Below are 144,179 nucleotides of genomic sequence, written 5' to 3'. Positions count from 1 at the left end.
AAGGAACGACTCCTTAAGTGCACACTATTTTTGACAAAGATTTTAAAAAATATATCTTAAAAGTGGATATTGCTGAACACCCTGTATATCTTGTCACAAGGTATTTAAATATACTTACGAGAAAATTGTCTAAATTTAAATTAAAACACTCACCGAAATTTTTACCAGTGTTTGAAGAATGTTTAGGGTGATTCAGCATAGAGGGAATGTAGGGGATACATCGTTGAGTCTTCACAGCAAATTTCGCCCCGAACAGACTCTCCGTTCCTATTTAAACCAGCAGTTTTATGTATCAAAGTCAAAATTTTATGTAGATTTTATGTTTCATAATAACTTGAATGAATTGCAAAGCAAGGAGAGCGTTAAGCCATTTCTCATCGGGTTTATTTGTAAGTTATGAACAAAGAATTTATAAATTCGCTGTTTTTTAAAAAGCACAGAAGTTAAAGTCTATTCGGGGTAGAAAGTAACAAAACATTACTGAAAAAAAAAAAAAAAAACGACCCTATGCTGGGTTATCAAAGGAAAGATTTCTAAATTTAAGAAATATTGGTGTGAAATCGATGTTGCGCAGCGTGAAACATTGATTTCCCTCCAAAATGATTGCATTGATTGCGCAATCAATGTTCGGAATTATGCGATAACGAAACACAATCGAAACTACCTAACAGATTATTCTATATTACATACACTGATACAACATGGCTTGGTGGACAATTCGTTCGATGGCAGACTGACTTTTATCTGAACATTTACATGAGTTCTTCTTTTTTATTTTCTTAAGGATTTATGTAACCTATAAATGTCTCTGCCATCAAAATAAAAAAATATCATTTTAGACTAAATTTTTTTTTTAATATCCTATGAAAAGTGCTAAAATACCCTTAATTCATTTCTGCTTATATAAGTTGATAATCCTTCCACAAATGATAGGTACCGATATATATATATATATATATATATATATATATATATATATATATATATATATATATATATATATATATATATATATATATATATATATATATATATATATATATATATATATATATATATATATATATATATATAATAAATACAAGAAAACACTAAGAAAGTTAAGAAAAACAATAAGTATCATTTATTGCGCTTAAGCTGCAAATAAACAGCACTCATTAGGTAAGTTCAAAATGAAGAATAAAACAAAGAAAAATTATAGACATATGAAAAAAAGGGGGTGGGAAATAATAAATAAAAAAAATAACGAGCAACATTTTATTAAAAAAAAATAAAAATAAAAAAAAATTTAAAATAAATAAATAAATTTTTAATAAAATGTTGTTCGTTATTTTTTTTTACTTATTATTTCCCACCCCCTTATTTTCATATGTCTATAATCTTTCTTTGTTTTATTCTTCATTTTGAACTTTATATATATATATATATATATATATATATATATATATATATATATATATATATATATATATATATATATATATATATATATATATATATATATATATATATGGGTCATTCTCACGAAAACTGTCATTTTTCAGTTCATAAAATCCCAAAAAAGTAAAGTGAATAAAAAGCTCTGAAACCTTTTATATTAATAGAAATATGTAATGGCATTATAAAGAAAGTATATATCCTATAAATTATACTTAATATTTAAATTAATTAATTTTTAAATAATTAATTTATAATTAATTAATTTATAATAATTAATTATTTAATTTAATAAATAAACTAATTAATTTAATAAATTAATTTATTACTTTTTTAATTTATTTTTCAAATTAATTAATAAGTAAATTAATTATTTTCACTATTTAAAAAGCGAGGGAATGACACTAATAGTGAGGGAATGATATTTTATTTTAATACATGTTTTTATCTAAGTTACATCTACCTAAAGTTTGAAAATGATTACATACTAAGTATATCTAATATTTATTGTAATTTAGTCTTATATATTTAATAGTTTTTACAGGTTTGAGAAGTAAAATTGGCTGGCACGATTGAACAAAAAAAAAATTAATAATATACTCATCTTGAATCATTCCCTCACTTTAGCGTCATTCCCTCACTTTATACACTAGTGAGGGAATGATAAATTCAATAAAATTTAAAAATAACAGTTAGGCCTAATTAATTTCTGAAGTCAATCACATACAATTATATTCATACAAGAAAGCAACATATAATTATCCACTTTCTCGATGAAGTTGTATTTTATTTTACTCTAAAAAATGACATGAGGGAATGACAAATGTAAAAAATTTTACCTGGTTTGATTCATTCAAATTTATTCCACAGCAAAGCTTCTTTAAGTTGAAGATGGAAACATACTGCAATTTTGTTCTAAGATGCCAGTTGTTAACTTCTGAAGTTTTTATTAAAATATTTTTATTCTAAGAAGATTGCAGGTCATAAGAACATTGTTGTGAGGGAATGACGCGAAACACTGGGGACAAAGTTTAAAATAGTGCTGTGTAAATATTTTTATCAGAAATTAAATTTAAAATTGATTTTCTGAATTCTGTATTTCAGTATTCTAAAATAAAAAACACGAATTTGTAAAAAAAAAATTTTTATTTCAGAAACAATTTTTTTCTTTTTTTAAATCAGCAGTGGGGACAAGTGAGGGAATGACATATTGGTATATTTTAATTACCTAAAATAAATAAAAAATAAAAATTGATAATTTTATTTTTATTCTTTTGTTAGCTTGCATTCTGAAGGACACTTTCCCTTAATTTTTTTTTTTCGTAAGCTGTAAAACAAACATAAAATATACTGGGGACATGAAAATGACTGTTTTTGTGAGAATGACCCATATATATATATAGTACTTAAAACAAAAAATGCTTCCAATTTTTCCTATAAATTTTAGTTTTCTTGAAGAAAAAAAATTGTATAACATTTACTTTGAGCATATTTGGGTTGTATTTTTACTTTATAGTGCAAAACAAGTACTACAAGAGAAAATTTCTGACTCACCTTGACGGATTGAAAATTATCTGAATTATAGTCGACCAAAATGTTTGAAATGAGGTTGTAGTAGCCCTTTAATTAACTTCCTAAATTTACTTCTAAAATATTCTCTCATGAAAGGTACTTTATTATAAACACCAATCAGAAAAAAATATATAAAAAGTACGTACACTTTCTTTTTCAACTATATATTTTTCTAAATTTTTATGCTTTGGTTTTCTTGTGCCTTTAATTATAGCAAATAATCTGTTCTTTAAAAAGAACGCCATTGTCTTCCTACAATCCAAGTTCATATTATAATTTTTCACGTAGTATTCCCTGCGTAAATTTATGCGTTTATGTTGCGAAAAAAAATAGACTGAAAATTATTAAACAATGATCTAAGAGGATATTTTATTTATTTTTCAATGGAATGTTTATCGGTAAAGAATCGACATCATCACCGCCCTTATGAATAATACGACATTTATAAGTAGGATTTAAATCATATAGTATTAAAACAAGTTTTTAAAGATACGGGCTTAACATCATAGTTCACTGACCGTCTGTTTAATCACTACGTCACAAAATAGTAGTTTAGAATTATTCTGGCCGCCTTGTTTTCCCGCCACGGCAGACGAACTCGAATGTACGGGTCGCCTTTTTTGAATGACCTGTCCAGGCAGACGATCGTGAATTTTATTTTTAGGTTTTCATTTGCTCGTCAAAGCGAGACCCGCGATCTAAATGCAAGCTCCCTCTCTCTGCTCAATTTAGCTCGTCAAAATTAAAGGAAGATTAACGCACTTGCGACAATGCTTTCGGTTTTGGTTTCTCTTTTGTTTTTCGCCTTTTTCCTTCTCTTCGGAAGAAGGGTTTTGACGGTTGCAGTTACTGATTGATAGATACTTCCTTGTTGATCTGTTATCGTCTGAGGAATCAGAAGAAAAGCTCTTTCAAATGGATTGAATTGCTGATAGCGAAAGGAAAATTGGTAGTCAAAAGTTGAAAGTGAAATCGGATTATAATATTCAAATTTTTTTACTCTATTATGCACAGGAGCTTATTGTAAAAAGATGATTTAAGAATATTTAACATAGTGACCTAAATGGTAGACTGCAGACGATTCTTGACTTAGAAATGCATGCTGGGAAAGCTATTTCTATTCAATAAATTAGTAAAGATAGTTAATTATTATTTCAGGAAATTCTGATGATCATACATACAAGCATTCATTTACACTAGTATCAAGACTTAGATTAGTGTGGTAGCGTATTTAACACCAGATTTTCTAATATCATTTCTTGTTTACTTTATAAATACTTTAAAATAAATATTCCAATTTCAAAGTGCTCTTTTTCCAATATTCTTCTTTTAAGAGTACTGTCAAGTTAAACTAGTTAATCTGGTACTTTTTTTCCTAGACTTGTGTACTTTGAATGAAATTGTCATTCTATAAATTAGATACAATTTAATACTATGAATATTTAAAAAAAAATATTCTTATTTATTAGCTTAACACTTAAAATATAGCTGAAATATAAATGTATGCATACATTTGAATTGAGGGCGGGATAAAGAGTAAAAGACGGGAAACGTTCTTACACCGGTTCTCAACTAAACAATTTATAATGAACGGTCACCACTGGCCATGTACGACGACTAAATACAATAAATGACGATTAAACAATTGTCCGCCATCCGATCGTCACTTTTTTTGTCAAAAGTGCACCCCGTGTGTATTCTATTATTATTATTTTAATAGATATTTGTAGCTTTTGTTTATTAAAATTTTGTTCTTTTAAATTTTTTCTTCATTGTAGAAATGAAACTTGTAACGTTTATCACATTTCAGAAATACTTCAAAAGAAATGCCAAACATAAATTTAAAATTTTCAACTTTAGAAAGAATGGCCACATGTTTCTAGAAGTGGTCAATGTTAAAAATGCTACAACGAGCCACTGGCCAGAAACAAAATTTCCCTATTTCGTCCTATGCTAAACATTAGCTTAGAGCCGCGATGGCTCAGGGGATAAAGAGTTCGCCTTCCAGTGAGCTGATGAGGGGTTTGATCCCGGCGATGGCTGGTCGATACGAATTCTACATCCGGCTTGCACCGATCACAGTGCTGACGTGAAATATCCTCAGTGGTAGACGGATCATTGCTTAGAGTTCCCTTGCCGTGGGAGGTTCTCGTGGTCTTCCTCTCCATGTAACGCAAATGCGAGCTAGTTCCATCAAAAAGTCTTTCACGAAGGCAAATTTCTCCCTATACTTGATCCAGGAGTTCCTTTGTCTTCTGGATTGGGTTCAAAATTACGGGGCTGCGGAGTTGAACATTAGCAGTCGTAAAACCAAAAAATTCGGTCGGCTGTTCAACGACGGTTATAAAATTACAAAACATTAGCTTATGCTTCATGAAATATTGTTTGATACCATTAGCGTATGTGATGAAACATACGTCACATGTTTCAAAAAGTGGTCACTATTAAAAATACTACAACTAGAAATAGACTAAAAACAAATTTCCTAATTTTGTCCCATAATACTAAACAGTAGTTATCAACTGGAGTGAGTTCCATTACAACTATACCACTGCACTTAAATTCTAACGATATTTTAAAAAAGTCGACAAAAGTACCAAAGTCACAGTTACATAACGAGTTTTTCTATGGCTAAAAACAGAAAATTCACATTAAAACGAAACAAAGTGAAACAAATAAGCAGTTAAAGAATGAGTTCAGCACGCAATAATCGTGACCATAACACCAGAAGAAAAAAAAATAACGGTTATAAGTGACCAGAAACAAACACACGTCCACCCTCGCTCACACCTACGCAAGTACCTGTTACTTCTTAAATACGTGTTATTGTAAAAACCTTTTAAGGTGCGATCATCGCTTGGACATGGCGCTCCCAAAAGCAATTCAAATTCTGCTTTTCAGACATCCGGATGAAATGAGCGAGAAGGAATAAAAAATTAGTCTGGGGGGCATTTAAACATTTGACAGAATGGCACGACCTCTCGACGAAATTATTTTCACCTTGAAGAAACAATGCTCAGTTTTATATGTTTTCACTAACTCCTTAGATTTATTTTTTTTCATGGCATACAGTTCCCTCTTTAACCCTTTTTAAGGAAATGGTTAATTTATTTACCACCAATTTCTAAATGTTTATGGCACCAGTTAATGTGCGCTGCCAACTGCTTATCACTTCCGTTCTGATGAAGCAATTTTTAATTAAGTTAGTAACCATATACCAATTAATGTGAACAAATCTATGCGTCCATGTTTTATTGAGGTTCTAGGACTCAATCTTAATGGCTCAAGGGGCTGACCTCAAATAGGCTAATAAATAAGTGCAGACGATATTTTAAAATACGAAGCCATACACAAAAACGTACTATCTCTGAATAAACATACATTTCTTTTAAGGATTCGGACCCCCCAAAATATAGGGGGTAGCCGCAATCTGGAAAATAGGGCCTCATAGGCTTGGTCAGGAGAGCGCTCCAAAGTTTGAACCCCTTAATGTTAATTTTACTTTTTGCGTATTTCGCTCTATATATCTCGAGAACTTTTTAAGTGAATTGAAGAAATTCTGCACACAATTCCGTGCTAAAACAGACCTTTAGTAAATATTTATTATTTTTAGTTTATTTAATAATTGTCGAAAAAATTTTGCGTTATCTTAAAGAATAAAATTTTACATAGCAAAATACAAAATTCGAGCGAAATCAGTCACATAGTTCCGGAAAAATCGAATTTTCGAATATCTGACTTTTTTGAAATTCAATTACGCAGGAGCTTTTCAAACGATTTCACTCAAATTTTGCAAAAATATATTGTTTTAAATGCTGAAAAAAATTGTATACCTTACAATTCAAATTTTTATCCGGCCATTATTAAATAAGATAATAAAAATAATTAATATTTACTGAAAGTTAGCTTTTGCATGGAATGATAAATGAATTACATAATTGGGTGCAAATTTTTTTTAATTAACTTACAAAGTTCTCGAAATACGCAAAAAGTAAATTGAACATTAAGGGGTCCCAACTATTGGGACCCTATTTTCCAGATCCTCAATATTTTAGAGGTCAAAAATCCCAATCCGCCAACAAGAAAAAAAATATTTATACAAAAAAACATTTATACATAAAAAGTGCAAAAAATGCCCTTAAAAAGGGCAAAAAATGCCCTTAAAAATCCAAAAATTGCGCAAAAAATGCCTTAAATAAAGTAAAAATATTGAATTAAAAAAATGTTTTGCTCTTTAAAATTATTATGAGTCATTTAAAAAATATAAAACAATGCAATACTTGTTCTACGTTCATTAAAGTTTGAAAAATTTGTTTTATATCCTAAAATAACAAAAAAAAGGAAAATATATTGACACCAAAATATTTTTATTTTGTATAGAAACTTTAATGGATATAACAACTTCCATCTCATAATATTACTAAATATCAGAATTACATTGGATTATTCAATGTTTTTTGATAATTTGAAGTGTAAACGAGAGTCTCTTGTCTGAAAGTAAATTTTCATTCCTGCAGAAGCTTCTTTCAACGTCTACTGATGTTTTAAGTGCGTACTTGAAATAGACGGTCTCACTTACTGACAATTTTTCGTCAATTTGAAACGATGTTGCTTCACCTGTTAATATTCTATAGATTTTCTTCATTGTTTGGAAGCCAGTGTAATAATGAAAATTGATGAAAAATAATAAAAATTGGAAAAAATTAACAAAAAAACTTTAAAAAATGCATTAAAATGCAAAATACGCCCCAAAATTTCAAGAAAAATGCCCTATAACTCTAAAAAAATGCTCTAAAAGACAAAAAATGTCCAAAAATGCAAAAAAATGCAAATGTCATCAAAATCCGGGCCTTAGTTATGAGTAACCACTGCAATCTCATAGCAGTTATGAAAACACCATATTGCTCACAAAAAAGTGTGTAATACAACAGAGCCTTCGAAAAACAATCTTAATAAACAGCTTGTAAATGCAATCAAAGTGTTCACACAAAAAATTCTATCAATAATTTGCAACTAAAATTTTTTAATTACTACATATTTTTAATTTTTAGTACACTTTACATCTTCGGGATATTCTTTATAGATTATTGCTTTATTCTTTCAGCAAAAAATAAAAAAATTACAAGACCCAAACAACATCTTTATGTATGCCATAAAGATGTTGAAAAGGTAACAAGAATCGAATTTCTTTCCATCTTATAATTTTTCAAGGTCATTAAAAATTCCAATGAACCAAGTTGAAACAAATGATATTTAGTACACAATCGCTTTCTGAAGGCATACAAATGGAAAAACATATTTTAAAATAATATAGTGATAAAAATGTGCCAAATGGCGACCGATTCCTTGGAGGCGTGGTCTCCAAAGATTATACGGCAAAAGTATACTTTTCATTGAATTATGTCACTTTGAAAATGAATAACGTCACCAAAGATGGAAGTTATTGAAATTGTTTATCAAAATTATTTGCTTGAGGTATAAAAATATAAATTCAAAAGTAAAGAAACTTAGATTAAGAAAAATAAGAAAAAAAAGTTATAGTTCTTTTTTTCTTTTTTTCATCTTTCTTTCACGCATGTGGTTTTACATTGTATCACCTTTTTTTTTATCTCTCCTCTCTTCAAAGCGACTTTTTTTAGTTTCTCTTTTTTTTTCCTCCCTCTCTTATGATGTTACGTTCACTTTCGTAGAAAAGTTTAAAAAAAGAAATGTAGGCCGATTCCATCAGGTGTTACGAATGAATATTTTTCTTCTTTTTTTTTTCTTTTCGTGTCTTCTTGTAACTCATGCCAATTCGCCCTCCCCTCCTTTGGCAGAAAAAGGAAGGTGACCCACCCGCACCTTTCATAATATAGTCGAAATGTCTCATTTTTGCAGAATTCATTGATTTAAATCTACTGATTTATTTAGAAAAATATTTGACTTCAACCAAATGAATTTAAAATAATCGTTGATTTAAAAATAGCAAAGCATTTATTTTAATATAAGATTGTTAAAAAAAATATTTTTCTTAGATTTTCATTAGTTTAAAATTTATTGTAAATATATAGCTGTACTAACCATTATGAGTTTGCAAAATTATATTAGTTTCTCAGTGAGAAATAAATTAAATTAAACACTTTTGAAATGACATTCAAAAAAATCTTGGAATTTCTGTAACTTTTTCAGAATGCAAGTTGAAAACAAAGTGATAATTTAATGCGGGTATTGAACACAGATATTCTAAATAAACGAGAGAAAAAATGGCGAAAGTAATTTCATAATTTTTTGTAACCTGTTTTTCAATAGTTATATAATGATACATTCCACTTTTTAAAACATTTACATGTAACGCAATCATAGAGTTCTAAAACACGTTATGACTCATTTTTAATAATATCCCATAGACAAAGCTAACAATAATTATGCAATCTTTTTTAAATAATTCTATGTTGAACTTTTAAATACGGAGTTAAAATATAGTAAAAATTTTAAGATTAGTAATTACCCATATACAATTTCCTTACTTAATTATCAATCCTAAATTTCATAAAATTCCTATAAAATTTCAAACAATCACATGTAGGTCTAATGCTTACCTAACTAAACCTGATACCATTTTCTCTAACTACTTCAATAAAATTATTAACAATATTAAAGAGGGTTTTTCTTGGATTATCACTAATAATCAACCGATTTTAGAATTTATTCACCGTAATAAAATTAATTCTATTGATTTGCAGGATCTTTTCAATAGCATCTTTCTAAACTAAACTTTCTTTCTAAACTAAAAGATGTCCTTTTGAATTATTACTATGATTTTTAAAAAAAATCCTTAATTGCAATTTTGGAGTTGGGAAATTCTAATTAATTTTTGTCTTTTTAATAATTATCTTTGCAATGGAAAAGATATTTTTCTTCAATTTGATGGACTACCCACAAGGATCTAATTTTTCATCTCTCTTAGCTAATTTATTTTTGCACTTATGAAAAAAATATCTCCCATAATATTAAATTTGTTTTTAGATTTATTGATGATTTAATTTATTTTTAATTTGCGTAACTTGCAAGTATCCCATTGTGGGAGGCTAGTCATGTTTTATTCCTTAATAAGCAAACACTTATTGTATCTTTTCACAATTATTATATTTATAAACGAATTTAATCTGATAAAGAACTGGAAAAAAAATTCACATGTATAAGGATTTCGTGGCTACTCTATTAGATTTTTGGTACTCTACCCTAGATTTTGTTGCTTGTCATGTCAAAAACTACTTTTCGACGAAAAAAAGTGTCTACATTTTTACGACTCTTTTCCACATGTTGATTAAGAATACAATAATAAATACAGTAAAAATAAAGAGCCCTACAATTTTGCAAATGTCATCTTATTTATTTACTTCTATAAACATTTCGAAATCGCTGGATAGAACAATTACCTGCGTTAAAGAAATGAAATGAAGGAAGGCGAACTTCACCGAGAATTAAGTTGTTGCCATTCGGAGAGAATGAAAAAAAGAAATACACACACGAGTGATTGTTTATCTACGTCTTTCACTGCCGTGCACGAAGGGTGGTCGAGAGCACAACCATTGTATTTCGAACGCCATGCAGAACGATTCTCAATATTTTGTACATATAAATCACTTAGGTACTTACTAAAAGAACATTTTTTTTACTTACCTACGCGCCCATGCATATTCTTAGAACAGTTGAGAAATCACTTCGCAAAGAGTTAACGCTCTTGTTCTAACTCAATTATCTAAAAATATGTCTTTTAAGCCTTCCTTAAACGACCCTTTATAGGGCAGCATACTAACACTTCCTAAAAATTGTATCGAAATTTTTCCTGTAAAATTGTTTAGACACTTTTTAGAACATTCTTGAGAGCTCGACTCCACCCCATACTCAATTGAAATTGGCATGAAGTCCCAGGAAAGTATCAATATTTTTATATTTTATAACTGTCGTTGAACAACCGACCCAATTTTCGGACTCATGACTACTAATGTTCAACTCCTTAGCCTTGTAATTTAGAACCTAATCCAGAAGACAAGAGAACTCTTGGATCAAGAATTGGGAGAAACCAGTCTACATGGAGGACTTTTTCGATGGAACTAACCCGCATTTGGGTCACATGGAAAGGAAAAACTTCGAAAACCTCTCATGGTAAGCCCGACAGCAAGGGGAATCTAACCCTTGATTCATCTACCACAGAGAGTATTTTACGTCACCACTATAGTATGAACTGGGTGCGGAATTCGTATTGAGCAGCCATCACTGGGATTCGAACCCGAGTCACCTCATTGGAAGGCCAACGCTCTATCCCCTGATCCAACCCTGTTCAAGTATAAATATTACTACTTGATCAAAAACTTAACTCGTTTCAAAAATATACAAATTGGAAAAGACAGTGGACATGTTTCAAGAGCTCAAAGACAGGCGCCCATTTTCAAGACTTGCCAAACGTGAATGAGACGAAACAAAAGTGAATTTATTTAATTAATTAATGTATTCAATTCTGACTAGACCAAAATTCACGACCACCGTCACATCAGCTCATTTTGATACCTTGGAATCTTGTTTGATTTATATGAATGCTAATACCCTTGTTGACGACATTAGTGCCTCCATAGCGCGTGGTAATGCACTTTCCACCGATTTTCTCCACTGGGTCACTGCGGTTTTTCTTGTTCTGTTTTTCATCTTTTTCTCTCTCTTGTCTACTGCGGTTTTTCTTGATTGTTTCTAGTTTTATTTTTCCATTATTTGTTGACAACTTTACGTTTTAAATTTCAAATCACTTTTGTTTCTTCTCAATCACGTCTGCCAAGTCTTGAAAACGGGCGTTCGTTTCTGAGCGCTCGAAACATGTCCACTGATTTTTCCAATTCGTATATATTTAATTCGAATGAAGTTTTTAATCAAGTAACACTTCCCGTTTATTGGGATTTAATATCAATACTTTATTAAGTTAATTTCATAACAAATATATTTATTATGATTAAAATAATGTTCATTTATGTGCTCCTACTTTTGCATACAATTAAAGTTAAAATATATTATTTAAAATTACATTTAATAACATAAAAATTGAATAAATAAATTCTAAACTATATATTTGATTGTGATAGTACGCTTTAAAAAAGAATATGGAGATCTCAGAATGTTGCTCGCCTTCCACGCTTGGGTATGGCGCCGAGCAGTTCTGCCAAGGCGAAGAACGAGAAGTTCGGTGCCTGCCTTTAAAAATAATAATAAATAAACCAAAAGAAAATATTTCTCTGTTAACCTTAGTGGGTGATTATTGTCTATTAGATATTGATGACTTATCCTTTGACGTTTGACTCCGGCTAAATACAGCTCTCGTAATGAAAGATTTAACGAAACCAAGTTCAGGACAAAGTCAGGTTATTTCATCATCCGAAAAGTCTCTCGAATCTGCAAAATTCGAACAAATCAGAGAGGACAACAGAAATGATGAACAAAATGAGCATTGAAGGACGGAGGTTAAAGGTTGAAAAAATGTATTCATCAGCCATAAGCAACCTGTAACTCATTACAGTTATGAAAATACCACATTATTCGCTAAAATATCGGTTCCCTATTTTATTTTTCCAGCTAGAAAACCCTAACGAGCATTTCTTGGCGGAACCCCGATATTAAAGACGAAGAAAAAACAGCTGTTAATGAATTAACAAAAAAATTGACTGGTTTTTCCGGAAATATTTAATGTCATCTATGAAATATTATAAATCATGAATATGTTATTGGCATATCGCATAAGCTGAAAATGAATAAAATTTAATCATGGTTTTCAACAAAAAAAGTACTGTTATAAACGTTAAGAATAGTTACCAGAGAAACATAATTCTCTATTTTAGTTATTTTATATTGAATAGGTGATTTTCAAATTATCTATGGGATTTTTTTAAATCCATATTCTTTTCATAATTCATTTAAAATATTTCATTTAAAAAACGATGTATTTTTTTAATAAGCTTTTTTATTGATTACTATTTATATATTTTTATTATTTATAGTTCATAATAAATAATCGAAGTATTAAATAAATTATGTATTATTAATTGGTTATAAATATAATTATTAAAAGTTTAAAAAAAAAGTTCCAAATATCGGAATCTTAGTGATCCTTCTATGGAACCCTAAGTTTTAGCGGAACACTTTTTGGGAACAACTCTGCTAAAAACCTTGATAAAAGAACTTACGAATAAATGTCTCAAAAGCGTGTATAAAATTACCGCATTCTTTAAAGAAAAGAAAAAAATCCATAAAAGAAAAGCCGAACAGGTGCAAGTCGTTTTTTCGCATTCTAAAAGATGTGAGATTAAACTACGGAATGAAGAAAATCTGAGAAGAACAATCAAAATATAAATAAAAAAAGAGACCCAGCAAGTTACCTGACTGGGAAAAGAGAAGAATGCATAAGGTCAATTTTGGAATCTTCACTGGGGAAAGAAGAAAAAAAGAAATCGAACAAAATACAACTGACCGACAGGTATTTCTAAAAGTATGCTCCGGGCAATCGAATTCCGCTTTGTTTCGCTCAGTACAGAATTGAATAAGGTGAGAAAAATGAACCTGTTCATCCGTTGAACACAGTTTCAAATGGCAAATCCTTCTTCTGTTAGAACAAAGTAAACATTATAGTTTTTTTTTTTTTAATTCTGCCTTCATAATCATTATATTTTAATTATTTACTTCTTTTTTGGCTTGTTTTCCTGATTTATACGTTCATTTAGATACATTTAATAGGGAGAAAAAACAGATACAAAAAGCGGTTACTAGCTGTTTTTATGAACACAACGTGCGCCGATGTTCCCAGTTTGGTAACATCTCCCCCTTTTCTTTCTTTCTTTTTTTTTCGAAGCGATATCGTGATAAAAAAGATAAAAATTAAGACGTTCGTGTATACAATAATACAAGGCGCGAAATACCAGCTCGCCATTGGCGAAATTATAAATATAGCACAGCCAACCCAATTCTGAGATTACGACTACCAACGTTCAAGGACTACTGGATTACTCTGGGTCAAACATTGGGACAAACTAGCCTTCATGGAGGACTTTCTGGTGGAACTGACCCGCACTTGTGTTACATGGAGAGGGAAACCACAAAAGCCTGACACTGTCAGCACGACAGCATGACTCTAACCAACGCCTCCTACAACTGAAAGCCTCCACACTGTTTTGTATAGGTAGTCTGATCAGACCATTATGATGGTAAACCAGTTTGCGAAAGAGCCCTTTAATAGAAAATCTAGTAGAAATAAGAAAGTGGCAGCAAATTTTTGTCTAAAAATTGTTTTAATTTATGAATATGATTGATTTGTCTTATTTACTTGTCTACCACCACAGATTCCATTCTCAAACATATAGGACAAATTTCTCTCAGACACTTATAAACTACGATTTGGGTTCTTGCGCACAACCGGTTCACTTTTTAAATAGTCTGCGCAGACTACTTATAAAATACCGCGTGGAGGCTTTTTGATATAGGAGGTGTTGCTCTAACCCATGATAACTCTACCACTTGAGACATCTTACGTTAGGACTGTGGTCGGAGCGAGCCAGATGCAAAATTCATATTTCTGGAATTCTAACCTGGATAGTTAAATCCCCGTCATATAAGCGTTTTGTCTTATATAAAATGTTGTGTTTCAAATCAAATCACATAATTAGCGTTAACCTGCAAAATCTGGGAACGATATCAAGACTTAACTTCAGCGATGGTCCCCCCACCCCTAAAATATTTTGACTCTGTGAAATGGTATTTCAATGCCGAAAATCAATGGAATTCAAACATCATTAAGTGTTAAAAATATGGAAACGCTTCGCATATTTTTCTTATTTAAATGACTTTTTATGATACATGGATGACTTTGGAATTATTGAAACTTTATGGCAACATTTTTTTTTTTTTTTTTTTTTTTTTTTTTTTTTTTTTTAATATCATTACTTTTTTGGCAATAAGTATATTTTAATTTTTCTACATCCTTATGGTTTTGATCATCGAAAAATTCTTCATACTTCATTATGTTAACACTTTAAAAATTGTTCATATTTTTTTGGTCATAATTTTTAGTCTGGCTAGTACCTTCAGAACTGAAATTTCATAGTCTGTCATATTAATATTTTGTCTTAGGGAAATAACTTTAAATCAAATTTTCAAAACAAAGTTATTGGAGCATATACTTAACAACCACAACAAGAAAATTTTCCAAAAAGCGTAGAAAGTCTGTAACCCTGTAAAGAGCATAAATACTGTATTTTAAAACTAAAGCGTTAGATAACACTAGAAATTATATAATCAGTCTAGAAGCATAAATATTCTAACACTTTTTTCATTCGTAAAAAAATGTTACGATTTAACAACACATAGATCAACTAACATAAGTAGATTATGTCACAGATATAAACTTTATTTAATTTAAATAAAAGTGGGTTATTAAAAGAAAAAAAAATCGTATGATTATTTTTGATGGACAAAAAATTAGATTTTAACGTAAAGGAAACTTTTATCAAAATAACTTTCATTTGTAATGTAAGTAAGAAAATTTCAACACCTCTTCTGAGAAATATTTTTCGGAATAAATAGTTTCATTCTTAAGGCCCCGAGTAAAACACCTAAAGGAAAGACATCTGAAGCACACATTTTCTTCTTTAAGAATCTTTTTGAGTGGAAAAATATTTACTCTTTGAGAGAGAAGTTACATGTTTGACGAAAGATGTTTTACAAATTGCCCTTCTCTCAATATTGCCCAACTGTTTATTTTAAGAGATGGGCAATTTTCATTTGAAAGAAACTGTTTACACATTTTTTCTCAGTCTTAAATTTTTTTTAAACTTATAAAATATATGTACAACCAATTTCCCTACAATGAATCTGAGCAACGTACTTCATACGTAACATTAGCAGGCGTATCATGAAAAAAATAAAAAGAAATTAGAGTCAAAACACTTGTGATAAATTTAAAAGAACAAAAGTATCCATTTCTGCAACAAGGATCGAAAACGCAAGGGTGGTTTGCCAAAAAGAGCTTTGTTTGAAAATAAAACGAAAAACATATTGTAAGTATCAGATGAATTATAAGTTTTACATTATATTAATCTAAGTTCTTTTATGATAGCTATAAAAACCTAAAACAATTGAAAATATCGATTGAATTATAACCACAATTTGTTCTTTATTTAAATAAATTTTATATCATTATTTAAGCACACATAAAGTCCTTCTTGGAAATTTTCTCAACAAATATTTTTTTCGAGCGGAAACTAAAGTAATGTATTAATATTGGAGAGTTGTACTTACAAAATTCAACATTTTTTCGACTAATATTTAATAAAAAATTATTAATATTTACTAAGCGTTATCTTTTGGCATGGAATTATCTATGGATAAACAAATTTTATAATTGTGTGCAAATTTTTTTTTCTATTCTCTAAAAAAGTCCTCGAGTTAGGGCGAAATACGCAAAAAGTTAAATTAATATTAAGGAGTCGAATTTCTCCTGACCAAACTTTCGGCTTCCCTCTATAATTTAGGAGTCAGATATTCGAATCCGTCGGGAGAAAAGGTATGTTTATTCAGAGAAATTACGTTTTCTGTCTGATTTCGTAACTTAGAATATTCATCTGTTAATTCATTAGCAAATTTAAGGTCACCCCCTTGAACCATTAAGATTGATGGCGATCATTAAGATGATTGATTGATTGAATATAAGCGTGAAGATCCGATCATTAGATCAAAAGTTATTCAGGGTGGTCATTTATGTTTTTGCTCTCTGTTCATATTTAAAAGATATTTTAAAAGAATTTTACATTCTATATATCACAATTTTATAAAAATTATTTTAAAAAAATTGTTATCGCCGACTGTCAATTTCCAGGCTTACAAACATTTTAATGAATTTATAAACTCCCTCCCTTATTCTCCCATAAATAAATTCACAGCTGTTCCTATACGTACTTGTTGTTAACATGCTTATTCACAGATCTTAAAGAAATAATAAACGTGAAACTTAAGGCATTCCCCCCCCCCTTGTTTGTTGAATGGTGAACCATTAAGATCCGATCGTGGAGATCGGATCATTAGATCACAAATTATTCACCATTTCTTACTTTACGCACTTCACATGTAAAGCGTATTCTGAGAAAAAAGTGACAATTGACATCACAAATGTTTAATCGCCATTTTTGATATTTAGTCTACCCCTATGGCCAGCGGGGTGCGTTAATTTTGCCCTATACTGAGGAACTTCTTGTTGTCACTGTTTAATGTGCACGCTTACTAAAATTAGAAAAGTGTTATTTTAAAAATGGAGGAAAAGTTTTTATTTCCTAATAGAATGTGGAAAACTAGAGGAACAAAAGTTCTTCATAAAACAATAAGCTGTGGATGAAGACAGAAATAACATTAAAAGTTAATCTTGTATCAAAAACACTTTTAGGGGAACAATGGTTGGAAGAGCCGTACTTTTGATAAAAGCAGACACAATTTCATTAAATAGAACATTTTTACGAGAATATTATTTATGCGGCATTGTTATACGAAGATAAAAAGGAGAACAAGTACTATATGCCTTCACTTTCCATATTCTTATATTCAGCTCTTTCATTTCTCATACAGGTTTTCAAGCTGAAAATAACATCATTAAGGAAAGTTTTTTTTCTTTTTTTAATTGTAAAGATAACAGGGGGAACATTTTTTTTTCTTTTGTTGCGTCAGATTTGAACGAATCTTAGACATTTTCTCGCCTCTAATTTTTAAACTGCACTCGATTTCTTTCTCTAGAAGCTTCAGTTTTTATGCAATTTAACAATAGATTCCTAACTGGAATTTTTTAAAATTCACTCGAGTGACACTACTTCTCTACTACTCAGGGAGTAGTAGGAAGAAGGCGATAATGCGATACGTTAAGGTCTTAAGTGTTGCTTTCGAAGGAACAGTTAAGCGTATATGTATTAATATAAACCTATAAGTTCCTCATAAACTTGTACGTTTAGACAAAAGAATTACATAAATAAAGAAATAAATTATGATTTTGCAAAAAATTTACAGCTTTCGGAACAAAGCTAGTTCTCGGTTCGAACTTCCCACACCCAAATTAGGCAAGATCAATTACCTGCATAAATGAATGCAACAAAAAACTTGTTCTCCAGTTTAATTTTCGAAGTGATTGAAATAATAAAACACTGTCGAAACGCATTCTTAATATGATTCGAATCAATGCAGGGATGCCAACTGCTCCGAATCAATAAAATCAGTTCATTTATGTGATTCGTATAAATCGAATCAATTCACTTTCATAATTTGAATCGATAGAATCAATTCGCTTAGGTCACTCAAATCAATAAGACTAGTTGACTCAAATCAATATTATCAGTTCAGTTTGAAGTGAATCAGTTCTTTCGAATCATTACATCAATATTAATTACGAAAATGACATTAAACTGATACATAATTTCGACCATTTGAATTTATCAAACTATTTGAATGGAATGTGGATTTTAAATTTTTTTTGATATGGTAGAAAAATTAAATAACATGGAATAAATCAGATGAATCAATAAAATGAAATAAACCGAATAATCAAACTAGTATCTTAATCACCTGCTTAAAAAAAGTATCACTAAAACAGGAGCTTGATTTGGATCAGTGATTCGGACAACTCTAAAACACAATATAATATATGTAAGTACTCACAGCGTCCAGTCACATAATCTAGCGTAAAAACACCACTAACGGGAATTTCCGTAAACTTGACAGATGGTGCTCTTCTTAGAAAGAGGGAATATTTTTTGTTCAGTTTCTAAAAGAGGATAAAACGTGGGTTGTTTAAGTACTATTAAAGCGCATGCGCAGGATAGTTACTTCCAATAAAAAGAATAATAAAAAAAAATACATCCCGAATCAGTTATTTATGGTGATTAATTAAAAACTTCCTTCACTTCAAAAATATACAAAATTGAAAATAACAGTTGACATGTCTCAAGAGCTCAAAAACAGGCGCCCTTTTTCAAAACTTGCCAGGCATGAATGACTTGTCATTCACGTCTGGCAAAATTGATACCATTTTTTTTCTTCAAGGCTTCGTGAAAGATAAGTCATTCACGTCTGGCAAGTTTTAAAAATAGGCGCCTGTTTTTGAGCCCTTGAAACGTGTACATTTCTATATTTTTTGAAGTTGTATATCAACATAATTTTGAAGCGAAGGTAGTTTTTAATCAAGTAATATCTTACCGTTTCAGTTTCCTGGGATCATTTAATTTCTTTATATCGTTTCGTATTTTACCACCAGGCATTGTAGATACGTTACACGCATAATATAAACAATACAGAGGATACCTATATTTAGATATCGTGAAATATAAGTCATCCGCGTCTGGCAATTTTTTAAAATGGGCACCTGTTCTTGAGCGCTTGAAACATGTATATCAACATAATTTTGAAGCGAAGGTAGTTTTTAATCATATAATATCTTACCGTTTCAGTTTCCTGGGATTATTTATTTAATTTCTTTATATCGTTTCGTATTTTACCACCAGGCATTGTAGATACGTTACACGCATAATATAAACAATACAGAGGATACCGATATTTAGATATCGTGAAATATAAGGCATCCGCGCCTGGCAATATTTTAAAATGGGCACCTGTTCTTGAGAGCTTGAAACATGTATATCAACATAATTTTGAAGCGAAGGTAGTTTTTAATCATATAATATCTTACCGTTTCAGTTTCCTGGGATTATTTATTTAATTTCTTTATATCGTTTCGTATTTTACCACCAGGCATTGTAGATACGTTACACGCATAATATAAACAATACAGAGGATGCCTATATTTAGATATCGTGAAATATAAGTCATCCGCGTCTGGCAATTTTTTAAAATGGGCACCTGTTCTTGAGCGCTTGAAACATGTATATTTGTATATTTTTGAAGTGAAACAAGTTTTTAATCAAGTAATATCTTACCGTTTCAGTTTCCTGGGATTATTTATTTAATTTCTTTATATCGTTTCGCATTTTACCGTCTGGCATTGCAGATACGTTACACGCATAATATAAACAATACAGAGGATGCCTATATTTAGATATCGTGAAATATAAGTCATCCGCATCTGGCAATTTTTTAAAATGGGCACCTGTTCTTGAGCGCTTGAAACATGTATATTTGAATATTTTTGAAGTGAAACAAGTTTTTAATCAAGTAATATCTTACCGTTTCAGTTTCCTGGGATTATTTATTTAATTTCTTTATATCGTTTCGTATTTTACCGTCTGGCACTGCAGATACGTTACACGCATAATATAAACAATACAGAGGATGCTTATATTTCTTGATTAAGCTTTTCATATAATAAGAAATGAAAAATAGGCAAAATTTAATGTGATATGTATTGTGTAAAATATATGAGATTTATATTCGACAGCAATTACGGATTTCACTTATAATTTCATTTTTATATTTAAAATGGTAGTAAAATGTATGCGTTTTAAAATAAACAATTATTTTTGTCTAAAGAGCATTTCATTGTCTACACATTGTATACAAAGCCTAAGGATTAGAACATTTATTTTCATACTTTATATAAAAAGCCCTTCATTGTACATAATACCATCATCATCATCCACTTTAACTGTAACTTATATATGTTTGTGTGAAATGACAGAAATGGGTGGTTGTTGACTTCCACCGGTGAATGTTGACACTCACATAGTCGCTTTAGTAAATGTTCGAAATATATACTAGGTATAGCTAAGTGCCACATTTGCATTGTTCTTTTTTAAGGTTCAGTGGCACTGCCAGGTATGCAAATAACCGGTACTCCGAAACATTGATGTTTCTCCTAATCTATTCCTCAGCAGATATCGAATAAATATAATAATATCAACAAATAAATTAACACCAAATCGGATGTAACAAATATTTCGGACATTCACCAAAGTGATTGTTGAACATACACTTCTCTGTTCGGCAGCGTTTATTTATTGAAGAACGTATAAGAAAAGCACCCAACATTAGTAGAGCGCCGATTATCCGAACCCTTATTATCCGAACGTCCAATTATCCGAACTATGTCCGAATTCGCTTTTTTTTTCTTCTCTATTTTAAGTTTAGAATTTTTTTTAACTTATCGACAATTTTTCTAAATTTAGAGGAATAGATAATATCCACTACATCTGAAGACCATATTTAATTTACAACCTTTTTCAGCAGTTTTCTTATAGTAGCCATACATACATGTATTGTTATACAGTTAAACCTACATACCCCTTTAGCCCTCTTCAACTGAAAATTATCATCAAAGAATGCGAGCTTCATTTTGACAATCTGACAATTTACAATTGTTGGAAAGCGGAATGTGCTTATCAATAGATGAGTGCTGAAATTCTACAATTGGGGGATGGGTAGTTGTCACTCATGGTTAATGAATAGTGATTACAGTGCTTGGAATCTTAAATCTTGGAATAAAATTCTTATCAGAAAAACAAATGAAACTGCGGTTTGTGAATCGGTAGATCTTTCGGGTGAAAATATGCCATGTTATACAGAAGAAATAGAGGAAATAGAAGACTGGTGTCGAGACACTGAAAACGACTCAGGATTTCAAATTTTAAATGATCATGAAATTGTTTCTGAAATTTTGAATGAAAATCGGAACTCCTCAGATTAAGAGGAAGAAGTACGTGATCAAGTTCAACATAGTGGACCTTATCATAAGAAGCATGCAATTCATTAGATATTGCAATGAATTACCTAGAACGTCAAAATGATGTTGATCTAATTCAGTTGATTTATTTAAAAAGAATAAGGGATATGGCTGCACACAAAAGAGCATGTTCTTTGAAACAAAAGTCTTTGCTGGATATCTTTTGCAATGGAAAATAAAGAAAAATGTGGTAAAATCAGTAATTGACAAAAAAAATTATAAAAAAGCCGAATTATGATAAAAATGATTCAAATTGAAAAAAAAAAAGCTAAAAAAAATATATTTAAAAATTGAAAAAAAAAAGTCTTATACTCGCCAGAGCTATTTTAGATAGTACTGCCAGTCCTAAGCCTATAAAAAGTGTGAAGGGAAGTTGGTGCATAAATAATAATCATTTAAATTAAGTATTAAACAACTTTCCAATTATCCGAACATTTCATTATCCGAACCACGTTCGGTCCCGAGCAGTTCGGATAATCGGCGCTCTACTGTATTTTATTTTAACTCCTTCCATTTGTCTCAAAAAACCCGTTTTTAAAATTTTATTCACTGAAAATGGTTATGATAATACCCACATAATAAATTAAAAACTATTAATAATAACTATTATTAATAAACAAAAACTATTCTTACTTATAAGTAATAATAACTATTCCATTAGTAATCATAAGACTTTAATCGATTAAATTGAGATTCGAATGTGTTAAAATAGTTAGACCATTTATTTTTCTTTCATTAAAAGGTGCCTTTGTAGAACGCTATACCACGGGAAAAACTTTTCGAGGCAAATTTTGTTTCACATTCATTATTTAAAGAATATAGAATTCAGGTAAACCATAAGTTTCAAATGCTGAAGAAATGTTTTGAAAATATTTAATTAAAAACAAATAAATTTTTTGTTTGGGTTTAAAATTGCAGGAATACTTTCCCATTGTGCAACCCTGAGTTATTCTGCCATAATTTGCTTGATTTTTTGAGATTTTTAGAATAAGAATTTCCAGCATTTAAAACTTTATGATTTACCCGAACTCATGTTTTCTAATTTTAATTCCTCATTCAGATCAAAGAAAATTTGCCGTTAAGAGATTCTTCGGCGGTATAGTGACCTCCAGAGTCATTTGTGAAGCAAAATGGGAAACCCTGAAAATTTTATGTTTAAAAAAAATCGATAACAATTTATATACCAAATTCACATTTAATATAATCTTTTGAACTAAGGTTTATAATTAAATGACCTACTAATAAAGAATATAAAACTTTTATGGTAATCAATTGAAGAAAAACCTTTGAGAATTACAAGAATCGCGATATTCGATTTAAAGAAAATGAAAATACAAATCGCGATATCGTATTTTAAGATCGCGTGATTATGAATCGCGATGTTGAATTTAAGAACGCGAAAATACAAATCGAGATATTGGATTTTTGAATCGCGGGAATACGAATCTCGATATTGATTTCAAAAACGTGTAAATAGAAATCACGATACTGGATTTGAATGAGTGACTTTTAAACGAGGTATATACGAAAATTGATGTTTGATATTAAAATCACGTGAATATGAATCATGATATTAGCGGATTCCGGCGTAGTTTCAAATATTAAAAACTATGAAAATCCGACAAACCGAAGAAGAAAAAAATCAAAATTGCCGAAGAGTCAAGTGTATGAAAACGTCTTGTTAATGTGAATCAGCGAAGATTTCAAAATTTAAATTCTAGAATTCTTACTTTAAATTTTAGATTGAGGTGAAAATTCGGTCGGATCATCAGTTTTGTTTCGCAGAAGTCCGCGAATCAATGGTCTAGAGATGCGCTGAAATCCGCGAAAAAAAATCACATGACCTGCTCCTAGTTTCTACACCTAGAGAAATTATACGAAAAATACGGAATACTATCACCCCTGGACCTCTTATGTTAATCTTTAACTACTCGAATCACGCACTATCTGAAACTTTAAAAACGTTTTTTCTCGAAGATACGTTTTCCAAATCGGCCGAACTCATAATTCGAAACAAGTCTTCACCTCATGTTTAAAATCGAAAAAAACTGCAAAACTTTATCAAAACTGTAAAACTTTATCGTTTTTTTTTCTGACAGTTTTGTCGAGCAATTTAAATTTCATTTAAAAAATGCATCGTTTTTGCAAAAATTGATATAACGAAGAAAAAAAAAAACTATTTTCTTCTCCAGCCATTCGCAAATTAAATAAAAAAATGTGGTTCCCTCCCACCTAAACAGTGTGAAGTCTTTTAATTTCACAATGTTAAAAAGCATCTTAGAGCTATAAACATTAAGTAAAAATACTTAATGCGTTAAAAAGAGCTTATTTAACCAGCGAAGTTATGCAAGCTGGGTTTTACGTGTGTAAAAACATTTTAACGTTTGAGGAGTTGGGGACAAAATAGTAATAAACCACAAAACTTTCAGAACGCTCTCTTAAACAAATTATTTTCACTGAAAAAGAAAAAAAAAAAACAAAATGTTTTGACATCATAAAAAATCAAATAAATTGTGAATTTTATAATGGATAAATCGTAATTTCTGAAAAGAGAAGAGCCATTGCTATAATTCCGTTTATTTATTTATTTATCATTATTATTACTTTCAGTATTGTTACGGAAAAAAAATTATGACCTCCTGGCTACAAAACCAAATCGGTATTATGTAACAACTATTTTCAGCTAACATTAAATTTTCTCATAATATCAAAAATTCGATCTCATAAATTCATTCTTCCTGACTTACTCTTCTGAAAAAAATCAAATTTATAATAAATAAATAAAATCATATAAAAATCTATGATATACATTTTTAAGCTTAGGTAAATGGGTAATTTTTTTTCGTCTAGTAATTTATTTTATTTATTCTTAATTCAGTATCTATTAAGATTTGAAAAAAGAAAAAAACTATGGATTTATTAGCCACAGTATCCTCTTAATAATGAGTTGGGCTCCTTTGGTATCCTCTTAATGATGATTTACATAGAAATGTTAAAATATCGTCATAAATAAACTTTTAAAAATAAACGACAATTTACAATAACATGCAAATGCTTAACATGAAAAATAAATGTATCGCTGATATGTCTGTTGAAAACATTAAATATTAAAGGTGATTAATGTGTAAAAATATATTTATTTTTAAGTACATTTTACTTTTTAGGATTTGAATACTTAAGAACTTATGGTTTCATTATTTAATTAATTTCTTTTTTCAAACTGATTAAAAAAAATCTCAAATTAAAAAACACAGAAAACTTCTTTCGTTAAAAACATCCTTAAAACTTATGTATTAAAACTCATGGATTATGCATTAAAATATTATTTATATTAAAAAAAAAAAAAAAAACACACACAGAAAAACTAGTAGAGAAAATATTTGTAATGTTACATAGGTGCTTAAAGAAAAATAGTTAAAATTAATCTATGCTCAAAAAATTATATTCAACTAACTAATAATTCAATAAAAAAATGACATGTATAACAATAAAATCTGACACCGTGTTAAAATAATTATGTACCTAGTCGATATAAAAAATGATAAAGAGAAATAATAAACAAATAATGCCACTTCACAAAATAAACCCACCTGGCAGTAATCCGGGTTGTCTTCGAATAAACTTGATCAAAATGACATTGTCACACAATATTTCCACACAGAAAAAGGTTTTATTAGTAAACACACACGAGCTATCTCCGAAGATGTAAACAATACAAAGACACACACGTTTCAAAATCTCTTCTAAACTGTCATTTTTTTTCTAATACGAACTACCGCGTCCCGCTTGTCAAACTGGCAGATGAACCATTCTGATTCGTTGCTAGGGTTACCTTTCTTACGAACTCTTTAATCTAAAGCCAAACTTACAATATTTGGCGAAGAAGCCTCACTTTGTTTTGAAAAAAATATATAATTTTTCTTTTTAAATCGACAGTAAGGGAAGACCGGGTAAAGCTGAATACCTAGTTTAAAATATGTTTTCGAAATGCTAAATAGTTAATTAAAAAAAGCTGCAAAAGTTTCTATAAATACATTATACTTTTAAATTCTAGAGAAAACACAATGTTTTTTTTTTTTTAGAAAAATGGAAAAGAGATTATTTTTATTCAAAATTATTATTAAATTTTTTTATTATTCGGCGAAAAAACCTGTTTTATCGAGAGAAAAAATTATGAAGCTTTTCTTTTTAAATTGATAGTAAGGAAAGGCCAGGTAAAACTGAATACCTAGTTTAAAATATGTTTTAAAACTGCTAAGATTTATACTTTATTTTGTCGATACTTTAAATTTCCAATGGAGGTAGAGTATTAGTCATGAAAATTTTTGCCACGGTATAACATCCTCTTAATACCGGGAATTAAATATTATGTTGGAGAAAATGTAAAATCTGCATATAAGTATACTCTCGATATCTCGAACTTCGATGTCTCAAAAACCTTGTTATGTCAAAAAATATATATTTCCTCTCAACATTATATATCTACCTAATGTTAATTTAAATTTTTATGTCGAAGAGTTTCTTCTCTAAACCTTGTCATGTCGTGTTTTTTTTTTTTTTTTCCTTCTTCAAAATGGAAAATGAATTTTTTCGAAAAAACCACTGTGTAAGTACATTATACACCAATTCTTTTCCATTGAATACGTAATTATTTTTGTCTTCCTTTTAAAAATAAAATTATTATTGTAGTATCAAACCTATAATAAACCATCATTACGTACATATTTATTGGTAGTTATTCTTATAGTTCATAACTCCACTTTTCTGAGTGATATTTTATGAGTATGGAGTATAGTAAAGTGCGGCGTGCTCCCTGCTTTCGCTTATAGCACTGCGTTTCAATAGGTAAGGCTTAATTTAACCTAGCAAGATTTATTTGAGCTCTGAGGCTCTTCATCAAATTCGACATGCTACCACCCAAATTCGTGATATTTTAGAGTATATTTTTCTACTCTTTCCAACATATTTAGTTCTGAACTTGTTATCTCGAAAAATTTTTAGCGTCCCTTAACTTTAATCGAGAGTATACTGTATTTCAAAATATCCTATACGAAATAAAAAAATTTCTTATCGTGCATTATATCCTAGAGAAATCTAGCCATGTTATTTCGGTAGTATATTTTTAAAAATAAATTTCGTTTCTCTTTTTCTTTTCTTTCGATACCATAAATAATTGTGAATATGCTCCAAATTCTGTAGTCACTTTAAAAACAAAAAATTTCTGAAACCGATTTTTATCACGATAAGATTTTAGTAATATGCTGTCTTGAAACAAATTATTTATATTTGACAAAATTTTTTCGATTGCAACCCTTCGAATTTTTCTATCCAGAATCAGTCTTTCAAATAAGTTATGAATTAAGTCATTCGATCAAACCAATTTTTATCACGATTCAATTTTTGCAATATGCTGACGGGAAACAAATTTATTTATGTTAGATAGAATTATTCTTTCCAGAATGAAGTCATTTAATGTGTTAAAAGTATATTGTTCTCCTGAAAAACTATTAAAAACTAAATTTTTTTTTTTTTATTATTACTGAAAAAGATAGCTCGCTTGCAATGTACAAAAAAGTAGGTATTTTCCTTTCACAGTACTCTTCAAAACTACTGGATCAATTAAATTAACCCTTTACTTTCTGTTTTTGAATACATACAAGGTTTGCTGGCATAATTGATATAGTTAAACTTATAGTTAGACTCGAGTTAAACGAGAGATGTATATTTTTAACTTTTTAATTTGTTTCTCGGCTCGAGCACTTAATTTTTTTTAACGGTATTTATGTTTTTTTTTCTTTTCTAAAAACAAATCGAATTTTATAGCCCTGAAGAAGATCAACATTTGTGAATTTAATGAAGCTTCCAAAAAATCAGAAATTGAAATTCATGCTTTTGGAAAGTTTATATGAGCAAGTAAAATGCAATTTCTTTTATGTATTCTTCTGACATTCGTTAAACACAATATTTTAACAAGGTAAAAAATTATTGTTTTGGACAAAATGATTTTTTATTTTTATTTTTGTCAACTTCAAAAAATAGTGTTTTTTGGTGTTGTTGTAATTATAATGTTCTGTAGGCATTTCTTATAACTTTTATATATATATATATATATATATTTGAGTGCTCCTCACACACTATTGTATTGATATAGTATTTTGCTTTGGCTATATTAATACAATATTAGAAAGCACTCCTTCTGCGGATATAATCGTGTGAGCTGATGACGAGTTTATATCCTTTCATTATTTTGTTTGCAGGCATTTCTAATAATTTTTTTTTTAAATATCTTATTTTAAGTATTTTTTCTTTTTCTCTTTGCATTAATCTTTGTTACATTATTTTCCGTGTCTTCTCCATATTTTCAACTTATTCGATGAGTTCTATATATTGGCAGTTTATGCATTGTAAATAAAACCAATTAGCCATTATTCAGCCAAGAATAGAACCAGTGGTCGGAAAAACTACATTATTTTTGAGGCTTACTACAACTACTTTGCTACAAACATAGTTAACTACGCTTTCGAAATGTAGCGACTACTTCACTACTTTAAGGAACCAAACTTTGCCGGAAAAATTTATTTACACCTGTATAAATTACACTGCTGAGAAATTAATTCACACATTATGATCAAAATGATTTTGAATAAAAAAATTGGTTTACAATAAACCTGAAGAATTATTTAGAAATATTTATTCATGTTCACATGAGCCAGTTTGTCATTCTAAAACCTTTATTTATTTATTTTTTTTTGAATTTGTTCACTCAATCTTCAACTTCTTATGCCCTTCTCGAAAGCGAAAATTTAATTTTAGAAATGCTAGGAAGTTATCGAATACTAGTAGTTTCGTTGCATGTTTAATGCTCTTTTATATCCTGTAAGAAATTAAGCACATCGAAAATATGTTTCCTTCCTTTGAAATAACATCATTGTTTCAATATTCATTTGCATAGGAAAGTGCGATCAAAGTGAAAAATTATCTATTATTTATAATAGCTAGTTTAATTATTAGTTTTACGTGATTCTAAATATATAATTCCTGTTTACTCACAATCACAGAATTTTAAATTGCATCTATTTATGGGCCCACAAAGACTTGTATCCATCAAATTCGAAAAATGAGTAGTGTTAGAACCCTGTTTCTTTACTATACGTAAAAAGTAGTTGCCAAGAATCATTACAAACTACTGTTTTCTGTATTACACTGACCGCTACACTACCTTTTTTTAAAAAAATAGCATACTATGAAAAAAAGAAGAGACTACAGTTGTTTTGCTACTTCCGACCGCTGGATAGAACATATATATAAGTATCTGATATTTTGAAGCCATTATTTAGCCCATATTGAGCCTACATAGTTTTTTTTTTCCAATACAGATTTAATTCAGCCAACATAAAATCTTAGCCAACATAAACTCTATTTAGTATTGCCAGGTTCATTTGTATTTCATAACACATACTGAGCAGATAAATATTTGTCTAATTCACAAGTTTATTTTTTTGCCCCTTTGATTAGGGCCTATATAAATTTTTCTGACGCAACTTATATTTTTGAGTCACTTTTTAGCCAAAATAGAACTTGCATAAATTTCCTCAATACAGCCATGATTTAGAAAGCGGATTTTGAAATTATTTTATTTCAAATTTGATTTCTCAAAAACTATTTGACTGATTCCGCTCTAACATTGTATTTTTCCATTTAAAATTATGTTCTTTAAAATAATGCAAAAAATTGTATGTTTTGCAATTCAAAATTTCTTTGAGTATTATTAAATAAAATAATAAAAGCTGATAAATATTTACTAAAATTTATTATCTTTAGATAAAAAATTTTTATAATTATGTGCAAAACTTTTTCAATTTGCTAAAAAAGTTCTCGAGAAATGGTAAAATCACGCAAAAATTAAAGCTGACGTTAAGAAGCACTACCGTCGAAAAAAATGCCTGGAAAAATTCAGACGTTTCAACGTTCAAAATTCAGAAGTTTTTTCCTCACCAATAACAAAAAAATAGTAATTCCGAAGTTATAAATAGCATAAAAATTTAGTATATGCTGAATTAAAGAAAAAAAAAAACAATAAATAAACTTAAAACAAAAGAGCTAATCTAAATTTTGTTTGGGAAAATTTAATTATTGTAAGAAATATAAGTAGAATTTTAACAAATGCAAACAGATTTAATGGCATAATTTAATTTTAATTTGAATCAAAATTGCTACGAAAATTCACAGAATAATTTATAAGTAATTTATGTATTGTGTAAGATTAATAGTGACCGACCTACCCCCAGAGGAATTTTCGGATAAGGCTTCGACTTGTCGCCACGTGAGAACCAAACACCGCAAAATTACAGTTAAGCAAAATTAAAACTGTTAAAGATTGATACACATTAGATAAAAATCACAATATCGATGACATGCAAATTTAAAACAATAAATCAAGTATTGTGAAACATGAAGGAAAGTAAAAAATATGAAGTGGGTAATTAAACGCAAAATGTGCCTGTGCAAGAACAAATAGATCAGCATCAGCAATGAGATTTATAAAATTTATAATTAATCATAATAATTCCAAAAGGGATTTATAGTTGAAACCAATATAAAATTTCAGAGCAAGACATCAAAGTGCATGGCTATCGCAAAAGAGGTCACCCATGACTCTCTGGAAGGGAAAGGCCCCGGAACAGCAATCAGTCCAAGTGTCAGGCTTAAAATAAGAGATAAAAGGGATCTTGAAGAGAATCAGAATTCTTAAAAACAAGTCAAAAGCGCTTAAAACATCTAACAGAGTAGAATTAACCAAAAAGTGTCAAAAATGCAGTACTAAAACTTATAAAGAGTAAGGTCAGGTAAAACATCAAATGGTAAAAATAAGATAAATCACATTAAAAACATATAAGATCAAAAATAAGATTAATAAAATTATTAAAATAGTCGACTAAAAGTTCAAGGCAAAGTGCCACTAGGATTAAAAATGTTCTAAGGTATATCTAAGTTTTTCTTAATAAGATAAAAATTCAAAAAGGACACCAGGCAAAACTGAGGGGGCTGAAGTTCACTAACAAGGGAAACTAGGGAAGTGTGACTCGCCAATTTTGAAATAAACTAGTGGGATGTATGCCTTATGAGGAATAATTTTAGGGGGAAACATTCGTTTCGGCCCATAGAAGGCCCTGTGAGAGATAAAAAATAGTTCAATATATTGAAAAATCGGTATTTTATTACTTCAACGCAGACTATTAGTTATTGTAATTGTCTCATACTCCAATTAATTTTGTTGATACTTTCACGTACTATATAATGCATATTTATTGTCGAAATTGATTTCGAAAATTTTATATATCTGTAGTTTTTCAGAAAAACCTGTTAGGTTAATTTTTAAAAAAAAATTGACATCAAATCTTTTTAAATTTATTTTCAAAAAACTTTCCAAATTAATTGGAGTATGTAATTGCAAATCAACTAATAATTAATTAATTTTCTGATTGATTTATTAATTAGAAAATTAGTTAGTTATCCAATTAATTACAAATTAATTGGATTATGAGACAATTACAATAACTAATAGTCTGCATTGAAGTAATAAAATACTGATTTTTATATATATTGAATTACTTTTTATCTCTCACAGGACCTTCTTTGGACCGAAACGAATGTTAATTAATTCATTAATTAGCAAATTAATTAATTATCCAATTAATTACAAATTAATTGGAGTATGAGACAATTACAATTACTAATAATCTGCACTGAAGTAATAAAATACCGATTTTTCTATATATTGAATTATTTTTTATTTCTCATAGGACCTTCTATGGGCCGAAACGAATGTTGCCCCCTAAAATTATTCCTCATAAGGCATACATCCCACTAGTTTATTTCAAAATTGGCGAGTCACACTTCCCTAGTTTCCCTTGTAAGATCCAAAAATTCAGTTCGAATGTCTAATGTATGATGGGTATTTTAGTTCAAGAATAGGACAAAGTCACCAGAGCACAGTAGAAAAAGGTAAAATACTAAAAGGCAAATATTAAAACCAGGAAATCTAAAAGCCAAAAGTTGACAATCAGATAAAATTAGTCAGGTGTACTCTCAGCGGGAAAGCAGATCTTCTAAGGTACATTTAAGAATTTTTCTCCTGCAGTCAATATCAGCATTAAGTTGATGTTGAGTATATTGGTCCCATTTTCTGCAACGGAGTGTCTGGAATTTGGGACAAAATTTAATAAGATCGTCGATGTCTTGCACTTTCCCACAAAATTTAAAGGTTTCTTGTTTATTGAAGAATTTCTGTTGATACGTTCCCAAAACCCTGTGACCCGTTAAGAATTGATTTAAATAGAAGTTTGACTGCAGCCGAGTTAGTGTTTGATCTTTAAAGAAAAGATGTATCTGCCTGCCTTTTGCTGATTCACTCTAATCTACTTTCCATTTAATTGTGTAAGTAATAAGGTTACTTTGACCAGCCAATCAATTGATTATTCGGATAAGACAACTAGCTGTCACAACAATCCCCCCAAGAGGACCGCTGCCTGAACACACGGCACACATGCCGTTTGACCAGATCAACTGGAGCAACACCCATTTAATTGTGTAATAAAAATGTCAAATATTTCTCATGACAAAATTTTTGCAAGTAAATAATTTTATAAAAAACATTCTGAATATATTATTTTTAATTTTGGTAAAAGAAGATAATGTATATATAAATCATTATTAAACGAATTATTTAACAAGATTTTTTATAATATCTAAATTTTATTTATTAAAAAAATATGAGAACAAAAACTTGAGCTTGATTATTAATAATGCTGAATCAGCATAATAAACATACTATTGCAAATGCAGTCAAGAAAACAGGGTTGGGTCACAATATTAAAAAATATTTAATTAAAATAATACAATTTTGTCATTCAATTTGAAAGTGTCAAGATCTCCAAGTTACTTCAACTTCATCTGTACGATACCTGGAAAAAATCAGACAAACTGGACTTATTTACAAGAGCTTAAATGGGTGTTTTTATATTAATAAATGCATATAAACACATAATTAATTATAAAAAATGATTAGGAAAGTAAACAAATGAAAGTTATCATAACCAATGATAAAGCTGCAAATCATATAAAACTGAAAATACAGCTGAGTCCCGATTATCCAAATTTCCGCTCTAACTGAGCTATCAAATATTTAGAGAATTTTTTTGTTCTAGTTTATTTTTTATTTTTAAAACTGCTACCGAAAAAAATTCTGAATTTTATCTTCCAAACACTCAAGAAAACAAGTTGATGGACAACACGAGATTAGCGATGAAATGATCAATAATATTGTCAATAATTAATCCAGCGAAGATGATGAAGACAGTGGGGATAAAAATCAAAGCATATAAAAATCTCTCCTACTGATGGACTAAAAGCTATCGAAAGTGCTATTGAATATTGATGTAAATGATGATGTGAATTAACATACTTAGTTATGGCGGAGGTTTGTTCTCCGTCAGTCGCCGCCGATATTCGTATAGTGGAAAATAACTTTATACAGTCTCCAGGAAAGAATATACAAATTGTTTAGTGAAATTTAGATTTTATTAAGCATAATTGGTGATATAGAGAATGGCCATTTCTTCATCCAAAAAAAAAAAGAAATGCCACAAAGGGATGAAATCAGAATGCCCTCTTATTGAGAGATCATACAGCCAAAATATCATTTCTGACGGTTAGAAATTGAGACTGGGGAGGCCCGTAAGGGCACTCCCAGTCTCCACAAATTTGAAATTAAAAATGAATATAATTATTCCTAACGGACATAGAAAGTATGGGTAAGAGATCCAAAATTGGCAATTTATCGAAATACAACATAGCCAACCAGCATAACAATATTGGGCTTGGCGATCACAAGTGGCCAACAAATTTATGAGAATTATTGCAACCATGCAACCGAAACATTTAGCGGCTGGAAATTAGAATAAAAAGTTATTAATAGTTTTTTTGTTTTCGATTAGAGGCGACAGTGAATTAATAAGTCTGCATTAGTAATGAAATAAAAAGTATCCGTTACATTGATCTATACAAGAAGAAATAAATATTTTATGTTCGTTTTAAAAGATTAAGTCTTTGATTTATTTTAAATATAATTCTATTAATAAAAATCAGCTTAAGTAATGAAAGATATTTTAAAAGATAGGAAATAAATATGTAATGCCAAGTGTGGCATCACATTATTGAATGATCCCCAAGTCCGATTCAATGCTGATGGTACTGATCTATTAACAGAATATCGCGAGAAGGCCATTAGCTTGGCAGTGACGAAGACAATCGCATGTCACTAACGATGAATTCAACCAGAGATTAAAATTTTCTAGCACAATTAGGGAAAATAATTTGACAATGTTTTGTTGGTCCCCGTAATCAGCGAAAATTCAAGAGATTTTTCGGTTCAATTTAAGAGGATGGCAAATAAAGGCTAAAGTTATGAATCTCATACAAAATACAGCAGAGTTGCACGCGAGAGGGCAAAAGTTCTTGCCAATGAATCCAGCTCAGTATATGCACATGCGAACCTACAAGTATTTTGTGAAACATGTGAAATGAATGGCGCTTTCATGCGCTACAGACTGACAAATAGATTGTGGTTAAATTAACTGAGAAAACCTTGCATAACAATGTGAACAATGTCTTCTTGCATAAATCGTGGCAAAAATCAACATGGTAGAGAAAAAATATCTCATTTTGGAAAACGTAAAATTAAGCACTTTTTAAAAACTTCCAATAAAAAAAGCACCTTTAAGGACTTTTAAAAAATGAAAATAAAAAATAAGCACCTTCAGGTACTTTTATAAAATGCTACGCAACCTGCATTTTTATGTTCATTGCATCCTTAAACTTTTTTTAAATAGTAAAGGACACTTAAATCAATTTTAAATATTTATAACATAGATTTAAAAATATATTCTCTTGAATAGAGATTCTAAATTTTACAAAAAATAAAAATTTTTGAAATTATTTAAAAAAATAACTCTCATTAAAAAGTTTGGATACATAAACATTTTCAAATTGACAATTATAAATGAAGTAACTTTTCTTTTTAAGTCTGTCTATTATTTAGCGTAAGAAATTCCCAAGTATCCAATCAAAGTATGAAATTGATTAAAGCAAATTTTAAGAAAAAACTTAAAGAAAAATACTTTAAAATAATAAGTCAAAATGTAAAAGCGCTAAAACCAAATTCGTCTTATGTAAACAATTTAAATAAAAAGTTCGAAACCAATACCAAGCAAGACAAAATTTTAAAGATGTGTTCGTTAGCAAAAACAGCACTTCATCAGGGGACGTTTAATGCAAATGTGATATTAGTATTTTCTCAGTGTACTTTTGACTTTTTTTTTTTGTATCATTGAATTTTAATCTTTTGTTTCAATACTTGATATTTTGATTGCATTTTCTTACTTAGTTTATCTTCAGGGCACAGTCAGTTTTTGGTTTAACCACTGACTACTGAAAGGCTCCAAAAATTTTAGCAGACAGTGATGAAGTGCTGTTTTCGCTAACATACATATCTTTAAAATTTTTTCTTGCTTGTTTTTGGTTTCTAACTTTTTATTTAAATTCCCAAGTGTGCAGTAAGTAAAACAGTAGGAATTTCTGCAGAAGCTCTTTTACTGTGTTGTGCTCCAGTGTTGTCCTGCAACAGAATAACTCCACAAAAAAGTCTGCCTTTTGAGTTTGGTCAGTGTTTCCAAATATCAAACCCAGCTCCAGAAAGGAGTAGCCCTTTGATAATAAATAGTAATAGATTAATAGCTGTTATACTATCCTTTGTCATAGTTTGTAAGATGATCACAACCCCTGTGAAATGTGCCCCAATCATTATTGTCACACTAGAAACTACATTTCAGGCTTGTCACTACAGGATTGGATTGAATGTAAAAGTTTTATGGCACAAGATCCAAAGGAGGATATGCTGCACCAAACAATTTGTTGAGTTAGATCTAATGGTAAATTGCACACAATAGTTTTATTGTCATAAAATAAATGAAACTAATAAAATTGTTTATCTCAAGACACGTATTTTTAAAAGTTCATAAAATCAATAAAAGCGTAATTCTATAAAATGCACAGAAAAGGTAAAACAGTGCTTGTCACTACAGGGTCACCTCTCAATTTCAGAAAAAAATTCCCTAACTTTTCCAGGTATACATCAGGTAAATTTCAATAAAATTCATACTTTATTTAAGTTACCACATAAAATTTTTCATCAGAAAACTTGGAAATATGGAAAAGTTTCACTACAAAGCAGAATTTTATAAAATAATTGTAATAGATGTTAGAATTATTTAACTTCAATTGTAATAACTTATTACTGTTACTTACAATTAAAAGACTGGCTATTTTCCAGTCATGATATAGGAATTTGCCAGGTTTTTTGTAAAAAATTGCAACTTTCCCTGACAATTCTGTTTTTTAGAGTTAGAATACAATTCCAGGTTTTCCCTGATCTCCATGACCCGTTGGAACCCTGCACTACTTCTCTAAATAAAATTTTTATGGTTTACTGGCATTGGCTTCATTATATAGACTGTAACTATTATATGACTCGTCACTATTTCACAAAAAGCCATTGTATTGTAATAATATGCATACCTTTGTGTGACGGTCGTGTCTTCAAAATCTGTCACCTGCCCAGAACGGTACATTTCCCAACCAGCCTGGGCAATCATTGCACCATTATCAATACAGAATCTATAGAAAGAGAGTGAATCTTACACATACAGACATGTTAAAACAAACATTAGAATTCATTAAGTCGAAACAGAAGAGGTCATGCATCATCTGTTATAAGTTGGACTGTTAACAATTTAAGACTTTTACAAAATACTAAACACAGCATCAAGGTTTTGGATGCCCCAATTGCTTCTATGCAGGACATTTATGTTGTCTCAAAGTATCCAAGTTTGTATTAGAAGACTCTATAAAGTGAGAGAAACTTTTCATCGAAATTTTGTTTAATCTCCATTGGTGTATTAAAATATAAAGTTTAGAGAAAAGTAAATTCCAACATACCTAGAGTAAGCCATGGAGTTTCAAACAACAACAAAAATTATTTTCAAAATATCGAAATACAAACAAATTATGGGAGGAGAGCTTTGCCAAAATGTAATCCTGAAACTTTATGGCTTACTCTAAGTAAATCAGAATTCACTTTTTCCTAAACATAAGTTTTAAAATTACATATGTCGGTGAAAGAAATTTAATGCAAAAAGTTTCTCCCATGATATAGCATCCTTTTAAAGTGACCAAAATCAAAATTCATGGAAATGACAAAAAAATTTCAAATGTTATTTTTCTTACCGAAGTATAAAAATGTGTGGTTTACTGGTGATAAAAAACTATCTTCACTCAATCTTGGTGAATATTCTATCATAAAATAAAGCAGTGCTCCTAAGTCAACATATGAACTACAATGACAGTCAAGATTGGAAACTTTTTGTGATTCAAAAATATATTAAAACTACAATTCCTATTCTACTTTTTGTAATAACTTGTACATCTTTTGGAGTGCAATAAATCTATAGCCCATTTCTCCTCACTAAACTACACTTTAGTTTATTATTTATTAAAATTTTAGTTGAAATACTACATTCAAAATCCATAGCTTTGAATGAACACAGCATAATTTCACGATTAATATTGCTGCCAATTTAATAATCAATGCTAGTTTTAAAAAATGTGTAATCATTAATTATAACTATTATCTAGAGTATTTAGCATCAAAGTTACATTAGGGTCTGTCATAAATTTCTTCCACACAGAAAGTAATCTAAAACATGCACTAGAAAATGAAAATTACATTAAATTAAAACCTAATTTCTAATTTAAAAAAGTCAGGACAACACATTACATCTGATATCACACCTGATTAGACTAGAGTAACTAATGGCAAAATTTAATGAATAAAGTGCCATAAACTAAAAAACTTCATTAATTACTTTACATTTAAGTAATTAAATAATGCAGCAAGAAATTTTTTTTAATTCAATTTATTAATTTTAAGTATATGTTTCATTTACTTGCATTTTACAATAATTATTTGAAAATAATTTTTAATTTTAAATTATATTTTATAATTTCATATAAAAATAAAATAAGAGTCAGCAGTTAATGGTATTTAGGCTTTGCATTTAGATCTGTAGAGTTTAAAAAGTTTTCTTTGAGTCTGATAAAGAATCAAAAGCATCCAAAGAAACTTTTCCCTTACCTTACCTTAGGACAAATTGCGACTGTTAATATTCAAATTTTATAATTAAAAGTAATGTAATGAGTGTAAATGTTCTAGAAGATGTCAAAATCTGTTTAACAATTACGAATAATAATTATTAATTAATGATTTTTTTTAATTTATGTTTATCACACAATTATATTGAAAAACATGTTTCATCAATAGGTATAAGCATTTTCTTGCATCAATTAATCCCAGAGATAAGATATTAAAGCATGAAAAATGAACATTTTAGGGGGGGGGGGCAAGTTTATGATCACTCTCCAAACAAAATAATTGACACCAAATAACGATCAAATTTCACAAATAAAATTCGAACTTATTGAGAGAAAAAACATGCTTAAATTAAATAAATAAACAGTAGGCAGCCTAACCTGATAAAACACTTAAAAGTTTAGCATTTGAATCTTTAGGATTGAATTTTAATGAGAGAAAATCCAAACATGACATCAAAAGTTATGAAGGAGGATTGAATTTTTTTTCCCCATAGCTTTTGCAGTACATAAATCTGGAGACCTGTATCAAAATATTGCCAAGACTATAGCAGCTTATATAATAACTATGCATTAATATGTATCTCATTTATTCTAAAAGATATTTGCTTAGGAAATAAACAAAACTGCATTTTCATCTAAGCTTGAAACCCCCCAAGTAGTGAGGGGGAAAAAAGATGCAGTGCATTACAGGGCAAAATTAATGGTCGCCACCAGGCGACTAAATATTACAAGTGGTGATTAAAAAATTGCTAGCCGATTGTCCCCCGATTGACATTTTTTTGCTCTTGAAATGCACCCCCATGTGCATTTTATTATTATTATTTTTTTAATATATATGGAATTATTTAAATATTTAATAATTTGAAAATTCCTTTATTTCATGTTTGCTTCTTAAAATGTTTTTTCATTTTAGTAATGAATGTTGTAATGCTTACCATGTTTTGAGAAATACAGTAGAACCTGGATTATCCAAGCTAATTGGGACCGCTAGTATCTGGGATATCGAACATTTCGGTTAATACAAACTGCGTTTAAAAACTCACCTCGCTCGCAAATTTAACATCTTTTGAAATAAGAAACAGAATGTTTTTCAAATGATAAAAATAAGCATATATAAAATTATAATTCACAGCTCAAACAATTTTAAAAGGAAATCAACTACTTGTAGTAAATTTTAAAAAGCAAATAGAATTTTTTTAACTATTTTTAAAATTAAATTAAAAGATGCATTTTCAAAAATAACAGAAGAAATTATTGTATTTTTTAAATTTAATATACATTAATTTGTTGATTTTAAATTCCCATTTTTTTAAATATTTTGCTACCTTTTGCTACAAAATTACAGTCCAATAACACATTAGCACCTGGTGTACAATAGGGTTACTGGAAACAAAGCATTGCTCCATGCTGTTAACTTCTCAGGGTGTAATATTTCTTGGAAGTTTAGTGTTTTGGGGGGCAGTAGAGCTGGACAGCAAACTAAAAAGTGTGGGTTTTTTTAGGGCTCATTCAGAAAGAAAAACAGACTTCGTTATCGGCTATCGATTAACTGAAGCTCAGTTAATTGAGATTCTACTGTATTTCAAAAGACAAATAATAAAAGATAAATAAAAAGATAAAAGATAAATAAATAAATCATTAAAAACTTTCACATTTTTTTAAAAAGTGACCACTGTCAAAAATGCTCCAACTGACCAATAGCACAGTGCATACCTTTCATCAGTTGCATATAGTTTGGCTCCTCTTTCTTCAGCCATTATCCCCATCATTTCTTGCAACCTCTCATTGCCTAAAAAATTCATTTCCATATGGAATTTTATCTCGTTCAAAAATAGTACCATTTAGGACAACTTCAAAAGATAAAATACAAGTTGGTTTGGCATATTGGTAGAGCATTAATTTGTTATTCTCAAAACCAGCTGATCTCGACAGAAAACAGATCTCAATAATAATATTTAATGCCAAATAGAATAATAAAATCTACCAGTGTCAGTGATTTCAGACTAACAAATTAAAAAAAATGGGTTCAAAACATTAAGTATTTTTTATTTATACACAAATACAGTTTTGACAGGGTGCATAGCCAATTTTTTAAACAAGAAATAAGCACCTCTTAAGCACTTTTCAAGCACTCAAAAAATATTCTTAAACTCTGCTTAAAAATAAAAAAAGAGGAAATATTTCTGTATCTTGATCTGTCACGCTAACTACAATTGACAAGGTGTAAAATAGATTTTAAACTTACAAATTAAAGAGAAAAAAATAATAATATGGAGATTTTTGCCCGGGAGTGGCTACTAGTTATACCTTTTAAATTGGTTCCTTTATGTGATGTTGTTTTTAGTTTATTGCAGGCTGCTGCTCGGAAGTTGCCAATACTTGGTGATTATTTTGCCACATATCACAATACGGAAATCTATCCAAATATAATTAGGATATGTGCACTAATAAAAAATAAAATAAAAAATTTCTATTGTATTCTAATTTCAATAATAGGAAGAAAATTTTTTTATAAGTGCGCTGATCCTAATAATATTATTGTGATTGAATGAATTGTAAAAACATTGAATACAATAGTGTGAAAACGCCTTTTGCATAATTGGTGGCAAAAACTGACATGATAAAAAATATCTCATTTTGAAAAAGGGAACATAAAGGATTTTATAAAAACACCCAATGAAAAAAGCACCTTTCACAGCTTTTAAAAAACAAAAATAAAAAATATGCACCTTTAAGTACTTTTTAAAAACGTTACGAACCCTGTTTGAGAAAATGAGATTAAAAGTTTACAATGAATTATGAAACTTTTTTTCCAAAGCAGTGTTTATTCCTTACTAGTATCAATTACCTGTAACTTTCATTCAATCCACTGAGTGTTAACTATGATTTTTTTTTCAAAATTTTAGGTGTAGTCTTTTCTTTGTCAAAAAATCTGCTATCCTGTCATTCAGTGGGACAGTAATGCAACACAATTACAAGTGGGACAGTAATTTCAGTACAATTTTACCCAGGGAATCAACACTTGGAGGGTTAATTTTTTTTTCCTTATGCATTACAGCCCATTGGGGGCCTTGCCTTACTGAACATAACTTTACATTCCTATTCCTTACAAATCTTTTAGTCGTAAATTGCCAGTTTGAAATTATCATTGTAGTTAGATATTTTGCTACATCAATCTCTTTTTAGGTTTCCCACTGAATCTTGACTTTATAGGTTTGCAATTTAAGATGTTTCTTTTTATTCATTCTTTCTATATAGCCCTAATGTTATGAATCAATATTTTTTTCCTTAAATTTTTTTACTGTGAATTGTTTAATTGAATTGGTTAAAAAAAATTTCATCTTTATTGCTCTAAGTTCAGATTTCACTACCATGCTGCATCAAAGGGTTAATGGCCGTGACAAAATAAATGTAACAAATGTCCAACCAATAAAATCTTCAATAAAAAGAGAAAGAAAATTGCAGTAAGCAGATTGATGATGAACCAATGATAGTTGATTCATGTGATAATATCGCCAACAGAAGAATAAAAAATTTCCATTTGCAATAAAATATTGAAAAATTTTAAAGGAAAAATTATAAGGTAGAAAAAAAATAACACTGAGTTTTGAGAACTAAAAGATATTAAAAACTACTAAAAATTATTAAAAATTTCAAGTAAAAGCATTGATTTTTAAAATGAATAGAGGAGTAAACAATTTTTTGTTATTCATAAAGAAAGTATTATCTTGAACAATAGATACAAATATAAAACAAACAACTTACAAGCTACTCCACCAACTAACAGGACTTCCTGTGAACCACAATGGGCCATCGCACGTTCTAGAATAAACATATTTTTTAATAAATACCACTTAAGTAAGTAAAAAATTCTAATCTGAAGATTTAGGGTTGTCATTTCTTAAATGCAGAACTTCCATAAAATTGCAAATCTTAATAGATTCTACTATTTTTCACTGCTTATTATTCAATATATGCATAAGCATCTTAACTATAAAAAGAATGAGAGGAATCTATCAAGATTTTGCAGAAAGTTATCATTTGAGAATTGAAAATTATGTTGAATATTAATGTTATGCAATCAAGCGACTTCCAAATTATCAGTCACTTCTAATTAAAATATAATAAGTAGGGCATTTTTATAATTCAGTTCTGAACTTGGTCACAACTGCATAAATGCCATGTTTAGTAATAAACTGACTTTATGTAGTTGTTAATTATGTAGTTTATTACTAATCCATTTTTATTACAATTAGTAATAAATACAAAAGCCAGGGCGTTAATCACCTATAATCTTCAAAATAAGTGACCAAACATTTTGAAAAAAGGGATTTTTCTAGAAAAAAGGGAACAATTTTTCAAAAGCTGCTTTTTTTACAAGAAAAATATCTATATGACATACCTGCCAACTCTTAGTCTCTTCAAAGAGAATTTTCACAATGGTAGCAAAATTTTTTTTTGTTGAATTACTAGTATAAACAATAATACCTGTCTTATTTGGATCAGAGTTCGAAAATAACATTCCATAATTATTTTACACTTTAATAAATATTAATCCATTTATATGCAGTGGTAGTCAAAATCATTTTAAATAAACTTAATAAATCGAAGAAAGAAATAGGAAGTATAAATTTTACTACCAATTTAAATGCAAAAACAAAATTTTTTACAAAATTCATAAAAGTTGCCAGCTATATATGTAAAGATATTCAATTTTCACTAAATATAGATTCACCTGTATTATATATATATATACAAACTACCCTAGACTAATGGAAGAGATACTTTTCGTTTTTGACATTTTTTAAAATTTCTCAAGAAATACTAAAAATATTATGTTGCAACTTTAGAGGCGTTTAATTCGTGTGATTTTTCATACTTAGCAGTAAGATTTAAAGCTTTCAGAGGTTTAGGAGACCTACAATAAATTATGATAGAAAACAAGTATTTTTGAAAACCTTATGCCAGAAAATCAAGCAATAAGCTTCTTGCATCGATTACTAATGTTGTTATTTTTAATAGCTACATAAAACTTCATGAACTTAGTGTAAATATTTGTGGAGATGTGAATATAATTTATTAGTGGTTTAATTAAAAATTGATCCATTCATATGGGAATGGGATATATTCTGGCCTTTTTCAAAAAATTAATATTCACAGAAAAACTTAAAAAGCCACTTTACTCACTAAATTTGAAATATTTATGCTGCGTTATGCACATGTAAAACATGTGCACCAGAATTGTTTAAAATTGAATTCTAAGTATTACCTGTTGTTTCTACCAACATGGCAAAAACTGTTTCTTGCAAAGAGAAACATAAATCCTCTTTTGTATACTGGCCATCTGACAAGAAAGAATCAACACGCTCCTACAAATTACAATAGAGCAAACTTTTATATTAATGAGTTTAGCTCATCAATAATACACATAAACTAAACATTGGTTTCTCCACAGAAACAACAAATTAACCTAGAAGCAATTCTGCATTAACATTCAGAATGTAAAAAAACGTCACTCTATTTTCTATCTACCAAGAGCCCTGCACTTTGAAAAAAATAACTCTCTGATTTCCATTACACACTTATTTAAAATAAAGGAGGAGTTTATTTATGCTACAGTATTCTGATTACAGGATATTGGATGTATAGAAAAAAAAGCGTAAACATTTAAAAGTAGTAAAAACGTCAAAAAATCAGCGTGTTAAAACAGTGGTCCGCCTGGCCCTGTGCCACTGATGGGTGCGGGTTCATGGCTCAAATGGTACCAGATCATACAAACGTCCATTTTATTAATTTTTATTAACTGTAGTGTATTTCTCTCGGGTTTGTACCACTTTCCATGGACGAGAGGTTACCCGGGAGCTGAGAGACGTTGCCTAAAGCCGCATCAATATCACACAAGCAATTGTATTTTATTTTAAAGGCATGTTTAAGCATATTTAAACACAATTAAATTAAAATTATTAAATCAAAATAATTCAAATTATAAACAGAATTAATGCCCCCCCCCCCAGCAAGGCGGAGAAAAATTTATCAAGTGTTGACTAGACTGCAGTGATGAAACTGCGTTGATGAGTACTGCGTTAAAACAATAGGACTTTCAGACACATGGATGTTTATTACAAGAGTAAGCAGCGCAGGAAGCACTAAGAAATAATTAAAATTAATTACAAAATAAATTGATACTACATTCCTAATGTTATCGAAATGAAAAGTAAACATTTGCGATAGCTTTGACAATTATAGTTGTGAAAGCAGTGCCACCATTAAGGGGGAGCCATTAATAATGTACCATTTTTTTCTCAATGTTTCGGACACCCCTTCATTGCAAAATCATACACTTCACCTCCTTGCCCAATGTTTTACACTATATTGACCTAAACAGATAGCTTACAGTTCAGAAACAAAGCATTGAAGTAAGTTTTGATTTTTGTTAGACAATCTGTTTTCCGAACCAGCCGAGGTCCTGGGATATTGTACTGAATATAACAATAACCAATATAAATAAACAATATAATAAGAATATTGAATTTTTTAGCATACCAATAATATAGCTAAGCTCTCATAATTTATCAACAATAACTAAATATTTTTAAATGTAAAGTTTAATATTAATGATTTTTTTTTAAATGTTGCTCTTCAGCCACCTTAAAAAAATAATAAAATTAATTACCACAAAATCTTTTTATCAAAAATTTACAAATAAATGTACCTCAATATAAGATAATAAACCAGAGAAAGACACGTCCATGCCCTTTACAACGTATGGCAGAGGCAAATAGTTTTTCCCACTAAAAATAAATAATTCAGTAAATAATTAAAAAATATTAAATAAATTTGAATTCGCTTTAAATTAAAAGTGGTTTAAGACAGGTCAGTAAGCTTATAATCTGAAGAATTCTAAGAAGACATCTCCAACAAAAATTATTTTCCTTTTGTTTAGCATTGGCGACAATCAGCGTACATACAAAACATAAAAATGCATGAAATAATACTTACAAACAGAATGTCTAAACATAGAAATTGAAAACTTAAAGAACCAAGAATCTTCGAACTACTTTTTAGTTTTATCCAGCAAATAAATTGGTTTGTGATGATTTTAAATCCATCTTACTGTAATTGAACTCAATAAGAATTTTTTTAAATCTAAACGTTTTTGAATCTATGCTTGATTGATCTATTGAAAAGACACATAGCTTCAAATTTATTCAGCTAAGTTCCAAAGATAGTTAAAAAGTGAATGAGTTTAGTGTATAATTTGTATCAGTTTTATAGTTCATGAATGTTCACCAAAGTAATTTCTTGTAATAAGATGTTTGTATAGGCTCAAGTGCACATGATCATGAAACATACTTCTTAAACTGTTATACACAATTTTGCCAAAAGTATCGAGACTGGTCTGGTACAGAGTAAGGGAGTCCTGAGCAGTGGTTGAAAGTAGCGCACAACAAGTAGTAAAACTACTATAGTTGATACTTTTTTCGTAGTTTGTAGAGTAGTGCGCTACTTTTTTTTAAAAGTAGTGTAGTGAGTAGTGCAATACCATAAAAACAGTAGTTTGTAACAGGCATGCCAACTACTTTTAACGTTAGTTTAGAAAAGAAACACGGTTCTAATACAACTAATTTGATGGGTACAAATGGTACCTATGGATGCAATGAAAATGACCCTGTAGTTGAGCATTAACAGAAATTAAGTACTTAAAATCACGTATAACTAATATTTAAACTAGCTATTACCAAAAATAGACAATCACTTAGGTCATATTTAATATGCGAATGCACATTCCTAAACATTGATCGTACTTAAAAGGAAGGAAACATACTTTACTGCACTTAATTTCTAAAAGAGTATTAAACAATTAAAAATTGAAAGTATTTGATATTTTTGCATTTCTTAAAGGAAATATTTTAAGGGTCGGGATAGCCTGGTTGGTAGGGCGCTGGGCCTATGTCCGAGAGTTTGTGGGTTTGAACCCTGCCAGCTGAAGACTCCCTGTGTAGTTGGTGACTGATGCAGGTTAAGATCCCGTCGAGTCGCAAAGTCCTCCATGTTCCTATAACAAATCAATACCTCTGGCGGTACTGGATTGGAGATTGATCGTTCTCTGATGCACGTCAAAATTACGATCTGTGGATGAATGAATGGGTTATAAACAGGTGTGTATGATGTGGCACAAATCGAATTCTTGGTCATAGATAGCGCCATAGAAAAAACAAGAATCGCACACTCTGCCTTAAATTTGCTTGGTTTCACCAAGCAGGCTTGCCCGTGTGGCAAGTGGCATTAGAACCAACCAATATTTACTGTCAAAAAAGGCATAAAAAATTGAAGGTTAAATGAACAAATTCTAAAGAAATGTTTTGGAATAATAAACTGGCACATGTAACAAACTGCGAAGTAGTTACCACAATTCCAAAGTAGTTCGTAGTCACTACATTTAAAAAGAAAGGTAGTTGTAGATGTATATAACTACATTTGTAACGAAGTAGTTGCAGTAAACTACAAAAATAATGTAGTTTTTCCAACCACTGGTCCTGAGGTATGTAGTATTAATGTGATGTTGGTGCCACTTTCGCAGACCTGCACACATCTAGTAAAAGTCTGAAGTTTGAGTTAAACATTTCAACTACCAAGTCAAGAAAGATAAAAATTAATTTCAATATAAAAACTATCAATAGAGAAGAAATTTACCAATAGACAAAATTTTCAGTTACGCTTTAAAGAAAAATGGTTTAATAAAATTCAATTACAAAACTAAAGTACATGATGCTGTAACAGACTTATGTCAATAAGGCTTTCAAGTCACAGAATAGTTAGGAATTAAGCAGCTTGAATAAAATTCCAAACATGAAATTTCATGGTTGCATTTTTAAAAATTATTGTTTGCTATTTCGAAATTCAGAGAAAATTTAAAAATAAACTAGAATACTAATTACGTTTCAGAAATGGTTAAAAAATAACTCCTATAGATAAGAATAATAAAAGAATAGATGATGATATCAATAATGATGATCAATGCAGCTTTGATTTTAAAATGAACAATAAGTTTAAGAAAAATTTAGAAAAAGTATGGAAAAAACATTTACTTTTTAGCTAATTGCTCAATGTTATAACCAGGACTAGGATCATTAGATAGCTGAAATAAAAATCAAATCAGTTAGTTATAAAAAAAAAATCAATTCAACTTGCATAAAATAAATTTAGTGTTACCTTCAAGGCTCTGGCAAATCTATCCAGGCAGTTACCGACAGCTATGTCTATTGTTTCACCAAATATCCTATACCGTCTTTCATTATAAGCTATTATCTAAACAAAATTTAATTGCAAACTTAATTCCAGTTTTATTGATACAAAAATTTCCTATTTTAAAACTAATTTTCAATTCTCTGCTGAGCACAATTTTATTTTAAGCTAATATTTGAGACATTCAAAGCAAATTCAGTCCATGCAAAAAAGTTTTTTAAATAAATAAATTTTATCAGTTTTTTAAATCTGTAAAAAAAAGAACAAAAATAAATAAATAAATAACAGGGATGAGAATGGTCATAAAGCAAAAAGGATGAAAATTCAAAATTTGTCAAAAGGGAAAAAAATTACATGTAAAAGATACGAAAGATGCTCCCATCAAAATTAAACCCCTTAGGTTGAGGAAATAGTTGAAGCAAGGTGGGGGGGAAGAAAAGGTGTGTTTTCATTGGTAGAAGACATGCGATCTTATTGGCTACAAAAAAGGTGACACCATACTGAAAGCAAGAAAAAGTAGTTTTCGTAGGAAAGCAGGTTCATGTTGGAAAAATGAAAGACTTATGAAACTTTGACTTGAAAAAGGCGGAAAATTTGACATAAAAAATATAAAAAGCCGGAAATCTGGCAAAAGGCGGAAAAATCTCATCCCTGAAATAAAAGTTTATAATTTTTTTATTCAGTACTTTTGATTACAGATTTCGCATTAAAAGTACTGATAGGGTACTGAAAAGACTAAAAACTGGATTAAGAGACCTTTTTTTTTTAAAATGATAAATAAAATTAACAGAATTATTTAGAGTTTCAACAATTAAAACCATACAATCGACATAACACTTTTAATTACTGTTACAAATGCTGCATGTCTGACTGCAAAAATGATTTTATTATTGCTCTTATGTTCGTCATATTTACTATTAATTTAATTACCAGGTGGGAAGTGAATTTAAAATACTTTTGGACCATTAAGGATTAAAAAAAATAAAAAGTTTGCAGCTCTTTCTTTGTTTTTAAGGTTGAGCTGCATTAAAATTAATTCCTGCTTTGATAGCTTTTTTTTTTATGGCCGTAAATGATGTTACCCTTAGAGATGGAGGCGGTTTGTAAAATTGTAACACATGAAATGTGACATTCCACATTTTAATTCTAAACTAAAAATATCTAAAATTGCCATATAAAATATTTTAATATAATTTTTTTCATATATTACTTTCATCTTTTACATTATAATAAGTACAAATCTAATCATTATTATTCTTACGTTTACAAATACCATTAAAAAATTTTATTAAAATTTCAGAACATTACTGACATTCAGTTTTATAAATATGCATAACTCATTCTCCCACAGAAGTTTCAACAACTCTTTAAGGGTGCACATCAAAGTTTAGATGATTGACTACCCAAAACGCAACAAGAGGAAAGATTTTTTTTCTCGTACATAAGATTTTAGAACGAATTGTAAAAAAAAAAAAAAAAAAAACTATTTTTGGAAAGAACAAAAAAAGAGTTTAGCTCATTTGTGTGTCTGGACATCTGAGTATCAGACTTTGTACTGTAAATGAAAAGATTGAAATAACTTAAATATCCACATGTTAACAAAAATTACCTGAGTATTTCCACCACTGACATACAAAACAGTAGGATTATCAGCACCAGTAACAAGGCGTCCCATTTCGATATTTGTTATCAATGAAATTAAGGTGTCATAACAAAAATGCTTTTTTAATACACAAATCCTAAAAGATAAATTAATAAGGAACAATTAAATAATTAAATTATACTCTTTCAATATATGAAGAAAAAAATCTCCAAAACATTTCCTCCTTTATATTTAGAAAAAAATGTATACAGTTTGATCCAGCTAAAAGGTTGTTTCGCACCAACTCTTTTCAATTAAGTGGGTTATTCGAATAAAAGAGGAGTGCTTTATTCAATCTCAAATTATAAATTTTTTTGATTAAATAAACTCTATTTAATGATCAATAAACAATTGTAATTAAAACTATCTGTTTTAGTATCATGAAATATTTTTTGTTCCTCTAATGGCAGGTAACTGAAAAATCCATTGCAACTGGTAAACCCTGAGGCAGAATCGTGACAACACAGCGACATTGTCGCAGTATGTTACAGAATTCTTGCAGAAAGATTTTTCATTTTGGAAAGTAAAAAATTTTGATTTCCTTTTCAGAAAAAGATTTAGAATGATTTTCCTTTTCGCTGAATTATATTCAAAAGATGCCTTTATCTTGCATAGGAGGGGGAAGAAATGCTCGTGAATTATCTATTCTCATTTGATAAATAAAAATTCGATAATGATTGGCTTCAGCAAGATTTCAAAAGGATAATATATCAGACAAAAAACATATATATTCCAAAATCACAAAAGTTTAAAATATATTTTATTTTAGAAATCACGTTCTTTCCTTTCATTTTTTTATTTATTTCTTTTTATTAAAAGGAAGCCATCTTTTACATTTTATGACGGTAATATGGAGATTCTGTTAAGTTTTAAGGATAAGTTTTGGAATTATTTGGTACAATAGTCTGATCAAATAATACCAAAATTACAGCTATATGTGTATGCTCAAACAATTCCGTTACATCAATAAATCTAATATGTAGCTAATGGAGAAAATTTTAAACAGAAACAATTCTAACTGACTTCAATTAATGATATTATTGATTGGTTATAACTAGATAATGATTGGTTATAACTAGAGATAGAAGGAAGCTTCGGTAAGGACAAGGCTTTGGCCAAAGCTTTTTCCTCAATTATCATATCATTGATAATTTTAAGAAAACTAAATTGGAATATTAAGTAAAAACAAACACAGTAAGCTGAAAATGTTGTACAAAATTAAGGATATTAAAAAATATGGAGCATGATAAGATATTATGTATATAATTATTGAGCATTTAATGCTAAAGCTCAATATGTACAAGATCCGAAACTTCAGCTGAAGCCAAGCTTCATTATTTGGTGCCCCCGCTAAACTGCACTTTTACCAGTATAAAATGAGATTTCTCAAAAATACTTTCCTTAAATACAAATGTGTATAATATTAAAATAACAAAATTTAGTAGAAAATACAAAAGGATATGACCAATACAATGATTAACACCAATAATTGGTTTTTTCCAAAGTTGCGCAATTGTGCGAGCAACAACAGCAACAGACATTAGAGGAGCTGCAATACCAGGACCTGAACAAGATTATATAAAATTACAGCACAGAACTAAACCAACATAAGTACAAATATAAAAAAATATTTTAGAAATAAAAAACCTATTTTTTACTATTTTTTTACTTTGTTACATTTCTTGTCCTTTTTTTGATTTTGTTGTTTACTCAATTTTCATGACATTACCATATTTTTTGGCGAAAGACAGAAAACAGAAACAGAAGAACTCCAAAAAACAGAAGAACAGCAAAAAAATATTTATATGTTCAGTAGCTGAATTAAGGCTGAACTGATTACAGAAATCCGTAAAACAATGTAATAAGAAAAATAAAATAAAAATTTATTAAAAGAAAGATTTTAAAATTTATTACCGTTAACAATTTGAGGAAAAACTAATACATAATAATGAAACAGCTAATAATAATGAAATAAGTAATAATAACAAGAATAAGAAATAACTAAGCAGGCCCCAAAAAAATTCTGAAGGAATGAGTGAAGGGGAAATAAGTTTCCCTTTCGCAATCTTTGAGGGTGGAATTTTAGTGGGTAGAATGCCCTCTCCTTCAATGGAAATAACCCAATGTGACTCAACTTAGAAAGAGAAAAGAAAATGTTTAAAAGAGGGGTGTACCCCACCTCCTCCACGTGTCATTTCTATTGGAGCTGTTTAGGAGGAATCAATCAGTTATATTTTAAAGGGGTTGGGGAAAAGAAAAGGGTATGGGACCCCTAATCCAGCATTCCAAAATTCGGCACTTAATCTGATCTAATCTTTTTCTTTTTAAGAAATTTATATTGATAAGACAAAAAAAATCAGCTATATTCTTTTCATTTGGAATTTTATTCTGTTGAAGTAACTTACTTTATTTTATCTTTTAAAAATAAAAAAGAAGCTTGAAAAAAATAATAATAAATCTGTGTCAAAGGAAACATCTGTTTCCAAAACAGTTTAAAATGAAGTGAGAAGTAAAAACACCTGCATTTCCAATGAACAAAATAAAGAAATGGAAGTTGGAAAAAACTGATCAATCAATCTTGACAGCTATGCTTGTGCTTTACTGATTTGCCCCCACATTTCCTTCCTCTGTTTGACCATAAATTGGCCTCACCCAGTTGACATTGAAACTACCATGCGGACAACAAAATGAATTCTATCCCTTTTGCGGTTTTTTATTCGATTCATTAATTTTTTTTATTTTGCCGCTTTTTATTTTTTCTTGTTAATTGTTGCTTGCTTGTTTCTTTTTATCCTCATTAGTTTTTAGCTTGTTTTTTGTTGTTATTCATTGTTAGTTTCTTAGCATTAAGTGCTAAAAAAAAATTTTTTTTTTTTTTTGTAGTTCCCTGTTAGCTTTTTTTTCTTTCTTGCGAGGTAAGCGTCTTTTGTTAAAACAAAATGTTATCTAAAAGAAAAAACAAGAACTATGATCTCGCTACAGAGAAGAAACGATTATTTCTTCTTCATGGGATTCTGATTATTTCTTCTTGATTATATTATATAGATTATTATTTTGATTAGTAAAATTTCTCTTAAGATGGGCCAGTTTTAAATTCACCCCATCATAATCTACGATCGAAACTTGACTAAATTTATTGACTTTTCAGAAATTAACAGTGGAATTGAATTATAGTAGTAATATTTGGGGGCCATATTGGAATTTCCGAAAGAGATCCGAAGTTCGGCATTTCGACAGTCCCGTGAGTGTCGGATTTAGGGTCCTATTCTTCCTTTTCTGTTCGCTCAAATTACAATTGCCTAGGCGCTAAATAGATTTCCAGCTTGCGATTTTTCCTTCAGCTGGGGGTGGATACAAGATGCATACCTTTTAAATTTTCTACTTATGCAATGTTTTTTTTAAATTATTATTTCGTTTATTTATTTTCCTACAGGCTACTGCCGAAAGTTTGCTAAGAATTGGCGATGTTCTGCAGCAGATCGCGATACGGGCGAATATTTCGTCGACTTTGTTATTAATTTTTTTGTAATAGTCTTTCTCTCAGAAAATGATTTCATCTTAAATAACTTTCCTTGACAAATTTTTTTGCTACTAAAAAATATTTCGTCGTAAGCGCCGCTGCATCGAAAGCGCCGCATGTAGGGGGAAAAAACTTTTTTTTCGATAGCGTCGCAGCTCTTCCGCCGAAAAATACGGTAGTGACCCCGAAAAATATTATTGTTTTTAATAAAGTTTCTGCAAAGTGATGTGATATAAATGAGTGAATTATTGTATGTGTATCAATCAAATAATTACCTCAGAAAAAAATGAGATTTTAAATAAAAAGAAAGATTATAGGTAAGGAAATCTCAAGCAAGCAAGAGAATGATAAATTTAGAAAACTTCTCATTAGAAAAATAAAACTGAATGATATTTTTTAGAATGTAGTTGGAATGAATTTGTAGTTCTGTGCATAATACCTTTACTATATTGGCTTTTTTTTTCTGCATCTATATAAAAATTTTAATCTTGAAGTAACAAAAAGATCAATAAAAATAGCCTTAATAGTATCTTTTTAATTTTAAAAACTTAATAAAAAAAAACTGGCTTAAATACAAAATGAAGATCATTATAATACCTTTTGTATAACAAACAACATCAATTTCAGATGGTTCAATCTGTGCTTCTTCCACTGCTTTTTGTAAAACATCCAGAACATGCTTCTGGTGATGGTGAGCTGTATCTCTTGGCAAAAATCCTAACAAAAAATAACAAAAGTATATTAAATTATTTTAATCTAAGCATAGACTACAGTAAAACTATGTTAGAACACTATTTTTGTCATTAAATAAATATATTGCTGCAGAGAGATATATTGCTATAATGAGGGCCTACATTCTGGAGAGTACAATAAGATTTTTTTTTCTTTTCAATTTTTAGCATTAATATATGCATACATGCATTTATATATAAATATTATATCATTGGTAATGTTAAGTATTTCTTTAAAGGAAAGTTGCTTTCTTCCTATCATCTTAGGAAAAAATAAATTGTTACAAAATAACATGTTTCAAACTTGAAGAGTTTTCATAGAATCATCTAACTTCACATACCTAAAGCAATAAAGCATTTGATTCGTTAACATGATGTACGGGGCTCATGATTAGGTTTAAATATGAATCGAATTAAACATCTGCAACTTCTGGTCGATAAAGGAGGCATTTTTAAAAAGGAAGAGCTTTGGATAGTCTCCATCTATATGAAGGATGAGGTTGTACTGATATCTTATATTAGTGAAAAGGAAAATTCCAAACAGTCTTATTTAGACAAAAAAGATAGAAAACATGGCAAAAGATGATAATAAAAAAAAGAATTTCTTTTAGTATTTGGAAAATAAAATCTAAGATAAAAAAGAAAATAAATCCAAAAACTTTTTTTCTAAAAATTCTTTTGCGCAGCGTATACTGTTTTAGAGAATATTTCAATATTGAGGGCGTAGAGCAACATTAACTCTTTTGCAGATTTATCAGGACAACAAAATATTATTGTAGTAGAGGAAGTTATTGTGTTATTGTTGTATTAGATATTGTTGTAGTGACAGTTCACAGTATTTCAAATAGTGGATAATTCAAACATCAATATCTATGAGTATAATTTTTAAAAAACTCACATAATTATTTTTCATAACAAATGTTATTTTTACACCAAAAAGAAATTAGGAATTTTTTTTCCCTTCAGTTACCACCCTTGTTCAGACATTTATCAAGTCTGAGCAGCAAACTAGCCTGTCTATGACCTCTCTTCAAAGAAAGATGCCACCAGTGCAGACGATCACTACTGAACACCGTTTTGTGTCATTCTCACTGTCAATGGACCACGCTACAAGTTTAAGAACTCGAGGTACAAGATCGGAGCGGAACAGAAAAAAATCAAACTGTTCCCAATCGAATTGTTGAATAAGGTTTTAAGTGAAAACGAACAACAGAATTGGGACATGCTTTGTCATGAAGTAACATGAGGAGGCATTTACCCAGGATTCCATGTCTCTTAAGAGAACCCCATACCACGGGAGAAACTTTTCGCAAATGCTCATTCACCTCTATAGCTAATAACTAAGTATAGAAAAAGTGAGTTCAGACAAACTTAGAACAAGCCATAAAGTTTTAAATACTAACAAGAAATTTTTAAAATATCAAAATCAAAATAAATTATGAGAACTAACTATATCTTAGGATTTCGGAATGGAGAAGTTCTATTCCAGTAATTTGTTTGCATTATGATATTTTGAATTTTTTTTCAGTAATCGAAACTTAATGACTTACTCTAGGCTTGCCTGAACTCACTTTCTCTTTTTTTTTTTTTTTTTTTTTTTTTTGAAATTTTAAATTTGACATGGAGGGGAAAGAGATTCTGCGACAAAAAACTATCCCGTGGTATTTTGTCCTCTTAAGTGCTCACCACATTTTTCACTGTGAAATATTTTTTACGGTATTGTACTGCACTGATTAACTATATTACAGAACACACTTCACGGTCAGGGGAAAATTTTGAATGTTTACTAACAAATATAAACATGATCAGTTAACAGACAGATCAGTAGAATGTGTAATCAGATAGAAGAAAACAGTACTAACATTCCAGACACACTGAGACCACATATAAACTTTAAATATTACCGCTTTAATTTTAAATGTTTGCCAATAGAATGTCAACAAGCCAGTTGTACTATAAACAGGGATGAGAGTAGTCAGAATCACGCAAATATGAAACTCTACATCAAATTTAAAGAATGCGAAAATACAAATCATGATGCGTAACTTTTAGATCACAATACATAATTTTTAAATTGCGTGATATTACAACCGCAAAATCGAAACACGACATTGGATTTTAAGCTCGCGTGAATATGAATTGCTACATAGGGTTTTAAAAGCTCATAAATAAAAATCGCTATGCTGGTTTCTTAAATCTCGTAAATAAGAATCACAATGCACAATATTTAAATCGCCTGAATAAGAATCGTAACGTTCAACTGTTAAATCAGGCAAATACAAAAATTGATGTTTGATAATAAAATCGCAATTTTAAAAATGCATAAATACAAAACACGATATTGGATTTTTAAATCTCGTAAATAAGAATCATAATGTACGGTATTTAAATAGCGTAAATAAAAATCGCAATGCGCAACTTTTAAATCAGGTAAATGCGAAAATCGATGATTGATATTAAAATTGCGTGAATAAAAATCGACATATTTGCAGAGTCTGGACTTGGGATTTCCAAAAGGCTTGTTTGTATTGTTTTTGTTTAGACATAATAAATACAAATTTACAAGATTAACTGAATGAGCAAATAAATATTTTCACCGCAAATCCACCTCTATTTTTTCTCTCTTTTTTTGTTTGTTTTCACGCCAGAATGTAAGAAGCAGCGACGTCTGAATTACGAAAATACGAGCTGTCCCGCCGACGGATAAAAAATATGGAAAATCTTATTTTCTGTGCGTGAAATCGGAGAAAATAGCTAATATAAGTAAAAATGCGGAAGGGTTAGCAGCTAGGGCGCAGTTTGAATTTTCTGTTTATCTTTGAAAATTGTAAATAAATATAATTATTTTACTTCAACGACTGAATTTTTTTAAAAAAAAGCGGGATATTTATTTTAACAAAAAAAAAACTAAACTTTTAGAGAATCGGAGTTTTTGATAAAAAGGCTAAAATTCGAGAGACAAAAAAAATCTCATCCCTGTATAAAGGCCAACCAGTTTTATCCCAAGGAAATGATTTTTAGAGAAACTTCAGAGGGAGGAATAAGGACTTCAATAATTTCGCTCCGTGGAAAATTAAATTCCTCATAAAATCAGCGGAAATTCGGGGGGGAAATGGAAAAATCTGAAAAAAAGCGGAAATCTCATTCCTGACTAGAAGTTCCGGATCAATGGATAGAAAGGAATGTCATCAAGAGTTTCATTACCACAAATTGTTGGGACCTTTGAGCATAACTTTGATAATATTAAAATTAGTTTTACTTTGGCACATCAGCTCTTCTCAATCCTCTCCAAGTATCATTTATATGAATGTCAATTATCTAGTTAATGACTTCAATTCTGATTGATAATCAACAATTTATTGCTAATATTGTTAAAAATGATGTTATGTCATATGCTATAATTAGTATGGATATTTTAACTCAGGCTGAAACAAAAATACAGCAGGTTCTTAACAAAAGTTACAGCAGGTTGTTAAAAAAAATTTAAATAATGAGATGGAACAGTTCGAGCAATTTTTGATTTCTAATATTTCCATTAAAGACAATTTCAGTTTTCTTTTTTTAGAAACATTTTTTTCTCCTAGAAATTAATACTTATGTCTGATAATTAATATTTCTTATAAATTTTTCAGATGATGTTATAGCGAGATATTTTGAATTTTTGTAGCTGTGATTAAGTGAGTATATATTACTTTTTATTTATATTTTGTTCACTGGCACACCTGGGGTCAGGTGCGATTTGTCAGATGACCAGTGTAGGAATGCCTCTACGCACAACAGCAGCCACAGCCTCTAACAACAGAACTAGTTTAGAGCTCAGACGGAGAAGTCATTTTTAAAACTCTTCTCAAATTTGTTAATTTTTATCATTAAAGTTTATTATTTTTACAATGTGTGCTCTTAATTCTGGCTCAATATATGAAATCTCTATTTTTCTTCTCTAACCATTGTATAGGTTTTTCAACCTCTACAATGGCTAAAAAATTATAAAATCTGAATTTTAGAAGATAATAAATATAATCAAACATTTATTTTTAAAAAAATGTTCCAAGATTATTGTCGTAAGAACAGAGAAATGTATATAAAAATTGATTTGAAATTTCTAAAATATAAAAATGAAGATATTTTATAAAAAATTTAAAACATCTTAAAAATCTACCTTCACCAGGAGGAGTTATGTACGTAGCTCTACAATTTGATAATACTTTTCCATCTTTAATGATTCCAACACCCAGTTTATTTGCACTTCCTTCTAATCCGATGGCTATAGTCATCTTTCTACAATATAAAATATTATTAAAATTTATTTTACAGAAATTAGAAACACTACTACATTTTTATAAAACAGCATGTAACTTGAAAATGGAGAAAAGAAATTATGAAAAAAAAAAAAGATTTTCTTGTGCATGTACTATTAATAAGAAACTTAGATGAATGAAATATATTTAGAAGTTTTTTAATGGAATTCCTAGAAAAAAGGTTGGGTAGGGTTAGAATTATGTATGAAAGAAACCTATTTCTTCCAAGACACTAGAAGAAACTGTAAAAAAAAAATCTCAATAACATTTACAAAATGCAAGAAAGTAAAAATCTTTAATATCATTGTTTAGCAGTAATATTTAATAAAAGCCACCAAAATAGTTTAAATTTAAACAAATTAAATTTAATGTATACCATAAAGTTAAAAGTTTTTCACATCTACTTTATTTTAACAATACAATAATTTCCACATTATTTATTTCAATTTTATTCAAAATTTATCCAGAGTAATATATCATTTATTTCACTCAATCACCATTTTTTTTCAATTATATGTTGTTTAATTTAAATCTCAGTTTCTATTAAATCATTGTAATGTTAAAATAATTCATTTATGCTAGGGGTGCACAACCTTTTTCAGTGAAGGGCCACATGCATAGCAGATTGACCAATGAAGGGCCGCATGCCAAAGTGTTTAGACCGACATATTGAAAGCAATTGTTGGTTGTGATTGTTATATAAACATCATTGTTTTTATAACACTAAATTCTTTTTGTCAGTTAACCTTGTAATCTCTTTGCAGAAAATACAATACTTTAAAACATTTAAAATTAGAAAATGCAAAACTGATTACTTAAGAAGGAAAACAGAATTCAAAAATCAGAATCAATTTATCAGAAAAAATTTAGATGAATTGAAATAATTAAAAAACTATGGAAAAATTGACTTTTTTTTATCACATTACAAAAAACAAAAAACAATTTAAACATAAATTTTAACGTTACATTTTTTTTCATAGAATTAAATTTCAAATAAATAAATATTCTAGTTATTAATATAAATTCAAGTTAAATACTTTGATTTAAAGAAAGTTTATAGGGTTAAAAATGATTAAAACTAAAACAAAACCCCTTAAGTGGAAAATAAGATTTAGCATTTATTAGGGAATGTACTTTAACTTTCAGACATTTTTATTTTAAATTAATAATAAGAGGCTGAGAGGGAAGAAAAAGAAGGAAAGAAAACACATTAAATTTTAAGGAACTATATTCCTTAATAATAAAAAAACTATTAAGATACTTGTTTGCAACTTTTTATGACGAATATATTTTTAACATGACCCTTACTATTTACAATTAATACACAATCAATTAACAATCAATAAAATTTACATTACTTTGCGAAACTTATCTTGATAAAAAATTTTATACAGTTAAAATTTAATGATATACAAATCATTTCCCAGCATATAATCATAAATGATATAAAATGCTCCAAGAAGGTAGAAAATGGTTTAAAAAATTTCTTAATGGTTATACTGTAATTTGCAAAATTTTTGAATATTGTGATAATTTTATCTACTTGATCATGTGATATTTTTTGAGCCATTAAATGAAAATGTAATGATTGTATTTAAAGACAACTCTGTAATTTTGAACAGGCCAAATTTATTCAGGAAAACAGTCTTTCGACAGAGGCTGTTGTGGGTAGTAATAAACTTAGAGCAAATAACATAATCAGTTTTGGAATGTGTCCTAGATGGTGTTCTTCCCTTCTGGGTTTTTAAATCGCGGAAATACAAATAGCGATGTGTTATTTTTTAATTGCTTGAATACGAATTGCTATGTGTTATTTTTTAATTGCTTGAATACGAATTTCCACGGGTGATTTTTAAATTGCGCAAATAAAAAACTCGATGCTTGTTTTTCAAATCGCGTGAATACGAATCGTGTGGCTTTTAAATTGCGAAAGGACTACTCACAACACTTGATTTTTAAAATGCATGAATATGAATTGCGATATATGGTTTTTAAAACGCTTGCATATGAATTGCGAGAAAAGTAGCAACGGATGATATTTTAAACACCAGAACACGAATCGCGATATGTGATTTTAAATCCCGTAAATACGAAACGCGATGGATTATTTTTAAATCTCGTTAATGTTAATGCGAAATGCGATGCGCAATTTTCAGATAGCGTAAATACATATTACGATGTACGACTTTTAAATTACATGTGACAACAAAAAGAATAGGTTCGATATGTGTTGTTAAACTTGCACGTGTTCATGGGACTAAAGAATTATGCCGTGTTTTGAATTATTTTTTTTTTGCAAAACAGACCGCTTTTAATATAAACACATCTCGTTTTTTTTTCCTGGGAGGGTGTTGATTTGGCTAAGATACGTTAATTACTTTTTAAGTAACGAAAAAAAATTAAAACTGAGTCGAATTTCACGAGTTGTATTATTGTGTGAAAATATCAGGTATATTCTAAATCACAAATAAAAATGCAGCAATAACGGGAAAGAAGAAAAATCACGTTCAAAAAACCTCTTAAAAAATGCGTGTTAAAATCGGTACAACGCAAATGATAAAATCGGCACAAACAGAGCACGTAAAAAAAAATTATTTTAATGCGCGATTCAAAACTCGCTTGCTGTCAAACCATAGTATTAAAAATATCATAATCTTTTTAAATCACGGGGAAAACGTAATAACTACTAAAACAATAACCAAATTACTTTAATATTTCAGATGAAATTGGAGCAAATAAAGTCCATCAAAATTTTATGTAATTTAAATGCAGAATTTAAAATTAAAATGTCGCAATAGCGTATAAAAAATATCGGTACTTTCAAAACCTTGTAGAAATGTGTAGGAATAATTTCTAAAATAACGATTGAAAAATAATTTGATTTGCGATAAAATCTATACAAAAAACCATGTCAAAAAATGGTTATCTAAATGAGCGATTCTTTATTCGCGATTCGTAATAATATCGTGCTAAAATATCGAAGTTTTAAAAACCAAGGGGAAATGTGCAGCAATAACTGTTGAAGAAAGGCTCTAAAATCATTTAGATTTTCCATGAAGTTTGCACAAAAATCGCTATTTCAGACACTACTTGAAAATGGGTAGCAATAATTACCGAAAAGTCATTGGAATCGGCACATACGAAAAGCGTCAAAAGTGGTAATTAAAATTCGTAAATCGTAATAATGATGTATTAAAAATATTGCGATTTTTAAAACTATGCTGAAATCCGTACCGTTAACCATCGAAAAACTACACTGATTGAGATTGGGTGCGTCAAAAACTTAAAAGTGTAAATTTAAATTACCGAATTTTTTTTATTATTTTTCAAAAACAAATATTTAATTTTTTTCTCTTCATTTTGTTCAGATTGCTGCCGCGGGCCGCACATCGAGGGTTGGCGGGCCGCATTTGGCCCGCGGGCCGCAGGTTGAGCACCCCTAATTTATGCAATGGAAAAAATATATATTATCAGTAATCTGTTGTATTTTTCTTCTCCAGTTTCTAATATCTTATTTTGTATTCCTCATAGAAGAGCCGACCCAATTTTTGGGTTTACGACTACTAATGTTAAACTCCGTAGCCTTGTAATTTTGAACCAATCCAGAAGACAAAGAAACTCGTGGATCAGTACCATCAGAGGTATTGATTTGTTATGGGGACATGGAGGACTTTGCGACTCGACAACTCTTACGTGCATCAATCAGCATTTACTACACGAGGAGTCTTCGGCCGGCTGGGATCGAACCCACGAACTCTTGGACATGGGTTCAGTGCCCTACCAACAGAATGATCGCCAAGTCTTGGTAACTTCCGGCTAGCGACCCACGAGAAACTAAGAAAAAACATGACAAAAAGGGTAAAATTCATAGCCACCCCAGGGCAAACAACTACCCTTTTTTTTAAAAAAAAAAATTCAAGTTTGACATTCATTTGGTACCTTGGCGACTGTAGCTGGCACCACAGATCACTGACTGGGAATTATTAAACTCTATGGTATCCAAGAACTTACTATGAAATAGTAAAGTTGTCAGCTTCAACATAAGAAACTGCTCTAATTAGTTTTTAGACAATACAATATTGAAGCACAAGAATTCTATGTTTTTTCTAAGTGTTTTTAATTTTCTCATGAGAAATATTAATTATGTAGCAGGGACTAATATTGGGGATTTCTGCCCAGGTATTATGAAGATTTTATGAATTTGAACACATTTAGTCGATCAGTTTCGGATCATTATGCTTCATAGATATGCGCTTGTAGCTTTTGCAAATACCATTCACGGAAAATTCCCACTAAAGGCAAATTCTCAATTCGCGATCGCTACGAACTATAGGGGACGCTGTTGTATGAGACGAATACCTGCAAACAAAATGGTATCTCTTTTTTTTAGAGAAAGAACATCAAAAACACATTGGAAAAATATTTGTACATAAGCAGAAAAAAATATGTATCTTCTTATTAGAGTTAAAACCTAATGCCTGAGAAATAGTTTTACTAAATTTAATGATGTAACATGAAAGGCCTATTCAATCTTTACATTCCATAGTTTTAAGAATCACATTATCTCAAACATTAAAATAAGCAAAAAGTATACATAAGCCTCATAATTGTATATAATTTAATTTTGTAAAAGAAGTTTTTTGACTACAAATTTTATCAGAAAATTTTAAGTTTCAATAAAAATCATTAGTACTTAGAAACTAAAAAACTTAAAATAAAGAATGCTTACAAAAAAAAAAAAAACAATTCTAAAACTTCTCACATTAAAATAAAAAACTTTCATGTTCTTTTTTGTTTTTATTCATAATTCGACGTAGAAAACCATTCTATAGAAAATTATCATCAAATAAGAAAAAAAAATTCTTAAACGTAAATTTTTTATTATAAAAATCATATGATATGTTGAATTTCAATATGTAGCTTGAGAAACAGAATTCGCGATCGCAACGAACTATAGGGGGCGTTGTTGTATGAGACGGATACCTGCGATTTCCATATGAACAGTGATTCAGTTACTCTAGAGACGTCTTTAATGAAGCACGTAGCATTGCAACGTTCCTTCTTTATTGTGGATAATTAAATTTAAAAAAGAGAAATATTTGGTATTCTTTCTTATGCAAACGAAAACAAAATGGTATCTCTTTTTATTAGAGAAGGAATATCCAAAACACATCGGAAAAATATTTGTACATTAACAGAAAAAAATATGTATATTCTTATAAGAGTTAAAACCTAATGCCCGAGAAATAGTTTTACTAAATTTAATGATATAACATGAAAGGCCCATTTAAACTTTACATTCTATAGTTTTAAGAATCATATTACTTCAAAAATTAAAATGTTGTCAATTCTTTTCAAAATCAATTCTTTTTTGTCGCCATTTTTAGTGCTACGAAAATTCGTCTTTGGGATTTGCCAAAAACAAAACAAGATGCAATTTTATTTTCTCAGGAGGGAAATATTTTACCGAAAAAACGAAAATGTACCAATTCCCACAACATGAAACTTTATCATGGTAAACGTACGTTTTGGAAATGTTGTTTCGCTATTACCCTCTATATTTCGGGGATAGGAAAAATCTGAATTCATTGAATAAAAAAGGTATATTTATTCAGAGAAAGTACGTTTTTGTGTTTGTAACTTAAAATAACATCTGCCCTGTTTAATTAGCATATTTAAGACCACCCTCACGAACCATGAAGATTGTGAGTCTCATGGTCACAATCTTCATGGTTCGATTCGATCAATCATCTTCAGATCCGATCAATCGGTCAAAAGTGATGTAGAAATTACTCAGCCCATATAAGAGGTCATCTTCGAACTTTTGAAATAACGTGATACATCGTGAATATATATGCTACTAAATGGATCACCCTGAATAGCTTTTGATCTTATGATTGGATATTCAAGTTCTAGGATGATTTAATCTTATTGGTACAAAGGGGGAGGGGGGACCTCAAATTTTTTTTGACTATTATTAAATAAAAAGATAATAAGTACTTATTGTACGTTATTTTTTGCATGGAATTATCTTTGGATAAACGAATTTCATAATTGAACGCAATATATTTTCAATTCACTTCAAAAGTTCTCGAGATTCAGCGAAATACGCCAAAAAGTAAAATTAACAATAAGGGGTCCAAACTTTAAACAGCTCTACTGACCAAACAATGGCTACCCCCTTTATTTTGGAGGTCAAAAATCCGAATCCAACGAGAAAAAAAAGAAGGCATGTTTATTCAGAGAAAGTACGTTTTTGTGTCGGAATTCATACCTTAAAACATCGTCTATATTAATTAATTAGCATATTTAAGGCTGCCCCTATAAATCATCAAGATTGAGTCCTAGAGCGTGTAAATCTAGGACCTAAAATATCTTTCTGATAGTTTTAGTTTGTCCCTAATTTTGAAAATTAATCATTTAAAATTTTATTTCTTATGAAACAAATAAAGCGCAAGATGTGTATTATTTTAAAAAATAGGAATTAAATTTATAATTAGACAGCTGTGGTATATCGACATAATATAAATATCTTAATAGCAGAAAATGCGTAACTCGATGAAAATAACAACGTATATTGGTATTTAAAAAAAATGACTTTTTTCAATTAATACGTATTGCTGACGTCAGGGCTATGAAAATTTCTTAGTGGAAAAATGGGAGTAAGAAAAATAATAGGGATATTTCGCTGCATTATGTTATCTTCCATACATAAGATTTCAAGTAATTGCTCCCGTGAAAAAATATCAAACTTACGTAAGTGAAAATAAGAGGTTTTGCAAAAAATGCTATCATTTTAACTTCCACCAGAAAATTAATAGATATTTACAATGGGTATAGACTATCACTTTAAAGCTGTGGCACACGATTCAAGATGCTTTGCTCTACGTAAAATTGTGGTTTTATAAGTAGAAATATTTGGAAGTTCATAGATTTTTATGAATTCAGCGATAAATAATGTTTGCATTTATAAAATTAATACAATATCAGAAAGCACCAATTCCCGAAGATATAACCATGCGGTATACCATGAAGATATAACTTGATTTATCATAAGGTTTGATATCCCTAGACCCCCGAAATTTTACAAATAATTTTTTCCCCTTAAGAATTGTCAATTAGAATTATGAGTTTACAAAGATTGAAATAAATATTAACTCAAATTTACTATTGTCATAAATTATTTAAACACTTCATAATTAAACACTAGGGGACCCCTTTTTGTGCCTAGGACCCAGTAATTTCTAGATCAGGTCCTGCTTTTACTACTTTTGATTTTTTTAAATATTCTTTGTGGTTATCTTATATTGGATTCAATGTATTTGCAGCTGATAAAACAAGTTTATGATTTGCATTGCTCTTGTTTTTCAGTGGCGCCAACTATGGCCAAGAATAAGACTTCTGTTCCGCCTGTTTATAAGGCGGACCCATTCATACAGCCACAGATTGTAATTTTGACCGGAACCAAAGAACGACCCATCTTCAATCCAGTACCCACTGAGGTATAATTTGTTATGGGAACACGGAGGACTCTGTGACCCGACAGATTTAACGTGGACAAGTCACCATTTACTACACTGGGAGTCTTCGGCCGGTGAGATTCGAATTTCCGTTCTCATAAACTAGTGTCCAGCGTCCTACCAACCAGGCTATCCCGTAGAGTTGGGTACTGATTCGAATCAGGTGATTCGACCCACCAAAAAGTATATGAATCAAAGGTTTCACAGGATGCATAGATATATATAAAAAATTCACCGCCATTTATAAAAAAAAACCATTCGAAAGCAACTACAAAAGCATTTCCGGGGATTGGTGAATACTAGGAGCAAGGTCTAATCTTATTTTTGCACTTTATTTGTATCAAAATTAAAAAGATAATTTTGTATCACCCTTTCAATAGAAAGGAAAATACACTGAAGAGCCAAAAAAACTGGTATACCTGCCTAATATCGTGTAGGGTACCCGCGAGCACGCAGAAGTGCCGCAACACGACGTGGCATGGATTCGATCAATGTGTGAAGTAGTGCTGGAGATAATTGACACCATGAATCCTGCAGGGCTGTCTCTAAGTGGGAGTAAGAGGGGGCGGGCTATCTTCTGAACATCACGTTGCAAGGCATCCAATAATATTCATGTCTGGGGATTTTGGTGGCCAGCGGCACTCTTCTGAATTCAGACACTTCCGCTGGCCACCAAAATCCCCAGACATGAACTTTCTTGAACATATTTGGGATGCCTTGCAACGTGATGTTCAGAAGATATCCCCACCCCCTCTTACTCCCACTGGTTTATGGACAGCCCTGCAGGATTCATGGAGTCAATTATCTCCAGCACTACTTCACACATTGATCGAATCCATGCCACGTCGTGTTGCGGCGCTTCTGCGTACTCGCGGGTACCCTACACGATATTAGGCAGGTATACCAGTTTTTTTGGCTCTTCAGTGTATTAGAAATAGTTATAATAATTATGCTTTCTTAGAAGACAATAAAATGATATTAAAACATACAAATACTGGCGCAAAAATTTTAAGTCAATGTTGTAATAGATAAATCATTTTTTATCAATTTCATAATCAAACCAGTCACTGATTCGAATCACCAAGGTGAACTGATTCTATTAATTAGAATCACTTTGTACGATTCGTTTTGCCCAACTCTACTATCCCGGTCCAATCCTCATTATTGAATTTTTCACAAATAAACGGGTGGTGGAATAATTACTCTATTCGTCAGTATCTTTCGAAACATGTAAAATACAAATTCGGCCATCCAATTAGAAAGCGTTCAGCATTTTAGATTCTCTGCAATAAAACGATGAAATTTCCAAAAATTGTGTTGGGGACAACTAAAAGAACAGGTCACATTGAAAAAATAAGACACAGAGTAAAGAGAATGATTTTTAATGTTAATTTTTTTAAGGCACAGAGTTTAATGATTTCACAGGTTCCAATTGAAATACTTAAGACACATTTTTATTTTTACAATGAAACAAAGATCATAAAAACTTAAGGTGCAACGAAGTAAAACTGCTCAAGTTTGAATGAAAACAAAGAGAAAACACAAACAAAGAAACATATGAGAAAATGTGCTCTTACATAAAAAAAAGAAGCATCTCAAGGAGGAATCTTGATTAAACAGGAGAAATATACAATAAAAATGTTTGCATGTCGTTTGAAACAGTTGTTTATACACATCAACAGAATATAAAAAAGACAATAGTTACATATCAATGAAGAAAGAAAAAAAAAAATGCTTTTCATAGCTGCCAACATGGATAGGAGAAATTCCAGTAGATTTTACGAAACATAAATTTCACGATAATTGTTGCATAATGTGCTAAATATTTTACACTTAGGGAATTTTAGGGATATCAAAATAGAAAAACTGCAATATTTTCCATTTATGATTGACATTAAATGAACTTGAAATGCTATGTATTATGTTTACTCATAATTTTGAATAGTAATAAGCATTTAATTCATCATAGATAGTTATAAGATTTTTTAATTAATTTAAAAAGGGAGTTCTGAATAAAAATAAACTGATCATTTTAAAACAAATAAGTTTTAAACCGATTTCTATAAAAGAGGCTCACTACATTATGTATTAGTAATACGTATTTAAATATTCAAGCAAGCAATATTCTGTGCAAAAATGCTATTTCAATAGGGATTTTCTTAGGAAGGTTACTCAATTTTAAGGAACTTTCTAAAATGTACAAAAACTGGCAGAATTTTTATTAAACCAGTAGACAAAGAGAAACAGGGAAAATCCAGTTGTCTACTGGAAAATCTAGTAGAGTTGGCAGCTATGGCTTATAAAACTTTTTGGAAATTAAAAATTTTACTGTTCACAGTCAAGACAGGGTTGGTAAAATTGCATAGTAAATAGTTTTATAAGATAAAATTTTGGGTCAATACAATGATAATTTGTAACGCACTAATTTGATGGCTCACTTAAGCAGGGTGATCAACTTACTAAGGTGGTGCTTCTTGGCAGTTTTTGTTGAATCAAAACACTTTTTGTTGAAATATTAGGACAAGTTTGTAATAAATTTTTCTCTTGATGCATTTCAAGTAGAAAAACAGTTTTCTAGGAAAATTCTAAGAAAGTGAGGATGAAGCAAAAAGGCAGAGCTTAATGATGCGAGGAAATAAAAAGCAACCAATTTAATGCTAGCCCACCAAAGAAAATAATTAGGGTCTTCAAAGTTAGAGAACAGATAATCAGTGCAAATTCAACCCTTGAAAATTTATAATTATTGTTGAATTCCACTAATAGTACTTTTAAACCTTCTACGAGAAAAAGTAGCTTTTAAATTCAATAATTGGTCATTTAAAAAGGTTCAATATTATCGATGTTCGTGACATAAATTCGTATTCTGTTGTTCAGAAAAATAATATATTAAATAAAAAATGACTTCTCCAAAATAATTTAACATATTTTTGACTTTTTATCATTTTATAAATAATTTTTCTCTTTCAATTATGCTTTTAGTTAAAAACATTTTCTCAAAGTAAAAAAGAAATTAAAAGTTTTTGAATTCTCCTTTGATTTAACACAGACATTTCCTATTTAGCAATTACTTTGCCTTTCCACTTAAGCCTTTCTTCTGTTGAGACATTGGATGGTTAACTGAACCTTCCCAACAGCCTAAAACTTGATGCAGTATACTCCAGATTATAAGCTTTCTGGTTTGTAGGACAAAATCTTGCTTGGGTGTAACAGGAGATGCCCCGATGAATCAATATGACCCGCTTCCTGACTAAAATATCCCAACCAACCCCCAGACTTCTTTCTGCACATGAAAACTCCAGGAGAGTATATTTTAGGGACAAAAGACAGAAAGGATTGCACCAAGGTTCTAAAAGATATTCCGGAAAAAACACCTTCCAAATCCTTGAAATATCCTAGAAATTCATGAGCCTACATATTTCGAAAACTTTGGACCAGTTTTCTAATCAACGCAACTTTTGGACAATTACAGTAGCTGATTATTTTCCAACACGGGAACCAGATTTTATAATTTCGATAGGGTAACTTGTGAGCTTTTTATAGTTGTGATGAGTGAAATCTAATTATTGCTAAAAAAGATTGATCATTGTTTTATCACGAAAAATAAAGGCAATTGTTTTTTTTTACAACAGTAAGAATATCCAGTAAATCTTCATAGAGAATCTAAAATTTACTGCATATCTTCTCTCAAAGGACAGACTAACCAAATAATTTGATTGTCAAAGCTTCACAGGGAACTTTTAGTCAAAAGTTTCACTTTGCAAATGTTTCATTTCCTGAAAAATATTTTTAACAGACTACTTTTTCGACTTGAAACAATTAAATCCACCCTAAATGTTCATATAGGAAAAATGGCTTTTAGGAGCTGTTTGTCTTAAAAGTTCATTTTTAGTGATGAGTTTCAAGTTTTATTAATTTAGTTCAGAATTAAAATATTAAATAATTCAGTATTTTTGGTGTGATAGATCTGCCCTGGCTAAAGCAACTGAAGTTGGATCTGTAAAGCACAGCTTATAACCTTTAAATTTGTTTGATAAATGAACAGTTGAATAGTCACTGCGCCAGTATAAAAGATATATAATTATGGATGACCAACCAGGTACGAAAGGTGTCATCTGTGTGTTTTATAAGCCATGGGTCATTAAATGCTGAGCTACTATAACTGCGTAAACATAATTTTTTTTGTTGCATAGTTAAACATATAACAATCGAATAATGGTGACAGGTACTGCTCTAACATTGAATAAAATCTAATAACAAATAAATCAGGAACAGCTAAAATGACAAATCAGTCGTTCATATTACAACAAATATTTTTCCACATATAGTATATACACTAGTGTGCAAAAGATTTTGGTCAATCTGAGGAAGGCACTTTGACCTTCCTTTTTTCTTTTTCGTAGAGTTTGTTTCTATTGTTTTTAATCAAGTTAACATACATGTTACACTTGATTTCAGAATTTTTAATCCTTTTGCAATTCAATCGTATATATAATCTTCGGATAGAATTTCAATCTTTGCACTCAGCTCAACTGAAATTTTTTTTTTTTATATCTCAAGTCATGTAAGAACAAATTTTTACCAAAAAAAAAAAAATTATTCAATATTAAATTAATAGTGTATCTATAAAATTACGATTAGGACACACTAAATAAATATGCAAAACATATTAGTAACAATTGTATTTTAGTAAAATATTATAAACAATGAAATTCATCCAATACTTGCACAAAAACTGCTAAACACGAAAAACACTAATAATTTAATACCTGACTGATATAAAAAATTGTATTTGATTTAACGTGACATTCAAAGCGCTGACTTTACTGTCTTGTTGATAAGCATACTAAGCAAGCTTAGAAATAGAATTGAATTATATATTTCTCTCTACATTTTGAATCAACAATCTATAACAATGAGCATGACCAAAGACTATTTGCACACTAGAGTAACTTACAAACAACTTCAAATTTTAACAATAACTCATTCTTACTTGATGTGCTTTTTGGGAAATTTGAACAAAAAAACTTACATCAAAAGTAAAGTGTTTTATCAAAGAAAAGCTTAGATAAAAACTAGTTGGCATAAAAAAAAAAACTCAACCAGGTCTCACAATTAACTTAATTCCTCGCTGTCACATTATTATTAAACATTTAAAAATAACATTACTTAATATTTAGAAATAATGTGAGAAAAATAAAAAGTTAAATTCCAATATCGAAAATGCATAAGTTATAAGAATCTGCAGGATGTTATATCAACAGATAAAAAAAGTTTAATTAAATTTGATTAATAATAATCATTAAATTTAAAAATCAACAAAAAGATGTAGGGAAATATATATTTTTTCAAACTGACAAATTAGAATAATAATTCATTTTTGTGGAGGGTTTGTTTTATGTATAAGGTATGAGGAAATTACATTGTATCATTGCATATAAAGAGAAATTTAATCACAGTTCAGCTATTTTAACTTAAAATTACTGAATACGAAAATTAACAAAAATTTGTATTACCCTGAGAAAATAAAAACTGAGTAGAAAAAAAAAACTGGTTCCACAAAATCATTAAATTGATATTTCAATTGTAATCAGAAGTAAAAATTTAACCAAATACAAAAAAAAAAAAAAAAATTGAAATATTTCTTTTAACACAAACATTTAATACAGATTTGATTTCAATTTGACACTGACGCAATAATATTTAACAAAACTTGATTTACTTAACATTAGAAAACAACCGTTAGACAAGGTCTTTAACAGAAAAACAACTCAGCCACACAAACCTTAGTTTCTCAAACCTCCAAGCATTACAACTCAGAGGCAAAATAGTACAGTGTTTCCTCCATTAAACACTATTTTTTCTTTAAGTAAAATGGGAAAAATTCATTTGCAACAAAAAATTCACAAGAATTCAAAATTTGGAGTTTCCACTCTAAGGTTTAAAATAGGAATATATTTTTCCCTTTAAATTTTAAAATTACAAACAAATATGCAACGAATGATATGAGTTTAAGGGAGGGGGAAAACAACAAAATGAAACTAATAAACGATTTTGCAAATTGAATTGCAACAGTGCTCTTGTATCCTCCCAAATAAATAATCCATACAAAAACAGCTATTCACAAGACAGTAATAACAGGATAGGTAGATTGAAGTGGTACACATTTAGTGCAATTACATTATTTTCAAAAAAAATATTTGATATTTAGCATCAATTTAAAGCAACATATATCTATCTATATATGTTAAAAGAGATGTTTGAAGGTTAGATTTTATATGTGTATATATACAGTCTACATTCTTTAGTATGACCCCTATTAGTGTGATCCTTCCATTATAACGACTGTTTCATGAGGCCCACCAGCTGTTCCATAAACGCAATGTTATTTTAATGCCGATTAGTACGTTCGAACTAAACCGTTCTTCCCAATATAGTGATTGAAATTTCATTTCGTTTTCTTTTAATTCCCGGAAAATCACCCCAAAAACGGGTGCAAGACACTTTCAAAACTTACATTTTCCCATTGAGAACGAGTCAATTGTTAACAAAAGTCTTGACAAAACTATTCAAACCAGTATTTTTTATTTTCATGTTACCGCTCAATAAAACATCTTGAATTCTCTATAAATGAAGAAAGACCACCTATTTTAAACCTAGGAGCTTTTAGGCACAATCTGTGGTCACAAGAATTGTGAAATATGGATTACCTACAATTATTGAGAATTTGAAGAGTATATTGTAACGTCATTCAGAAATTTCAGTTTCAAAATATTCGTCATTAATTTCTTTCTGTTGTTTTGTTTGAAGATTGCATTCACTCTTTCTGTGAAGTGTTGTAAGAGGTGGTTTATTTCGGAGCTGAATTATATTATTCATATTCTTTTTTATTTCAGTTTTGCTCTTTCGCTGGACTGATGTTATTTAGCAAAAATGGCTGCTTCTAACCAGTGTAATGCTTCGAGCAGGAATTAAAAATTTTAAAATAAGTGGATAGAAGAACGACAGAAATGGTTAAAATATTCAAGATTCTAAAAATAACTTAGTTTACAATAATTAAAAATGATGCTGTAATTTTAAAGGCAGAAGAGCAAAGTTTGCTAATTTCATGACATTCTTGCAAAGCAAAATTTCAATCCAGAAAAAATACTGAATGAATGTCTAAAGTTTATGCGCAAAATTAAAAGATGTCACTTGAAAAAAAATTTAGATGAATTTTTAATCTTTAATGAACTACATTAAAAAATTTCACTTTACTTTTCAGTCAGTTTCATAATTCTGTTTAAAAAGTAGTGTGTTTTTGCCAAAATAAAAGCAGTATTTATAAAATATAAGTAAATATTTCTACAATTTTTTATGTAATCACGATATAGCAACCTCGTATTATAATGCCTGTTTTTGTTTATACCAAGAGTGTTATATTGAGCGTCAACTATATATATATATATATATATATATATATATATATATATATATATATATATATATATATATATATATATATATATATAATAAATTAGTACTTAGAATTTTTTCTTTTTTTAAAAACTTATAATAAAGTCATTCTCTCTCTCTATATATATAAGTATATATATGGATATATATAATAAATGCATGTTAGGCAATAATCAAAGTTAATATTCAAACAAAACTTTTAGACTATTAAGTTGAACAGTTATGAGAAACATCTCGAAATATACTAAAAATATTTTATTGAGCTGATATTCTTTTGCAAGCTGCACGGAACAATAAATTAAACGTCAAAGTGATTTTAATATACTTTAAAGTATAAGAACTTAAATATATAAACTTAGTGCTTAACTTCAAGCACCCTATCCTGTAAACCAACTAAAAAATTGTTCAAGATAAATATTATTTTAACAAACCACCCAAAAAACAAACACTATTTTTTAATCATACATCCCTTCAAAGCAGCTCAAGTTACTTCTCGTGCCAGATAATTGAAATATAAAGTGTTATCCACTATGAAAGTAATTAAGATTCTTAACAGATTTAATTTTTGATGGGATTGCAACATTTGCAGTTGTAAAGTAATGTTAAAATCATTTTAGTTGGAGTAAGTTAATAATACATCTAAATAATGTTCTGCCATACAACTTTTATACGTAATAAAAAATATACAAAAAAGACAGAATATTGCGATTTGCAGAAATTCTCCAAAAGCAACAATATAGCACATAAGTTCTAATAGACTTCTATTAGAACTTTTTAAAATGCGTAGATTACAATCATTGAATTTCTTTACATATTTTTAGAGATTAAGAATTTAAAAATAAATAATGAAAGTCAAACAATATATTAAGATTTGGGTACTTTTCACAAGTTTAAAGGATACAATTTCGTACAGAGCGCAATAAAAAGAACAGCCTGAATAACTTTTGATCTAATGATTGGATTTTCACATATAAGGACACAATCTAAATGGTTTAAAGGCACGTAACCTTAAGAATACAAATAATTTGGCATCATCTTATTTAAAATTACATACGTCAAAACGATGTACAAATCTGTTTTGTGCAATAAAATTTTTTTTTATAATTATTATTATTATTAGATATAACTCTCAAGCAATCTCCTCACTAAATAATTGGAACCACAAATTTTGGTTCAAATTTTGATGCTTAAAAAAGTGAATCTAGTTAAAAGAAAATTATGTTTAATCAGAGAAAAATGAATTTTTATGTTATAGATTATAAATATCATCTGAACTGTTTTATTTAAGGAGAGGCTTTCAAACTGATGAGATACAGTTTTCGTAAACAAAACTCTGGTCAGTTCAAAATTTTTTCAGGATGCTGATTTTTATATTTTGCGCACTGTACCTCTCTATCTTTCGAGGGAGGAAAAATTGAATGCTTGACATGAATTTTTTTCTTTAATAAAGTTGCAATTTAGATATATTTTACAATTTGATGCACAACTTATGGATGTCATAACAAACAATACTTTTCTTTAAATAAATAGGAAAGTTATGAAATGAAAATTCAAAGCATATAAGTGAAATAAGAATAAAAAAATGCACAATATTGAAACTATGTTTCATAGAAATGATCCTTAATAATCAATTAAATTTGAGCTTAATTAATTTCTTAAGCCCCATTACAAAACATAACTCAGAAAATATTAGATGAACAATAAAATATTTTTAAAATTACTCAGAATACCTTATATACAACTAAAACATGTTAATTTTCTATTCATAATATATTTTTTATGTATTTGTGATCTAATTTGTATTCTGAATTTCAACTTTTTATGTGACTTTACATTCAATAGAAATTTGTGTTTGCAACTGCATCAAAAAAGAAATGTTCTGTCCAAATTTTTGCTTTTTGTTTTTCAATGATGAATCCACACTTAGAATAAAAAATGCAGCTTACTGTTCATGATGTATCTTTCATGTCATTTTAAAAAGGTACTTTTAACAAAGATTAATAATTTAGACAGAAAGAAAATTTTAAAAAAAAAAAAAAAAAAGCTTTTTGCTGTTAAATTTGAGAAATTTTATATTTTGTTAACTCAACACAACTGAATGCAGCATGAATGAGACATTCCAACTTGACACAATGACACTTAAAATAAATAAGATAACCAGGTTTTGATGCTGGTAAAGGTACAATGAAATGTCAAATTTTAATTACATTCTTTAATTAAGTATAGATGTTTTTTAAATTATGAGGGTATTAAGCGGATCTTATCCGTTGAAATTCAGTGCTGACAAGTAATTATTATAAGTTTAATACCAGGAAAGCCCTAAATATTCTAAAAAACTTTAATGCTTCCTTTGGCTGGTGACAAAACAGTTTTTTTGATAAAAGGATGAACACCAGGCACAAATGTTTTCCTATCCTATGCAGTAAAAACTACAAAAACCTATTGTCTTATAACATTTCATATTGCTCACATCAACAATTTGTGACTTGTTCTCTTACATCCATCTCTTCAAGTAAGGGTTGGAAAATAAAAGCAGTCTGTAAAATCGAGACCACTAGAATTTTACTCGAACCACCAGGAAATATTTATTAGAGATAGAAGCTGTTTAGTTTTTAATTTTCAGTTTTGTCATAAAATAGCACAGCATATTTCATTATAATCGTGCACAATTTTTTATTTAAATTCACTTAGTCATTTTTTTAAAAGAAAAAAAAAATAATAGAGGCATGTATTCGAGAACTTTTTTACTTCACCATTGAAAGATATTTCAGGATTTCACATTTATACATACATACACACCTGTACAACAAAACCTAGCTATCTTATTCATTTAAGGTTTTTTTCTTTTGTGTACTTTAGTTAAAATTTCATTCCTTCCCTAGATCTACATTGAAGCATTTCAGAGTATAATTAGACCAATAACAAAAATTAGACCTTAACTAGACTGTCACACTGAAAAAAAAATTATAAAATATCAAATATAAAATATCAAATATAAAAGCTAAACAAATATGGATAATTTTTAGAAATTTGAAATTCTTTTGAAAAAATTTTAAAACCTCCAATTAGACGCTGAATTTCATAATATCTACAGAAAATCTGTAGTACATTAGTCGTAAGCAAAAACTGCATATGTTATGAGAATTAATTTTTTATGAAAGGGAGAAAAAAAATGAAACAATAATACATTAGCTCCAGCAAACAAGAAGTACATAGGTGAATCACACATAAAAACTTAATGATTTAATTTTTGATAATAATAAAAAAAAACATCCCGGTAGCAATAGTAACTTGAAAATTGTCTAACACCACACACAAGAAAACCATTCAATTAAAGGAAATGTGATTAAATAAATCTTCTATGTACAATAAATCTAAAACAGTACATCTCTGGCGATGAAAATATATAAGAGAATCCATCATCTAAGAATTAGCAATGACTTATTAACAATGTGCAATAGAAATAAGAGTATCTTAATATATATATACAAGAGGAAATTTTCTCTGATAACTGTTTCTAAGTTACTTGAAATGCAGTGGTAGGGTCACTGCATAAAAGGCAATATACAAGCTCGATCACAGTAGTACATGGTCCTCATTTTGAAAAGGCGTGCAATGCGCCACAGAGTTTAGTAACACAGCGGCATCAAGTAGTATTAATAGTTTTAGAATCAACACTTAGACATCATTCCCAGATAACATGTAAGCTTAAAACAAGTTTTCACTCTTGTATGCAAGTTTCTTTTAAGATATGAACGTTAAAATATTGTAAAATATTTATTGGTCATATTTCATTTGAAATCTACATTCTGCTTTTTCTACATAAACAATTCTAACGAAAAAAAAAAAAGGGAATTAACAAAATGCTCTTGTTGTAGTCTAATCTAAGAACAGAAAAAAGAAACATGATTATATCATGTTTCTTTTCTCAAAAGAGGGGGGGAAGAAATTATTGGGATTTTAGTGACTTTCGTTATATTTTAAAATACATTTGGCAGGTTTGGATTGATAAGATGCGTAATTGGAAACCAAGCTAACTACTTTTAAGCAAAAGTAGAACAAAATAAGCATAAATAATTTGTTGTAAAATAAAGTTCCATCTTTAATTTTGAAAATGAACTTTAAAACAACACAACTTTATACCCTACATCTTTTGGATAGTTTTGATATCTTTTCTAATTAGAAAAAAGAAAAAAAAATTAACATCTTGGGAAACCTTTGCCGAAAATAGTTTTGTAACAATATATATATACATACTTTAAAAAAAATCAAATCAACAAATTTTTTTTAAATACTAGAATAAGTTTCGCAAGAAAAAAATATTAAGTATAGGTGATAATGATAAATAAATTGTATTTTAACTTCAAATTAGGGAAACATAACTGAATTCCTCACCATGGTTCTATCTTAAGAAAGGAAGAAAAATAAAAGTTTCAACCTCAATATTTTCATAATAGTTCAAAATTCGTAAGCAGGATGCCAAAGTTTGAGAGAAATAATAAGGAAATACCAAATTCAAGTACAATAAAATTACAAAATGGATGAAAAAGTTTAGTTAGCCTTTACCTTGAAAAAAATAATTTACTGAAAAGAGGGAGAACATAGATTATCGCATAGGGCATTGAAATTTCTAAAATTTTTGTTTTGAATGCAGGAAAACTAATACTAGTTGAATGGCAAAACATAAGTAGAATAATTCAACAATGAACTATATTTTGTATCTAAATCTTGCTCATTTGAATTAAAATTAATATTGCATAAAATAAAAGTTTTTTTTTCAGCTCTTGTACATGCTTTTATTTTGTTACTTGTACCATGTCATAAGTTTATCAATGCATATATTGTATAATAATTGTAACTGTACTCCTGCAAAATGTTCAAGATTTTTTTAATGAATTTCTGCAAATTTCAGTCCTTTTTCTTGTGACAAACTGCGACCCTAATAATATTGTTAAATAATTTTTTGAAGATACCTAATAAATATTTGTATTTACCAAAAATCTTATAGCAGAACATTTGATACAATTCTGCTCGTGGGCCTGCAGTTAATCTGCTTGCAAGATAATAACTTAAGTTTACACTACATGTACCTGCAAAATGGTTATTGCAAACTTGGTCCAACCTTTCCACAAGAGTTACAAACTTAAGATTACTTTGTTACCTGGATATATGTCAACTTTCTACTTAGTGATGCAAAAATTTAATTTAAAAGGAAAGCCTTCTGTCATGTCAATTAAACGGTATGGATTCACACCTGAGTATATAAAAACTACTTATAAAATAAAATAAAAAGTTACAGTTAACAGCATCATGCTGTCACATTTTAGTTAACTTTAAACACTATAAAACATTATATAAAAACCCTTTAAAAGATATAAAAATATTTTAAAAGGCGACGTTGAGTCTCAACCGGTTTTGCATAATCAGTCCGCTTCAAGCGAATAAAACATATACAATAGCTCTCACTTTTATCATCGTTTTTATCACGAATTTTCGAATCATTTTGTACAATATGGAGTGCTATAATAAATAATATGATAATTTGCACAGTACTTTGTTTACAACATTTCAAATATATTATCTCTTTCTTTCTCTCATAAAAACAAAATTAGAAGCGAAGCAAAAGTACAGCATTTGAATTGTGTCCTATGTACAACAAAAAAATAAATCATTTACATTCACGATTCTCACTGTGACTGTCGCTTATGGATGGACAGCAGAAGTCACATGATCCAAAATTCATGATTCATCCATGAAAGGTTAAAAGGGACCCATATCCCGCCTAAGCCGAAGTGACAAGTTAATGTGATACATCTACCTAGCATAATATTTATACAGTAGTGAACTGCGGACAGTTTTAGGCTCTGTTTCCATCACAAACAGCAAGTCTCTAAGATTGACCCTCTTGACACGAGGCCGAGTCTAAAAAAAAGAAAGGAAAAATATGTGTTACAATAAGTTTTAAATTTTTCTACTCACAAATAAATTAAAGTGGCCATAAACATTAAAAATATTAATTCTGTGACTTTATCAGACCAGTGGTCGGAAGTAGTGCACTTGAAATTACAGTAGTTGTCGCCACTTCTTTCCGTAGTTTGTAGTATAGTGAGTAGTGCGATACCAAAAAAACAGTAGTTATGTAGCAATTTCTGCAAACTAGCTGTGTACTTCAGTAAACTAACTTCTGTAACTTAGTTTAGAAAAGAAACACGGTTCTAAGGCAAGTAATTTGATGGATACAAATCTTCGCAATTCCATCATTGAATGCAATGAAAATAACCCCGAGGCTGCAACTGAGTATTAACAGAAGTTACATATTTAAAATCCAGTATCACTAGCCATTATGAAAAGTAGATAGTTAGTCACTTCGGTTGCACTTTCAAACGCGAATGCACACTCGTTAAACATTGATGTTACTTCAAAGAAATGGAACGTATTTTTGATGTACTTAATTTCCTTGAGGAAATAGAAGAGCATTAAATAATTAAAAAATTATTTCATAATTTTGCATTTCGTGATAAAAATATTCACTGTTGAAAAAGGCATAAAAAGTTAACATTAAATGAACTTAACAAAAAATGTTTCAGAATAAAAAACTGGCTCATATAAACATCAATAAATATTTCTCAGTTATTCCCTTATATTTAATGTAAGCTAATTTCTTAAAAACCATTTTGAACATAAGTGTAAATTAAGTTCTTCTAAGTATGAAAAATGTGTTTAATAAAAAGTCTGCATCAAAAGATCAACTAATTAGCAACTGGCAAAAACTGTGGAAAACTTTTGGTGCTAGTTAGCATAATTATGTCTATAATTACGGAATACTGTTCTTCAAATAGTGTAGATAAATATTTTTGCTAGGTTGAACATTTTGTATCGAATATAATTGGGAAAATGTTTTTCCATCCTGCACTATTTCGCTATTGAAGTACATGGAAAAAACAGTTTTGCTATGAGGAGAAGACTGCAGGTTAAAATAAGACTTTTTACGAGCAGAACCAACAGTAGGTTAATAAGACTAAAAATGAAAAAAAAAATTTTTTGAAGCTTAGAATAAATTAATGCAAAAGGAGAAAAAACTAATACTAATAAATTAATTAAAAAAATGAAACATAAGAAGAAATGTAAAAGAAGGTAAAAAATAAATAAATAAAAATATAACTTCGAATTTTTTGCTCTAACTTATCTCATTTTGAAAATTTTAGTTTCCCCCATAATTACACTTTCAGTAAAAATGCTGGACCACAATAAAATGCAGATTAAAAAACAAAGAGCAAAAAACTAACATAAATAATAAAGATAAATAAAAAAAAATAAAATGGAAAAGTTGAAGGAAAAAAAGCAATAAGTCCTGTTAGATGATAATAACTAATAACTCACAATTTAAAATCTTAACTAATTCATAATAAAGGGGGAAAAAAGATGGTAACATTTACTGAAGAAAATATTTAAAAAAAAAAAAAAAAAAAAAAGGACTAAGAACAAAAATAAAAGTGAAAAAGTGAAACATAAATTGCTGGAAACAAATTAATACTTACAGGTATTCGAAAACTACTGCTGTTTGAAAAGGAATTATCACTATTACTTCCAGCCTAAAAAAAAAAAATAAAAATAGACATTATAGGAAAATTATGCATGGTTACTAAACTATAAATTCAAAAAGAAAACTTTTTACCTGGCCAGAAGACGAAGCAGAATTATCAATTTTTTGCTTTTTTCTAGGACCTATTGCAAGAAGGGCAGTAAGATTTGCTTCCCGTTGTCTCATCTCTTCTATTTCAGCTCTTTGCATCTGCAATTCAATATTCAGATTAGTTTTTTGTTAATTCCTGTGCCTGCAATGCATATTTTGTTGATGATTTCTCCAAGACAACCTATATATATATATATATATATATATATATATATATATATATATATATATATATATATATATATATATATATATATATATATATATATATATATATATATATATATATATATATATAAGTTCAAAATGAAGAATAAAACAAAGAAAAATTATAGACATATGAAAAAAAGGGGGCCGAAATCCTTGGTAACTAACAAATCAAAACTCAAAATAACAAATCACTTCAGCAGTGCAGTAAGAACGACACTTTAAAACGCTCTTGTTACACTCTATTTGCGCTTTTGTTTTCATATTTTGTAATCTGGCAATCTTTCTGCGAAAACATTTTTAAATCATTCTTGAAAAATATCCGTCCAAGTAAGTTATGATTTTGCTACTCGCTTTATAGTCCCCCCTTTTTAATGTTTTTACTTTTTATTTTATTTTATGATCTGTTTCTACATGTTATTTTTACTTTTTATGATCTATTTTTATGTAGTTATTTTATAAAAATTTTTTTGAGTGCTCCTCACACTATTGTATTAATATATTTTGCTTTGGCTTTATTGATACAATATCAGAAAGCACTCTGTTTTGCGGATATAATCGTGTGGGCTGAAGAAAAGATTATATCTTTTTTTTCCGGTTTTTTAATTAACATTTCACTTTATTTTATTTATTTTTTTTTTTTTTAATAAAATGTTGTTTGTTACTTTTTTACTTATTATTTCCCACCCCCTTTTTTTCATATGTCAATAATTTTTCTTTGTTTTATTCTTCATTTTGAACTTATCTAATGAGTGCTGTTTACTTGCAGCTTAAGCGCAATAAATGATACTTATTGTTTTTCTTAACTTTCTTAGTGTTTTCTTGTATTTATTTATATATATATATATATATATATATATATATATATATATATATTTACTTGAAAAACCAATAGTTTACCCTAAAATCAGACTTCACAGAATTGAGCCATGGCTGTTTTGATCTTCCTCTTTTATGGGCTACAAATGGGCTCTGACACTAATTTTTTTATTACTTTTTACTGAATCCATTTTGGTAGAATGAACAGTCCAGTTCATTTTCTTAATTTTAAAATACTTCAAAATTTTTGTTAAACTTCTAAGTTAAAGCGACTTTGCTAAACGCCATTTTCTTTAAAAAATACTGTTTATAAAGATGAAATATTTTATGGCAGCATTGCATTTTATAAAAATGGTAATTAAGCACTGTATTTAAATTAGAACTCAGCATAAAAGAATATTTCAAATATGCAATAAACTGTAAAAAAAATTTGTTTTAAAAAAAAAGAATATCTTAATAGACCTGTCATTAATTTTTAGCAATAGATTTTCAGTCCCATTTTACTAGTTTCTTTTACATTTGAAAAGAAGATGTAACGGAGAAGACATTTTTCAAACATCAACATTTTAATTACTTTCCTAGAATAATTAAACTAGGAAATCTAAATCTGATTACCAATTTCCAAATTGTTTATTTCATAGTGCAATCCTCATTTCATCGTCTGAGATATTCAAAAAAATAAATAAAAAAATCTAAAATTTCTAAAAAAAATCTTAATGTATAGAGAGAAAAAAAAGCAACGAGGTTTAAAGAGGTGAGATAAAGTACAATTTTTTAAAAGAAAATATTTGTAACAGTAACTAGAATTAAACCTGTAAATAGAAATAATTCTCTTGGTCTACCATTAACAATCATGCATTAATTTTTCTTACAATTAAAAAAAAAAAAAAAAAAAAAAAACAGGAAATTAAAAATATTATAAGTATATATCATTTATCTAGCTAAATAAGGACAACATGAATTCCATTCAAAAATAAATTATAATATAAGTTATATAGATTTTAAAATTCTGTATAAAACTGATAATAAGAGTTAATTTTTTAAAAGAAAAAAAAAAGAGTTAACGTAATAAAAAGTTTTGCATTACATTGTTTAATTTGTTTAATTATAGGCTTGTGGATGCTGAAGACATCTAGGGAGGCACTAAAGATTTCTAGAGGACCAGCAACAAATTTGTTATATTAAAATTACTAATAAGAAATTTTAATTAAATAACAAATCTTTCCCAAAAAAGTTTAAGGTATCTAATAATTTGGTACTTTTTCTCTGCAACTTTTGGATTTCTACAGTTAGTAGCACTGGGCGATGTTAAGATTTTGGCATTGCGATGCATCGCCACTCTAGCATCACGATAATTCGATACACAATAATAAACTCATCACGATAATAAACTCAATCCTCAGCTAACTTTCAAAAAATGCTATTAATTCATCAACAATAAATTGATTTCTTTCTTTTTGGAATCAATAAATCACAACAGTGACATGATGCATTGAAAATAAAAATAAAAAATTTGAATAATTTGTGCAGAAGGGGGAGGCTTGAGGCAAAAATTAGTTTACCACTGCCTATGTCATTAAATAAGTAATTATGACTATAAAAATCAAAATGCACACTGAGATCATTCATAAAAATCTTCATAAACAGAAAAATAAAAATTTTGCTGATGAATTGAAAAGTTAGGAACAAATAACGCTAAAATGTACGAAACTTCCTATTCACCCACTTCAAATTCAAATTTAGTTCATTACCATCAATAATAAAAAAAAAAGGAAAAAGCTCTTCATGCAAGCTTGCAGTCATCAATTTCATGGTCTACTGTGAAACCTTCATCATGATGCGTGTAGAAATCGTTGTTAATGATGCATCTGAAACATCTCACGCATCTCGGTAAATTGCAATTTTAGATGCTTTGAAAAGTTGCAGATTCAAACATCGGATCGGCGATGATTACACAACATCAATATTTTTTTATCTTTAGATGTATCGCCCAGTCCTAACAGTTAGTTTACAAACGTTTGCTGCCTGACTAGAAATCACAGAAGTAAATGTACGGGACAACATTGATGGGTTGCAGGTTGGCCAAATTTCCTCATAAATGTTTATTACAGATCCATAGGAATATTTATAGATAAATTGCCAAGTTGATTTAATTTAAATTGCATAGGAATGTTATGTCATTATATATTGTCGATTTTCATAAAAAAGTTTTAATAATAAAATTATTAGCTAATAAGAATTTTCAATAAAATAACAGCATGATAAAAGCGAATAATAGTGAAAATATTAAACTACTTGAAAAAAATGAGTCCAATAAAAAAACTTTTTCTTACAGAGTGGCGTTAAGAAATTGTTTGCTTTGTCAAGTGGACGGTGATCCAAAAAAGGTTGGGAAACTGTTTAAATTAAAATTATTTTTATAATACTTATCTAAACAATTTAGTTTCTTCCAGTCTTTATGGTTTTTCCCAATGTCCCGAAAGAAATGTCTCTTTCAAAATAAATTTTAACCTTGTTAAAAACGCATTTAAAATTAATAGTTAATTTTCTAATTATTAATTAGTGGCTAATTTTAAACTTGGACTTGGCCCAGAATCTCATGCAAACAATGATATTTTCAAACTCTATCAGGAATGCCAGAAACAAGAATAGTCTGCCAAGTTTTTGTGCCTCTTCGGATGCAGCACTATTCACTGGTGTACATTTTCTCTCTCTTTTATATTCTTTGTTCTAGTTTAGTGGCATACATTATTTATGAGTTGATTTCTGAATAAAGGAATAAAGCTATATAAAAAAAAGTTACTTTCATTTATTGACAATTTTAATAAATGCCACTATAGTTTATGATTTAATTTCATTTCTTGCATACCAGTGTCTTGCCTTTATGAATGGAACTGCACAATATGTTTTTTTCACTGCAATGAATTTTTTTTTTAAATTTTAATATTGTATTTATAGTTAGTGAAAATTTCAGTCAACCTTAACTTGTTCTGGAAAAAAAAAACTATTGCTTGCGTTTCAAACAAAACTTTAATCAATATCGTCATTTTGTTAATTGACAAATGTTTAACGCACATACATGTGACAAAAAAGTGCAATCCTTTTTTTTTTTTAAAACAAAACATGGTTAAAAAAAGAGGAATAAATCACAATCAAATAGAACTAAAATTTGAGTCTTAATAAATTCAAAACAATCAGAACATATTTAGAATTCGGCAATTTGATAAATGAACAATAACTCATTATTGTAATTCAAGGATGGCACCCTGACAGTAATAAATTTCCATCAAAATTCTTAATAAATTTTCTATAAAACAAAAAGTGCTCTTTCCTGACTACAATAAAGAAACTTAACAACATACCTCTTTTGCTTTAGCTTTCAGTTTCAAGAGTTCTGGGTCTTCCAGTTTTGATCGACTCTGAAACAAAAAGTAAGTATGTACTTAAATAAAAGAATATAAATTATCAAAATATTGAAATGAAGAAAGCAAACAGTTTTCACTAAAAAAAAAAAAAAAAAAATTATGATGTTTATTCCAAAATTTCTTGAAAGTTTCAGAATCTCTGAAGCTTTAAATAAATCCATATTTTTAAATCTTTGGGCACCTAATGTCCAGAAGTGAGGGCTAATATTTTCTGCATCAGATATTTCGGATTTGTTTTATCAGTTTCAACAGTAACAGATTCTTTTCAAAGATCTGTTACACAATATATAATATATTAGTTGTTGCTATTTGATTGGGTATATAAAAATTCATGTCAGCCAATGAGAAGCAATGATAGTGCATAGTCTCTTACATCTTTTATCAGCTATATATAACTATCAATATAATTATAAATTCGTATAGAATTTATAAATCTACATAGCTAGCAGTTGGTAAATTATGCCAAATCTGTTACTTCTCCACAGATATGGTTTTGAATCATATTATCCATAAAAGATTACTTGAAATTAGTAGTGAAAATAACATAAATTGAGTAAAATTTGAAAGTGAATTTTAATATATTTTTAATGGAGAATGTAAATAATAGATGGTGATGAAATGATAATTTAATGGCCATGAATAAAATATTTCAGAAAGTGATCTTGATTTGATTTTATATCCGAACTAACCACATAATATTTGTTTCAAAGCCTGTTACTTACTTTGGAACAGGTATTGTTTTGAATCTGATTACCCATAGCAGATAAAAAGAAATTAGTTGTGTAAATTTTTTTAATAGTTTTATTCATACAATTAAGCACGGAAAGTGCTTCATTTTACACAAAAAGCCGTGCTGAATAGTTTTTGACTTTTCTTAAAAACAAAAGCTATTAATTATAACATTATAATGAATAACTGTTCAACTATTTAAAACTACCTACTTTTGCTGCTTTAAGTAAAATTTCTTTTTCTTGGTCATCATGACGCTTCTTTTCTAGTTTATCTAATTCTTCCAGGAACTTTATCTGAGATTTTGTATCTCGTGTTATCTCATATTTTGGATCATTCTATAATAAAAAAAGAAAACTATCATCATCACAAGTTTGGTAGGATTTAAATCAAAAAAATTTTAAATTATTACAAATATACTCTTAAGAGTATAACTATAGGTTATTGTAAATGATTTCCCCCCCTAAGTCTCATGTAGAGAAATAATTAGAGGGAAGATTTTGATAAAAGTCAAGTTGGAACATTTAAATAACATAATTTTCCTTTGTATGCAAAATAATTTGCTGTTTAACAAACTTATTTAAATTACATCCCTTTAGTTTTATGTTGATTTAAATACAAGTCCTCTTATAAAAATGTAATTTGTGTTTATGAAAGATAAAGGAAAAACAAAAGAACGAATAAATTGGCACTAATTGATATTTTTTTCTACATTTTCCACTCTAAATAATTTATTCTTCATTTTAAATCTAACTGACATATTGGGTCTTGGTCGTTAAAAATTCACGAGGGTGTTTTGTGTCAAGCTCGAACAAACGACAACTACTTTTCTAAATGTTAGTTTTGAATAATTATATACAAAATAACTTCAATAGTTTAATTAAAAATTATTTTAATAATTCTGTTTTTAAATAATATAAAGCATTATTATACATTTTATGAGTTTCGATAGGTAAACAAAAATTGCAATGACACAATTATAGCTATTTCATAAATAGAAGCATTAAAATTAAAATTGATACCATAATCAGCATTACATCATTTAGAAGAAGAGTTACAAAAGTAGGGAGCAACTATATTTTTTAATAACTAGATGAAAGAAATATTCAAATCTTGGATCACAGAGAGAGAAATTTGTAATATGGATCAGTGTAATTATTTGCACTGAGTCATTTATATTCTGTCACAATACCTTGGACTGGTATATGTAACAGGATGTTCCGATTTCTTTTGGACTTTGTGCCACCCAAAAGATGCGATAAATCAATTTTTGAAATATTTAAAAAAATTTATTAAGCAACATTGTTAATGATTGATTTTATTATTTTAGCACCTGCAGGGTATATGAAAACAAGTTTTAGTTGCCAGAATATCTAAATTCGATAAATGAACAAGTTTAGAAGAAAAGATCTCGAAATGAGTGTTAATCAAGGAGTAAGATCTAATGGACAATTACAGTCAATTTTTTTAAAAAAATTTTAATGCATTCAGAATCCCTCAAAACTACCAGAAATTTTTTATTACTTTCCTAATAAGGCTATTTATTTAGTTATTTTTAATCAAAAAACGCTTATTTTTGTTTTCACCTGAAACGGAGAGTCCCGATTCACGAACTGACGTCACATGTGTTCATCTGACGTTCACTTACATTGCTGTGCTGTGAAAGCCAATATGTTCTTGCTTTCGTTTCAATTTTCGTAATTAAATCCAACTACTTTAGATGGTCAATAACTATCTGTACAAAAAATTGCACCCTAATATCGCTTAATAAAAATGTGGTTTAATACAACATATTTTTATAATGTTACATTTCAATGGTACCCACTGAAACATTGCTAATAATTGACGAAATTTTCTAGCTCTGAATATTTAAGATTTTTTAGTTCAATAATAAAAGTGTGCGGTATTGCTTATTAAATGATGCGCTATAAATACAAAATAACTTAGTTTTTTCATTTTTTTTTAACCATAATAATCTTAATTTTAATGTATACTTCAAATTCATTTCATCAAGATTTATTTTCATCTTACGTGAAAGAAATGTTGGATCATTTTTTTTTAATGTAGATTAAATAGTTTAAGGTTTTAAAATGTAGGAAAGCCTAGGTTATTGATAATTTTTATTTATTTATTCTAGCGTGAATTCAAAGCATGTAATTGTCTGCAGCATAGCAGTAGCCTTTTAAAAGATTTGTGATCACAGCAAAACTTCAAATTCATTCTTTCAACAAAAAAATTTAATGTTAAAAGAAATTTTTTTCATACATTCCAGTAGATTTTCATTAATTTTATTTTAATTGCCTTAATGTATGTTTTAAGAGTATTTGAAATCAAGCACATGCATTTATTTAGTTCCTTATTACAGAAGCAGGAATTAAATTTTATAAGTGCATATAAAAAAAAATTTTCCGCCATATAGCAAAGTTCATATTTACTCGAAGAATAAAAATATTGAGAAAAAATATCGACATTACTGTTTATATTTTAATTATTTAATAAATAATAAAGAATGTGCATTATAGAATTACTTTGCATTTTGTATAAGTTAATTTTTTATTATTGTTTTTTAGCTTTAGTGAAACAAAAACTTCTAGCTTAATGATATTCGCTGAGATTTTGTGGATAGATGAGTTAATTAGATGTGGATAAATGAGAAATTAAGTGAAATTTTAAGTATAACTAGATTATGGTGATGATGATGGTCAGATATATTTCAATGGACTAGATTCTTGAAAGTGTTAATACGTTTTTGGCTATACCGAATGCTTAACCTGAGATTTTTTTCCAACTATTTTAATTAAATTTTCTTAATTAAAAATGCATAATGTATTAATTTTACTATTTTAGAATTCTTCATTGCAAGCACTGGCAAATAGTTTGCAAAAATACTGAGAGAAATGAACAATAACCATACCTTGTTAATACTATATTGCAGAAAAAGGAATTAAAATGTACAAATTTGAAAATAATTTCTAACTGTAACGAAATTCCCATTTAGGCAAAGAATAATAAATATAAGCGTAATGTATTTTTAAATATTTAATACATAGTAAAAAAAAAAAAGAAAAAAGATGACATAAACTGCATTAGTCAATATTTACTTAATCCTTCAACTCTAGTAATAAATAAAAGAAGCAACATTATTTGAATTCTTGAACATTAGCACATAGATTGTAACGATGTTGGACTGAAGATATATTATTTTCTGCATGAGAAAAATTTTCTGTATACTCTTGTTATTACAAGAAAAAAAAAAGGGATTTTATTTTTAATGAACAGAATCCATGCTTCATGAAACTGAATAATAAGTTGAAATTAAATTTTTAAATTTAGGTAAAACATACATTTTACTTAACATATACTATAATATGTTTGCACAAAGCGAAAAAAACAAAAAAACACTCTGAATAAGTTTTGATCAAATTTTCTGAACAGGGATTAAATCTTAATGGTTTGAGAGGGTGGGCTCGAATATGTTAATTAGTACAGACCATATTTTCAGTTAAAAAATCAGACATAAAAACATACTTAATACTTCCTGAGAAATTATATTTTAATCGAATAAACAAACACAATGGGGGATATTTTTTTGCAACAGATTTGGATTCTTTACCCTTAAAATATAACTACAACCTGGGGGGGGGGGGAATTAGGGTGTGCTATTAGTTTGGTCAGGAGAGTGGTCCAAAATTTTGATTCCTTAAAACTTCTATCTTTTGTATATTTTGACATATCTTAGGAACTCTCCCAGTAAATATTTGAACAGAATTATAAAATTGGTTTAAAGGCATTTCCAGGTAAAAAATTAATTTCAAGTAATGTGTAGATATGCACATTTTTTATCATTCAAAGAATGTAAATTTCTAAAGCAAAATACAAATCTGCTAATTAGTTCCTAAGAAATAAAATTTAAAATTCGACTTCTCTACTTGACTGATTTTGTATTTTGCCTTGTAAAATTATATTCTTTAAAATGATATAAAAATGCATAGTACTATTAAATAAAATAAATAAAAAATAATAAATGAATACTAAAAATTTTTTGCATGCAACTAACTTTGAATTTACAATTTTGTTTACAGTTGTGCGCAGTTTTTTTCTTTCTTGATTCACTTAAAAAATCCCTAAAATATACTGAATTACGCAAAAGGTCTAAACTTTAGACCAGCCTCCCGACGTTACTATTGAGAGATTAGTTCCCAGATTGCAGTGACGATTCCAATATCAGAAATCGAAAATAGTTGGAAAAAGGTATGTTTATTCGGAGAAAGTCTGATTTGGTAACTTAAAAATATCATCTGCACTAATTAATTAGCATATTTGAGGTCACCCCCCTTGAAATATTAAGATTGAGTCATAGTACCTGAAGATCAGGTCATTAGTAGAAAAATTAAGCAGGGTGATTTGTTTTCTTTTCTTGTGCACTGTACATTTAGTAAAACACATTTGTAATTTTAAAAATAAAAATTGCTAAAAAATTTTTTGGAATAACTGTTTAATAAAATATAGATTTTTGATCAGCAAAACTAGGGGATACCTCATGATGAGTAATATAGATGAGTTTTACCACTGCAGTAAGAAAAAAATAACTGTCCAACAAACAATCACCTTTTCAACAACAAATTTCATCTAGCCAGTGTTAAAAAGAAAAACTTTTGAATTGACAATTTTTAAGGAAAAGTGAATAAGTTATAACAGCAAACCTTTATAATTTCACTCCTGTGGTCAGATACTATACTTAATCTTTCAATTAAAGTCTTCAATCTATTCTCGGCAGCATGCGACACTAAATCGACGACATCACTCCGAATTTCATCCAGACCATGTTTTTTAGCTAGGAAAAGACAGCAAAACAATAAATGTTTCTTAAGTAATAACACACAACATTTTATGTAGGAAAAAAATTTTCAGGAAATTTTTTCCATTTTTCAGGGGAAAAAAAAAAATTGCAATACTAAAATTTTTTAGAAATTTCATTCAGTGCTTATGCTTAATTTGAAGAAGAAAAAAAAAAGAAGTTTTTCTTGTTTATCAACAGAAACAATTCTAAAAAATAATGCACATAGCCATGCAATACATCAGTAATATAAAGATGAGAATAATACTGGTGCACCAAGAACACCAATGAAATTTTAAACAAAAAGTTAGGCATCATTATCAGAACAAAATCATTATCAATCTTACTTACTACCAGGGCTGTCACATTATTTTATTTAATAACCTCCGTTGAACAGTAAACCCAATTTTGAGTTTAAGACTACTAATGTTTAACTCCATAGCATTGTAATTTTAAACTCAATCCAACAGACAAGGAAACTCCTGGATTAAGTATTGGGAGAAATTTGCCTTTGTGGAGGACTTTTTCGATGGAACTAATCCGCATTTGCGTTACATGGAGAGGAAACTCACATGGTTAGCCTGACAGCAAGGGGACTTTAACCCATGATCCGTCTACCACTGAGGATATTTTACACCAGCACTTTTGTCGGTGCGAGCCGTGTGCAAAATTTGTATCGATAAGCCATTGCTGAGATTCGAACCTGGTTCACTTCATTGGAAAGCGAATTCTATATCCCCTGGCCACGACGGATCCTGGTAAATTATTGAAGATTTTATCCTGTTTTAAAAGTTAGGTCTAAAACCCATTTTTGATGCAGTTTTTGACCATTGCTGAAATTTTTTCCAAATAATGCCTCATGGACTAAAATGTAGACACACCAAAACTATTATAACACATTAAAATAACCTGTTTGTATTAAGAAATTTATTCTAATAACTGTACTAAACATTGATAAATACACTTGAATTAATTGATTGAATTTTTTTTTAAGTCACTTAAACAAACATTTCTATTTTTGTAAATTATAATTAATTCACTTATCAGGGAAAATATTATAATCATGATTTTTAGGCAATGTTCATGCACATATAAATATTAACAATAAATATTGAGAATAAAATCCCCCCCCCCCAAGATGAGAGTAGACAATTATTAGAGACCACTTTAGTGTCCCATAAGTTAAAAAATATGCCTAAATTGCAGCACAAAAGAAAATCTATATTTAGATTTATAAAAATTAACAACTCATTACCAGCATAGGAACTGAATTTTAATACAGCAATGGAAGAGGTCAATGTTAAAAGAGGTATGTTACAAATCTGCACTTTCGAGAAAAACTGTCTTGAAAGATTGTTTTAATTAGTTCCAAATTGTTGGATTCCCTTTTTTAAGCAGTCTAGAAAATTACCCGGTATTTGATGATCGGTGACTGATATTCCAAAACCAACAATAAACTTATTTTCGTAAAAATGTTACATACCCCCTTTCAATAAATATTGATCTCGGAATATTAATAGTACATACAAAGATTTTAGAAAACCCTGTTTAAAGTTTTAATGATTTTGGCTATATTATTTTTCTATAGAGGATATATAACATGAATCAAAATTTATGTTGCATAAATAATTATTTCATAAATCAAAACTATGTAAAATTATATGCTACAATCCAATTCTATAAAACCCAACCCTGCACACTACACTGATAAGGACAATTATAGAGAGGATCTTATTTTTAAAAACAAAGTTACAGTAAATAAATATTTAAAACCTTTCAACATTGCATTAGAAAATTAAGAATTTAGGAAAAAGTGGTTTAAGTGAAAAATTATAACATCAAAAGAAAAGTTCCTCAAAAACGCCTTTTTCCAGGTTTTTTAAAATAATGTGACATTTCCAGAGTTTTACTTAACGCACATGAACCCCCAGCGTTAAATTCTAATGGCAACATGAATAAGGCATAACGTTTACTTTGTTTAATACCAAAAAAATATATATATATTGTGTTTGATTATTTACGCATATCAACATATCGTTTTTAAATAATGACTATCGTCAAGTAGAGAGCCGTTAACTATATAATGTTACGTATAATTATTTTAGAGCACTATGTGTGAATATACTAACCAATTGTAAGAACCCGCCTATGAAGTGCACTTGATAAAAAATGGTTTTCATCCTTACAAGATCTAATTTGAGTACCAACTAGTTCAGAATTTGTAGCTAGTATCCTCTGGCTTTCTTCAACCAAGTTGACTCCACCCATGGCAGCCACATCGTTTATGTCATCCTCATCCCTACGTCCAACACAAAGTTAAATATACATTTGGACAATAAACCACAAATTAAGGGTCAATATAACAAGCATGATACACAGCTGTCAACATGGATAGGAAAAAATCCAGCAGATATTACAAAATAATATGAATTGTTGCATAATGTACTAAAATTTTAAGTATAGGGAATTTTATAGTCATCACAATAGAAAAACTGCAATATTTTCTAGTTAAGATTGACATTAAATGAACTTGAAATGTTATGTATTATGTTTACTCATAATTTCGAATATTAATAGGCATTTAATTCTTCAAAGATAGTTAAGATTATTTTTTTTTAATTTAAAGAGAGTTCTAAATAAAAATAAACTGAATGTTTTAGAACAAATAAGTTTTAAACCGATTTCTGAAAATGAGGCTTGTTACATTATGTATAAGTTATACTTATTTAAATATTCAAGAAAGCAACAATCTGTACAAAAATTCTATTTCAATTAGAATTTTTTTAGGAAACATACTCAATTTTAGGGAATTTTCTAAAATGCACAAAAACCAGGAGAATTTTATTTAAACCAGTAGTCCAGGATAAACTAGCAAAATCCAGTAGAGTTGGCAGCTATGATGATATTTATATATTTATTTGTATAAACACAAAGAATAAAAAAATTAAATTTTTATGATTAGAGCTATTTAATTCAGTAACACAATTTTTAGTAAAACTTTATTACTACTAAAAAAAGCTTTTTTGTTCATGACAAGCATTTTATATATTTTTTTTAAACATTAGTTAATCAGATCTAGTTATAAAACACGTATATTTTACGAGAAGTAATCTTCCAATACAATGTTAATATTTTTTTCGCCACTGAATGGCATTGTTTAATGTTACTGTTATGTATTCAATATGTTCTATTTTCACTAGTCTTTTATCCTCCATTTTGTCAAGAACACCAACTGGGTACAGTAGGTTTTGGCCCTCCATTGGCTGTTGCGCCAGAGTTTAGCTACCTAAGATCAAGACTGAATCCAAATAAAAACATCTTACCTCACAGAAACAAAAGGTTTCTTTTCTTTGGAGGCAACTGCAGAAGGCTTTATTATTGAGACTTGTTTAGGTAACATAACTTTTGATTGGAGGGCACCCACTGTGGCTGGAGATTTCTCAACAATACCAGTATAGGAACCAGTTGTGGTGGATAATATAGGTCGTATAGATCTTGTTATATTTTGTGGCATATTAGGCTAAAAGAAATGAAAAGTACATTTAAAAAAATAAACACACAAAATCAAAAGTTTACAAATTCTTCGTTGGTTTGCATTAACTTTCCCTTAATGTGTAATAATAATTTTCCCTAATTATTATATCTATCATATGATTCAAGGTCACATGAATCAAACAGCATGATTTGTATTCACACCTTTCTAAAATTCAAAATCGTGATTCACTTCACTCTTCTTTACATTTCAATATCATGATTCATATTCATGTGATTTTAAAATAAAACAGTGTGATTCATATTCACACAATTTTAAAACCAAACACTGATTTGTATTCATGCAATTTTAGTTCAGACATTGCAATTCATATTCATGCGATTTCATATTTTTATTTTAAAGCTTTTTTCCAATTAGAAATGTTTATAATTTAAATTCAAACTTTGGTTGTTTGTATTATAGGATTAAAATGTGAAATAAAAAATTTGGAATAGATTATAGAATTTTATGTTTCTATATAAATTCGTTATGAAAAAATTAAAAACCCAATTTATGCAATAAATTACAAAAAAGTATTTTTCATTCATGCTACAAATATATTTTAACAGAAATATTTAAAAAGTATAACAGAGACACTATAATGACACTATAGATAATATAATGTAGAGTGTCAACTATTTACATAAAATTATTCAATTAAATGTTTCCTTCAAGTGTTGCTAGAGGGCCATAAAAAACGCAACACGATGACGCCAGAGTGGATCGTCCTTAAGTATTACAGTTCATGGTTTTAACATTATATTGAAAAATTAATAAATGAGTGGGAATAGGTTTTAGCAAAAATATGGGAATAGACTGAAAGCTTTTAGTTAAGTTTTTTTTTGCAGCCTGTGATAAGTTAATATTGATTGCTCAGTTACAGAGATTTCTGCAATGTGATTTCATTATTTACACAATTTGAGTAGTTTATGAAATTGTCAATTATGAATTGAATATCTATCATCAACTATAAGGCAAAATTAGGAAATTTTGATACTGACCAAGGGCTAGTTATAACATTCATAATAGTCGAACCCTTTTTTTTAAAAAAGATGTGATAGTTTAATCACAAATTTAAATAATTAAAAAACTGTTGATATTATCACTGCAACATTTCTTTAAAAATATTTCATAATAATATAATCAATGTGACAAGATTCATCTCTAAAATAATGGACAATTTTAAGAAACAAGCATGAAATAAAGTAATTTTCAAAATACAGTCGAGCCTCTTTATTGCCAAAACCGCTTGACGTGGAATATCGCATTACATGAAACACACGTTTGGTTCTGTGAGTCAGCAATCAATTATTATTGTATTTTACATGCTTAACATGAAATTTTGAAGCTGATTATTGCTTATCATGAAAGAAAGAAAACTGAAAACAGCACACATGATAATAATGTGAATAAAGTCAAACTCATTCATTTTCAGAAATGCTATTTCTATTTTCTTCCTTTGCTAGAAGTAACAGATGGGCAAATAAATAAAATAGTTTAGTAAAGTAGTTAACACTTTTGAGCTTATTTTAATTTGTTTCATAATAGTATTGTTTGCATACATTAATGTAGTACATAACATGTATTAATAATACATAAATTTTTTTCATGATGTATCGGATAAAACTAAATTCAGTTTTTTAACATAAATAATAATTACAGATTTCGCATTAAGAAGATTCAACTGTATTTTAAAGTAATCATAACAATTCCATACTTATTCAATAAATTACAATGCACATGGGTTAATTTTTCCAGGAAAATGTTGCGACCGTGCAGAGATCAGCAGACAATTATTTAATTGCCATTTGTGGCATTGAGTTGTCCAATGGTCAATTTCGCATTACATCTCCTATATATTTTTTTAATAAAAATTATTTACAAAATTTCAGTAGAAAAAAATTATCAATTGGGTATTTGCACTTCAAAATGAAGATCACACATGTGAACTATCACGTCAGCACAGACTGATCGTTTATAAACAAAATGGGGTGTTAAAGTCGAGCTAAGTTTCTCCACATAAATTAGAATGTTAATTAATGTGATATTAATTAAATACAGCGCCATATTGCACATCAAATATGTTGAAATATATTTTTTTTCTCATCTGCGTCTTCTATTTGACTCAGATTTACTATTGTTTATATATTAACACATAATATGTGTTTTATAATGTGATATATTGTTGCTTTATGTACCTGGCAACTTTAATGCACAATCAGTTTGTTTATATTCTACGTGACTTCATGCCTGTCTTTGTATTAATTAAGAAATATATAGCAAAAGAATTGAAATCTTTTTGAAAGAATCTCGGTGAAGAACATAGAACGTTTCACTAAGGAGAATTGACACCCGACGGGCTTGGCTTACTCGAAACAGAATAGAAAAAGAGCGGTTGCAAATGTCATGTTTCAACAACCAATTAGGATTGTTAAAACCACACTATGCCACTTGCACATATCCAATTAAAAAAAAATCAAGACAAGTTATCACCCATGTAATATTTTTTTTTCCAAAAAAAAAAAAAAAAAAAAAAAAAAAAATTATTTTTGTTGTCTGAAAGTGGCTTACAGATATGAGTCTCTGAGTTAGTAGGGTACTTCCAGGAGGCTGTGAGAGTTGAGCAGTTAAGGCACTTGCAGCCATGTTAGTAACAACACTACGGGTAGAAGAAGGGGTGAGAGGAGATCTCAGGTTAGACATCTGAAAAATTATTCAAACATCATTACACAATACAAGTTAACCATTCATCATGCATTACAAAATATTATACCTAAGACTCTCTACAATTCGTGTTTTGTTAAATATGATAATTTTTTCAAACAGAAAACATTGATTTCTTAAATTTTCTTTTATTGCATTGCATTGTTATATTCGAATATATATTGGGACAAGTTTATTTCGGCTTCATCTCTCTGTCAAATCAGAATCTATCTCAGGAAAGTTAATTTAGATGCAATTTAGAACAATAGATGGCAGCATTTTACTGAAGGTTTTAAAGGAGACTAGTTTATGTTCATAGCGCGTAAAATTTTTTGGTCACAAAATGGCTTCTAATTCCTCAAAACATTAAATAGATGCTTTATTTTTTTAGAAAATAAACAAATTTATTTTTAATTTTTAGAAAATAATGCACCACTAGAAGCGAACTTTACCTCTGCCATGGTGAGTGTCAGTCAAATCAAGCGAATAGGCTGTAGCAACAAAACCTTAAAATTTTATGCATGTCATTCAAAATATCAATTTTTAACTACTAAGTATACTTTATTTTGTACTAAACAATTGAATTTTGATACAAAAAAAGTTGACAATTTAAGTACCCAAATCATCAAAATAGCTTGACAAATAAAAGGTTAAGTTGGCAAAATTTGGGGACAGGAAAATATTCGTGTGACCAGCAGACAGGATATTGTGACTTAACAACATTTAGTATCATTCAAAGTAACAAAATCTAAAATCTAAAGTGTAAAATTTTTTAAAAACATTTTGTAACAGAAATTTAAAAGTGAGAAATCTTACATGTTTTTTTCTTTCTGTTTATTAATCAAAGTTAATAAGTCAATAATTGTTATCCTGATAGGAAGGACAATTTGATAACTTAGTTATAAGATTTAACACAATCAAAAATTAATTATTCATTACACTATTGCTTTTATTTAAAAAGCACTAAAAGCATGAATCTTTACCTGCGTAGAAGGCACAACAACGGGCTGCATAGAAGCAGGCAATGGAGGAGGGCGTATTCCTTCAATTTGCATCTCCCCACTCATAAGAGCCTGCCGCACGTGGGGCAAACTTTTCTGTAGTAAAAAAAAAAAAAAAAAAAAAAAAAAGCAGATTAATATGGATAGCATTACCATTAAATCCTTTCACATAAAAGTATAATAAAATAGGCAGCATAGCATATGGAAAACACTGAAGCCTAACTAATTTAGAAAAATCTGAGGTTTCTTTTTTTTGAGATTTCTACCAAAACTTTTTTAATGACTATACCAATAAATGTACACTGAATTCTCGCGTGGCTCTCTAATGTTAAGAGGCAAATAATAGTCTTATCTTATTTTAGCTTTACTGTCTTTTTAAAAGAGATTGTTCAGGGTTTGCAGAAAAGTAGGTTTTTAAGAAAAACACAGCCCAAATGCGTTTCTTCATTAAAAGACCCAATTTTACCCAGAGACAAGTTCTTATTTTTTAATTTTTTTAAAATTTAAATACTCTAAATGCAAAATTATATATACTAAATATAAGAACAAGATATAGGATGAACTAAAAAAATATTACTTGATTATTATCAAAAGGATTGACAAAAGAAAAGGTTATGAGGATAATTATGTCAGTCTTTCTTTTCTGCGTTCTATATGTATAATGAATTGCATAATGAAGTTACTGAAATCATTCGTAAAATAAAAAGCTTAATATGCTACGCGATTAACATTAAATTACAAATAAACCTGCAATTTGGTTTAAAAGGAATGAATGGAATTTCAAGAAGCATTGTATATATTCATGGAATGAACTGCACAACTTTTTGTAGCATTTGGTACATTAATCTCTATTCTTAAATGCACGAATAGTTTTCTTTGTTGTTAAGTGTTTATTCTTTATTCCAAGTACATAATTTACAATTTTAAAAGACATAGAGAAATATTACTTTTAATTGATAATTATGCATGAATGAACATATCAGGAATAATCTATATCTACTATATGTATTTATATTCAATCAATAATTTAATTATATGAAGAAAATTGTTTGGAAATGATGAGATGTGAAGAAAAAAAAATTGGTGGGTAATAAGATCGTTTAAGTAGGATTTATAAAAGCACTGCACTGGCTTTTTCAGGGCTGGGCCCACCTTGGCGAACCGTGGTTGTTAAGGAATGTTTGTCTAGAAATTTTGCTTTCTCAGAAATTTTATTGTTATCTTGAAAATGGTATGGTTAAGTTTAAAAAAATCAAAATACAATATTTGAGTACATTTTCCATACGAAAATACTCAACACTACATTGAAAAAAAAATTGCAAATTAATCTTAAATTAAAGCAAGACTATGTGTCGACAGGGGTGCCACTCTAAAAAAATTTCAAGACAGAACTTATTTTTTGACCAAATAATACTATCTAGCGTTGTTTACCAAACTTTTAGAGATTTATAGCTCACTGACACCAAAATTTACCTTTCCTTGATATTAGCCTACATTCATCAAATCAATCATTTGATTATCTTTTCTAAATTTTTTTCTTTATTTTATGATTTTTTAGCAAACAAAACGAAAATAACAGCCAACCTTGCATATTTTTTAACAACTATTACTGAATAACCTGAAACCATTCATATCTCTATTTTTCATTTCACTGTTACGTATGTTTTGTTCTATCACTATAACTTCTTTTTTAAAAAAATAATCTTGATTTAACTTTGGCCAGCATGACAATAGGTTATGGTGGAGGTTTAGATTCAGCAATAGTGCAAATTTAATTACATAAGTAGATGAAGTTCAATCAATCCCGTTAGTCAAGACTTTAAGAATAAGATTTAGTGAAGCTGATAAAAAGAAGATAAATAAAAGTCCTGACATCATTACCAAATCATATATTTTCATAAGATATATTATTTTTTTATTTTGACCAAAAATTTTTTTAAATTTCTAAGGAAGAAAAAAAAAAAGAAAATTTAATTTAACAGAAATTATTAATCCATTGATTTTTCTCAAGACTGATTTCAGTCCCCAGGACTGAAGAGTGGCACCCATGTGCGTCGATTCTTAGTTGTAGTTCATTGACGCTGCACTAGAAGCTGCACAATGGGCTATTGGTGACGGTCTGTGAAACATCCCTGAGGATGATCCGAAGACATGCCATCACAATTTTGATCCTCTGAAGGCACCCCCGCTTCAGTGGCCCGACAACCTGCAAGCAAAGTCTAGCACTTTACGGTAGAACAATTTAACGAGGACCAATACCACACACCCCTGGTCCCTAAGCAGACTGATCCAAGTGGTCACCCACCCGCAGCCAGTGATGCTTGATTTCGGTGATCTTAACGATCAGTCCATTGCGGGACAACAGACATTATGAACTGATTGCCTGTTCCTATTAAAACCAGCACTTTTACGTATCAAAGTCAAAATTTTATGTAGATTTAATGCTTCATAATAACTTAAATGAATTGCAAAGCAAGGAAGTCATTTCTCATCGTGTTATGAACAAAGAATTTATAAATTCGTTTTTTTCGCGGTGGAAAGTTTAAAGTAATTGTTAAAGGTGAAGTAATTGGAACCGTGACTTAACGATCAGTCCACCGCAGGATTCTTAGAATTAGAATTTAGAAAATAAAATGAAAAAAATGGGTTATCAGATAACATAAAAAAGTGTGAAAGAAATGTTACCTTGAGAAAGTGGATTAAATAAGGCTGATGGTTTGAATGCAACTCTTTTTGCAGTTGAGTAGAAAATTCCTCAGGTTCAATAGTGCCATCCTAAAAAATTAATTCATGTTTAGTTACTCTAATGTAACTCAAAATGCATGTTTAAGATAATGAGCACAGCTTAAAATTTGCATTTAAGAAAATTAATGCAGCATGAAGACATTGTAGGAATTAGTTTCTTTTATAACCACTTTATTGGTTAGTGTACTAAATACAAAGAGATGCCTGAAAAGTAACATCTGTGATATACCTGCTTTTGCCAATCCTGGAGTACAGGACTTTTGCTTTGTATTGATTGTACTTGGTTTTAAAAAACATTCTTCATGAGATCAATTCAAAGTCAATCACTTTTACCAATTATTTCTTAAACACACATTTTAAGCTTTGTCTAAATAAAGAAAAACTTGCTGATGATATTTCACATTGATATATATTTCACATTACATTCACCTATGATTAGTTGACATTGTTAATAACACTAAATTAAAATCGATATTAATTAGAGTTGAACAATATGCATTTTGATGTGGAGTTTTAATCTTCTGAAATTTAACAGGATTAAAAATATTCCATGTTTTAAAAATTGTTAGTTCTCTAACACTATTAATTTGTTTTGCTTCTTTTACACTTAAGATAAGACTTTTGTAAATACAGTTGAAAGTTCCATATCCCTACGACAAGCGCAGAAAATAGGTCTTTCGGGTTAGGGTTTTAGGGTAGGGTTAAATTACTCTCTAAATTATATCTATTAATTTTTTTTTGTAACCGTGACAGTAACTCAAAAGAAAAATGCAATGCATTTGTCATGAAAGAACTGATAAAATGAAACATTTAATTAGGAATGAATACTAACAATCAGATTTTGTATGAGTTTCTTGACGTTGGAGGCAGTTTTCGTTGTTTCATCACCGGCTAATCTGATGAGTGTGCTCAAAAAATTTTGGCATTTCTTCTTGATAGTGTTTGGAGACATCTGTAAAAAAACAAATAAATAAAACATGCTATTCTTTTTCAAAGAGCAACAAAGATTTTTATAACAGCTAAAAAAAAGCAGCTTTAATGAAAAAAAATACCAGATTTTTTTAAAATAATAATTTAAATCACAGTAGTTTTAGTTTGAATAATAGTAGTGTATTATAAGAAATTTTGCACTAGCAAGAAAAGCCCAAATCTGGTAGTACTTTTTTAAGCCTGAATGCAATCTTTACAGGATAATGACAAATTAAGTTTAAGTCATTTATACTTCACTTTGAATAGGAGGATAACCTCTTCTAAGAATTCAGAATCTAAATTTGAAATAAATTGAAAAGAAAAAAATTACAGAAAAAAATAGGGAGAAAAAGAAGAGATGCCTATTGAATATCGAAAAATTCGACAAGGCACCTCTGTTTTTTTTACAAAAGAGATAAGTTTTAGAATGTACAAACAAGACAAGAAAAAAAATTGAGAGCATCAAAATTTGCAAAAGAATAAACTAACTATGTCAATAGGGAAATAGAAGGTAGTTTTCGTTAAAAATAACTGCCATATGAAATTTTCTATAAATTTACTTTAAAATAATTTTATATGAAGGAAAATATCTCTTTAGGAAAATATCTCGTTAGCAGGTTACCAGACAAAAATCTGTCTCAGATCTTGTACTAAAATGGCTAGCCTAGTAAGAATCGGGGGGGGGGGATAACAGAAAGGGGAAAATAAACTAATATATTACTTTAGGAAATTAAAGAGGCTTTCAATTCAAATTTTCAAAATAATGAATTTTTTTTTCCTTCAGAAAATATACCATTAACATTAAACTTCCGATAACTAATTAACAAAAGCTCATTTCAGTAAACTCTTCAGTTTAAAATGAAGGTGCTTTTTTTAAATGTTACTTTTCATTAAAAAAATTTCCTTGTTTCTAAACGCTAATAAAAATCACTACATTAAACATTTATAATAAGAATTTATTAATGCATACATTAATTAAAAAAATGGTTATAACACATTAGTCTTATATATTATAAAAAAAAAAACAATTTTGTTATGGAATTTGTTTTATTTTTTTGTTTGCTAGGGAATTTCTATATTTTTGATGAAAAAGGAAAGAGAGGAAATAGCAAAAAAATTGTAGTCTCCAGAAATTTCTAAGAAAAAATTAGAAAAGTAATCAAGAATTGTGAATACGAAAATAGCTCAATAAACTTTTTCGTTAAGACTCAAACACACCAATATGAATTATTGTAGAATAATCTGAAAAATCTGTAACATACATCAGTCAATTAAGAAACAACAAAGCAAAGCTGAAAATAAAAACTGTATTGTGTGAATATTTATTGCATACATTATAGTAATGATAGGATACATTAATATAGAAATTAGGGTTTGATGCAATCAAATTTTTTAACAAAATGTTTAGCCTAAGACATACAATACTTCAATTAACACAAAAAACTTAAGCATGTGTAGCAAAAGCATGAAGAAGCAATAGGGCACAAACTGATTCACAACAAAGACAGTCTCGACAGAAAGAATTAAAATGGGCTCCATTCCTTGCTAACAAAAACCGGATCACAGGATGCACTTTACAGTTGCGGGATCAGTAATAGACTTATATATTTTGAACACTTACTATAACAGGGTGCGTAGCCAAATCTAGCAACAACAAAAAAACACCTTTTAAGCACTAAAAAAAGTATTTTTAAGCACTATATAGACTAACGAAATGCAAAATAATTCTCACGGAAATTTCATGATCATGATAAAATAACTAGTTTCTGAAAAGAGTAATAGAATAATAACTAGTTCCTGACTAGTTCAAGAAAAAATTTCTTTAACTCTTTTCTTGCTCATATTAGGAAGCATAAAAAGAGAGAGTGATTCTTCGGTTCGATTTTAGAGGGTGGAAAATTAAATCCTGAAATTGAGAACATCTCGCAAAATGCAACAGAGTTGCATGTGACAGTGCAAGTATCTAACCACATCCAGTTCAATATACAGACATGCGGATCCGCAAGTATTTCCTCAAACATGTCAAATAATTGGCACGTTCATATGTGATGGCAGTATGCTGAAATGCATTGTGTTTGAATGAATTATGAAAATGTTGTAGAGAACAATGTGAAAACCATGCTTATAATCTGTGGCAAAAATCGGCATGGCAAAATAAAAAAATCTCATTTTCGAAAAGGGAAAATTAAGCACTTTTTTAAAAACACCCAATAAAAAAAAGCACTTTTAAGGGCTTTTATCAAAAATAAGCATCTTCAAGCACTTTTTAAAAATGCTACGCACCATTTTTAACATGTAAACAAAACACAATCTGGCTGTAATGGAGTCAGGAGACAGACTATCAGTCAGAGACACGTGTGCACATGCACTGATCCATGCCACAACTGCTGAGGTGGCAGTAAAGCAAAATAGAACTTACCTCTCAGGACAGGCATTTTAGAATCAACCCACAACTTGAATCTAATAGGGTCTACTTAAAACTTAGCCCTGTCGGAATTTTGACTAACTGTTACTTTCACTTTTTAGTTTTAAAATATTTAAATAGTAATCCCATATTTTCATGCTTACTCATTTTTTTCTTATTCCTTATTCAGATAAAAATTTTTTAAAAAATCACATTTGATAATATAATCACATTCTGATGCTTCATTTATTATGCAAATTAAAATTATTTTTCCCTGTACAAGTGCTTAGAGCTCACAGCTTATCTCAAGCAAAACATAGCAAACACAAGGCAGAGTAGAAAAAATAGAATTTTTTTTTTTTAATCATTGATTTCCTTTTTTTTTTTTTTTTTTTTTAAACGGGAATTTAGAAACTTTTGTAAAGATTCTTTTCTTCTTTCTTTTTCCTATGACATATTCCAAGTAAAGAGACATGAAGCAAGGCTATCTTGCGTCAGACAGATTGCATTAGTAATGCAATAGGTAAAATTGGCTTTTAAGTGGTTTCTATCTACTTTTAAAACATACCATTTTAGTTTAAAAAATAATCGTGCAGGGAGAAAAAAATCTTTTGTAAAAAATGAACCTCAAAGGGTAAAAAGAAAATATTCATAAAACATTTATTAAAATGTTTAACTACAAGTTATGCTTTCAAAACTTGAATAAAAACAATGTTAAAATAGACTAATGCCTTTAACAAGATATTCAGGAGAAGAGAAAAAACAACTTAATATTGCTCAGGTTTTGCAAGTTATAAAGACTTTCAAAGGCTTCTTAAACTGATAAAGCATTCAAAACAAAAACATCCATGATGGATGCCACAGGATTTGAGGAAAAGCAACAATTACATTATTGGCACCATTCTTTGAAGCTTTCAACAACAAAAAGCTTTATGACAGTTCAAAGAAAGCAAACAGCAATTTAAAGCAGCTAGGGGAGGGAATAGATGGGACAATGAAAGCAGTGATAACAAGAGGCACTGCCACAAACCAACAAACACACACCCAAAATAGGAGAGCACATAGAGATGGAATCAAAGTGGTATGTGCAGATAGTATTTTTTTTTTGTTTCTTTTGTTTTTTGTTGTTCCAATCATTTAATAACTTACCCTATAAGCATCGTAGTGGTCACGATTGTAGCCAGAATAACAGAAATCCTTTCAAAAACAAAAATTAATGAAACAAAGGACTATTTGATACGTCACAATCGATAAAACCAATTATTACAAAGATATGCACATTTAAGTAAATAAAACAATAAATTAAGAAAGAGTTTAAATATTTTCTACCCGTTTAACTTCTTTTTTAAAAAGAAAATTAGGATGGTTCAAGGTTATGGACTACACTTGAGAAGTTGATCAATCATTGCACATTATCCATAATTTTTATCAGCAGAAATGCTAGAATTTAAAAAAGCACTCTTCAAATAGCCTGTTGTCAGTCAAATGGGTCATGGATCATTTTGCACTGACCACCTTGACTACCCAGACAAGCTACTTGAACCAAGGTAGGCTCCAAGTTGTTACAGGGTGAAAAACCCTAAGTCTTAGACAATGATAGATCAATACTTTAACCACACTGCCTTTATAGCTAGTGTAAGATTTACAAAGACGAAAAGAGGTGCCCAGAAGCATAATTTGATTCAGGGCACGAATAGGAAGGAAAAAAAAAATGCAGTTTCCTAACAGAAGTCTAAACTTTATACCAGAGAGATCAAGTAATTTCTCTTCTTTAAGTTTTAAAAATTGTAATTTGAGTTATTTAATGCTCATCAGAATTTTAGGAATTATACAAAAACTATGACAGGGTTCCCACTCAATTTCAGAAAAAAATTCCCCGATTTTTCCAGGTATATCTGGTAAATATCAATGAAAATCCGTACCATATTTTATTTATACCATGCAATTTTTCACCTGAAAACTTTTTTTTATTTGTCATGCCAAATACTATATTTTCTGAGTAAAAACATATAATACAATGAGAATGGAAACAAGGGTAAGTTTCACTAAAAAGTAGAATTTTATATAATAAATATAGTAGATGTTAGAATCATTTAACTCGAATCTCGATAACTGATTACTGTTACTGATAATTCTAAAATTGGTTATTTTCCAGGTATGATATAGGAATTTTCCAGGTATTTTGTAAAAAATTGCAACTTTTCCTGACATTTTCCCTGTTCTCCCTGACCCCTGCTATGAATGCAGTTGGCATATGAACTTGTACAAAATTTGAATTTCGTATAAAAATTTTCGATTACTATTTTATTGTGCAAGACATGTAAAATACAAGATAGTCAATAAACATTTCAACAAATTTTTGAAAATGATTATATATTATCCGTCATTTTAGATGTGTGTTTATTTTTTAAAACAAAAATGTTTTATTAAATTTTTTAACTTACTTCATATAAAAGGAAAAATTAAATTCCTCAATACATCAAATCGTAATTCGTCAAAAACATCAAATTTATAAAACGAAAATTTTATGTTAAGGGAAGATAGATGACAAGAGAATGATTGACCGTATAATACTAATTATGACTTTTTTGATTTAATTGTTTAGGAAATTTTAATAAAAATTTACAACAGTATTATCTTAAAGACATGAAGAAAATTTTTTTTTATAGAAAGTTCAATTTTACCAGTATGTATGGTTTAAAATGTAAAAGTGGTGTTTTAAGTATTTCAGTAAATACAGATTAACCAAGCAAATTTCTTTTAAATATATTATAAATTAATCTGTTCAATGAGTAAAAAAAAATTGAAGATGGAGACTACTAAATGCTCAAGATTCAAAATTATCAAGCAGACAGACCTAAAGACAATTTCATAAACAAACTAAGCTTACAAATAAACACAAATATTCTCACACTAAATTAGCTCAACATTTTTAAAATCTCATAAGCATGGTAGCAGAATTTATGGTATAAATCTGCAGTGCTATTTTCATATTTTTTGTCTGAAACTTAAGAGCAGTATTCGATTTTGATTCGAAAAAAATGCTCCTGATTTAACATGTATGAAGTAACGAGTATACGATAAACAGCAGAACTTGGAAATCAACAGTATTTAACAATAGTTAACCTAGTTGAAATCCAATTTAAATTTTATAAAATGCTGTTAAATTAAGAAATATATATATATTTTTTTTTAAAGCTTGTTCTAAGGTGCTCAGTAAAATCATTTTTGATAATTCTAAGTTTAGAAGTGTTTTAAACATAGTGTTTAAAACTAAAGACACTCCAAGCACAATACAGGAATAAAAAAGAAAAAGATATTAAAAAACGAAGAAAAAACCTGAAAGTTGATAATATAGAAATAAAAACTTTTTGTCAAAGGGCAAAATTAAACTACTGCGCAGGAGGTTTCCCACTACCAGGCTCATAAGAAAATAATAAGAATTTACATAAATACAAAAATCTGTTTACAATTTGAAAGTATTTTACATTTTAATTCAAATAAAGGAATAAATAATTTAAATATTAAAAAGGAGTCCACAAATAAAAAATTACTTAGGGCATTATTAAGCAAAAAAAAGAAAAGAAAGAAAAAGATTTTTTTAAGAAATCAAATGTTTGTTTGTCTCTCAATTGACAGTTACAATCTCAAAAAGAAGAAACCTGAGAGATGAAAAATTGGGAAAAAAATTGCTTAATCTCCCCATGCCCTCCCAAAGAAAATGTATTTTAAAAATTGAGAAACAATGTAACTTAAATATAAATGAAAGCAAAATATATACTTACTGCACCAGCTGATTGAGTATTTGCTGAAGTAGTTCGAGAAACACTGGTTGTTGTTTGTTGTACAACAGTACTCACTACAGACTAAAATATAATGTAAAGTCAACCTTAACAATTTTCTAAACTTCATTTTGACTTGATATATAAATAATTTTAATTATTATAAAAGTAAATCCATTCATTGGATAATTCTATAGAAAAAATAATCATTATTTTGATAACAGGTAGTTTTAAAACTAATAAAAAAAAATACAGTTGAACCTCGATTGTTTCTCAAGAGACGATCATTTTAAACAATAGATACAATGAAGGTAAAAAAAAAAAAATACTGACTGGAAAAAGAAGTTAAAGTTTTACATGAAAATTCACTTCAAAACTAGCAAATTTATAATGAGAATAAAAGTCTTTTAATTTTCAATTGAAAAAACACCAAAAACATTTATGATGCAAAAAGATTTATTTATTTAAAATACATAAAAATAATAGTTTGATCATTTTTTATTCACAACACAAAAAAATGTTTGAAATTTGTAAATTAGTAATCTGATTTAACTGATTATTGTAAATTAGTGCAAATACAAAAAGTTCCCCACCCAACGTTTCATAACTTTTGAATCCTTAAGGAAATATTTGTACTGGCTGTGGTTCCATTTCACCATCCTCATATTATTTTGCACTTTCCCAGTTTCTGCAATTATTTTTTCATACGACATCACACCTTAAGTTTCAATATTTTCATTAATTGATGCATTAATATCAAATATGATGTTAGAGGCATTTTCCCTGAATTGCAACCCATACCATACTCTTTTTCTGTATTATTAACAACACGATTTACAACTTTTCTTCAACAAAAAATAAATGAAAAAGAAATAACTTGATTTTTTTTTTTTTTAAATATTGGAATAATTTATGAACAATTGACACAGGAATCTGTTAGCACAATTCTATAACAATCTAGACAAGCATTAATAACATTATAAGGATCGCATTTGTGACGGGCAAGCGATGCACACAGGAAAATGAAAGACATGGAAAAGCTGAATCAAGGTTCAACTGTAGTGACTACAATTAGCATAACATATTAATCGTAGAATCAATTGCACACAAAGAAAAAATAGCCACAGGGTGAGAATTTATTGGAAATTATAGTAAATTAAAGTAAGAGAAACAAGACTACTGAAAAACAAAATGCTTTCCAGCTTGTTGCGCGTGATAGATAAATTGCTAAATATCATGAAACAGTCTGTGCAAAGCATATATATACATAAAATAATAGTTGAAAATTAAATGCCAATAAATAACAGTGGAATGGGAATATTTCTTTTAATGAGATTTTCTTATACTATTCATTTTTCCTTATAAAACAGCAAACAATTAAAACTATTGAATAGAAAGAGCATAACATTAGAATTGAAATAGCTCTCACTGTTAGTGCTTGCTTTACTTTGGCTTTCAACCAAGTTGAACTATTGATGATGTTAATCTGAACAGGTAGATAAAAATGTTTGAGAGGAAAAAAATAAAAAGTTTCAGCAGTACTTTTAATGGATCACCTTTTATGCTGAGTAGTTCAAAAAAGCAATTGAAAAAAGAAAAAAAAATTTTCCTCCTTTTTTGCCTTATATACTTATCTTTTTTGGCTTGGGTTTTGAATTTCGGATAATTTTTTTTTCTCCAAAAAAAAAAAGGTGTATTGTTAGTTTGTGCATAGACCAGCTTATATTAGATCATATACAGTAAATCATTTTGAAAACCAGAATAAAAAATAAGTTTTCATGTCAACTTAAAAATGCATTCAATGATATTTACCGGACTTTTAGAAAGTGCTTGTGATGCAACTGTCATCTGAGGAGTCAAAGTTCTAACAATAGTACCAGACCCAGTCTGTAAGTTTTAAACAAAATAATTAAGGAACGAATATGCAAATATTAATAAATGAATATAAATTTTAATTGAGTATTTGGTGGACAGAAAAAATCATGGTAGTTTGACAAGGTTCATTCTAGAAGTTAGCAGGATCTTTAAATAAGATTTATAATTAAACTACCTACCAATGAAGAATATCAGGTTCTGATTATGTACTCCAATATATTTAATCTGTTTGTGCTGATTTCTGCACAAATCCTTGTCTTTTGTCAACAATATTTCCAGTCATATCGATTGGATATTTTCAATTCTGATATTTTTAATAAGGTGTTATTGCAAAATGTAAATTTAGAGCTTGAACAATCAATTCTCTATTTGCTACAATTCCATAATGTTTTCTGTCTGTTTTTTTTTCTTCTCTTTAACAGTAATTACAATTATTTATTGTTTCCAGCTATTTACAAAGAGCTTTTCTTATTTTTTATCTGAATATTTTAAATATATTATTAGGCTGAACAATTTTAAAATCACACATTTAAGTAATAAATTTTAATATGCTCAATTTGTGTTTTCATGTGAACGTAAATATATATATATTTTTTAAAATCTTTTTTCCACAGATATAACCATGGAAACCATTTGAAACAGTTTTTAAAACCATGAATGACTTTAATAGTGTGAATTTATTGCAAGTTACATTTTATTTCAGATTGAACTGTTCTTAATTGCAAATTACGAATCTTTTAATAAAAAAAATTAAGAACCTGAATAGTGAGAATCTTAATAACTAGCTCCTTTTTCTAAAGGGCACTCTTTTCCATTTTCAGCACTCTGCACCCATTAAAGGTCTAGAATGAACCTTGATGGTGAAATAAGTAAAATACCAAAAGGGTGGCTAAAAAAAATAAATCAAAACAAACCTGTAATGTTTTAACACCAGCAGATGAAACAGGAACAGATACCACTTGCTGGTGTGACAGAGTTCTAATCACAGGCCCCTAAAAAAGTAACATTTTTATTAATGTTTTGTAATTCATTTTCTATTGGATAATTGTATCAAGATCTTTTTGTTAAAAATATATACAGCCAAAAACTTCAGATATAGCACTTTTTTTTTGTAATTGTATAAAAATCTTAACATTTTCAGTTTTATGGAAGATAAACCATTATTACAAATCTTCAAATAGGTTTCTCTTACATGTGATACTAGTTTAAATTGATTTGTATTTCACAATGTTCATTGGCAACAGCTGATAATTATTTTGACCACATGTGACCATTCAATTATTAAATGACAGATATTCTGTAATTAAAAGAAATTGATAAAGCTAATAAAATTTTAGGGATATTGTCATATTTGGGCACTCTATGACATGTGTGAATTATACGCTAATAAATAAAATGACTACCATGACTAATTATAATTTTTGTTAAAACCATACTTATAAAAAGTAATAGAAAATGGAAGTAATCCTTTATTTTAATAACATTTATAAATTATGATAATAAAATTCTAGAATAAATTTGATTTTTTTGGTGATTAACTAATTAAACCAAAAATTCAAACAAATTTTATATTAGGGAGAAATTTTCTCTTTCATAGATTTTTAAAAGCATCTATATAGCAATAAATTACAAATTTTTGAAATACTGAATTAAAGAATTATCTTCTAGATCTAATAGACTCTTCAGTTAATAGCAGAAACTAAATTCATATTTCCATCCTACAAAATTTTAGATAATTTTTTGTTTCGCTATTGATGCTGCATTTCTTTATGACTGAAAAAGTACCATAGTGACATTTTCTTTCACGAGTGACCTTCTGGTATTTAATACTGATTATAACAACTAGAAATAGATTTGATACTTACTTCAATCAGTTGACAGACCATGATTAAAATCACATTTGCAATGAACAGGAAAAAAAAAACTATTCATTTAAAAATTTCATAATTTTTACATGACCAAAAATGCATTTAAACACAATAAAATAAACATATTTGAAATTTGTAGGCTTATTTCCTCAACAGAGTCGACCTTAATGAAAATATAACTCATACTTAATATAACGAGATATCTTATGACACACGGTAAAAATACTATACTGTAGTGATCCGGATAAATTTTAACAATTAAATTTCCTTTAAACAAGAGGAGATTCATACCGCCAATGTTTGCAACCTATATGTAGTGTTGGGAGAATTAGCTGATCCTGCTGGTAAACCAGGTGGCCCAGCGGCAACATTAAATACGTGGTACTGGCTACCATCAGCTCGAACAACAATAGCACTTCTCATACCAGGTGGTAAAGCAATGGCACCCTAAATAAAAAAATAAATAAAAAATTAAAAAACAAGCTCAGGCTTTATTGTTAAAAATTTACAAACCAACAAGCCACCATTAAATATATGATTCATCATTAAAAAGTTTCATAATAACCATATAAATTTACTGAACATACAAATGGTGGAAAGAAAGTTTTATAAAAAAACAAAATTAGAAAATAATAATTTAAAGAGTTTATCCTTTTTTTTTTTTTAAATTTCCATAGACACATAACTGAATTTTAAATAAATTCACATAAAATCTAAAGAAAAAAATTACTTTAAAAAATAATTGATGCTAAATGCCTTACATCGAACACTGGACTTGAATTCTTTATATTATGCATATATACGATTCTTAAATACATTTATTTTTTAATATTGATTTTATTATTTAAAATATTATCTAGGTTCAAAAGAAAACAAATAGAATTTTCTAGATCTATAATTCAGTACTTATTATTAAATGGCGATCTTTTTTCTTCTTTTTTAAATTTTAGTATAATTTAACAGTTAAATAAATTAAACAGTTAAATAAATAAACAGTTAAATAAATTTTTCATAATTTAACAGTTATTTTGCATAATTCTCAGTTTTTATACATACTGCAGAGTTCTAATTGAAGATACTAAAACCAAATGCCTCAAAAACACTTGGTTTGATTAATGTTAATAGCTTGATTAATGTCACGTCTTCATATAAAAGCAATCTAAATTGTAACACTTATTTACAACTAAATATCACACACAGTTAGTTGAATAGTTAATTAACTGTTCACAATTAAAATATTTTAATACATAGCAATGCGGACATTATCAGACAAGTTTGAAAAGAAAAAAACAAAACAAAAAAGTGTTAAATAATATTTTACGTCCTAAATTAAAATTAATTAAACTATTATAAAATATAATCACGAAAACTAACTATCAATTGAATTTTTTTAACAAACAATTAAAAAATATCAATTTTCCCTCCATAAACCTGCTAACATGATAAAGGAAAAAATTACTGATGATTTTGAATATGAATATGCTTAAACACTACTTAACACTTCAAATTCTTGTAAAAGAGTGAGTTCCCCCTTCTCTGTATAAATGAAAATGTCCTTTATCAATATTTAATGTCATTAATTAGCATTGTTCAATTTACAATATTTGCATTAATTTACTTAATAAAACGATCATGTATTTCTATTTATTCCTTTTTTTTTCTTCTTCAATTGAGTAAATGCACAAATTTGAATTTTTTACTGAAAGAAAGGAATGAAAAATGTAGAGTAATTTACATTTTAAATTTAAAAAAAATACTTGGAAATAATGGAATGATGATAAAGACTAAAAATGTCAACTGGGCTGCATACATCAATACAATAAAATAGTGTGTTTTAATACTAATGGTTTAATAATAAATTAGAGTTAACTACCTTTTGAGATTAATTTTAACTCATTGAAGCTTTAAGCATTGATTATAAATATGCAGTATTATGTAGCTTATGAATTTATATTTTTGAATTCTGTCCTTTTATATAAGAATGATATTTGGAAAATATTATAATTATTAATAAAATCATACTGCACACATAAAATAAAAATTGGTTTACACTGATAACAGATAAAATAAATTATAAAAATAAGCTGAAAAATAAAATTTAGAAAAGCACCTTATTTTTATTTACATTTTACCATTACATGAAGCAAGCATAATGTTATAAAACGAAGAATTTTTTTTTATCTTAACATGCTCTGTAATTGCATTTTTTCGAAATAATTAAAAAAAATTATCTGAATATCTGCTTGCAAGAATAGAGAACCAAGTTTCTGAGTTAAAATTTATTTTAAGAAATTTTAAAAGGTGAGTAGATTTTTATATTGACATTTTCCTGTTTTCTTGGAATCATTTATAACAAACTATATAATTTTGACTGAGTTATTTTAAGACATAGGGCAGGATCTCTTAAAACCCTGTTGTTAAGTAAAAGTGCTAGGCCTAAATATTGAATTAAAGTCAAGTTAAATTGTCATTATCTTGGCTTAGGAATGCCAGGACAATAATACAATTACCAGGAAAATGACAAAAATAAAAAATTAAATAATTCTTCGCCAAGACCCTCTACTCCGTAGTGTCCAGCACTTGGAGCGTCATGGTGTAATTTTAAAATTTGCGCTCTTTCATGCAAGGGTACTACCATCTGTGCTTCTTCAGCATCTGAAGCAGGAGAATATCGGAATACGCCCTGACTACATACATACCTTACATACATACATACACCAAAAAAATGAGAAGTCGAAAAGTTAGGGTATGAGAGAATTAAAAATGATAGAGAGCTACTTGATTTTAAAAAAAAAGAAAGAAAAATCTGTAAAGCCAAACGCAAAGTTGAGTGAAAGAGAGAAAAAAAATACTACTAACTACAGGACAAGCTAGAAAATAAATGCTTTTTCTGGAATATAAGGGACATTAGAGTTTTCTAAGAGTTTATGTACCCCACATACAGATAAAAGAACACTTTCTGGTAGAAAAAAAACTTGTAAAGACAGAGCTAAAGCATTTAGAATGCTAAAAGAAACACCAATTAAACTGATAAATGCAGAAAGAAAATGCAAAAACCTTAACAGCAATATTACAAGTTGAAAAACAATATTTCCAACAAGAAGGAAGAAACTCCAAAGAAAAAGAATGAAAAAAGTTATTGGAGTTTGTAGCATTACACATCAGGTAAAACAGAGATTATTATTTGTAGAAACTCCTCAATACGAGGAAAATTGTAAAGAAACGAAAATTCACAAACAAAAACAGTTATTTGATAAAGTTGTAAGAGGCAAAATTTTTAAAAAATACCAAATTGCTGAGAGAGATGTTTCTGAAACACTAAGCTTACATCAGATAAGGTCAAATTTAATTTCCCAAAGAAAAATTAATTCAAAGTGTTTCAAAATTGAAGATGGTGTAAAGAATATTTTGGAGAAAGATGAAAATTCTCACTCAGGAAGAAAAGAAATGGTCACTGTTAATAAGACTAACAAGCAAAAAAAAAAAAAAAAAAAAAACTAAAGAGTAGTAAAATCTTTACTATATACTTACTATCAGCAATTTAACAAAGAACATACTTATACTATACAATAAGTTACAGTACTTTTTCCAGATACAAGCCATGCTGGATTGTGCAGCCTATTATTGATGCCCGTAATACATGCTTAAGCATTTGAATATGAAAATGTTATTTTGTGAGTAAAGATCAGGGTTGGGTTTTTGCCGTCAAAAACTGGTTTTTGACATGACAGTGGTAAAAACCTACTGTTTTCTTAATTTATGGCATATTTGCCTTTCACATTCACATAAATGAATGTTGTAAATGATTGCTATTGATTTTGAAACTATATACATGTATTCTTATAGAAGGATATACATTCATACAGAAATATTGTAATATACTTATTGAGAATAGTGATACTTACTTTTTTCATTACAGTTTGATTTGCAAAGGATTCAAAATTTTGCGCTTCTTAATTATTAGAAATAAACAAAAAAGCTTGGAACTATTAATAAATTCAAGAACTAAAAAGAATTTAAAATGTGGCATTTCTTAAATATTAGAAATAAGCTAAACAAAACTTTCAAAACTTGTAACTACTAACAAACTCTAAGTCAAGAAGAATTACTGCTATTTTGTCAAGTTAAAAACTTTTATTTATTTTAAAAAGCACATTAAACGAAATTTAATTACAAATAGAATTACATGTTCAGTAGTCGGGGTCACTGTGCCGAAGCATACGATAGCAAGTGACTAATTTTGCTCATTTTTCATTGCCCAGTCGATTTCTGAGTTTAGTATGGATGAGTCCTTCAACATTGCTATTGCAATGTTGCAAGGAAACTCTAAAAGGATTTCCCAGGCTTTTTCATGTCTCAATTCTGTGTAAAATATTGCAAAAATTGATAAAAAAAAAGTTTATTTTATGAGGCTTTCTTTTTATGTGTACATGTGCTTCTCAAAGCAAGATTTTATGAATGAAAGTAATCAATCTTGACATTCTTCAGTAATGTAATATGCCAAACAAAATGATGCTTGGAAATGTTGAATTTTTTATTTAGTATCCTAATATTTTACTTCAAATAGTATGTTTTGATATAATCATGTTGGAAAAATGCAAGAATCTGTTCTTAAATATCTTTTAACAACTTTTTTTTCTAATTTTATTGCCCAAAAATGAAATAATTTTAAATTATAAGCAGTTAAACTCAAATAAAAATAGTTTTACCAAAACTCTGGGTTTTTGACAGTTTTGACAGAGGGGTTTTTGACATGACGGTAAAAACCACGGTAAAAACTGTCTTGTGTCAAAAACTTGCCAACCCTGGTAAAGATACTTCATTATGTCAAAGTAATAAAACAGAATTGTGATGAAATATTTCACACTATGTGCTGTACAATTACAACAGAAGATTGTTTTTTGAGAAAATTCAAAAAATTTGAAAGTCAAAAATTACAGTTTAATACAAATTACAGTTAATTCTGACAAAATGATACTGTATCAAAAATGAAATAAAAAATCTGAAACTAATGTGATAAGTGGTAAATACAAGAAGAAAGAATTGAGGACATGCACTTAAAATTAAAAAATACATTGATTGAACATATGAATATGCCGGAATAGGACAATTTCAATTCATCCATAAATAAAAAGAACTTTCCACATCATCAGTTTCAATTCACATTGATGTCAGTGAGAACTATAATATCAAATATGCATCAGAGCTACAGGTTTTGGGTCTTCAAGAACACAATTTACTATACACACAAGGGTATTTTATCAAAAATCAGCAGAAAAGTCCACAAGTTCAGAATCTCTAAGATATGACTCATGTGCTATTTGGGCCCATATAAAGAAGATTTTAAGTAATGTTTCACAGAGAGAAAACTTGAAAAAAATACATTTTGGAGTGTCAACACAACATAGAAATAAAATAATTTTTCTCCCCGCCTGATGTATCATCTGTACATTGGCATTTTAAATAAGCCAGCCATAGAAAGGGTGTACCAAATGGTGTATGGGCAGTTGTATGCTGATAAAAAAGTAGCTTTTGGTGAAGATGTTAAAGTGAATGAACAAAATCAAGAGAATTCCATTTTCACTGGCGAATGTCAACAATCACATAGTCGCTTTGGTGAATGTCTGAAATATTTGCTATATCAGATTTAATATTAATTCGGTACTTTGATATCTGTTGAGGAGAAATTAGGAGAACAATCAATATAAAAAAACATTGATGTAGTGCATACTGGGCAATGGCATTAATTTATTTAACTAAACCTAGAATATATTTTGGACATTTACCAAAGCGACTATGCAATTAAATTAAAAATATTTATGTAGGAACTTATTTATATAAAAGGTTAAAATTAATTTTCCAACTTTTTTCCCAATTAAGTTGAACAATTTCCTAATAACTTGAATTGAACGTTTTCTTGACATCTAGTCATTTTCAAAGCATTCAAAATTTTGCGAATTTCTATTTTTTTGAGCAAATGTCAACCACACTATTGTCTGTAAGGTATTAATAAAGGTAACTAACTAAATATACAAAAAAATGTAATTACTTTAAAGATGAAAAATAATTTTTTTTTGTCGAAATTTCATGTTTTTAAAGAATTGCCCATTTATAAAATTTTTTTATTTCGCATTGTAATTTATCGTCTTAAAAACAGGTCTGAACTGATATCAGACAGAATAGCAGTATGCTGCTAATATATTTAGAATTCGGTTTTAATGACATATATAGCTTCAAATTTTATTTCATACAAAAAACCCTTCTTACTCAATAAGAAAACAAGTAAGTAACAGATATTTTGTTTATTTATTTTTTTGCATTTCTTTAGACTAAGACTGAATCATTTGATAAAATTTTAAAAACCTATTTTATTCATTGCTAAAAAAAACTACATACAGTATGCTCTCAATATCTCGAAAACCTTGTTACGTCAAAAAAATATTCCCCCCCCCCCTATTTTGAAATAGAAAATTAAATTCACTGGTTAAATTTTTTCACAAAAATCACAATGTAAGTTTGTTGTAAACCCATTCTTTTCTATTTAATGCACAATTATTTTTGTCTCGCTTTTAAAAATAAAATAATCATTGTTGTATTTGAGCTTATAGTCAGCTATCATGACATACACATTTAATGGTAGTTATTCTTATGTTTCATGACTCATGACTCTACTTTTTAGAGTCATATTTTTATTTTCTATACTTTTTAAATCATATTTAGTTCTGAACTTGTTACCTCAAAAACTCAATATCTCGAATTTTTTTTAGCATTCATAGCTGCCAACACAGGTAGAAATCCAGTAGATTTTACGAAAAAATATAAATGTCATGATAATTGTTGCAAAATATACTAAATATTTTACACATAGGGAATTTTACAGTCATCAAAATAGAAAATCTGCCAATATTTTCCAGTTATGATTTCACATTAAATGATATTGAAATGTTATCCATTATGGTTATTCATAATTTTGAATAGTAATAGTAATTAGATAAGGTTCGCTTATTTATTATTTAAAATTCGCTTATTATTATTGTATTAGTGACATTTATTTAAATATTCAAGCAAGCAATAATCTCAATAGGAATCTTTTTTAAGGAAACTTACTCAATGTTAGGGAATTTCCTGAAATGTACAAAAATCAAGAGGAAATTTAATAAACGAGTAGACCAAGAGAAACTGGCAAAATCCAGTAGAGCTGGCAGCTATGAGCGTTCCCTCAACTTTGAAATATCAAGAGTACTGTATGTATAAAAAGTTTAACTTATAATTTTGAAGAAAAATAATAGTTATCAACTCTAATACTAGTATAGATCATTGCTTCTCCATTGTCGATATGGTCCACAAATTAATAATTTTGTAATAGAATTAACAAATTTTATTTAAGTAGGTTTAGGCTAAAAATATTCTTCATTGTGAAGATATGTGCATGATCTAACAGGTTAAAAGATTGTTTAAGTGCCATAGTTTTGAACATATCAAAATTAATACATCTAAATTTCTATTCACTATTTTCCTATATGGTAAGACGGATAACCAGTAACATAAAAAAACTCAGTGTTAAAATTATATTTAAAGAATCAAGGACAATTCTTTTTCTGTTTTTCTTTACCTTTTCTTATTAACTTTTATTTTTATCAGAGTTCTTACTATGACATCATTTTTCAAACAGCGTTTCTAATGAATGTTACTTTCATTTTCTTTAGTTTATTGGTCACACTGGTCAGTTGTCACCAAATTTTGGCTCATTTTACCAGGACAGAAATCTATAATTTACTATATCTTTGAAATCAAAATAAAAAGTGTAAACAGTATTTTAAATTGTATGAAATAGTTATAAAACTGACAGATTTCATGAACACTTAAAAATTTACTTTTGAATCAATAAGCAGAAGGTGATTTGCACACTACTTTGGATTTGTAATATATCCAAAAATCTTGATTTACCATTACCATACAAAAAAAAAAAAAACTTTATGGACATAAATTTATTATAATTCAATTGACTAAAAGTGTGCCTTACTTGTCCGGGTACTTGCAGTGGAGTTCCCTGTCGAATTAATTGAGGAGCAATTCGAACCTGATTCCCTAGCACCAAACCTCTGGGTGCCAATGTTTTGGGTCCAAATCTAGGGGAATTCACATTGAGAATTTGAACTCCAGGCGGTAGCATACTTGGATTTGTCACAGTGACTACATTGACAGGTTGATTAGATATATGAGAAGGTTTAGAAGTAATCACAGATGCCTGTCCACCAGTCAGTACTTGGTAATGATTGGACAGTGATGGAGAATGTCTATGGTCATTTGAAGAGTTTTGGTCTGTCCTTGTGACTGGAATTTGTTTACCTTTGGTGTCTACTGGGCTTCTCGGTACGCCACCACTTTTAGTGTTCAAAGCGTTAATTTGTTGTTGAGTCAGGATTTGATGTTGTTGCCCGCTTGGATTTATTACCTGTAAGCGAGGTTGTTGAGATGCAATATTTGCTAAATTCTGCATCGCGCTTAAAGTCGCAGCACTGGTCTGTGGCCCCGATAAAACTGGCACACCGGACGTTGCGATCTGTCCTGTGTTAAAGTTTGAATTCCCATTATGTAGAGTAGAAATTTTGAAGTTATTGCGAGACATGTGATTAGCTGTAATAACACCCGAAGTAACGATAGATGAGGTAGCCGCTGAAGAAAATTGTGGAGCAGTGGTGTGAGGTGAATAAACAAGCTTTATATCGGCATTACTTACATGCCTGCTGACAACCGATGAATTTAACAAGGGCTGTTGCGTTGAACTAACCTGAGTCAAATAGCCACTCGCGGGTAAGGCCCCTGGTAGTGAAACTATAACAGCATTCGAAAGATTTTGTGATTGAACAGCATTGAGTCCAACAATTTGAGAGTTCGTCATACTTTTGTTTGTATTTTGACTCCCTTGCTCTAATAAACTACCTAAAAGTGCACCATGTTTTTGTCCGTCGGGCAATCTCGCACTGCAGTCAGGCACAGATGCGTTTGCTATGTGATTATTGTTGATAGTTGTGTTTGATAATTCATTTCGTGGATAGTGTGCATCTGATGATGACAGCTGAGATTCCAGGGATCCGACAAGTGCACTCACCGCCGACTCGTCGATGTCTGAAGAGAGCAACATATCTTCCAGCGACTTCGTCGACGCCATTTTCCTACATCACTACTGAAAAAGAAAACAGCGCATGCGCAGTGTGCCCTTCCTACTTATCAACAGTAATTTGTAAACAGAAGAACACGTCGACTCTTCCGACAACGTCGACCCTAGGTGATACGTACAATATCACAGGAGTCGATAATCAATAATATTAATATAGTAATTGATTACTAATACACCACAACAATTATGATATCTAAATTTCATAGTGAAAATATCTTTAACATTTCAGAAACTGAATATTCAATACAAATTAAAACATATGTTTTTCTCACAACCGTTATGGATTTCATTTATTTTTAAACCATTGCGATTCATAATTGCATTTAATTTGTCTATAGAATTGTTTATAATCATTGTTAATAGTATTTATTTACGAAAATCAAATGTGATAAATAAAAACATTGTTATTAAAATGGGCGGGGCTTAAGCAGCTCTGCTTCCTTCTGCGCCTGTGGAAAATTTCGAGGAGGAGTCAAAAAATAAAAAATCGTCCATTTAGCATGGCGTACTCAAATCTGGGATATCAGCAGCAGCTAGTTTGACATCCATGTTGAATCATCGCTTTGTCTGAAGCTTTCATTTGCCGCAAAAATAATGTAAATACCGCTATTTTCATCGCCATCTGATTTCATCCTAAAATTCCGGTGCATTATTTATAATTATAAACATGAGTGGTGGTATTCCATATTTAGGGAGTAAAATAAGCCTAATATCGAAATCTGAAATTCGCTATGAAGGCATTTTGTATACAATTGATACCAAAGAATCAACTGTTGCCCTTGCTAAAGGTATACAAGTGACACTTTTATTTGTCATATTTTCTTTTTAAGAAATGTATAATTTATGAAATCATGCATTAACATTAGTGTTATTATGTAATATACATCTGCGTTGTAAAATCGGCATAGTTAATTGTATTCCCTATTTACAGTCATTTTCTATACAGACAGTGTAAACACTAGTATTTTTCTCTCTCTTATAAATGCTGTCCCCTGATGAATATTACTGACTATATTTGTATTAACAATAAGTGCAGAATATACTAACGAAAATGTTAATATAAGCTTTTATTTAGAATTATAGCTCTGAGTTAATAAGCATTCTTTTTCGTTGGCGCGTTATAGATTTTATTAATTTCGTTTCATATATTATCTCTATTAAAATCTGTCTGGTTTCATTTCATCTGGTCTTTTCTTAGTCATCGTTATCTCATTATTATGATAGAATAGTAATAATCCTTTAGCTTTTTTATCTTTTGTTTACAAGTTACTTATTTTTTATCTTAATGAAATGTATTTCGTTTCCCTTGTTTAAACACTAAAAGGGGATATTCCCGTTCTAAATGGAATGCAATTATGAAAACATAAATTATCCTCCTTAATTAAATAAACACAACTATTCTTAATGCTATATAAGTTTGAAGCTTTAAATAAAGGGAAGTTGCTTAACCAAAAGCTACATAAAAACGAACAATGGCTGAAAAATTTCTACATAATAGATCAAAATTATTATATTCTTTTTTTTTCTATGGTTATTAATAAATAGTAGTTAAACATAAGAGGTAAAAATAGTTCTAATCTTCAGGTAGTTCTTTTCAAATTGTCATTATTCATTCAATGACTTATTTGCAACTAAAAATTATGTGGAATTCACTGTTCGATAACAAGAGTAATTTCTAAAGTTCAGCAAATATGGTATCTTTAAAAAATCAGAGTTGGTCATTGTGCTGGAAGTTAGGAAAAAAGTATGGCAAATTTTGAATAGGGAATTATGTCTGATTTAATTCAATTTATAGCAATAATTTTTCTGCCTTAAATAATTTTGTGTTTGATTAAAAAAATAAATTTAAACTTAAAATTTTTTGAACATTTTAATTTTTAAAGCTAATTTAATATTTCTTTTTTTTATTATTATTATTAGACCGTAGAACAAATAAAATTGAAAAAAAAAATTTTTTCATTACCTTGTTGAGTAAATAGTGTTCATAAGTTGGAAATGTGTTTTTTTTTTTTTTTTCTCCTCTTCTAACAAAAACTTGCTAATGGAGTTAAAAAAGTTTTTAATGGTTCTTCGTTTCTTTCCCCTTATAATTTTGTAACTGCTCTATCAAACAAGGGATATTTCTGTATCGTGATCTGTCACACCAACTAGAGTCGCCAAAGGGCAAAATAGATTTTGCACTTGCAACTTCGAAAAAAAGCTTGTAGATATTTGCCCAGGGGTGGCCACGAGTTATACCTTTCCATTTGGACCCTTTCTGTGATGTTTTTTGCAGGTCGCTGCCTGGAGGTTGCCGATTATTCTGTCTCAGATCACAATATGGAAATCTCCTCACGAACAATTCCAAATTATATTGGAATCCATAGAAGTGCCAGTGTTGAGAATTTAGTTTTCAAGTGAATTTTGTATAATTTTGTGGCTTGTGATTGTCACAACAATCTGTTCATTTAATAATTATTCTAACTGAACTTGGCAATTTTGATGACCTAAAATGCTCTGTAATTTTCTCTAAAAATGTTGACGATTTATTAGATCTATAGCAATTGAAACAATTTCTGTTAATTAAACAAAAGCACTTGTATTAAGAAACCATGAGTATAAAATTTTTTATTATTTTTATCTATAATTTTTAAAATATAAAGCTATTTGAAACCTATTATTTTAAGAATTGTTATTTTCACTTCTTACTGAATAATTCTTACAAAATCTAGTATATTCTCTATTTCTCTAAGTTGAAGGGATCTTAAGAGTTCACAGGATCCTATGTTGAAGAGATCCTAAGATATGGCGGATTTTCGAAATATGTTCGGAACTAAATTTGTTCTGAAAAGTATATTCTAAAATATTACTTTAAAATGTAGAGTCATGAAGCATAATACAGTACAGAACCCGTTATCCGGAAATCAGAAAACCGGAAAACCAAAAAACCGGAATGAAATTCCATAAATTTTCCCGCCATTTTTTTAAAAAAAAATTTTTTCCTCATAAGATTTTAGGATTTTTCTTTCTTTTTTGAAAGATGTTTACCTTACCATCATTTTGGAAATAATCATTAGCGTATTACTCCATCGTTTTTTCTTCTTAAGATTATTTCCAAGAAAAAATTTTTTTAGTTGGGTTTAACAATGAAAAAAACGGCTTTTTGTAGCGATTCAGAAAACCGGAAAAATCAGTTATCCGGAATAGCGATGGTCCCGATCGTTCCGGATAATCGGTTCCCTACTGTACTTACTAATAAATATGTATGTAATGGTAGTTTACTATAATCTAAGCACAATAATTTTCTTTTTAAAAAAGTATGATGAAAATAATTATCCATTAAATAGAAACAAATTGATTCACATTAAACTTACATTGCGATTTTTTTCGAAAAAATTTATTTTCTATTTAGAATATTTTTTTTTTTTTTTTTCAAAACAAGATTTTGAGAAGAGACTTTTCATAACAAGGATTTCGAGATATCGGAAGTATGCTGTAACTAATGTTTCTAAATAAATTCTTTATAGAAGAAAATTAAAATAAGTTTATTTTATTTTATCATGTACAGATTTTTTTAAGGGGTAAAAAGATTAAATTCTTTAATGATGTATTTTAGTGAAGTCCTTTGGTACTGAAGACAGGCCAACAGAACGTCCAGTTGCTCCTAGAGATGAAGTCTATGAATATATCATATTTAGAGCTAGTGACATAAAAGATCTTCATGTTTGTGAGCCTCCAAAGCCTCAACAAACTTTGAATAGTGGTCTTCCTAATGATCCAGCTATTGTACAGGTTAGTACAACCCCTATTCTAAGAAGGATGTTATAATAAAAGGTTGCTAAATAAGTTATCGGTTCAAAGATTTATAACTAGAAATTTCTCATAAATAATGTAGTGTTCTCCCCAATTGTTATTTGAAGGGCGCCCACCCTTCTTGCCCTTTGATCCTAATAAATGCATCCCTTTTGTATAAGTAAGACACCATCCTTTAAAAACACTGCCGTTTTATTCAGATTCTATTTTGAAAAATATATTCATAGTTTTCAAATAATTATTGGTAAAATTATCTGTGCTTATAGGTTTAATTCTTATTACTATTATTGCTATTATTTTAAATAAATACCTTAGAAGAAATTTGGGCCTCAAAATATCTTTTCCAAAAAAACGGGTCCTTCACAAAATATTTTAACTTTAAAATGGACCCTTCACAAAATAATTTATCCTTTAATCAGACCCTTCGCAAATTTGTTTATCTTCATTGTTTTGTTAATCGAATAAACCCTTCCCAGGGGGGAAGGAAAAAAGAAAGACTATTGTAAACGAATTAAGTTTTGTCTTCGGCAGGCGCTTCTTCCATTATTCGTCCGAAATGAATATTCAGCAGTATAGGCTAAATACCAAACATATGTATGTTGCATTTCTAATTTAACAACAGCAATTGCTGTTTATTTTTGAAAATTTAATTTTTTTGTGTTATAATTTTACAGTGTTGAGCATAATCTTGTATCTATTTACAATTGAAAAACTCCTTAAAAAAGTTTTTTGCAAAAATTCATAATAGCAGGACCCTGGATGAAAGAATGTGACTTGACATTTATTTTACATTCACAAATTAAGAGTAATTTTTTCACAAAAACAGGACCTTTCACAAAATGTCTGGACATACCCTTGCCTTTATTAAAAAAATTTATCTATGTTTTATCATATCATATGTTTTTTTCTTCATAATTTTCAGTTAAAAGGCTAAGTTGTTTATCAATTAATTAAATCATTTTTTGCTAGTTTGCTTTTTTTGGAAAAAAAATTTTGACATGCAGCATGCCTTTAAATATTTTTATAAACTTCAAATTTATATTTTATTTTGATAATGAGAGAGAATTACCATTTGAAATATACTCATAAAATAGTATGAGCGGTAAAAATTGTTAAGCATAAATTCAGCTCTTGCATAATGTTACACATTTTGATAAAGTGAGCGTCCCTTTCAGAGAGGAAGCACCCTGCTCTTTTTTATTTCTAACGGAGAGAGCAACCTCGCAAAGTTGAAGGAAAGCCCTCCCTCATTAGACATGGATATCAACCAATTAGACATGGATGCCACGTGCCATTGACCACAGCCGGCCAGGGGGTCTACCTTTCTGCATGTAAAATGGCTTGTGCCTACGTGTGCCTCGACAGACTCCTCGGACGGGGTCATTTAAATCTATCACTCCTTATCTCCCCATCTGCTGACCAGACGAGTGGTCCTCTCGCCGTTCAAACCCCCTTCCTCTAGCGTCCACCATGTAAAAGGGGGCGACCGCAAACGATTTGTAGCTTACAAATTATCAATTTGTAATTGTGGGATATCTATTTCACCGAGGAAAGCAAAAACAGCTAGCCCTCAGCCTAAGAAGAACTCTGAATAATGTATTTGTTGTAAAAAAAAGTCTTTTGTCCATTTCTTTAAAAAAAATTTCTTTATCATTTATGCATGTGGCATTACGTGATATACAAAACGTTGTTTTTGCTAAATAATGTAAGTACCGCAAATTCTGAGAAAAAATCTGTCTGAATCAATGTAAATCCTAAAACTCAATATTGATTCATACAACAGTGATGAGTTAGGTGAAAAGGCAAAAAAAAAAAAAAAAAAAAATGCAAAATTTTTTTTTAAATAATTAAAGAAATACCTGAAATTTGAGTAATAAAAAAATTATGTAGAAAATCGTTTATCCACAGAATGTTATTGTTTTAATAAAAAAATATCGATGTGAGATTTATTTATTTAAATTGTATGAAACAAATCTCAATTTGATATTTTTAAATCATATGAATACAAATCTCCCAATTTAATTTTAAAATAGTGTGAATCTAAGAAAAAAAAGCTTGAATCAAATCAAATGCTTACAGTGCCTCTTTGTTTATAAATATATTGTTTGTATATTGTAATTGCTGATATGTTTTATTTTAATTTGTTAATAACTTATAAAAATAAGTTGATAATTTTATAGAATTGTTAATATAGAGTGCTAAAAAAATAGATAACACCTTTAATAACTTTTAATCTAACTATCTGATCAGTGGTGATTGTATTCCAGAATGCTCCTGCATTCCCAGTCTAAAAACTAGAAATAGGGTATGTGGTTTTCACGCAAATAATGCATTGTAACTCTGTTGAAATATGCTAATATTATGATTTTTGTATCAATAATCGATTTTCATATGTACTTGATAAAAAAGTTGCATGTTACGGTTAGTATTCACTTAATTTAAAAATTGTACTTCTCGATTCCAATTTGCACTTTTTAAAAATGTAATGTTGCGGTTTGTATTCGTGCGTTTTAAAAATGCAATATTACGCTTCGTATTCACGCTGTTGTAATAGTATCGATTTATACATGGTTTAAAAGCTATGTATTGCAATTCGTATTCACGTGAACATGCATCTTGATTCGTATTTACGCGATTTAAAAATTCTATGTCGCAATTTGTAGTTTTGCATTTAAGTCCAATATCTTATTCATATTCATGGAATGAACATACCTTTGGATTTGTAACCCTCAAGTGGTTTGGTGAGGAGAGTGTCCAAACGTCAAAGCCCTTTAATATTAATTTTGCTATCAGCATGCATATTTGTCATATTTTAAGAACTGTTTTAGAAAATTGCAAAATATTTTCAGGGATGAGATTTTTCCGCTTTTTTCGCTTTTATCTCTTAAATTTCAGCTTTTTTTTATCAAAAATTCAGATTTTCTAAAAATTTCATTTTTTTTTATAAGTATTCCGCTTTTTCAGAAAATTCACCGATTTTCAAAGAGAAACAGAAAGTTTAAACTACATAGCTACCAATCCTTTCTCATTTTTACTTATTTTACCTACCTATTTTCTCCCCTTTTACGCGCAGCAGATAAGATTTTCCGAATTTTTTACCCGCTCTCCAGATAGATCCGATTTTCGTAATTCAAACGACGCTGCTTTTGACAAGCCTTTTAGAGGTCCCAAGCCTGGAATCTGCTAATATCTCGATTCTTATTCACACGATTGTAATATCAAATATAGCTTTTCATATTTGCGTGTTGCGATTCTTATTCATGCGATTTGAATATTGTACGTTGCGATTCTTATTTACGAGATTTAAAAATACGATATTGTGATTCGTAGTTACGTCTTTTTAAAAACCTATGTAGCGATTCGTATTCACGCAAGTTTAAAAATCAATGTGTTGATTTGCTCTTGCGGTTTATAATATCAAACATTGATTTTCTTATTTATACGCGATTTTAAAATAAGGCATTGGGATTCGCATTCACTCATTCTAAAAGTTATGCATCATAATTCTTATTTATGCAATCTAAAAATTACGCATCATGATTCGTATTTACACGATCTAAAAATTATGAATCGTGATTTGTATTTACGCATTTTAAAAATTCTGTATCCCAGTTTGTATTTTCTCATTTTCAAAATCGTATATCTAGTTTCATATTCATGTGATTTCAAAATCCATAATTGTTATTCATATTCACGCAATTTTAAGATCAACTATCGCGAGTAAATTTTTTTAAAATTAGTTACTATAAAGGTGACTGTTTTTCTAACGACGATTATTAGTATATGTAAGTGTTACAACATCAGAGAAACTGGAAGGGAATATATTCAAAACTTACATTCTGTGCTTGCAAAGAAGAAAAAATAGGATTTGTCACAAGATGTTTGAAGATGAACTAACGACTAAATATAGCAAACATAAAAGATATAGCAAACAAAAGCAGTCACTAAAAAAGGGATTTAATTAAAAAAAATTTGGGGGGGGGAAAAGAGTTAATTAACTCATCATCAAAATTTTATTTATAATTGCTGTTATTTATGCTATAAAATGCAAAATTCTTATCAAATAAAAAATAATTATATAAACAGTTGCTGGTTGTCATGTAATTTTTCAAACTAAAATAGCAATTTTTGTATGTTAAGGAGTTACTATATATTTCTACTTCACTGTTATTGATACGTTTCAGAGTGCTGTAGTTAGATTAGACTATAATATGAACCTAATGATTCGGTCCATTGTTAAAGTTTTTTTTCCCAATATAATTTTAAAAGTAATATTACTGATATATTTGCTATAAATCACATAACAGTATTTATTAAAAGAAATGAAATATTATTATATATTCTCAGTAGTTTTAATTTGCTAAACCAGGTAGTTTTTCAAGTAGTAATTGTCTCTTATGTGAACTGAGGAAAATATAATTTCCAGCTTTATTTTTTCAATTGGTACTTTTTTTTCTTCACTAAATGTAAAGTATCAATGTAACCGTTTTTATAATAATATATTAGTACACAATTGTATGTCAACACATTATTTATGTCAACACATTATAATTGTATGTCAACACATTTTTTTGGACACTTTAAGACAGTTTTACCCAGTTTAGGACAGATTTACCCAGTTTAAGACAGTAAAACCCAAGTGTCCTGTCCAAAACCAGTTTAGGGCGTCCAAAACCCCAACCCTGGTTTGTCACAGTTTTTTAATAATAAAAACTTTGTGTCTGGTCTTAATAAAAGTCCCTGGCACGCTAAATTTGATTTTAATTTTTTAAGCGTAAATACTGATTTTCTTGGTTACATTGTTTTTTAATCCTTGAACTGTGCATTAAGCTAACTTAATTTTGTCTTTGCTTTGAAATTAATTGTTTACTGTTTTAGATCTGTATATTCTTTAAACTTAAAGAAATTTATAACAGTTTAAGTTAGTTTTGTTCTAACAAAAATCACTTATTGAAGAAATTAATTTGGCTTGCATGGTTAATGGAAGCAAGTAAGTTTAACTTTTACAAAATTGTTTGATTGATTTATTGTCCATCGAGGCGAGAATATATTTTTTAATGTTAGCATACCTGTTACTAAACCTTTTAATTACAAATTCACAACAATACCAAAGGAACATGTAGGAGACAAAAATTAAATCCACACTAGTCGTCATAGGCGGCTGATATTAATTATATTTTTTTATTTGCTTATTCCATTTTGTTCCTTATTGCCTTAACCTTAATAAAGATTAAAGGGCGTGTTTTCTTTCTTGCTCGTGAAAACGCGCAACATGTTAATTTTTCTGACGTTCTGATTATAAGGTAGATACAAGTGTTTATTTTTAAAAAAATTAAAAAGTTCAGAGGCTCCACCTCAACAGTTAAGGGCAAAATTTAGTAAAAAAAAAAAATTTGTCATTGCCAAGTGGTGAGTGGTAGCATTTTTAACTGAGGCCCTTTTCGCAAACATGTCACCGCTTTTTTTAAAAGATTGAAAATTCTGAACTATTTAAAAGAAACTAGTATTGAAATTAAGCATTTCTCCTAAAAAGTTTATGATTTTCCAAATTTTTGTTGAAGTTCTCAGAAAAAGTAAATATCATTTATCTGAAAAAGAATTGAGGAAATCTCAAAATCAAAATTATGTTCTATACCATGAAACAAAGTAAACAACAAAATGATTGACAGAGTCTTCATAGCGTGTCAAGTACGATATTAATCTACCTCCTGTGTTAGAGAAAATTACCCTTGATTTGATGGCATAAAAGCATTTGATGTGGGAGAAATATATAAAAAAGCTCTTATCTCTCGAATCCTCCTATTTTGCTACTACTTAATGATTTTCTATATTTTAGACTTTTCCTCCCTCCCTTTTTTTAAAAAAAATTGGTAACTTAAACAAAAATCTAGTTTTAAAAATAAATAAAAAATTCCACTTAAGTGCAAAAACTACCAAAACTATTACCATTTGTATAGCAGCAAATCTATGTTGGTATTGTACAAATTGCTCACATTAGAGAATCATTGTCCTTAAGTTTTGAGTCAATATTGTCCTTAAGTTTTCTATTTTGGACTTCTAGCCCTGGTTTAAAACTTTGACTTTTTTATTGTAATTAATCTTTTTATTTATTCTGCATTTATCTTTATTTTATTAAAATTGTGTATTTTTTTATTTCAGCATTCTGCACCTGTACCTTCTGCTTCAAATTCATTTAATCAGTCTGGCAGTTCTTTTGGTCCTATAGGAGCTCTACCCTCTCAGAATTATACACAATCTAATTTACAGCACATTCCACAGCCATTCACCACTGCCAGTTCCCAGCAATCTGGTAAATTATTTATTTGTTCAAATACAGTGATACCTCTATAAACGACCACTTTTGGGAGGCACAGAATTTTTTGTGTTGAAGAAAGCTTTTTTAGGAGAGACCATTAAAACCTCTCCCAGCAACGGGGAAAAGATCTTGACTAAATATGGAAAAAAATAGTCAAATAAGGAAACAAAAAATTATCCAAACAAAAAATTTAACAAAGCAAATAAGAAGCTTACTTCTCATCTTTTAAAGCTAAGTCATTTTAATGGTACGAAATTAAATGCAAACTTAAAATAAAGAGCATAATTGTTTATTTATTTAAAATAGCTTTATCATTTTTAATTGGTACATTTGTTTTTACACATAATTGTAACAGTTGGGATCATTTTTATAGGTGCTATATTAAATTCATAGATATGTCTTTTCGTGACGCCAACAGAAGTGACATTTCTGCTCCAAGCAAATGACACTGACTAATATTAAAACAGTTTTCGAAAATTCACGTACCTGCGATAACAATTTTGAAGTCAATGGAGGTAACCTCTTGGAACGAACCACCTCCATTAACGACCGTTTTACCGCGGAACAGAGAGTGGTCGCTCCTGAGAGGTTTCACTGTATTTAATTTCCATAGCTGTTAATTATATTTAATTTTGCCACGAAAGTACCTATTTGATTTTTACCTATTTCTCTGAGTTAAATCAAAGTATTTACTGAATTTTGTATGCCTTAAATAGGGAGCATGAGGGATCCGGAATTGTCTTCCTTGGAGATGAATCATTAAATTTTCCCATCCTCTAAGCCTCTTTTAGTTTTTAATATTTTTTTTAGTCTTTTAAATTTTTTAGAAAAATATTAAAAAATAAATGATTTGTGCTTTTAATTTTGGATGATTCTACAGACAAATAATTTCTGCCTGGAAATTTAATGCTGCAGTACCTATATATTTTCATTTTTAAAATTAAAATACTATATATTCATTTTAATAATAATTAATGGTCCCTTTGATCATAAAATCCGAAACTCAAACATATATGAAAGTATATTTCCCGGAGGCTTAACCAAACTTTAGCTCATAAGCTGACCTGGAGCATAAAAACTTATTTGGCTATGGTTTGTTCATTTAAAAAAGAATTCTTATTCAAATAAGTTTTTTCTTAACTTATTGCTTTTTCTTTAATTTTTTTTATGTAAAATTTAAAAGTTATGTTTACCAGCCTGCTCAATATCAAGGAAAAACTTTTGAAGGTAAATTTAATTGAAGTTTAATTTTATTCATGTTCAGGAGATTTTAAAAAAATATTTTATTAGCAGTTTTTTTTTCCCCCAATTTTTGTGTGCATAAATATGAAAGTTTTTTCTTTTAGATTCTAGATCAGAAACTCCTACTCCCACTCCACAACAAAGAAAGAGTCCTTCTCTTGATGCCAGCTTACAGATTTCTCCTCCTACCTCTAATCATTTGTCTGATCGCTCTCAGAGACAGCAGGGCAGAGGTCAGCAGCATTCTCAGAGGCAAACAAATCGGAGGTCTACAAGTCAAGGACGCAGGCAAGAGCAGCAACAGCGACAACATCCGCAACAACGTTCTCCTCAGCGTGGCAGTATGTAGTATATTGCAATCTTTCTAAGTCTACCGTTGGGCATTAATAATTATGACAGTGAGCTGAGTACATCAAAAAGTGAATTCAAACTTTGGTTGTCACAATATTGTATTGAAAATACTAAAGTTCTAAAAATCATGTGGAGGTGTCCGAAAAACGACAAATATCTATCGAAAAATGACGAGAAGTTATAATTAAATCTTCATTAATTAAGCGCATCAGTGAGTGATAACTCTTAATTCTAAATTTTCTTGTCATAACAGCAGTCGATTAAAAATATCAGAATTTGAAAAATCAAGTAATAAAAGATATAAAATTGATCGAAAGCCCAGATCATAAGAAGTTCCTTGCAATTTTTGTTTCTGCATTTTGTTGTAACAGGAATTCAATTTTCTTATTTTAACAAGCGATTTGATATTTATATTACTCGAAAAGTTTTTTCCGTTAATTTTTTAAATTGTTAATGTTTTTTAAACGAAGGAAAATTTTTGAAGAAGAAAAAAACAAACACCAGATTTGAATGAATTTTAACAGTTAATTTATAAAAAGGATTCAGTGCCTTGTACAAGAGCTAAAGAGAAGGGCTGGTTCATTCCTTACTCAAAGTTGAAGCTATGATTCCCCACTTCATGATGTTACGCTGCACACAGATCTCAAAAATCACGACTAAACGATATGAAAACTTTGCTGTTTATACTTTCTGTATAAAATGCGTTAGAATGTTTGACATTTTTCTGAATAGATGATAGATCAAACTTTTCCATGTTAACAAATTATTTCTGTTAAAAAATATAGTATTCATAGATTTTCTTATAGTATTAAGTAAAGTTTAAAAAAATTTCCCTATGTTTCTCTTCATTGTTTCATTATTGTTTTCTAATTTTAGTTTTTTACTGTTAAATGAAAGAAAGCATATAAGAACATTTTTACAGTAACACATTGTTCGATAACAATTTATTAATTGGGATGTATAATTTTAATATATTCTCATACATTTATGCATTATTCCTCAGAAACGAAAACCTTAAATGCTAATTACAAAAAAAGTAATTTTTGAGCATATAATAATGGAAATATTACACATAAATATTTCGAATAATGACATTAAAAATTCGAAGAATTTTTAATCATAAATTTTTATTTTTGAGGTTCAGGATTTCATTTTCTGTTTAAAGTTGTTAAAAGTTCTTAAATGTCTAAACAAAGAACATAGAGCATAATGCTTTCTTATTTGCAGCAGGATAAATTCTTCTAGTACATTCTTCTAGTACATTTTTATAATTCATTTGATGTCATTGTTATATTTTCTGAAGTAAAATAGGTAAATTTGCATTTTTTCTTTTTGTGTTTTATAATAACTCTTGTCGGTCACACAAGCTGGACTACTTTTTGTAATCAGGTGAGAAGAAAATCACCTCAAAATAATAAAAAAAAATTATGGAAAACAATATTTTGAAATAAGTTTTTTAAAAAAATGCTAGTTGCATGTGAAACAGTTCAGAAGCTCGGATCGGCATGAGTCTCTTAAAAGTGTGAACTAGCCGTTATATTCATTCTTAAGCCTTGGCCTAATACACTGATGCTCATATAGAAATAACCCTAATTGCTGTCAACATGTATAAGTACTTAGTCATGCAGCCTTTTGTTTTTTAATCTACTGTGCGCATGGCCCTTTGCTCAAAACAGTTTTGTACGCCTATGCTATTTTTATTTGTTTATTTATTTTAGAAAGAATGAAAATTATTCATTAATATTATAATTATTAGCTAAATAACCAATTAATTCTTTGGACAAGTATGGCTTCCATGCTGTGCTGAAAAATGAATAAAGCTGAGTTAACTTTGTTGTGAGTGTGGACTGTTTCAAAACCATTCATGCATTAGTATTTTATGTAAAGTTGCGAATGTACTGTTAATAAAAGACAGCCTTAAGCTGAAATAAAACTGACACTTTTTGCTCTTGCAGAAATAAGCAGTTTTCCATTGCTCAAGATAATTGGCATGAGCTAGAAATATAAATAAGACACATAATAAATTTATCAACTGATATGTAATTACTAAAACCTGAAGAACAATATATATGTGATAAACTAGACGTAACAACCTCTGTGTGAGTCCGATAGGTGTCGTTCTCCTTGATAGAATTATTAGAGCTATTTCGATGGGAAGGAAGAGTAGTGGTTGAAAATGTAAAAGAAAACCTAGGTGGTTTAAGTATGAGTCTGTGTGACTTGTGTTTAAAGAAGTTGTAAGTGTTAAACTAACCTGTGTTGTTTGAGAAAGAGTCTGTGTGAAAACTTGTTAATTATTAAAGGATAAGTGTGATCGTTATTGATTTTGAGTGACTTAATCAATGGTCATCAACATCATCCTACATATATACATGGGGTTTTCTATGATTGAAATATTTAATAATAAAATGAATTTACATATATGATGAAATATTAAATATTTATGAAAAAAACATGAAAGTTTAAAAATATGGGCCGTCTGCCCCGTTTACACAAGTATATGCCCCGGCTAGGCTATGAAGTTAATTCTTTCAGCAACAAACGAAAACTGTTTCTTTTGGTTAAAAAGGAATAGTGGTGGGGCGTGGAAGTTGTGGCGCTGGAATGATGGTTTCAGAAGAAGGGGGATGAGGGGCAGTTCTTTTCCTCATCCTTCATACATTTTCTTTGTGTTTGTTATTCCTTTGTAATACAACTTCATGTGTGAAAATTTTTATTTTTTAATGTCTGCTCTGTTTCTGACAAAAATTATATTCTAATAGGAAATCAGAGAAGAGGTCGCCAGGGTGGCAGAAACCGCCAGAATTTTGGTCGATCCAAGGGAGGTGTGTTAGACTTTGAAGGTGAATATGATTTTGAACAAGCCAATGCAGAGTTTCAGGAATTAGAGGGCAAGCTTGCGAAGATAAAAATTGGTGATCAAGATGAACCATCAAGTTAGTTTCCTATTTTTGTTGATATTTGAAAAATTTTGAAGAAACTACTTTTTTTTTTAATTCCTATGATGCACAGCTCATTAAATTCAGTATTTTTTTTTTCTTCCAGTTATTTATTTTGTTATTATATTTGGCCACCTATTTAAAACAAGGCTGTTAGAAATTAATATTTGTTTTCCAAAAATTAGTGTGTTTCTAGTATGCAACATTTTATAGCAGGGATGGCATAAATCATAATTTTTGTTTAAAAAAAAAACTAAGGATAAAATGTATTAATAATTCTTAATACGATTTCAAGGCAATTTTATAATAAAGTACTTAATATTTCTAATTAAAAATTCTAAATTTTATTCAAGCTCAATACTTGTAAAAATAAAGATTCTATTGATCAGTTTGACATCAAATGAAGACTAGATTAAGATTTATTTATACAGATTATGTGCTTAGGAAGGTTATAAAGTATTTTTATTTGAATGAATGTGAAACTAAGTTGTTGAAATTAATAAGCAGATTATTTTTGCACACAGCTAATAGGCTATTATAGTCATGGTTGGAACAGCTTGGAGCAATTTTCCCAAAATTTCTGCAAGCTGCTCCGATAATCATTGAGCAAAAATCGTTACTTTGGCCAGAGTTCCAATGGTACTTGAAGAGTCCTTGAATTCTGTGGTAGAGTGCTTAAAAAGTTGTAGATTTCCTTAGAGTAATTTTCAAAATGGTTATAACAATCTTTCCTACAAAAAAAAAAAAAGATACTTTGAGCAAAATTATAGAAATTTCCATCACTCTCCCTTCCTTTCGTCATTTTCTTTACTGTAAGAAGTGATAGAGATCTGATAAGTGGCGGTACTGGAAGGTGAATAGTCAAATAAGACGTTTTGTTTTGTAACTCTGCCCTTGAAAATAAAAAAATTATTTTGTAGGAGAGGGTAATGAATTTATTTCATTTGCCTATTGGTAATTGATATTTAAAAAAAAAAACGTTTTATAATGTTGAAAAATTAATGAATGATACATGATAATCTTTAGAGTCTCCAACATCCAATTCTCTCGTTGATTCGACTGAAGAAAAAGAAAAGGATGCGTTGTGGAATGACGAGAATGGGGGAGATGTTGAAGGAGAGGACAGCGAGAATAAAGCGGCTTTTTACAACAAGTCTAAATCCTTCTTTGACAACATAAGTTGTGAAGCAGTTGAAAGAAGCAAAGGGTAAGTTAGATAGGATAACATTCATTGAACATAGACTTTAGACATAGAATCTGAGAATATTTTTTTGGTGGTAGATTTAATTCTTAGAGTTAGGTCAGAAGAAATTTTCCTGTTTTAGATATTTAGTACATTATGCAAAGATTATCATGGAATTTCTATTATATCCTACTGCATTTTCTTCCTATCCATGTGTAAGGTTCATAGTTCTGATATTTATGTCTGTTCAAGATATTCCATTTTCTGAGATTAAAAATGTTGATTTTAAAATAGTCAATTTCAAGATTTGGATTTTCATTTCAAAATATTTTTATTTTATTTTAAAAAAATCACAAAATTTAATAGTTGGAGCTTAGAAATAGTGCAATTATAACATATGGGGTTCAGATGCATTCTTATCTGCAGGATTAATTGTTTCAAACTTTTAGGTAGTCATTTTATGAAAAAAAGCTTAATTAACAATGAATTAACATGTTTTTATAGTGATGTATTGAAGCAGTGATACCCAAAGTAGTCTATACGGTCGAAAAAACCTGCAGTGTATTCATATCAAGTGAAAACAAAATTGGGGGAGGGTCCATGAAATAAAAATGGGGGTCAACGATGGTGGATCTCATATAAGCAGTTCGTGACTTAATTTTGGCATTTCATGTATGGACTAATCAACATACACTGATAGTACCTATTTACTTACATTATACTACCATATATAAAGGCATATATCTTTCTACATAATTTATAAAAGTAGCTATGAAGTAAAAATTTAAGTTATTAGGGTCATTTTTTGATGTATGAAACTGATTTATTATAAACTAGCAGTTGCCTGGAGCTCCGCCCGCATGCGTTTTTATTTTCTCTGTGTGTAACGTTTTATTTTGTAATAAAGTATTTTTCCACGTTAAATTGTAGCTTAGCCTGTGTCAACTCTTTAGCTAGCTAGACCTCCATCTGTGCACAAGATCACGGAGATTTGTTGCTTGGTTTTTACGTGATAATGTAATAAACAAACCTAAAATACACTACTACGGTTTTGTACAAACTTATATTTCCACAATTATAATATTAGTAACGGAGTACGGGTCTTATAGTGCACTATTTAAATATTAATTTTAAGTTTTTCTCACTACAGTTAGAAATTTAAATCTGTCACAGAGTGAGCAGCACTATACCAGCTGTCAAAAATACATTTGAAGTTGATGAATTTACAAAAAATCATTATCAGGTCTACCCAAAACCAAAAAACATGGCAAGGGGTCAACGAGACACAAAAGTTTAGGGACTACTGTATTGACGGATCATACCTACTTTTATTCTTTTTAGCTAGAGCTGGAATATCTTGTAAGGTGCAGTTTTTCAAATATTGATTTGCCTTCATCTGATTTTAAAAATGGTAGATTCAAATCAACAATACTGGAAACACAAAATTTTTAAATAATACATTGAGATATCTTCCACTAAATTACTTTCTTGCAAAATATTTGCAGTGTTTTCATACCTAGGTTATTTATAATATAGAATTGAATAGGTTTTAGAAAAATTACGAAAATAAATTTCTGAAATATATTTTACTTAGACAGTGTTTAATAACCACATTTGCTATCGAGTTTAGTGAAAAATGTCCAGATGATCACAACAAGAAACAATAAACAAAATTAATATTTGAACAATTGTAAAATAGAAATATAATAGCCATTTATTGTGACATAATTTATTCAGAATCCTTTTATGGATCACTTGTCCCAGTATGCTTAAAGCTTACTGTACAGAATCTTGCCCTTTTTTTTTAATAAACTTTTAAATTTTCCTTAGGATTTAATAGTTATACTTAACACATTAAAAAGAATTGTGCAGATATATTTTATTAAATATTCAGAGCTCTTTACTGCAATTTAAATGAGGCATCCAAAAGAAGAAGAAAAATTAATCCTAAATGTCCAAAAATAGTTCATTCAATTTGGAAGAAAATTGCTTATTGCAAAATAGTCAGCTATAAAATTCAATGTTCTTCCCTAAAGAATTCTATTTTGAATGTTCTACTGATTTTAAATGTAGTTTAAAAAATTATTGGAAGATTCGTTTGAGACGTGATTTCTCCTGTCTTGAAAAATGTTGCTCTGAGAAAAATACTGATGCTCACAGAGAACAGTGAAGAGTTTTGCAGAAATTTAAGATATTGACCCCTTCCTTCTTGCTCTCTTCAAAATGACGTGTTGATATTTAGCACTCTATTTCTTGTGCCTGTATGTGTTTAAAGGTAGCTTGTTTCTAGATTTCAGGGCTTATTCCATATGTAAGCTGAAAGTAATGCAAAAAATTTTTTAAATGGATACATATGTTGTTCATACACTTAGTTATATATAATTTTCTTGTAGAAAAGTAAAATAACTCTTATAATTGTTCTTCTCAAAATTATGCTACTATTAAATGATTAAGGCACCTTTTAAGGGGGTTGAAAATCATGAGAGTGACCTAACCCCATAACACAGTCTTATTTGTGTCGAAAATTGTTTGCTTAATTTTTTATTGATATTATTTTAATTAGTTAAATTATAAAAATTAAATTTCGATACATTAAAAGTGCTGATAGTGCATTCCTACTATTTTTGCTGCATGAAGCTTTAATGTTTTGCAGTAATATTCATCGTCACGACTGGCGTCAAGAGCGAAAACTGAATGTAGAAACGTTTGGTGTGTCTGCTAACAACAATTGGATGAGGCGAAATGGGTGGCGTGGAAGAGCCAACTACCGAAGTCGAGGCTATATGCCCCGCAGGGGTGGTGGAGGATATAGGGATAACAGAGGAATGTCGTATGGTGATCGTCAAAGTAAGTCTTTTATATTATCCCTTGGTTTTAAGTTTTTATTGGTATAAAAAATTTACAAGCTTTGTAATTTTTACATATTTAAGTCTATGTGTTGAATTGACAATTCTATGAAAATTTAACTATGACCACTCATTATTTTGCATATGAAGTATGATTTTATGTATGCATTTCTTTTCTGCTTAATTCAGAACACGTCTTTATCATAAGTAATATGAAAAACAAATTTTTTTGGTCTTAAAAGAGAGTTATATAAAAAGATTTTTTTTTCAAATACTTTCCCACATTTTGTCTTTTGTAATTTTAGTTACAAGCATATAGTATTGTAGTTTTTCCTTCTTGATATAATTTAAAGGTGCCGATTCTGTTCAAATTTTATATTCTGATGTGTGGTTATGCTGGAAATAAAGTAAAATTAATGTCTTAGTTTTTTGAAATTCAAGTATCTGGAATTTTTGTATAATCCGTTACCTGTGCATACTAAATAATCTTGCTTTTATGATAATTGGTTTATATTCAGTGGAACCCTGATTTAAGGCTTTCTGTTGGACAAGCGTTAAAAAAACGCATGAAACAGGATGTTTTATTTAACTACTAGAAAAATGAGTAATCATTGCTTTTTTATATATATATACAGTGAATTCGCAATAACTCGAATCTGATAGGACTGACGAAAAACTTCGACATATCGGAAGTTCGACTTACTTTTAGTTTCGGTTTTGGACTTTCAAAATATTGTCGCATAATTTAATTAATGCTTATTAATTACAAATCTTCTAAATGCTTACAATATTTAAGATCATTTTTCTGACAAGCCATTTACGATAAGACTGTTAGAAGTACTTTATGATACCCTGGTCCATCGGCTGCCACTTTGCTGTTGTGTTTGGCGGGAGAAAAATGCAAGTTTACTGCTTTCAAATTAGGTAGATCACTATGCGCTGTGCATTTATCCATAAAGAGTATCACTTTTCTTTTTTTAGCGAAAAATTTCCGATCCAATTTTCTTACATAGTCTTCAAATAAAACTGATGTCATCCAAAACTTTTTGTTAGACTTGTAATCCAAAGGATACGTTTTTACATTCTTGAAACATCGGGGATTTCGGTATTTTCCGATAACTAGTAAGGGCAATTTCTCTGTCCCAGACGCATTTCCTTCAACTAGGACAGTGAAACGTTCCTTGCTCATTTTACCCCTTGAGCAGTTTTCATCCTTAAACATCATAGTCTTATTTGGAAGACATTTAAAAAATAAACCCATTTCATCAATATTTAAAACATCATTTTAACTGTATCCTTGAAGTAAATTTGGTAACGTTTCATTTAATCACTGTTCACATACTTCAAGAGGGACAACTTTACCTTCTCCATGAAGAATACGAAAGACATTGTGCGTGTTTTGCAAAGGAAGGGGCAAGATATCAGCTCCTGGTTTTTTTTCTTGCTTTAAAAGATCCAAAAAAAAAAAAATCGAGTTGACGGGAGTAAAATTCGAGTAATCGAGAATAATTTACATGAAATTGAAGATAAAAGGGTCGGGACCTTATAAAAAAATCGAGTTATAGTAATATTCGAGTTGTCGTACTTCGAGTTATAGCGAATTGACTGTATATATATATATACGATTTTAACATTATCCCTCTCATTACTTACGTTTTTTTTTTTTCTCTCCAGATTTTCTTTGTATTTTACATTTGCAAATGTTGCAGAATTTTTATGCTTTCAAAATGATCAGTTGTGTGCATATGCTTTGATTATTTTTTGTTCACATCTTCGTGTTCACCACTATTGTTGAGAGCAGGCTTTGATATTGAAAGAATTGAAAAGTAATGGGATCTGTGTTGCAGTCGATACACGTGTCATCGACTTTGGAAGATTTTCAGGCATGTAATTTTATTCCGAAAGGCATATGTTCCCGTTGGATACCGAGGAGCAATAAACCCCAAGAAGCTTTATTAAATTCATTTGTTAAGCACTTTAGTCGACACTATCCAATGCTGTGTAAAACTAATTCAGAGCTTCCAAAAGAGTTTTGCTTTAGAAAAATTTTCAGGCCGCCGGAATCAAGCAAAAAAATATACCATTTGTTAACTGCAACGTTCCTTAAGTGATTAGAGTATTCCTAGATTCAAGGGTTGAAGATTTCTGGGCAAAAATTCTGCTTGCAAGTTTTACATTTTAAGCTCCCATACTTCCTTTAACCATCCTTCTGTGCTTTGCCCATCTCAACATCTATTGATTTTTACTCAAGGGTAAAATTCCGCTCTCACAGACAAAAGAATAATATCGAATAGAACAAATGCCAGAAAAGCTAGGAACAGCTAATCTCTTATTTAAAAAAAGAAAGAAAGAAATGAATATTCAGAAAAAGTTTCTGCTAGTTTTGTTGAGAAAAAATTTATTTTTATGTGCAAAGCAGAATTTAGTGTAAAATACAGGATAATTTGACAATATTGGTGTATGCAATTTTCCCTTACCTGCAGAAAATGAAATAAGCGGCATAACATACTAAATGGACAACATGAGACTAGGGCGTGTAAAGTTTTTAAAAGTGCTTAAGCCATTAGAGGTGATTTTTTTTATTGGATGGTTTTAAAAAGTTCAGTTCTCCTTTCCTAAAATGAGATTTTTTTTCTTTTTCTTGACAGTGTCTATTTTCGCCACCAATTATGCAGAAAGCGGTGTTTTTATATTAATCCTTTCAGCATTTTTACCATTCATTTTACTACAATCCATTCGTATGAAAGTGCCAATCATTTTGCAGGTTTCATGAAATACATGCGGATAAACATGTGCTTATGCTGAGCTCGATTCGGTGGAAAGGATCCTTATGTTCTCATGTGCAACTCCATGTTATTTTGCAAGAGATTCTCGATTTCAGGCTTCATTTTCCACCCTTTGAAATTGAATCAAAAAATTGCTTTACTTGTTGTACTTATTTTTAATTACTTATAAAATTTTCAGTGCTTTTTTAGCTATTCTATGAAAAAACTCAAAAATATTTAAATGCAAACTTTTTTAAAAAAAAAAAGTGTGAAATGCTTTTTACTGTTTCAACATTTAACAAGTGCAATAAAGAATCTTTTTAATTCAGATTTGTCATTCCGATATGCTTAAATTCATCTCTTAATGATTTGACTTGAAAACAATTTAAATAATAATCTTAGATTTATTAAATATTATGAATGTAGGGACCATATAATAATTTATTTCTGACAAAAATGTTTACCTTCAAAACTTATTGTATTTACATTCCAAAACTATTGAGAAAAAAAAATTTCATTCATTTTAAAGAAATACTGAACCATGAAACAGATTTTTAATAAGGGCCGTTCACTAATTTACTAGTATGCTTAATTCTTTACATATCTTTTATAAATTGAGTATGATCGAAAATATTAATCTTGTTTTAATATTTTGTTGAATATGCTTATGTAAATAACTTTTATTTAATTCTAAAAAAAACGTCTGATAGCTTTTTTAAATTATAGTTTAACAGATAATAATTTTAAATTTCTTTTTTGCACTATTAAATAAGGAATGGGACTCAATATTGAATATATTCGAAATTCTGCTTAAATAGTTTTTATGGTGGCTAATATAATCAAGAAAAAGAGTTATTAAATTGTCCCATTTTGTGTATGAACCGTATAATTTTGTTATTCTTGCATTTTCCTTTTTTAATTGACGAATTTTTTTCTTTCTTCCAGATCTACTTTCTTCTAGTGCGAATCTTCAAAATCGGTGAAAATTGAAACTCCAGAATTGTAACATTATAATTTGTGTTTTCGAGTGGAAAATCATTCTCTATGGTTAATTACATGTGTAAAAATTTATACAATCAAGCATAAATGGACCTGATATTTTTAATGCTTTGATTATCTTTCATTTAATAACTATTCAATAGTTTAATGTCATATTTTTAATAATGAGGTTACTTAGATAATGTTTTAAAAATAGAACATAAATAGATGGTTTGGTTCTTTTTTTTTTACTACCCTTTTTTTTTTCTATCCAATTCTAGGCATGTAAAATATTTTAATGATATAGTGTATTGCCTTTAGTTCGAACTTTTAGATCAGTTTTTAAAAGTTTTAAAACTTAAAATAAGTATACATTTTTTAAAAATAATTGAGTGTATATTTTATGCTTTATTTCTTTATTGTATCTTTTTAAAAATGGTTTTAAAAAGAGTTTAAAATATAAAAAAAAAAACATGCCTAAAATTTTCTTTTGGTCTAGCTATTTTCGAAAACTATGTATAATTTAAGTATAAACATTGATTTAGAGCTTTCCTTTTTAATTTAGACTTTTCATTTGTTTGTTTTTGATGTTTAATTTAAACTTACTATTTTGAATGTTATGAGATGGATAAGTTAACAAGAATAAAAATAAAAACAAGCTTTTAATTGTAGATAAGTTCATTTGCTACAGAAGTACCTTGTGTATTATCAAGGTGAAATGTATAATATATAAAGAAAAGAAAAATGTGCTTAAGTTTTGCTATTCTTTTTTATGTTTTAATTGTATTTCATTTAATTTCCCAGCTGAACTCTTTTTTTTCTTCATTGTTAGTCTTTGTAGATTACTGACGCACATGTAGCATTTTTTGATTATCTTTTTTAAAAGAAAATAATGAATGGACTGAAATGTATTTTTTTATCAATAAATATGTAACCTATGTAAAATATTGTTAGTTTTTGGCCTATGAAAATTATCTATTGTGAAAATTCTTGTTTCTTATGTAAAAAAGTGAGTTTTGGGAATCTAAATGTGCAGTGAATTCAAGTCATGATTTCACTTACTTGTAGCTCACTTTTTTTATTTCATTTCAAAGTATAAATCAATTTAAAAAAATTGAAATAAATGTTTACTCTTAAATTCTACTGTATTTTTTCCCTTTATACTAAATTTTTGATTATATAGGCAAAAGGAGACTACTAACTCGTATGGAGCGAGTCTTAAAGTTCCCAGCAAATGACCGACTGATTTTAAAATTAAAAATCTCCAAAACAAAGGGCGATACTAGAATGAAATAAAAAAAATTTTACTGCAAAAGCTGTTTAACTTTTAGGCAGAAATCTAGTTACAAAAGTTATCACCAGCTGGCTCTGCAAAACCATTATGACCAGAATGATGAGTTCTACTTATAAAATGGGAAAAAAGATTGTCCTACTGATAATGTAGTATTAAACCATCTATTCTATTGACTGGTGCTGAAATATCATGTGTAAAGTCAGAATTTGTGTTCTTTTTCAAGAACTTAGTACAGCGCTATCTGTTGGCAACTTTTAATTACAAAATTTTTGCATAAAATTTTACTGCTTCCGCAATTAAT

The 144,179-nt window shown here is 29.0% G+C and overlaps 4 protein-coding genes across 10 annotated transcripts in view; 1 reads left to right on the top strand and 3 right to left on the bottom strand.

Annotated features, from left to right (window-relative positions):
• LOC107439236 (protein phosphatase 1 regulatory subunit 16A) overlaps nt 1-25,548 on the bottom strand; it is an 88,297-nt gene extending 62,749 nt beyond the window's left edge. Inside the window, exons 1-2 of one of the 4 annotated variants that reach the window (XM_016051757.5) lie at nt 25,318-25,523; nt 18,715-18,820 (exon numbers count right to left, since the gene is read on the bottom strand). The gene's annotated coding sequence lies outside the window, so the exon portion shown is untranslated. Of the gene's footprint in view, nt 1-153; nt 263-18,714; nt 18,821-25,317 lie in introns of those variants that run through there. The other 3 variants (XM_016051756.5, XM_043046235.3, XM_087160606.1) reach the window with 3 other exon arrangements.
• Nucleotides 25,549-32,591: 7,043 nt separating this feature from the next.
• Tcs3 (Probable tRNA N6-adenosine threonylcarbamoyltransferase Tcs3) lies at nt 32,592-61,667 on the bottom strand. 3 transcript variants are annotated; one of them, XM_087160603.1, is made up of 13 exons: nt 61,370-61,667; nt 57,292-57,410; nt 52,999-53,118; nt 50,344-50,445; nt 48,849-48,922; nt 47,207-47,302; nt 47,083-47,132; nt 44,706-44,784; nt 43,263-43,362; nt 41,759-41,815; nt 39,707-39,782; nt 36,362-36,460; nt 32,592-32,691 (listed from the first exon to the last, which is right to left on the bottom strand). In XM_087160603.1, the coding sequence occupies exons 2-13, from the start codon at nt 57,404-57,406 to the stop codon at nt 32,652-32,654; spliced, it is 1,008 nt and encodes a 335-aa protein (XP_087016729.1). In that variant the 5' UTR covers nt 57,407-57,410; nt 61,370-61,667; the 3' UTR covers nt 32,592-32,651. The 3 variants fall into 3 exon arrangements, with proteins under 3 accessions (XP_087016729.1, XP_087016730.1, XP_087016731.1); XM_087160604.1 differs by having other exon boundaries at nt 61,442-61,639; XM_087160605.1 differs by lacking the exon at nt 61,370-61,667 and adding an exon at nt 57,807-57,904.
• A 14,906-nt stretch (nt 61,668-76,573) lies between these two features.
• LOC107439238 (transcription initiation factor TFIID subunit 4B) lies at nt 76,574-120,180 on the bottom strand. 2 transcript variants are annotated; one of them, XM_087160600.1, is made up of 18 exons: nt 119,015-120,163; nt 111,283-111,438; nt 110,038-110,115; nt 109,061-109,135; nt 107,252-107,332; nt 104,616-104,663; nt 100,926-101,045; nt 100,034-100,123; nt 97,331-97,444; nt 96,216-96,347; nt 93,436-93,632; nt 92,242-92,411; nt 89,979-90,109; nt 85,488-85,613; nt 84,484-84,540; nt 80,078-80,194; nt 79,941-79,994; nt 76,574-78,324 (listed from the first exon to the last, which is right to left on the bottom strand). In XM_087160600.1, exons 1-18 carry the CDS (start codon nt 120,161-120,163, stop codon nt 78,217-78,219), a joined length of 3,003 nt encoding a protein of 1,000 aa, XP_087016726.1. In that variant the 3' UTR covers nt 76,574-78,216. The 2 variants fall into 2 exon arrangements, with proteins under 2 accessions (XP_087016726.1, XP_087016727.1); XM_087160601.1 differs by lacking the exon at nt 104,616-104,663 and having other exon boundaries at nt 119,015-120,180.
• A 398-nt stretch (nt 120,181-120,578) lies between these two features.
• Nucleotides 120,579-143,722, top strand: LOC107439239 (protein LSM14 homolog B). The gene is made up of 8 exons (XM_016051762.4): nt 120,579-120,960; nt 123,768-123,943; nt 130,124-130,274; nt 131,627-131,863; nt 134,636-134,809; nt 135,839-136,019; nt 138,649-138,842; nt 142,552-143,722. Exons 1-8 carry the CDS (start codon nt 120,840-120,842, stop codon nt 142,587-142,589), a joined length of 1,272 nt encoding a protein of 423 aa, XP_015907248.1. The 5' UTR covers nt 120,579-120,839; the 3' UTR covers nt 142,590-143,722.
• Nucleotides 143,723-144,179: the final 457 nt, after the last annotated feature.

This window comes from Parasteatoda tepidariorum, chromosome 4 (genome assembly GCF_982258835.1).
Source record: "Parasteatoda tepidariorum strain Cologne lab strain chromosome 4, Ptep-v5.0, whole genome shotgun sequence".
NCBI classification, from domain to species: domain Eukaryota; kingdom Metazoa; phylum Arthropoda; class Arachnida; order Araneae; family Theridiidae; genus Parasteatoda; species Parasteatoda tepidariorum.
The sequence above is the reverse complement of the archived record's forward strand: the minus strand, read 5'-3'. Positions and strand labels throughout refer to the sequence as shown.

Excerpts from the sequence above, each read along its gene's own strand:
- Tcs3 (XM_087160603.1), bottom strand. The coding sequence starts at position 57,406 with ATGACTATAGCCATCGGATTAGAAGGAAGTGCAAATAAACTGGGTGTT. Across the intron at positions 47,303-48,848 it reads TCAGTGGTGGAAATACTCAG|ATAATAGCTTATAATGAAAG; the intron begins GTAATTTTTGTT and ends AATTTTGTTTAG. Across the intron at positions 43,363-44,705 it reads GTTTATTATCTTATATTGAG|GAGCGTGTTGATTCTTTCTT; the intron begins GTACATTTATTT and ends TGTAATTTGTAG.
- LOC107439238 (XM_087160600.1), bottom strand. The coding sequence starts at position 120,163 with ATGGCGTCGACGAAGTCGCTGGAAGATATGTTGCTCTCTTCAGACATC. Across the intron at positions 110,116-111,282 it reads ATAGGTTGCAAACATTGGCG|GGGCCTGTGATTAGAACTCT; the intron begins GTATGAATCTCC and ends TTACTTTTTTAG. Across the intron at positions 97,445-100,033 it reads ATTTAATCCACTTTCTCAAG|AAAAGTTTGCCCCACGTGCG; the intron begins GTAACATTTCTT and ends TTTTTACTACAG.
- LOC107439239 (XM_016051762.4), top strand. The coding sequence starts at position 120,840 with ATGAGTGGTGGTATTCCATATTTAGGGAGTAAAATAAGCCTAATATCG. Across the intron at positions 123,944-130,123 it reads ATGATCCAGCTATTGTACAG|CATTCTGCACCTGTACCTTC; the intron begins GTTAGTACAACC and ends TTTTTATTTCAG. Across the intron at positions 134,810-135,838 it reads TGATCAAGATGAACCATCAA|AGTCTCCAACATCCAATTCT; the intron begins GTTAGTTTCCTA and ends GATAATCTTTAG.